This window comes from Corvus moneduloides, chromosome 1, assembly GCF_009650955.1.
Source record: "Corvus moneduloides isolate bCorMon1 chromosome 1, bCorMon1.pri, whole genome shotgun sequence".
NCBI classification, from domain to species: Eukaryota; Metazoa; Chordata; class Aves; order Passeriformes; family Corvidae; genus Corvus; species Corvus moneduloides.
Window position 1 is genome coordinate 142,383,100 of NC_045476.1, and position 143,131 is coordinate 142,526,230.

Consider the following 143,131-nt stretch of genomic DNA (forward strand, 5'->3'; position numbering starts at 1 on the left):
TGGAATCAGGCCAATTGAGACCATGCATGAGATCTCCCAGTTTCTCCTCTCAGACTGTTATATGAAACTAAACATAAGATACAGTAGCTCCCTATCTTTGCCTTGGTTTTGCACACTGACATTTTGTCCAACTTCATGTGCCAGGGTAAACACAAGGAAGGTGATCACATGAAAATAGTATCCAAATTGTCAATGACTCGCCAGCTGAGACAACTGTAAGGAAATATGGGGAGAGTTGTCACCACTCACTGTTTTAGGAAAGCAGAAGCATAATCCATGAGATCCTGCATAGATTCAGACCCGAAAGATCTTTATAACTCTACACCCCAGTGTACAGGATCTAAGAGCCAGTTCTGCAGGTATAAGAGGGTCTGGGCAGCCCTGCCCAGGAGCCACATCTCTTGAAGCTCAGTAGTGAAGAGATGCTGCTGCCCCACAGAGTACTGCCCATAGGAGACCACCTGACGCTGGAATGAGAAAGCAAGGACCCAGCAGTTCCCCCTTTCTGGGGCTTCTGCAGGATGCCACCAGGTCAGTCTCCATGTCCCGTTGAGCCGCCTGAAGGCTGCTGTCACTTGTTTGGTAGTATTTGCAGAGCTTGGGGGGCTCTGCGAGGTGTTGGTAGGAGGTACATTGCCGCTGCCTTTTCCATTAGCAGCACACCAGTGTGAAAGGGACCATTATACAGCTCATTTCAGAAATACAAAAGGATCCTTCAGCACCACGGGCACCCTCCACTGGTCAGGCAAGCCAACCAGAAAGGTGCTTTACATAAGCAGACAAAAGCTTCAAGTAGCCTTTGCAGCATTGTGGGTCTTGTGCCTGGAAAACCAAGAGGAGCCATGAGTGCTCCAGCACACCATGCCCTGGGACAGACCATGGGCACTCCCATCATCTGCAGTGCCCAGAAGGGCACCCCACACCCCAGCCCATTCCTCTGAGATTGGTTAAATTGGCTTTTACACCATTTTGAGAGCTCAGGTGTGCTGCATGAAAAGCAGCAGCTCTATATAAGGCTTAAAGTTAGCATCAGGCCCCCTGGCTCAGATTCCCTTGGAAGCATCTTTCAGTGAGGAAAAGGTTGTAGATAAAAATGATACTGGGGTTTTTTTCCCTCCAACAGCTTGCAAATAGTAGGGAAGTATGCATTGGCCTGGACTTCCTGGCTCCATAGAGATCATTCCTCTGTACAGCCCCTCTGATAAACTGATGAACAATGATTGTGGCATCCAAAGGTGGCTGGTGACTTGCTGGTCTGCAGCACTCAGGGGAGCGGCTCTTTGGTTTTCACATCTGGGCCAAACTCTAACAATTGTGTGACCTTTCAAAATCAGGGGAACTTTCCATGAAATACATAGGCAGCCAACTATTTAGGTCTGCAGAGTTACTGCAGTGGGACATTACTTACTTATCACAAACACAAAACTCAGGAGAGACAGTGTGGTCCAAAATTTGGATAGCATGTCAACCTTCACATTAATGCACTTTCTCTGTTATTAAACAGAAACATTGTATTTCTCCAGGAGCTTAGTCAGAGCCCGGGTTAATAGGAATAGATATCCAGCTTCATCATCCCAAGGTGTTGATCAGGGTTTTCCTACAGCATCTATGTGCCCTAATTCCAGACAATCCTCTCCCTATAAAAGCAGCTCTACTCCCTGTCACAACAATGCTGAGCACTATTCCTCCATAAAGGCCATGGAAATCAAAGCTTGTGTTTCCTTCCTGAGTCAATAACAACAAGTGCACTACACTTACTTCCCCACCAGTGCAGGTGGCATGACCCTCTTACCACCACCCACAGTGGGCCACAGCAAGGCCTGCCACTAACTGCTGTGTGGTAGCCTTTGGACAGCTTCCAGCAGCCCTTTTATTCCCAGGGTCACTTCACTGCCACACGAGGCATACACCACACTTTCCAGTTGGGATTGCTCTTCCTCAACAGTTGCCTTCCTCACTTTTGAGCAGGTGCTGTTTGCAGAACTCCAGCCTGCTTTGTTGCTCTGGCACACAAACCATCATCTTCTCATGGAGCATCTGCCACCTCGGAGAAGTGGCATGCTCATTTTCTTCAGCTTCTCCCCATCCTGAATGGGCAGCAGAGATATCCTCTGTAAAGTCCAGGAACTGGGAAGGGCAGGAAATGGAGATGGCAATGAGCTCTTTTAACTCCCTCTTCTGAAGCAAGACCCTCTCACAGTGACTAGACACATTGGAGAGCCATGACTACCTCCATCAGCTACCCCAGGGTCCCCATGAATGCCTCAGGGGTACACATGAGCCAAAACCCAGAGCAGTGTTCACTACACTTAGTAACAGCTGCTGTGGCTTTTTTGCTCACTTGGCATTTACGAGCAGCTCCATTGCTCACACACCTCTGAGCATCATCACTGTTTTGAGTTTTGGTTTGATACAAATATCCAGAGCTGGAGCTGGGCTGTTGAGCTGTTGCTACTCATGTAAGCGACATGACTTCCTGTTCCCTTCCAGCACAAATAAGAGGAATAAGAACTCTACAATTTGTTTTCTACATCGCCTTTTTTATACTTTTTTTTTAATTTTACATTTCTATATTGTTAATGAAATTAACATTTTAAAATACAATGGGGTTTTTTTGCCCATGGAACCAAAACTTTGCCATGGTTGTGCACAAAGGGGACAGGAATATGCATGCAATATGTCGAAAATTGCAATGTGTAAAGAAAATGTGCTGCAAATTCCACACCCTCCATGCAGGACAACATCTGTCTTTTTTTTCTGTTTTCAGTCCTTACTGCAACTTGAAAAACCTGTTAGAAATAGTCAGTATAATTACAGTATTTTCTTCATCAAGATACATCACAGGCTGCCTGCAAAAGGGAAATGCTGAGCTGCTCCAGTCTCCACGATGGGAGCTACCCATGCCTGCCCTCACGTCATATACATATTTCTCTGCTTCCCACAGCCTTCTAGGAGGAATCTCTTTGAATCTGTGGAAACAAGGGATGGGTTGCACCGTGCCAGTTGTGTCACTTTAGGTGAATTAGGAGCCACCAGCATGCTGGGGAAAAGCCAGTGCAGCTGAGCATAGTGTCTGGGTTTATTGCTCAGCCATGCCAGGGAGCTGTGCTCAGTAGAGGAAGGCACAGTCCCTACTCCTGGTGTCACTGTCACTTCCCAGGGATCCCCATGGCACACCAGGAACCAGCACATTCACCTGCACCTGGTTCCTGCAGCGCTGAACCTGCCAGGTCTCTGAGCATCCCAGCTGCCCCAGCCACTCCTGCTGTGGAGGGGAACAGTCACTGATTTTACAAAAAACCCAAAAAACCAGAATGCTGAGGTGAGAAGGGTTGCTAAGGAACTAAGCCTGTAATGAAATGAAAATGTTCTCTTTGTTAACTCTTTGGCATTTTGTCTTTTCATAGTCTGCTTGGGACATGGTATTGAAAAAATGGAGAAGGCAGAGATGAAAAAACACAGAAAGTGATATTTTGCCTCCTTCCTTGTAGAATCTTCTTCAATATCAACAGTGAAATTACTTTCAGTGATATTTTTTCCACATAAAAATCTTTTTTATTCTTCTTAGGAATATGTCTGTTCCACTGAGGGGGAAGAGCTTTGCATCATAAAAATTGGAGCCACTTTTATGTAAAAATAAGAAAGCAAAAAAACCACTGGGGAAAGCAATTTTTTTTGCATACCAGTCAGCCTCCCCTTTTCCTATCAGCATTTTGCCAGACCAGTCTTTGGGAGGTGGTGTGGTGTGAATTGAACTAGCAGAATTGCAAGGGTACAGTGCACCTGAAGAAAAAGAAAATTTTGTTGCTGTGACAGTGATGATATACTTCAAATGTGGGAGTAGGAAGGAGTGACTAACACTGAAAAAGCCACAAGTGGAAGAGGGAGAGGAAGGAGGAAATAGTAGATGCCCTCATCTCCAAGGGGCCAGAGAAAGGACAACATTCAGAGTGGTTATTAGCTGCACAAGCTTTTGAAAGTAAAACTAAGTGCAAGAGGAGTAGAACCTGCAAAAGAAAAAGCAGAGGGAAGGGTGTGAGAGGGGAGCATTGTTAGCCTGATCACAGGAGAGAAATGGTTATTTACTCACCGTGCTTGGCTGGGATGGAGCAGAGCAATGTCGGAGCCGGGATGGGTGCAAGGGAGCAGAGCGGGTGATCAGCAGGCAAGGAACAGCAGCACTGAAAAGGATGGATCACTCCAGGGCAATGGTTTATACTTGTTTCATTATTTAAAGTAGGCTGAGGCAGGTAATTACTCATGAGTCTGACCACGAGGTATTTAACAGTTGAACCACAGAAGAAGCTGTATGCACAGCCTACCTCTGCCTGGCAGAAGGCATAAGTTGATGATTAATACAGCATAAGTCACACCTCACTTCTCCCATTGGCCATTGGCCAAAATGAGCCCATTTTCCTTGAGGAATAGGTCTGTCGTGTACAGCTCAGCTCCTGCCTGTTAGGGATGCTGTGAAATTATGCCTGCACCTTGCCAGACCATAGATCCAGGCAGAGCTGCAGCTTCTCTTCCAAAGACACCCATCGCTCCCATCCAGCTGCTCACTGCAGCACCACAGCGAGACTGAGTGAGACATGGGCTGTAGGTGGGTGCTGCACCCAAGGGGACCTCCAGGTTCAGGGGATCCCTGGAGACATGGGATGCAGCCCCGGAGTCAGGGGCTGATGCCTGGAAGAAGTGCTGCACCCTGAGGCAGCATGGGCTGTGTTTTCTGTGGGGACAGGAATGGGCAGAAGGCATGGTCATCCAGCCCAAAAGCAGTACAGCCTGTTTGCATGTGTTGGCTTGCCCGTGTGTACTTGTGGGTGTAGAGCTCAGCAACAGCTTTTTTTTTTTTCAGTTGCACTATGCTCGTTGTGATAACAGGAGGCTTAATTTTGAACAGCACTATGAAACCAGTGAAATAGATGTAAGTATTAGCTGATACTCAATACCAGGAATGACCTGTCTTTTATGTCTTCTCACTGTTCTGGAAGAAGCCTACCAGAATGCAGGACACATGTTTTCCAACTCAATAGCAGGTATCCAGCTGGAGAAATGTGTTTCCCTGAATTATAGCCATATGCTATATATCCCACTTCAGCATATCATATAATGTTCCATCTGCACAGAATTTGACACTGCATAAAACAATCTGCTTTGAATTTGAATGCATATACTTCCTCACACAAAACAAAACCCTCTAGCCAGTCTATGAGTCTAAATGCCTCGGAGCTTCTGTTGAAGCTCGTGCCACAAGCAGAAAAGACCAGAACCAAAGCTGTAGGGAGAAGAAGGCATTATCTCTGGGCCGTTTCATCTGAAACAAATTCTGCCTTTGAATTTGTCCTGGTGGTTGCTGATAGTGAACAGAGCAGAACCCAGAGCAAGAAGTATTTGCAAACCCACTAGGACTACCAAGCTGTACAAAGCATAAAGCCCAGGATTATACTGTCCTGGCTTTCTCTAAACTGCTCTAAACCTCTCACATCTGTAACAGTGTGGTACTTAAGGGGCAGCTAGAGAGTAGATGCTTCAGCAATTTCTAATACAATAATTCTCAATAATTACAGAAAAATTCAGAAAAAAATATCATGCATGTTGAAGACAGCTCCTCCTTGCACAGACCAACTGCTATCACAAGTCAGTGAGGCAACATGGAATGGGTTTTGTTGTTTTTCAAGCAAATGTGAATGCTTTCCAGTTGTTTGCCGCATTTCTAATGGCCCCAGGTCAATCCCTTCTTCCTTGCCCTCTTAGGTGTTCATCTTAATATAAAGAGCACTCTTCTTCCTGAGATAAAATGTGAAGTCAGAAATACTTGACAAGTCCTTAAATGATGAACATTCCTTTATTTCCTCTATCTCTCTCAAAATCTTTCAGCCATACCTACAGTAGATGCTCAATGTTTCATGGTTCTACTGCCTGTTTTGTCAGTCATGAATTTGTTTGCATTGTCTCCCAGCAAAACAGCCTTTGGCAGAGGTACATCCCAGGTTAAATAGGTTTTTAGACTCTAGTCTATAAGAACAAAAGAAAGACCAACTGCATGAAAGAGAAGAGTCAGTACAACTTCAGTGCTGCTAATGACAATATTCTGCTTGTAGAGTATTGACAAAAAGGGACAGGAGTATGTTTTACAGAATTCCAACTCTAGATAACAATAGTAATTTATGTCCCTCTAAAACAACAAAGCAAACAAACATTTGGGAGCTTGTGTCACACTGGATGTTCATCTTCACTAATCAAAGATGTATGTGAATGGGTTGATTGGCAGGTATGCTGTACTCAGTTCACAGCTGTGCCAAGGGCCTGCAGACACTTATCCAAGAACTGATTCCCCTCATGTCTGCAGGGTTTCTGGTTCAAGATGGACCAGACTTTCCATTGCTTTTATTTGTCTGATCACAGTAATATCCAAAACTCCTCTCTAGAGCTCCACATCTGAACCAATATGAAATAAATGACAAACAGAACAGCAATGTTAGATTAAAACTCTTGAGGACACAAAACCTAGTTTCTGAAAAATATTTCAGAGTCAGCTGTAGGACACAGCTGTCTGCAGAACATCTGCTGGAAAGTGCAGATAACTGGTTTAAGGCTGATTGAGGTTTGGAAGTTTTTGACCAGAATTGGCATCAACAGAAAATTGTGCCTGGTGAATTCACAGAAGCACATTTTTGTCATGCTATGACCCATTGTCTGGTTTATGATGGCAACAAGAAACTCTCATCCAGTGCCGGACTCCATCAGAGTGGAAGTGAACAAAGGGACTCTCTCATTCTGAAGCATTCATCTGGCTGCATTAAACAGAATGCCTTATATAAAGTTATGACAGACATTTATTCCACTCTGCTCAGTACTAATGACATCCCAGAAGGAGTACTGCCCAGTTTAGGTGCCAGAATAGGCATCACAATAAATCCCCTTTTTCCCATTTCAAGAGCAAAACTCAGATCTGTATGTCTCCAGGGAGATAATTGCAGATGAGTGTGCAACAGGTTTTATTTCTCCTCAGTCTCAGGCAGTTTATGATGAAAAGATCTTAGGCACTGTGGCCCTGCAGAGTTCTCCATGCAACAGCATCTTGGGAGCTCCACTCCCTCCTCTCCTGATGGCAAGGGACTGAGCAAGGCCCACCCTGGAAGACATATCTGAAAATATTTTTTCAGAACACAGAAAGAGCAAGCTGGCCCTGAGTAAGTCTTACATACATATCTGTTGTGCCCAGATATCCTGATGTCCCAGGTCATGTTAGTCTGTGGTCAGCAGACTACCAATGATCCAGAAGATGTCAGAAAATGATCTGTTAGATCATGATGCCTAAAACTGGGCACAGCATTTTACCTGAGCTCTCGTCAGTCTAGATATCAGAATATTTCTGACGCCTAATATCCTGGTTGTTATACTCTGGAACATCCTAGGCAACTGAATTGTTCATTCATTACCTTGTATTCAGAATTCATTTCACTATACAGTCCAGATTCTCTTTTGTAGAAGCACTATTAGCTAGGGGTTTTTTATATTTTGCTTGATGTTATCCTTTCTTAAGTGTAACATTTTGCATAAAGTGCTTAAATGTATATTGTTGCTATTACATTTCACTTTATTTATATGAAACTGCCCCTTTAATGTAGCAAAATCATTTTGGAAAGTTATGTGCTTGAGTTGCATGCCACTCTTACCAAGAAGAACACGAGACTAAGTAGATGTGATTTGTTCTGGATAAATTCACACTGGATATTTTTATCACATTATCATTTTGCAGTAGCTATTTTATGAAGCACTTGAATTTTTTGCAGTAATTCTCAAAGCATTGGAGGTATCTGAGACAAGGTGTCTGGTCTGTAATTCTTGGTACCTTTTAAATTTTCTCTGTGTTCTTAAATACACTTATTAATATTTCAGAAATTCCTGTGGTTAGTTCCCCAATTATACCAGAGTAAACTTCTCCAGGACTTTCTGCTATCATTATATGCCCTTTATTCAAAGGTTCCTTCACTTCTCTTCCATGAGCTGCATTTCGATTCCCTTGCTAGTTCTAAGTGTGTTCAGCCTCTCATATCAAGTGTCCCCTCCTTGCAAAGGTGATGTTTCACTCTTCAGCCCACTCCTTCATTTGTCCTTTGTTCAACATCCCCATTAATTGATAACCCTTTTCCTTTTTTCCTAATTTCTTTTTCTGATCCCTTTTGCACTCTTTATACTTCAGCCTTCTCTTTTACTTATCCTAGTAGTGTCTTTGCTCACTTTTTGTATGATGGGTTCTTGTCCATAGATAACCATGCAGCTTCTGACTCAGACCCCCTGTATTTCTCCAATGCTGCCCTCCTTGCCAGCAGGATAGGTTCCTATGAGATGTTTAACTAAGGATTTCTTCCAAACTGCCTGTTTTCTTAAGAGTCTCCTTTTGGCTCCTCCTTTCAGAACTATCCTTATCAATTGCCCAAAGTGAGGAAATCTGCCATACAGGAGTTATTTGGTCTTGCTCTCCTCCTCCAGAGACACATGAGCTCAAATTGCCTTCTAGCAAGTTTCTCTTTATTAATCATATCTATCATAGCTTATCTGGCCACATCTCCCATAACTGCCTTCACTCTTTGAAACAAAGAGTTGTCCAAACACATTCCAAAAACTTGAGGAACTTTTTGTGCTGTGCTATACTCTTGGGTTTTGTTTTGTTGGTTTTTTAATTTTCTTACAGCAGATAACCTGGTTAGATAAAGTCCTTGATTACCACTACCTCATATCCTCAGGACACTCCCAGTAGTTGCTCAAAAATGTGACATCAACCTCCTCCTCATTCAGTAATCTTTAGTAGAGTTTTACTGTTCCTCTGTTTCATCTCCAACCACTCTGTCTTTCCCCCTCTCTGGGCTTCTATACATTCCCAATATACCAGAAAATACTCTTCCCTTTTTTACTGCCTCTACTTCCTACACAGATTATACTCTCTCTGCTAATACTGAAGTGCCACAATTTATTTCACTGAGCCTGTGTGATGCTGATTAAACTGTAGCCTTTGTTGTGTCCCAAGACTTCTTGTTCTTCCTGTTTATTCTCCATACTCTTACCATTAGAGTGAAAACATCTCAGATGTTTGGCAGGTTGCCCTTACATTATCCTTTTCGTTCTTCTATGGCTCTCCTGAAATTTCCCACTTCCATCACAGCAATGAGTTGTCAACCAGACCTCTACTTTTCTTACTCACCTGAGGTCTCTCCTGCCCACTCACTTGAACCCTGCTGTCTTAGGAGCATTTTCACTCATTTTTCTCTAGTAACAAAATTCTCACATTCTGGAAAGCAGTGTTTTTTTCACTGATTTAACAATGCTCCATAGGATGGAGATTCTCCTTAGGGTCTTCCTTAAAAATGGTGCAGAAAGTTGTTAGTAGGAAAGCAGTCTTATTGGATAAAGGTCCACAGTCCAACTTCAGATTTCTCAGTTCCAGAGAGGGGGTTGACAGCATTCATAGTCTAAACAAATGCTAGTTTTATCAATGCTAGCACATTCGCAAATACTAAGTCCTGTACTCTGCATCGGGCTGATGTTGTGCAAACTCAGGTCTGCGTAAAACCTTGGGAAAACACTTTCTAATTCCCAACAGCATAATACACTAAATAGTGATGTATATTAACTAAGACAGTGGTACTTTGCAAGGCTGCAGTCATCAAGGAATAGGCAGATGATGAGTGTAGCAGGGACAATATGTTGATTCTCCTCCCTCACAGTTATGAACAGCTGGAACATCCTCAGTTTACAATGGGTCTGACACTGCAAAGAAACAAGAACAAATATTTGGAAATCTAATCACATAATATAGCTGAATGCTGACAAGAAGACCCTGCTCTAGGGGAGTATACTCCTTTACAGCACATGGCTGCTATGTGAGAGAACAAATTACACATTATTGATATCTGCTGTCCTGCTGCCCAGCCTCTGAATGATTGACAAGGCTGAAGTTCACTCGACTTCCTCAAGGCTTCAGATGCGCTTCCGAAGCAAAGATAAGAGGCTATGAAGGAAGATGTTTCATACAATGTGATCAGCTCAAATGAAATTTGAGGTTAAACACTGAATTGTTAAAAATAAACATGCTTATTTTATAAATGCAGTAAACAGACCAACTTCTCATCTACATGGAGATAACAAGGAGGAAGACAGGATCTGCTCTTCATGGGAATTTCCAGCTATTTTCCCCACAAAAAAAAAAATTAAAAAATACACCCCGCCCACAAATAAATGTAAGAGGTACTCTGTGGTCCAAAAAGGAGCTTACTTATAAAGTAAGGGCTTAAGTCCCATGCTGGATTTTTCATTCATGTACTCAGAATTTGTTCCAAAGCATATCTATACTTCAAAGATGAGTCAGTGGTTTTCTTGTGCTTGAGCAGCACAGCCAGTGTGATGGATGAATTGTGTAATGTCTGCTGATAAGTATCACACCATCAGCCAGACCAACTTCAGCTGTCTTCTGTCCCTTGTTGTCTATTCCCACTATTTCATAGATTCTGCTCCCTCTTCTGGCCAGCAACATAATAAAAGAAATAATTTCCCCTTTTTAAATGTGATTTTGAGCATGGGGAGTTGAGAAATGGAAAAGAAACTTCATATTACTTTGGCAGGACAAAGAGATCCGAGCTGTGCATCCACTGCATTTCCATATTTGGATTTCTCTGTAACAAAGGCTTGCAGTATTTGTAGTAAAAAAGCTGAAAAAATAATTACAGGTATTTTTTGCTACATTTTCAATTTACTGGTTATCTCTTGGGGGAGGGTAGGAGAGAGGAAGAGAAGTACAAGGAAAGAAGACCATTGATCAGCTTTGCAGTTCCTATTCACTTCTCCCTCTCAGCACCATATTGCTCCTTTTCAGGTTTGTGCAAAAGAATACTGCAGACCTTAAAAAGGAAGTGAGAAGAGATCCCATCTTCAGGAATAGCAGGCTTGCCAAAATGGGCTCAGATAATATTATATTAGCTATAGCATGCAGAGCACACGCTCAAAAAGGCCAGTGTTTTCTTTCAGTAAGCAAAATCCAAAAGGCGTGCCTCCAAAGCAGATCCTGCAGTTTCTAACTATATTTGCTTTTTTTCAGGTTCTCTCACTTCTATTGGAGATTACCAACCATAGACATCTGGGACAAACCTTTTCTGGCCATTAAAGACATCACCAAAAAGTCAGCTAACATAGAAGGTACAAACTGCACTACACTGTACATCCAGGACAGAAAAACATTGCCTCTTTAATGACTTCCTTTGATGGAAGTTTTCTGAGGCCTCCCACAGTTGAACTTTGTGTGATGAAGCTCCCCAAAGCCATGTCTGTGGCGGAGCAGAAAGGACAACTCAGTGACAGCACAGCTTGCCACCAAGTGTGTGATGAATGGGCTTGCAACAGAAGCGATATTGGTTTTTACATGGAAAGGAAATTGCATTGAAAATCTCAGTGTATGGTTTAAGCCAAAGCATTGTCTGTACACACAATAATTCATTTGCTCAAAAGACAGCAAAATATAGGGATGATTCATTCAGCCTTCTCTAGCTGAGAATTTTGTAAAATTTCGGATTTTTACATCATGTTCATTTCCAGTTGACAATGTCTTATGTATCTCATTTACCTTTCCTCAAAGAGTATATTGCACCTTGTTGGCCATCATTTGCCCATTCTTTACCTCATAAAGAGAGTAGAGGCTTGATCCATAGCAGAAGATTGAACTGGTGTGGTCAGAACAGCAACCAAAGTCCACACCAGTCAGAACTGCACATGATGAATCTGGCTTTAAAACCGAAGCCCTTTTTAAACCTATAATTTCCAAATCTACTATTAATAATGAACTTGAAACACTATTAAGTACTGAAAGCAATATTCCTCTGGCAGTTGTACCAACTGTAAGGCTGAAGTCTTCTACTGGTCTCCTAGCTGCTGCTATTCAAACACTCGGGCCCGATTCTGCACTCCTTTGTTCAAGCACCAGTCCAGGGAAGTGAAAACTGGTCAGAGAAAAATGTGTGGGATCAGATCTTGTGATATGGCAAAAAAAATCCACTTTCCATGAAAGGAACCTTGTTTTCAAACACATTCCACAAGGTGAGCAGCTCTTTCAGCCCTTCTGCATATAAGATGAGGCTTTTATTTTTTTCCCTGAGAGTGGGGCTCAAAGCCCCCAAGCTGCCTGTACCACCTCTGCACACACCACTGAGAGAGGATCCTTCTCTTATTGAAACAGCTACTCATTGAATAGTTCTTCATTATCTAAGAGATAGCCAGGAAATATTTAATAAATATATTACCCATTGCATCAAAATAAATATCATTTATAAAACATTCATTGTCTTTTGCTTATCATCATCATCATACAGTGTATATTAATGTCCCAAGTACAGATGAGATTTACAAACGCTTGCCTGAATTTTTCCCCTTAATGCATTCTCCCACTTACAATAATCATTGCATAAAATGCATAAAAACATAATGCAGCTTTATGCCACTAGCATATACCAAAGATGAAACTAGAGATCTTGTGAGAGTACAAAAAGTCTTCAGACAGGAGGAATGGCTTTAGGTACGCCTTCAAGTGGCACTTGATCCTACTCAACTCTGCAGCATTTAAGAATTAGAGCCAATATTTACTTGAGAATTCAGAATTACTTAAACAAATAATAGAACATATAAAAGCAAGCTGACTTTTTGGAAAAAAGAATGTTTAATAATACAATAATAGTTGTAGTATCGTCCAGTAAAGGTGTATTGTAAAAATGTTCTGAATATTAATTTACCTCAGATAACTTTAGAGTTGTAAATACTTGCATTATATTGAGGTAGACAGTAAAAAAAAAATCTTTTCTCCATTATTAGCGCAGACTTTAAATCTTGTAATAATATCTTAAGGAAATGATAATGTTAAGTAAGGATGAAATATTTGATTAATGCTTAATTCTGTACAACTCAAATATAAACTTTTAAAAATATTAGAAATTATAACATTTCGAGTGCATATCATGTTTTGTACATTAAAAAAGAAATGCATGTTGTTCATCTCCATTTTGCACTTTTCAGTCTGTTTAAATAAACAAATATTTACAACTTTTATATGAACAACAGTGCATCCAAAGCAAAATGTGCATTTTAAATTAATGCTCCTGGTCGAGTCTTTTTATTAGCATTTTATATTATTATTCTCTTCTCTTTTTTACTTTTTTTTCCACAAGTTTGTAGCTCTGCAAAACCAGATAAGCCAACAATTCTAGAAATCGGTGGGGAAAAGCCTGAAACTACGAACATAATAATTACATTAAGAAAGGGCTAGGCATAGCTTCGAAGTGCACTTTCCTCAGGTGAGGCCACAGCTGAGACCAAAGGTGGGAAAGAAACAGAACTCTTACAGAAAACGCCTTTTCCAGCACAACATTTGCGTATAATACTGCTGCAAGTTGCGAGGGCTGCCGAGACAGAGCTACCCAGAGACCTGGCAATGGCATCCTTGCACTCTTCGTGAGACCCGAAGGAGTTTCCTTTCCAATCCACCCCGGTTGTGCTTTCTGCAACACTTCGCTCTTCACAGTTTTTCTTTGCTGTCTTAAAATAAAACCTAGCTGGTAATTACAATCTTAAGCAATTCTTGATTTTTTTTTTCTCCTTTTCTCTTTCTTTTTTTTTCCCTTGGGGTGGGGGGGAGGGGGGGGGCTGTAGGCTATTTCTGGCTGGTAAGCTTGCAGGAATGTGAAAGAGAGAGGGCAGAAATGAAACAGCCCTCTTCAGAGCAACTTCAGAGAGAGGGATCAGTCTGCCCCCTCTCCCTCCCCCGACTCTTTTTGTACTTGGTAAATTGCCTTCACCTTTGGAGGGAGGAGGATAGATCGCCAGATAAACCTCGGGGGAGGAAAGGGGAGCGGGGAAGGGACCGGGCGGGGGCCTCGCCGCCTGCCCGGCCCGCTCGCCCTTCCCTGCCGGCAGCCGCGGGCCGCCGCTGCCGCAGCCCCCGCAGGCCCCGCCACCACCGCGGGCAGCCGCCGCGGAACCCCGGCGCGGGCCGCCGCCCGCCCCTCCGCCGGTCCCCTCGGCCCCAGCCGCGCTCGGCCGGGCGCGGGACGGGGCCCCGCTCGCCGCTGCCGCCGCACCTCCGCCAGACGCAGACCCGGCTGCCGCCGAGGGGCGTCCCGCCCGCTACCTGCAGCCGCAGGACTCCACCACCATGTCCTCGTACTGCTTGTACACCACGTTGTTGCCCGCGTCGATGTAGAGGATGCTGATGGGGGTCAGTTTGGTGGGGACGCAGCAGCTGGGCGGCGTGGAGCCGGGGTCCATGGAGTTCATGAGGGTCTGGATGATGGCGTGGTTTGTAGGCTCCAGGTGGGAGCGCAGCGGGAAGTCGCAGACCCCCTCGCAGTGGTGGGCCTCGTATTCCAGCGGGGCGATGATCCAGTCGTCCCAGCCCAGCTCCTTGAAGTTGACGTGCAGCGGCTTCTTGCTGCAGCGCAGCCGGGACTTCTTGCCGTGCCGCTTGCCGTGCCGGCTGGCGAAGGCGGTGCGGCGCTGGCGCCGGGCCGGCGGGCGGCGGGCAGCGGGCGGCGGCGGCGGGGGTGCGCCCAGCTCGGCGCGCAGCTCCCCGAGGAAGCTCCGCCGCCGGGCGCGGGTGAAGACCACCAGCAGCGCCCGCTCCTGCGGCGGCCGCGGCCGGCGCGCGAAGCCCAGGCCCCGCAGGTCGAGCCAGCGCCGCGGCCCGCGGTCCGCCGAGGCCCGCAGCTCCAGGCACAAGCGCTTCCAGGGACGCTGCTCCCGCAGGCCCTGCCGCACGTCGAACACCTCCCAGCCGGCGGACGAGGCCGCTCGCGGGTCCAGGGCGCGGGAGTCCAGCGGGCGCGGCGAGAGGCAGGCGGAGAGCTGCACGTGCAGCGGGGCGGCGGGCGGCGGGCGGCCGCGGGGGGCCCGGCGGAACAGCCGCAGCTCGGCCCCCACGAGCTCCTCCGTCTCCGAGAGGGTCGACACATCAAACACATACTGCTGCCGCCTCAAGGGAGCGGGCGAGAGATCGTCTGCGAGATAAAAATAATTACAGTCAGTTGCGCTCGGGGGGATCTGCCGAGAGGTCTCTGAGGCGCGGAAGGGAGGGAGCACCGCCGGCTTGCCCGGCCGGGGCCGCTCCTGCCCACCTCACCCCCCACCCCCAGCCTGACCGGGACCGGGGGAGGGTAGGGAGAGAAGAAAGAAGGAGAAGGGAAGAATATGGAAAGGAAAGGAAGTATGGAAAGACCCTCACCAGATAGGAGACAGGTCTCCAGCGCTAGAGGCAGACCCTACTCCATCCACATCCTCTGCCTATCAGCCCCATATACACGTATCTGTTCTTCTCTGAGAAAAACCTGGACTTCTTTTTTGACACATCGATGTACAAAGTGCAGAGTAGAAAGCAAACCAGATTCCCCTGAGCTGCTTTCCAATAAAATGTTTACAACCCCTCAAATACAAAAATTCCCAAAGCCCCTGTGTGTCCCCAGAAGCTAGTAAAGCTTGTGTAGATTTCTATTGTAAAAGTGCCACTGGAGCCTCTGTTTAGCAGCCCCTCACCGCTTTTCCAAAATCAGCCCGCCCCGGGGGTAGAAACAGAGACTAAAGAAATATACACCCGCCTGTTATTTATCGATATCAAAGGTCATTGCGGTTCCTAATCAGTATGTTTCACAACCTCGGCTCTACCTGACAGGTCTCGGGGAACCTCCTGCGGGGCAGGAGAGACAAGGGGATGATTTATGCAAACCAAAACCTTCAGACGGACCACGGCGATGTAAAAATCAATGCGGATTAACGTGCAGTTAATCAGTGCGGATTAACACATTCGACAGTTGCCTTGAATCGCTGCGTGTTCCCCTAGACGTTAGCAGGGAGATGGAGCGTGGAGTGCAGCAGGGATAGCGGGAATTGCTGGGGAAAAGACCTGCCCCGCAGCCAGGCCACAGGATCCTGCGGCGGAGCCTGGCTGCCTGCCGAGCGCGTCCCCCCCCCGCCCCGCAGGGAGCCGCCGTGGGAGGCTCCGTCGCCCGCCCGGACCGCGCCGCGCACCCACGCGGCATCCCAGGCTGCGGAGCTGGGCGCTCGCCGGGCCCCGCACACCTGCCCTGCGCCCGGGGCCAGGCGGCCGGAGCATGGCCGCGGTCCCTCCCCCGCCCGGCGTGGCACGAGGAGTCAGCAGGGAGAGGGAATTCCAGAGCCGGATCTTCCCCGCCTCCCCGGGGCTGCTCGCCGGCGGGAGCGATGCGGAATGGGTCAGGCCCTTCAGGCATCCCGGAGAATTTGAACCCAGGCCTTTCGCATCCCCGCCTCCGCCTCCCACTTCAGGCTTGTCTGTTTGCTCTCGATGGGGCTGCTCTTTCCCCAGCGAGGGGCAAGAGCCAGCCCGGTCGTGCACCCCGCTCGGGGAGGGCGGGAGGAGACTGAAAAAACACGCGCAGAGCCCGAAGAATATCGTCACAGCCCAGGTGACGACAACAGATGCTCTATGGAGCTGCTGAAAATAAAAGTGAAACCCACCGGGACCTGCCTAGAGGTGCCTAGAGTTTCATCAGCACTGCAAGTACAGACCAGGATTCGGTCCATGAGTCTCTTGTGGGTTTTGGGGAGGCGTGGGGGTAATTCTCCCCTTCACAGGCGCGGGCCGTCGGGGCCAGGGGCTGAGGTGCACTTGGTTGCGGGAGGAGGGTCCAATAGCTCAGGAGATCTCTGGTATCATTGCCCCCTCCTTCAAGAGGATCCTGGAAACTTCAGACGGAAGAGGATGCCCATCCCTCCGGTAAGAAAGCGCAGGTCCTCCTCCTCCTTCTCCCCTTTCTCGTCGTCTTTGGGGTTTTTTTCTGCGTCCCACAACTGTCAGATACCCGGGCATGCGACAGGGCGCAGGCAGATCTCCTGGCCCTGCCGAGATGCCTCACACCTTCGTTCAAGGGCTCCAGCGACTGTCGAGGAAACTAGATCAGCGCCTTCCCCTGCCCCTATCCCCAGCTTCGGGGTGTGGGCAGAGCCGGGCCTGGGCACAGATTCGCTTTTAATAGTTCTCGTTGCTTAGGGGATGGAGAGGCGGGTGTCATACTTGGTTTCGAAGAGAGATGCTCTCTGTCTTTGATACTCCCAGTCGCCATGGCGTGGGGATGAGGAGAGTGCTGTCTCCAGGCCGCTGTCCCTCCGGAGAAGACACCCCACACACAAGCTCCTCCTTGTCCTATTCTTGGCCAGCACCACGGTCCTGGGGTCCCCCACATCTCTGCCGGGGTGCAGGAGCAAGGCAGCACTGCCCAGCAGACCTAGCTTTCAGGGAAAGGGTAGCCCTCTCCCGCGGGATGGCGGGGACACGAAGCGCCTCTCCCCTTCCCGAGGAACCATCACGCCGGTGGCCTGCCGCGGCACAGGAAATCCCATTCAGGGGTAACATCCAGGCACGCAGGTATGACGGGAGGGAAGCGGGGGGAGGCTGAATTCCCCTCATGTCCTGGCTGCTGAAAATGGGCTTTAAAGGGTTTGCAGACCCTGTCACACGGCGGTGCGGGAGGCAACCAGCTCCGGCACTGTGGGTGCCAAAAGGCTTGCTCAGGGATGCTCCCCAAGCAGCAACTTTTGAGACTCCAGTTTGAGGGTTTGGGGCGTTGCATGGCTGGTCCGGGTTGCTCGGTGGCATGGCACGCTGGGGACACGGCCGATTTGCAGACAAATATGTCCCCGGTCAAGCGAATCTCTGAGACGGGTTTCAACAGCACCGAAACTCTGTGCTGGAAAAGTCCCACTGGCTCAGGCGGCTGCCGGCTCCCGTGCCTCTCTCGGGAGGGCAGGGAAAGGGGCAGGGCTGCCGGTTGTTTCAAATGAGCAGCTTTGAATCCGATCAGATAAACGCTATTTATTCACTCTTGTAACCTAATAATTCCAGATGAATACATAATCCTAAACCAGTACTGGCTCGCTCCCAGCGCAGTCGAGAGGGTGGGAAAAGCAGCAGAGGGCGGGGAGGGAAAGCGGGACCTCCGGAACCTCCACAAAACGGGGAGAGACGGGTCTAGGTTGGGGACCCTTTGTTCCAGCGAAGCTGCTGCCTTGCCGACACACAAAGAGCGGCAGCAGAGACGGCGTGGAGACACCCTGGCCGTCCCTCTCTCTCCCTGTGAGCAGTACATAAGGAGAGGGGCTTGTCCTCTTCAGTTTTTCTTTAAACCCCAGGAGCGACTGGGGTGCAACCCGGGATTTCTAACAGCCAGCTCGAGATCTGCCTTTTTCTCAGGCCAGTTGAAGGTATCCTTACAGATATTCCCGTTACCGAAATACTTGGTGAGAACAGCAAAGTCATCCCTGCTGGACCGGGGAAAGCCACACTGCAGAAAATGCACCGGGGAGGTGTGTTTTTATTTGTAACGTTAATGTAGATGAATGTTAGTTCCGCAGTAAGTATTAGTTCTATTTCGACTCCGCGTAGTTTATTCTTTTTTTCGGGAAAAAATAAAATATTAGGAGCGGGAAGGAGGGACAGAAGGCAGGAGTAGGTCTACCTAAAATTTAAGGATGTGTCAGTGGCGGGGGGAGAGAGCAGCCCCACTCCGCTCTGCCCCTCCCGAGACGCTCGGGCAGCGGCGTGCCCGGTGCTCCGGCAGGCGGGAGGGCAGGGCCGGGCCGGGGGGGCTGCGCCGGGCCCCAGCCCGCCTTCCCCCACGCTTTTCTCCGCGGTGCGGTGGCTGCGGTTTCAGCATCTCCGAAGCCAAATGAATGACTGGGTTGGGACGTTTCCCTCAATTCCCTGTGTGAAGCCTCTCCCGCTTACCGGGTCGCTTTCTCGCCGCAGTCTGGGCTTTGAGGAGAGACGGGGGTTAACGAAGGCTACACAAAGTTTCGCTTTTCATGGCAGATCAGGTACTGGGCTCCCAGCCAATTCATCAGGGCTCAGATCTTAACTTTACATCACTGCAAATTATACCCAAACCACATTCAAGAAGAATTTTCCCATTCCCAAATTCTCTTTCAAGCCATATTTAAACTTGCAAACCAAAAGCACATTTTTAGTTTAAAGACACTTTGCAGACACTCGCACAACAATAATCTGGAAATTAAAACATATATTGTCCCTAATTGCGAAGGTCTGCCCACACGTTGTCTGCAGAGTAGCAAGGCTGACAGGTATTTCTTTAGGAGCATTACCCAAGCTGGAAACAAGGGGCTGACTCTCCATGTGTGGTATTTTTCCGGGTTTCAATTCCACATCTCCCAGCGCCGGCCTCGCCGCGGTTTTTTATTACACCGAGTGACTAGATTTAAATGTATCGTTCACTTCGCTATCGAGTAACCGAGAAAGACCACACCTTCCTCGGACGAATCCCCAATCCTGCCAAAAACGCTAACTAGCTGTTGGAGGGCTGCTTCCTCCGTTTTGTTTTTTTTTTTTTTTCCTCCTCGGAGCGAGGAGGCACCTGGCTGTGATGTACCTTTGATCACCGCTGTACCGTACCTGCTCCGGGAAGGCTGCCTGCCCTTGCCCCACTCTCCGCCACCTCCCCGCTTCCCACGAGCAACTCTCGGCCCTCGGGCTCAGAGGGACCACTGCAACACCGACGGGACATCCCGCAAGGCTCCGGGCCCTCGGCTGTCGGCATCGCCCCGGGAGATGCGCCGAGGCGCAGAGGAGCTTCCTTGGGGAATTTCTACCTGCTGTAACAGACCTTAACCCAGTATCTTTCCCTTTCCCCATTTGCGGCGGTTACGCTACCCGAAATACTTTGACGGAGGAGAAATAATTCCTCCGAAATTATTCGTGTTGAGAAAATCGGCCTGAATATTCCCAGTTCTTGGAGCTAAGAAATGAAGCGAGGGGACGCTTTGGAGGATATTTCTGAGCGATATACGTGGAAGCGCTAAGATACAGCAACAGAGCATACAGATCTGGCCTATAACTAGCAAAGACTGAAACGTCCTCTTTCGCTCATAAATCAGACTTCAGGCACGGGAGGACTCCTAACCTCAGTTTCAGCCTGCCCCGAGATTGCAAGGAAAAGAGAGTTTTCTCCGATCGACCGTTTTGGGGTTTTTTTCCACTATGAAGGGAGGAAGTAAATGAGGAGGGCGAGGCGCGCCCGCAACCGTGCCCAGCGCCGAGTGGCCCCGGCCTGCGCCGGATTTTCTCCCCGCGGGCCACTCGGCTGCCGGTTGAGGCCAGCCCAGCTGCGGCACAGCATCTCCCCGCGGGCGGCGGAAACTCCACAGCTCCGAGGTGGAGAGCTCGGTCATCCGTCTCCCCCGCGTCCCCCCCTCAAAAAAATCAAATGCAGCCTCTTAGCAAGCCCCTCGGGAGGGTTTCTGGATTAAAAAATTATAATAATAATAATAATAACGAAAAAAATCAGGACCATGTCCGAAATGAGCCACCGGAATGGTTTGATAGGTGTTAATTACTCGTCCCGTTAGCAGAGCGGCTCCGCGGCCGCGCACCGCCCAGCCGAGCTGCCTAATCCACGGAGCTCCCGGCGCCGCTTCCCCGGACCGCCCTCCCGTCCCGCGGCGCTGCGTGCGCAAGCCCCCGCGCCTTCTCAAGGGACAACAAACAAACGAAAGATAAATTTAAAAATACTCCCCCCGCCGACAGCCCCCATTTTCACTGGGAAAAGGAGAGAGGTGCAGCCCCAGCCGCCGAGGGGACGCTGCGCTCCACGCCGCCGGCGCCCCGCTCTGCCTGCGCCCCGGCCCTGCGCTCCGCTCCCTCCCGCAGCTCCCGCGGCGCGGGGGGTAAAACAGCAACCCCCGAAACACCTCCCGGCACAGGCAGCGCGGAGCCGCCGCGCACGCCCCGCCCGCCCCCGCGCCACCGGCTCCGCGGGCGCGGAGGCCCCGCCGGGCCGGGCCGGGCCGGGCCGCTCGCTCCTTTCCCGGGTGCACGGCGGGGATGTGGAGCGGCAGCTCGCTGCCGCGCTCCGGCCGTCTGGTCTGCATTAGTGTTTTTATAAGGGGCTCAAACAAATCGAATACAAGGTCACCAAATAATTAACAGTTGTGAATTCCCTCCTTTCCCATTAAAATACTTCCCTGTTTATATTTCATTTTCCTTCTGCCAACGACAACACTGCCTGGGCAAAGGCGCTGCACAGATTACACTACATTGCAGCTTTCGGTCCACCCAGAAACCCGCTGTTTTGCATAAATATGTTGTACTAGATGAACTTCAAGTGGGATTTATACTCTTTTCGTTTGCCACATGCACGGCCGGGCCATTTTCAATTTCTGCACACGGGATCCCCCTTTCGTCCTAGCCCTCTATTCACCAGCCTCACGACCCTCATGGCAAGACCAAAATAACGATATTCGGATTCCTGCCCATGCGAATCAGCTGCCTCCCAATTGGAACGCGAAACTGCACAAAGAAAACGGGGAGGGAAAAAGGAGAAGATCTCGACCTATTTCGATTTCCCCGTCCCTTAGGCGCGGACTGCCGCATTTCGTATGCGGGAGCCCTGCCGTGGTCCCGGTGCTGCGCGCAGCTCTGCAGACACAAAAGCGAGAGGCGAGGGACACTGGCAGCAGCCGGCCCTCGTGGCAATCCCTTCCCACGGGAGATCCTTCCGAAAATCGCGCTCCCTTGCACCCCGGCTATTTCTTTTTTGTTTTCGATTTGCTCCCAGTCGTGCCGCGTAGCTTTGGAATTGCTTGTTTACAGCTCCCTTCTCCAGCTCCCTCCCGCTCCCTCCTTTTTTTTTTTTTTTTTTTTTTTTTTTCCTGCCTGGTGGAGTCCTTGCAGCTCCTAATTGTCCTGCCTTACTGTGGAGTTCCAATGCTGGGGGTCCTGAGGCCAGTGAGAGCACCATCTGCGTTTTAATGAGTTACTTCACGTGCCAACAGTAATTTTCCTACATTCAGCTAGGTCCTGTCTGATCTTGCGACCGTAACAAGGGGGAGCGAGTGGGGGGCGGGAGGGGGTGGAGAGGGGGGAAGCGCAAACTCTTTCCCCCCTTTCTCCTCTCTTTTTCTACCGATGGGGGGAAAATTATGTATGTATTAAGCGGTAGCGTGGCTTCACTCCCCCTCGAGCTACCCTGAAAACGATCTTATTAGCTTCAAGCGGGAAGGGAAGAAACGAGTCAAAGGGGAGCGGCTGTCGGTGTCTGCACCGAAATGCTCTGCCCGCAGCCTCTGAGGGCGGTGGGACCGGCGGGCTTGGGACTGCTGCGGCCGGGAGCTGCTGCCGGTCAGAGCCGAGCGCCGAGCGGCCCCGCCGGCCGCTCTCATGGACACGCAGGCACCGCAGCCCGCCTCGTACGGGAAGAGTATTTCTCGGCGGGATTAAAAGTTGCTTCCCGCTCCTCTGCTGGCTGCTGTCCCCCCGAAATGCTGCCATGCAGGATGGCGTGCGGCAGGTGGGACGGCCACCGTCATGCCCCCCCGGAGCTGCCTCTTAGGCGAAGAGCAGCCCATCTAATTGGGTCAATTTGGGCGGCTATACTGTCTGCAAATGAATTGACAGAAAATCTGTCCCCCCTTCCCCGCTTTCTCTGAGCAAAGACTGTTCATCATCAGCACAACTCCAGCTCGCCAATTAACTGGGCTAGGAGCCCACGGGGAGGTGGGCAGTAAAATAGCTACCACTTCAGAGGAACGGAAGCTCTCTTGAAGTTTTTTGGTGATGTGCCATTGGCTGGTCCACTTCATTATGGGAGACTAGACAATATTTGATATGTTATGACATGAACACTCAATTAGATCACTGAGTTGAAATACTCCAATCAGTGGCTTGATGCTAAGCAACCCTCAGAAGGTCCAGCAGAAGGTCACAGCCTGTGACACATCAAATCAAAATCAATGGGGAAAAGTGAGGCTTTTCCTTAATCAAACCAGGACTTCTGTTAGCAAATCACTTCCCCCGAGGTAGAATCTCACATGCAGTGAGATGAGCTAAATTTGTTAAATTAACTGTCTTTCTTCTGGTTATCAAGAATAAGATGATATCGAACGCGGCTCCATTTCCTGCGGCTCGCAGAGTTAGTGCCCCGTTTCCTCTCCGTCAAGGGGGAGCGGTCCAGCTCCTTTCTGACGGCTGAGTTTTCGAAACCGTATTTCTAGAAAGCGAGTCCTCTTCCCCCCACCCCCGCAACGAAGAAAACAACCCCCATAAGGTGAAGGCGGAGAGCAAAACCCCGTGTCCCCTTTCCCCTCGAAAACCTCTGCGCGCTTCCGACCGCGAGGGGCACATACTGTGGGCGCTTCCACGCATCCTTCCACGTGGGAAGGGGCGCGACGGGCACCGAGGCGGGAGGCGAAGAGCCCCCCTGAGCTCCCTCGGCGGAAAAGAATCCCCCAAGCCAGGGGTAGCGATGGGGCAAGGGGTTGAGCCTTGGGTGCCGTGGGCGGGGAGAGGCTTCCGGCGCGGGGAGGCGGTGAAGGGGGTCAGTTTGGGTTCGGTTCGGTTCGGTTTGGGGCGACCGGCTCCTGTACCTCCAGGGAGCCGTGTGATTTCCCCGGCGCTCTGTTTTGCCCTAAAACGGCTGGGACACGGCGGGAGGGCGGCGAGCTGCCCCGGGTCCCGGCACCGGCAGGTACACCAGTGCCCGAGGAGACGCGGACGGAGGGGAGGGTCTTCAGATGTGGGAGAGGGGGAGGAACGAAAGCACAACCTTCATTAAGAACCTGTTAATTAGTCTGTTCTTAATGGTTTACAACCAGGGTAACGAAAAAAGGGGAGGAATAAAAGGGGCGGGGGGGGGGGCGTTTTTATGGAAGGGAAATTTGACTCTGGATCGACGAGAAACGTGCACCCGTGGCCCCGGGTACGAGCGATACAACGAGAGAAAAGCAAAGGAGGGCCCCGGCCAGGGCTGCAGGTCACGGAGGGGTCCCGGGAGCCCCCCGGCACCGACGCTGCCCGGGAAGATCTGCGGCCCGGGGTAGAGGGCCCCGCTGCCAACCCCGGGGCCCGGGGGTGCGTGAGGACCAACCCCACACAGGGCTCAAAGGACGCGGCTCCGGAGCAGCCGTCAAGTCCGGCAGCCCCTCGCTGAGTCCCGGTACCGGGAGGTACCTGGGCTGCACGCTGCCCCCGCAAGCGGAGCCGGAGGGTCCCAGTCCCAGCGCGCTCGGACGGGGCGGGGGCTCTTCCAGGTAAGCCCGATAACGGGACCCGAGGCGAGAGCAGCCTCAGGCAGCAGATGATTGCCCTCGGTCAGTTTAAACTTTTTGCCGTGCAGCCGTGTCGTAAGAGCCGCCCTTTCTCCGGCGGGCGGAAAGAAACCAGAAGAGCGATATTTTTTTTTTTTTTTCCAAGGTTGAATTTATACCCAAATTCCGCCTTGCAAAGCTGGGGCGTGTTTTCCACCACCTCATGACGATTCGGGGAGGAACACTCGTGTTTCTCGCACGCAGCACTTAGGGCTGCCGCGGCTCGGGTTCAACGCCGCGGGGCCGTTTGCTTTAAAATAAAACAACGCGACTCCCAATTTACCGACACATCTGCACTTTCCTGCAATACCGGGGCGGGGAACAGCACCGGTGACCACTGCAGCGCGCTCCCCACCTCCCCAGCACCAGGCTCCGCGGGACGGCAGCCTCGTACCATGGAGAGCCGCGGGAAGCGGCACCCGCAGCCCCGGGGGGACCGTGAGGAGCGAGGGGGGGCAGAACTTACCTCGTCCCCTGTCTACAAAACTAGTGATGGTGTTGGCGGATTTGGACGACTGAAAAAAGCTGGCGTTGATGCCCAGTTTCTCCGCGATAGAGTAAGTCCTGAACAGAGACAGCATGTACTCGTGGGGTTCCGCCCGTGGGAGCGCCCTGCCGACGGCGTGTCCCCCTTGCCGCGGGCGGTTCTCCCGTGGAGACCGCGGCACTCTGCGGCTGCGACCACCTTTGGAAGAGGCGGCGAGCTCCGAGGAGGCAGGGAGGGAAGCCGGGAGGCAGCAAGGTAAATCCCAGAGGAGGCTGGCGAGCAAGGCGGCGGAGAGCAGGGCCCGGCGTGCCTTCATAGCGAGAGGCGGCGGCGGTGAGGAGGAAGAGGAGGGCGGCCCGACGTGCGGCTCCGGCGGCCCACGGAGCGGCGCGGGGACTGCGCGGCGGCGTGGCGCGGAGCGGCGACTGCACCCGGGCGGGCTCAGCCCGCAGCCGCCCGCCCCGCCCCGTGGGTACCGCCCCGCCGCGCACCGCCCTGTGGGGGCACCCAGCCCGCCCCGCGGGGCGGTCCGCGGCGGGGCGGGACACCCCGCGGTCGGGTGCTTGGGGGTCCTTCTGCTCCCTCCTCGCTGTGTGCTTCACGCGGGAGGTGGACACGAGGGCCGGAGAGAGATGCCGCGCGTCTTGCTGCCACCTCTCGGGTACCGCTTCTCATCAACCCACCGGAGCTGTCATGTGTTCAGGTGCCTCACAGGTTCTCCAGTGCTGAGTGGGGGCAGACTCATGCGAAGCTAATGATTTTGCTTGAGGCTCTCTGTATTCCCGTGGCCATGTGCCTGGAAGCTTGGCACAAAGCAGGGGTCTTAAAAGAAGGAGAATGTGGCGGACAGTGAGGGTCTCACCTTGGGATGTGCCAGGGCCCATCTAGCTGGCAGCCTTCAGGCAGGCCCTGCCACCCATCAGAGAAGGAAGGGAAAGCATAGAAAGAGCCAGAGACCATTCTCCTTTGTCTTAAAATCTGCAAATCTGCTACCAAGAGGGCACCAGCCCAAGTGGAGCACAGTACCAGGCTGGGGCCTGGCAAAAGGCAGCGCCGGGCACTACTGAGCAGGCAGCACTGTCAAGATAATCAGGGTAGCCTGGGGCAGGCAGGAAAGATTCCTCAAAGCAGGGCACACATTTGCCTTGTGCTGGTCATGCAAAAGACAGCAGTGGAGCAAAAGTACCAGGATTCAGAAACTCACCCACCCCTTTTCATTCGGCTTTTCAGAGGTGCATCCTCCAGCGTAAAACTGCTGTCAGTTCTCCAATGGTTTCATCCAACCACCTGTCTAGGGTTCAAAGCCATGGACAAAGTGTGATAACATGTTTGCATTACTCTACCTGTCCTGATCACTCCTTGTTTCTCCTTCACCTTCTCATCCTCCTGCCCGAACCATGGCTCTGCTGCTGCAGGCAGCTACAAGCCACCCTCCTCCACTTCCCCGTGTGGCTTTTCTCTGCCCTGTGCTGAGCTTTCCTCCTTTCCTGTCCTGGTCTCCCACTGTCCACTTCTTTTTACCTCTCCTGTCTGTCCCAGCTCTGCCACTGGTGGATTTTCCTCTCATTCCAGTAAGAGATCATGTGTGTTTAGCTGTGAAAGCTTGATCCATAGTAAATAAAGGGAATCTGGCATTCATCCCACATTGAATCTGAGATCTCCGACCATGCTCCTCCATCAGCTGCCATTTTTCATGCAGTCACACACTGGACTTGTCTTTTTCTTCCCTGTTCCCATTTTCTGCCAAGAGAGAGCAACTCATACCTGGGCTTTTGGCACCACTCCCAGTGCAGCACAGGATCAGTGAGATGAGGCAAACCCTGACAGGGAATATAGAGCAGGTTTCTAGCCTGGCACATCCCAGTTTGCCTGTAGTCCCACTGTGCTCCCCATCTCCTATGGAGAGATGCTAGGGACAGTGAGGAACATGAGGGGAATATTCAGAGCGAGTGACGGGCTCATGTTCCAAGTGAACCCGGCTGCATCTCTGCTAGCAAACGAGAGAATTCCAAGACAGGAGCTCACACTATCCTGTAGCCCTCCATACATGGCTTAGAGAGCTCCCTGGTGTGGTTTTGGCCCATGCCAACTAGCACTTTCCCAGCCTGTTACAAGTATGGCTTGTGCCAGGGGCTGTCCATTGGATGTGACCATGTGGATGTGCGACACATCGTACAGCTGGGATTAGAGAATGGGGCCCATCATTGTCTTGGCTTCTTTTTAGCAGGATAGATGTACTGCGAGATGCTGGCAGATGAGCTGTGAAGAGACAGGGCTACAAAAAAGTATCAGTGACAGTGCAGAAATGAGGCAAGTGTTCTGCAAAACCAATTCCCACTTCATTCCATCCCGTTTCTTCACCCCCTTTTATTTATTGTGCTTTCACTCCTCCTGCCTATCCTCTGGATTCACAGACACCCTCCTGACCACTATCCTTCCTTTTCATCGCTGCTTTCTGCACTGGGACCTTCCCCCCTCCTCCTGTCCCTTTGGCTTCACTTTTCTGATGCCTTACTTTTGTTACTTCTGCTCCCCTTTGCCACTCCCATCCTTTCTGCTCTGTACTTAGCATTTTGGCTACTTTTTTCTTGCCATGATCCAGTTCCTTCCGGAGCCTTATCATCACTTTTTTGTTTCCTTCTGCCCCTTTTGTGTCCTATTCACTTATTCCATGCTCCTGCTGGCTATCTCCAATCAGCTGCCCAGCTCCAGTTTCTCCTCCGTCAACTTCTGCCCAACCCTAGCCCCCCAGGCCCTTTCTTTTCTCTCCTGCTGTATTTCATTGTCCTATTTTTCTTTTCTGATATTGTTCCCACTTCCCACATCCCCTCCTTGTGGTCCCAAATGCTGCTGCTGCACGGCTGCCCTTTTCCACTCTCACTCCACTGGTTTCCAGGGTCCCCTCTGGTGCTCCCAGAGTGTCTGTTCCCTTCCTGCCTTTGTCTCTCAGTCTGTCTCTCCTCTTCCCTCTTTGTTCTCGGCTTTTTCCTCCCTCGGCCTCCTCCTCTCCCAAGGGGAGGTGGTTTCATACTAATGCAAAGCTGCAAGGTCTCGAGAGCAACTTCCATCAGCCTGATTTAATTTCTAGCTGCTGCTTTTGCATATTATAACACATTCTCTAAAATTGACTTGGATGGCTGCTTTGCACTGTCACTTCTTTATCAGGGGCCTGAATTGAAGCCCTCTGCAGCTAACAGGGGCCTTTCCTCTGGCTCTTGTGACCTTTCAGGCAGTGTGGAGGCTGAGGCCCTGCTAAGGCAGATGCCCCCATGGTAGCGCCCCAAGACAGTGTTGCTTAGCAGGTGAGAGTGTACACAGGTAGTAGTAACAGCCATAAATCAGCAGTGTTCTGTTCTGGCCCGTTTCTCTAACCCTTAGGTTGCTCAGGGTGTCCCCTTGCCATTTTGGAAGACAATGCCGTTGTTCAATACAGGTAATTGTCAAGACAGTCACTTAAGGGAATGACAGAGTAGGGAACTGTGGGGATATAGCAGTTGTGACTCCCCATGGAGCTACACAGTCAGGCCACTGCGAGGGACTTGAATATATTGAACCATCTTAAGAAGTTTTGGGTTTGATTGTCACTGAGAAAACTGTGTGGCACTGGACCTGGGAACTGCAGGCAGGAGTGGACACGCATGAGAATGAATCAGCGCCTGTGAGACACTTGGGATCCCCGCTTCAGTGCATGGCAAAGACTGTAATAATGGCAGCAACAATAAAAAGAGTAAAATAATAGCAACCACCAGAAAAGAAGAATAGCATTTTTAAAAATTATTTCCTTTTCGGTTTTCTCAACAATAAAAGCTGGCCAGATTTCAGATTATAATTGCATTATACATATTTTGTAACAGTATTTTAATTTCAAATATGTTTCTCTGAACTAAAGCAATTTGGAGACTGCAAAAATGCAGTTTTAAACCCAGTTTCATTAATTTCCTAGCACTAGTGCACATATTTTCACAACTTTCACACTTTTTCTTTCAGAGAATTCGCTATTCTGGGGAAAAGAAAAATGGCAAATTTGAAAGTCGGGAAGCAGTCCAAATCAGATGTGATTTTTTTCATCTGGAAGTTTAATGGAAATTTCTCTTGCTATAACCATAACACAAGCAGCAACGTTGAGGAAGAATGTCAGAGGTTAAAATTCATCCCTGCAAAGTGGTCAAGCCAAGACATAAGCATCACTCATTTTACCTCTGTTTTGTGGCCATTTGTAAGAGTTAACTGTGGTGCATAAGGGGTATGAGTACAGAGTTCATTGGTTTGTAGACATTCCTTCTTGTATTTTTCCTTTTTTTTTTGTGTCTAGGTTGATGCTTGTTTTAACATGAACGATCTGTTGTAGGATTTTTATTTCTGTGAATCAAAATCATTCTTTATTAGGATGACTAGAAAATGTATGCCCTCAAACTATGGGCTTTCCTCTGCTTTAGCACAATAGGCTCCAAAAAGGCCGTGGTTACACCACACAATCGGGGGCAGGGATTCCTACCGGCACGGCAGTTAGCACATTTTCCAAAATGCCCGTGTAGTCCATATGTGCTGGTTTTCAGCAAAACACCAGCCTCCACCAGCCTGAGCTTTGAAAATGGGAATTGTCTTTCAAAGGCCCTGATTCTGAGGCATTAAATTCTCATCCTTTTAGCCTTAGCATTTTTAGTACCTCTAATCTTTTCTGCAGTGCTCCTGAAAAGGTTTTCAGTGCTTCATACTGGCAGGAATATTTATTTTTCAGTAGGTTTATTTTGACCCAGGAGTTGTTTCCCTTTCCCCAGATGGATCTTCCCTTATGGGTCATGGGCCAGCTCCTCTCCCTGCCTCCCTCCCGGCCGGGCTGCCCTGCTCTTTGCTGAGAGCATCTTCTGAGATGGAGCACAAAGCTCCTTCTCTGCTACTGGCATTCTAGACCATCATATATATTTATATATATATATATATCACAGAAAACCATCACTTTTTTCTAAACATATTTATTTCAGCATGCCCCATTTCCAAACTGTCAACATAAACCTCAAAAGTCTTAGTAGATCAAGATTTTTAACTGACAAAACTATGGCATGTGAACTAACAGGAGACAAAGGAGCATACCCAAATAAATAGGGTTGCTTTAGGAGAGTCTGAAGTACCTCCCGCATTGTGATCCTCCAAAGAAAGTTCTGTTTCACTTTCCAAGCATCCCGCAAGGGATCTACACCTCTCCCAGCGCCCCGCAGCCTGCAGAGCTCTTCCAGATGAGTCCCCCATGTTCCGGCTCAGTGGAGGCTTGTGCGGCCCCACAGTGTGGGGACAGGCTTTCCCATCTCTCTTCCTTTCGCTCCTGCTTTTGGCTGTTAGTCTTTTCACAACAAAAGTCGGTAGAAGGAGCAGGGCTCACCCTATGCAACACTGTTGCTTTTTACAGTGTTTTATTTTGCCACAAACCAGTGGCAACTTTGCTTCTCTGCAAGCTCTCGGCATTTTTGTCACTGTCTTAGATTAGAACCACATTGTCTGTCACTCACAGTTAAAAACTTAATATATGGATGTGAAGAGTGAAGCCACTCCAGCATTCTTGGTGCATCAAAACACATCCTGACATCAGGAAAACAAATTGCAGCGTATAGATCAGGAGAAAGGGAAGAACTTTGCAACAGTGATTCTGCTTTCATTTGCTCTGGTGTAGAAAATTAAAATGGTGTAGGAAATTGTTTTTCCTGTTCAGGATAGATTTGATTTTGCAAAATTACTGCTAACTTTGTAAACATTAAAATAGACGCAATAAAGATGTGAAATTTCACACAGGGGATCTACAATGTTTGTATAATTATAAGCATATGGTTACTTTACACGAAGTCTCTCTTATACTTTATTTACTAGTGCTTGGGGAAAACAGAGGTTCTCAAATTCAGTGTTTATTTACATGTATAGGGAATGTCACAGTCTCCATTAACCTGTCATAATTTGTATTTCTGCCTTGGAACTCCAGCTATATAAAGCGAACTCCCACTCACACCATCATTTCTAATTTGTTCAGCTACTCTGCTAAATCAGACAATTTCTGGTGTTTCTAAAGAATGTATATCCTGCTGCTGGTGGCAGGATGAGAACTGCTTACCACCTCAGTGCATGCTTATTCAGCTCTTGGGGGGGTAAAAGTGAAAGCTGTTGCTTCGATGCAGTTTTCTTTGTTCTGAGGAATTTTGTGTGACTTTAATTTGTTGTTTTCTTTTTAGTCTGACTTTCCACAAGGCTATGAACCAGCCCTGGAGGATAGTCAGCATTTTTTCTTTGATATACACAATTCCTAATTTTATAGGACACAAAAGGAACTCAGATCCAGCAGGATTCAGCCCTCAGTTTGTGGGCTGAATTACATTATTTTTTGTCTTTAATACTGAGTGGCCATATGTCTAGGGCTGTTCTTTGCCTCAGGAAGTGCAGGAGCTCATATATGCACAGTAACTTCACATCTTAGAAAAGAGGTGAAATGATTTGCAGATTTTTTTTTTCACTTTTCCCTTCTATGTAAGAATACTTACAGTTTTGATAAACTAGATTTAACTGTGCATTTGGGGTTTTTTTTGGGGTGAATAACTCAGGTCAGGCTTCCAGGTTTGGCTTCACTCAGGCTGCTACTATTAAATGATGTGTTTGCTGTTATGAATGATCATAACCACACATTCTGACTGCAGAGGGACAGGGACACACACCAAATTTCTTTCAAAAGAAGGTGAAGGAGTCTGTACAAAGTGTTGTGTCATTGCAGTCTGGCCTAATAGCACAAAGAAATTTATTTGCATCCTTTTATTTTACAATTCCTTTCTCACTCATCTCTTTTTCCTTCACTTCCTTCTTGTCACTTCAGAACTGCATGGCCCCTTGGAGCTTGGCAGCTGGGTTTTCTCACAGACCCTGAGATAACTTCAAGATATCTTGGTTACTGTTCAGTTAACAGTTCTGGGATGCAAATGAGCACTTATCTGACACCTCGAAGATGTGGGTACCAATCTCATCCCCCCTCACACTACCTCAGGAGTGTCACTGCATCTCTCCTTAATGTTGTTTCTGCCTCATTCCTTGTTTCAAACTCTTCAGGACAAGATCTGCATCCCACCATGCCACTGCTATTTAATTTTTTCTTGATAGGGAAAATTTAATTTTTCCTTATGTTAGCTCAAAGCAATCCACCAGTACTAGCTCTGCCGAGCCTGCTGGGTGTTGCTTACTGTGTTCCCAGACCAGGACCTGGAGCCATTTGGCTTGGAGAAACCCTTTAGGAGCAATGCAGGAGAGTCACTGCATATGGGTCCAAACCGGGGGGGGGCCAATGAAATAGCCTCTGGCAAACAGAACAAAGTCATGGGAAGTATAAAATTAATTTTAACCCTTGGCAATGCTTTGATACTGGAAGGAGATGGGTTGCAGCAGTCTTCAGGCTGGGGACATTCCCTCATCCAGGGAAGTTGTGCCTGAGGATGGTGGCAGGGGTGGGAGAGGCACAGGCTGAACTCTGATGGTGAAGCTGTCACAGTAATTCCACTCTTTTCCCCTTCCTTTTTGTTTGGTTTACTGAGGAGGGAGCGAAATATATAGAGGGGAGGAGGAGGGGATCAAGGAAAGACAGCAAAAAGCAAGCTGATAGTGGTTTTATATCAAAAGGTTAGCTGTCAGATGGATCTTCCCTACTAAATGAAGGGACTTGATGTGAGTTCTACTCCATCTCAGAAAACATCCCCACATGCTGCAAGTGTTCCTTTCCCTTTACATTTCTTTTTACGCTTTTTAAAATCTCTGCAGTTTTGAAAAGCCACTTTTCCTATCCCTGTCACAAGAGAGGCAGGCACAGCAAATGGAAGCTGATGACTTGCCCTGGAGAAACCCTTGAAGTATTTCTCCAAGGGGCAGTGCTACAACACAGTCCCATGCCTGCCAGCTGCCACCGGGAGGCTCCATGCTCCTATCCCAGCCAGCCACAGTGTCCGTCCTTTATAGGTCCCAAATTAACTCAGCTATTTTGCTCAGTAAAAGATGATTAAACAAGCGGTAAGTTGTTATCATTAGAGGCTTCCTATTAAACTATGACTATAAATACTGGTATAGGAAGGATAAAGCTTCCTCAAGCTAAGCATGTCAGAAGATAATATTGCCTTTAACATTGTCCACAAGATGCATTGGTTGACCAAAGTGTTTATCAGTGCTATCTTTTAGGAAACCGACCCGTTTATTTTCAGTTCCTCTGACTGCTTTATATTTAATGCGTAATGTGGTTACCTATTATATAAAACTGCATCATTAAATAGATTGCCCAAACCATTTTCAACACCACAAAGGCAAAAGACACAAAAGAATGCAAAGGCTCAAAAAGAAGAATGCACCAGCTAGAGCACAGCAAAACCCTCTTGCCTGTAGCATATTTTGTTTCCTTTGCAACTTAATCATAATTCTGAATTCTCTTATTTAAAATGCTTGTTCTGGGATTAATTAAATCAGCTTGATTTAATTAATTAAGGTCTGATCCTTGAGCTGCTAATGTGTACATTTATTCTTTCTTAATGTATGGTGGGTTTTTCTATATACAAGAGCAGTGGTAGCAAGCCAGAGCAATGCCATGCTGTACCAAACAAGGAGCTCTAAAGCAGAAGTGTTGGAGTATTCTTCCTCCTCACTGATGCCAATGCTGCCCTGGCACGGGGAATCACTTCCACACCTCCTATACATGCATGGCTGCTGGTGTGGGCAGACACCAGTGAGTCAGGAGAGAGCTGGGAGTGATGGCAGAATAAGAATATTAGTGCATTTACAAGTAAAAAATCTGGGCATGGCCTTTATCCTCGGTATTTTATCTGTGCCAATCAAGCAGCAAAAAAGTCCTTTATAAAAGCCAAGCTGAAACTCTGCAAACAGTGTAGATAACAACCCTCATGCTCGCTGTGGATCAAACAGAGTAAATGTACAGTAGTTTGGGAGGTGCTGCCTCTGAATTTCTGCAGTTTGGAGAGATTTGCTCATTTTGAGCGTGAGCCCAAAGCCATCTGCAGGCAAGAGGAGTCTTGGCTGGGGCAGAGAGCTGCCCTTTTTATTGCAGGGCTGGTCTATGGTGATCAGAATAATCCTGCTGCCATTCAGCCTGCATCACCTTTGCATCAGTGCTGCTCTCACTGACAGTAATGGGAATTATGGTTGCAGTTTAACTTTCTCATGTGCCAAGGCATCCCACAGGTAACGACCTGGGTGTATGTACACGCATTAGTTCTTAAAGCTGCACACATTTCTCCTCTTTATAAAAGAAGACCAGGCACTCTATAACTGCTAAGAACAGGCTGTCTGAAAGGTGTTTTATTAACTGAAGTTGGGGAAGAAAATGAAACTGAAAAGAATACGACTGCATATTAAACTACATGAAGTGGTCATGACAACTGGGGATCTCAGTATCATAAAATTTTAACAGCTGGATGCAATCAGTGGGGATTTTCTATTTTTCTTTTTTGTTAAGCTTAAGAAACAAAAAGAGGAAGAAGAAAAAAAAAATAAAAGCTTCATTTTACTCAAGCAAGCTTTTTATCCAGCTCAGCTTTCTTTGCTTAATATCAGAAGTTGTCTTTACTTCTCTATAAATCTCAGCAATGCCTGTGCTTAGTTGACATCGTCCTTTTCCCGGGGCAGGGATTCCACAACTGGAGGTGTTCAATATCCCCAACAGCAGCACAACGAGGAATGGAAACCAGAGAAACGCATGTTACAGGGAGACTTCCCCCGTGTGTATGCAATTTTCAGAACTTACCAAATAATTAATCAAAATCAAATTTTGCCTCACTCAAGACTCAACTGTACCTGAAATCCCACAGTAGTTCTTCAGCAAAAGAACTAAGTTCCACGCTAAGTCAGCAGAAACATTTTAATGTTTGTCTGGGCATCTTCCATTTCATCGCATGTAATCTCAGCCCAGGTTTTCACTTATTTCTTTCTTTAGCACTACTTGCTTCCTGCTAATGTCAGCACTTGCCCTGAGGTAGCTGAAGAAACTTTAACTTAGCTTTATCAGACCTATAGAAAAAGAGGGCATTACCAAAAATAATGTAATGGACTTCGTACCCTCGCAAAAAGTGTATGAAAAGCAAGTTCAGAATTGTATATAATTTACTGGAATAGTATTCCTTGATAGCTCCTGTGAGGACTGGCTTATTTGTCCAGGGAGTAATGGGATATTATTCACCATAACTGAGTTTGATGGCTCTCTGTCTGACTTGTATGGTTTTGCTCAGGCAGCCTTATAAACAAGAATGTTTCCTCAGTTCATTGTTATTTCTGTGTCTGTTAAAATGCAAACTGACTCCAAACTTCTGACTTCACCTTTCAATGCTAACATGTGCATTTTTGTTTACTAAAATAACTTCATTTTTCATTTACTGATGGCTATGAAGCCTACAACAGCATCCACACATCTGAAGAAAATCTGCTTCTCTTGTTGCATTTTCAGCCTCCCCAAATCCCACTTGTCTCCAGAGTCACAGGTTTTCCAGAGCAGAGGTTGCATTCTGAATAAACTCCTAAGCCGTTGTTTTGAGGACGGTGGATGGGCTTTGCCTCTCCTGAGGGACTCAGCACCGGACATTCGTAACGAGGGTCAGAGCAAGGCAGGATGGAGCACTGAGGCCGCAAAAAGAGCAGATGTCACCGAGGGAGTTTTCACCTTCAGTCTCCCAACTCCTTCAATGGATTGCCCTAAATCATGTTTTCCATGTTCTCCCACAAAATAATTTGGAAACACCTGTTGAAGGGCCAAAATAAACACTAGCAGATGGTGTTTGGAAAATGTCACGGGCTGCCCTTTGATGAGCGGCCTGGGAAGGGAGCCAAGCACATCACCTGGCAGTGCCCGTATCAGTGAGCTGTGGAGAAAACTGGTGGGCAGTGAAATGCTGGCTGGGCTTGGTGACTGCAGAGACCTGGGATGGGAACCTGGTCTCTAGTTTTAGGGGAATGTGTCTGGACTGTGAAGGACTTCTGAGTGGTGGGCTTGCTTCAATCCCAAATGTCTCTGAACTGAAGTAAGCCCTCACCAAACGAAGCTGCTGCATGTGCTTTGAGCAGAGATGTAAACTCAGAGCCACCAGCACAGGTTAAATGATCACAGGGAAGAGACAAGAAATGCGCTTGTCTATGGAGAGCCAGTGAATAGTACAACCAAACCAGCAGGACTGAGCTACATCGTGTATTTCAGAGGCTTGTACGAGGCAATGTATGGGGATAAGGCTTTTTTTTCCAAGAGAAATTGCTACTCAGGGGGTCCTTGGGAGGATCACCGACTCATTCCATGCATCACTCCAAAGGAACTACCACCACCCAAGGGAAAACCCGGGCAGTCTGTGAATGAACATCCTCGGAGGGAGATGTTTGAGTGAAAATAGGGATCGTACTGGCACCTGACGGGTGTCACCACTGGGTGACACGAAATGCGCTCTGTGGTACTGGTATTTGGGCTCCGAGCAGACTTTTCCCCTTTTCCCCCTTAAGGCCAAGATCTGAGGTGTGCACGGCCTTGGCGGGGGGCACACGGCGTAAGGACTCTGCTTCAGTTTCCTGACCTCCTCCTCGCACCTCCAGCTTGCGGACGGCCCGGAGGGCCCGGCGTGCTCTGATCTCCGGCCAGAGGAGAGCAGGGGTGGCCCCTTCCCCGCAGTTACCGGGACAGAGTCCCCGCTCCGGTGCCGCCCCCGTCCCCGCTCCCGTCCCCGCTCTGGTGCTGCTGCGGTGCCGCCCCCGTCCCTCTCCGGTCCCGCTCCGGTGCCGCCCCCGTCCCCGCTCCGGCTCCGCTCCGGTCCCGCTCCGGCCCCGCTCCGGTGCCGCCCCCGTCCCGCTCCGGTGCCGCCCCCGTTCCACTCCGGTGCCGCCCCCGTCCCCGCTTCGGCTCCGCTCCGGTCCCGCTCCGGCTCCTCTCCGGTCCCGCTCCGGTCCCACTCCGGTGCCGCCCCCGTCCCCGCTCCGGCCCCGCTCCGGTGCCGCCCCCGTCCCGCTCCGGCCCCGCTCCGGCCCCGCTCCGGCCCCGCTCCGGCCCCGCTCCCGGGGCAGCCTCGCTCCCCCGCCTCTCCCAGGCCATGCCCAGGGCGACAGCGCCACCTGGCGGCCGGAGCGAGCCGCGCTGCCGGCCCCGGGAGCCCCTCCCCCCACCCCTCAGGTGCGTTCTCTCAGCTGGGACTCCAGCGGGGACTCCAGTGGGGACTCCAGCGGGGACTCCAGCTGGGACTCCAGCGGGGACTCCAGTGGGGACTCCAGCGGGGACTCCAGCTGGGACTCCAGCGGGGACTCCAGCGGGGACTCCAGCTGGGACTCCAGCGGGGACTCCAGCGGAGACTCCAGCTGGGACTCCAGTGGGGACTCCAGTGGGGACTCCAGCGGGGACTCCAGTGGGGACACAGGCGCACTCACCGCTGTGAGTGTCCCCGAGCGCCGCTGTGACAGTCACACGGGCATTTTCGAGAACGGTTTCCTTAATTTTGTTTCCATTCCCTGGGGCGGGGCTGCCCCTGGGGCTGTCCTGCTGGAGTGCCTCCACTTCTCAAAAATTTCTGACCTCGTTTTTGTATTCAATTGTTCCACATGCTCATCCCAGTCCCCAAAGCAGAAGCCCACAGACTGATTTTCCCATATGATGCTTGCCTTGCATGCTGTGAGGATCCAGCAGGAATGACAGCACAGGCATGAAGCAGCTACAGAGAGCGTCCGAGGTGAGGAAACAAGAAGGTACAAGCTGAAACAGTGGGCGTCCAGCCTAAATCACACAGCACAGCAGAATTATGAGATAAGGGCTTTTCTCACAATAATGAAGAGGAGAAATGCAAAGATATGAAAAACTGAAAGTTATTTTCCTACACTTACCATAAGTCCGGAAAGAGTGAAAAGTTTGTAAAGAAGCAGCTCATTATGTCCCGCTCTGTGGGTGTTGGCAACCTAATGGGTGCAGCAGCTACCCAAGGGACTCCTGCTGCCTTTGCTGCAGGTGCTCCTGCAGAGAATACTTTTCCAATGATTCGTGGTTTTTTCCATGTCCTCACAGGACAGTTTTATAAACTCTGTATGAGCTCTGCTGAGGCTACAGGCTCACAAAGGTACCCCGCAAAATGATAAAGCCAGAATGAGCTTCAGAGGGTTCTGTAACTCACACAGACCTGAAACTCATGGGCAGATATTGTCATGAGGCTGTGCTGGAACCAAACCCTGCCCCATGTGTCACTCACCAGTGTCAGAAACACCACTTGTGTTTCCAGATTACTTTTTGCTGCAGGTGTAAAGTGCTAGACCACAACAGTGGCAGATGGAGACGTCTTATGTTCAGTTTTGTCACCTCTGCTAGATAGCAATGACTTCCGTCAAACCACCAAGAGGCTGGCAACTCAAAGAGGCACAGTAATGTCTAACACAGCCTGTCTGTCTGCAGGAACGAGGCTTAGCATCCAAATGGTCTGTGAGATTATACGTATGGTTCTGCAGCTCTGCCTGCATGCCCAGGACTCAGGTGCAGAATGAGGTTCTTCCACGCACCCGAGCCCTGCAAGTCCTTCTTCTCCACTTTTTGGAAAGTTTTCTTCTTGCTGTAGAATGAACTTATAAGGATTTTTCTTTTCTAACATTCACATACATTCTGTTCTTTCAACTTACTGATGAATATAGCAGCCTGCTTTCTGTTTTCACAATGTGTTTTGCCCATGAACTTTATTTTCTCATCAGATGTTGAGAGCTGCAGAGGCACTTGGAAAGTTCTTGGCTCACATGCGCTGCCCCAGACCACACCTTCTCCTTGAGGAATTCCCAGGCTTTCAACTCAAGACTGTGATCTCTGTAAACCCTTGTCTGTGATGTCTGAATATTTGTAATACTTCTCATTGTTCAGGATTTAGCTCCATCCAAGTGCATGGGGTGACTTGCCATTCACCAGCAGATATGTTCCAGGCTTCCTCCAGCAAATTTTTCTCACCTCTCCAAGCTCTCCTATGTAGACCAGAAGGCTGCCAAGGAGGGCAAGGAGAAGAAAATCGTGATCCTCTCAGAAGTCAGCAGAAAACTTTTCACCTGCTTTTGCAGAGACCATGGTGTGCCTTCCCTGCTGACCCTGCCAGTGCTTGGGAAGTGTCCCAGCTCAGCCCTCAGTTAGGCTGTCCCTGTTGTGAGCTGCAGCGCCGTCAGGTGGATGCTGCCGTGGCCAGGCAGAGGGTGTGAACCTCGCTCAGTGCCCATGTCCTGCGGGGTCAGCCACTGGCCATCTCTGCTGGATCCACAGAACTGCACGGCTGCAGATCCAGAAGGGGTTTGTGGGTGGAAGCAGAAAGACCACTCTTAAACTCACTCTCTCTGGGCGTGAGAAAGATGGAGTCTTCAAATTGTACCTGGACTGCTTGGTGCTTTGTAAGATTTGTTGCAAGAAAAGGGAGAGCCTGGGACTTCCAGTGAAAGAAAAAAGTCCACAGTTATAAATAAGATTAAAGACTAATGGAGCTGTAAGAACAATAATTGCAGAACTACATGCTGGTAAATTTTTATCGCACAGTAATACATATGGCACCAGCAAAAGAGAGTCACTGTTTTCTTTGCTTAAGCATATGAACTACCACACATTATAAAAGAAACCATTCCTATTCTCTTATGCTGTTTGGAATATGTTTGAAAAGCACATTCAAGTGTGGGGAATGTCCAAAAAAGTTGCATCTGTCTGGTTTATGACTGACAGAAAAGGCCAAGCAATTATCTGAACTCCCGATGGGACAATTTTGTTCAGATGTATTTTGGGGTCAGGAGGCAAGGATTTCATCAGAGAGAGTTCTTCAGCTTATGAAACATACAATGTGTCCAAAACAAGGTCTGAAGTTGATTAGACATAAGTATTCAAAAGGAAATGATTTACATGACAGATCTGGATGTATCGTCCTCTCAGTAAGATCTGACCCAGCAAGGCTGGGATAACTTACTTATGAAATAGGGCTTGTGAACCCCGTTAGGCTTTTTTTTTTTTTTTTTTTTCCCCCATTGTAATGCTTTGCAGGGAATTAGTATATAAATCTTCAGGAACCAGGTGGAAATGTAGGAACAGTTCCTCAGCTGGTGTAAATGAGCATAACTCCACCAGCTGGTAGAGTGCTGGAAAACCAGGGCCATGGTTTCTAGATGGGCTGACAGGTTTTGCTGCATTCTGATGCTGTTGGGCAGGGGCTTTGAAAGAGGCAACACAGGTTACGAGGCAGTTATGAGGCTGTGCATGTGTGTGGCATGTGCTGCATCTATTCCTCCAGTGCAGCAGATGCCACACACATGCACAGCTCTGTCATGGCCACTGCATCCAAGAGGTCTGCTCAGGAGAAAAAAAATGGTTCCCTTGTCACACGGGGCTTTTCCACCATGAGTATTTTGCAAATGTTTCATCCTTGGTGTGTTTAAACGTTGTTTATTTCTATGCATTCTGCATTTTTGTCTTCCAGTTCTGGCATCCACATAGAGTTTACTGTGAAAGATTGAGAATGAATATTTTAAAATTCGAACAGGTTCACTTTTTAAAGCTTTATTCTTGCAGGTGAGACCTCTTTCTCACATCTTCTTAGAGGGCTTTGCAAAGGTCTCTCATGCTTTTAGCAAGACACGCTTGATGTCTCTGGAAGATTTATTATGAGTCACAACTTAATCAAGGAACCGAGAAAGATTCATTTTTCATGCAACTTGTACAACATCATCACCTGAGAGGCTCAGCACTAGTAAATCTTGCTGGCATACCGTGGAGGGTGATCCCAAATTTTCAGACTCCCCAAATGCAGACTGAAGGGATACACTGCTTTATGTCTCCTTCCAAGCTGAAAAGAAATATGTTTGAGAAATAAGCCCTTTAGATGGTAATATAATTTGGGGCAGATGTGCCCGACAGCTATGACATCATCCTAAAGCAGGTCTTTTCTCCTTCTCCACTCCTCCCCCCCCCCCCCCAGCTTTACAGGAAAGATATGGAACATAAAGGGATTTATCAGGTGTCTTATCATAAATGTGCTTTATATCCTGAAGTGCATCTGTGAGCTGGTTCTCATAGGTAAAACCAGCTGTTAGCTTTGAATAAGGAAAAATAAACAGAAAAAGAAAAGATTGTGCACAGGAAAGAATTTCCAGCAATCATGTATGTTGTGGGAAAGAAGAATAAAACCAAATATACATCTGGTTGGTCTCTAAGCAAGTGATTTCTTTCACTGTCAGGACTGTAGGTGAATTTGCTTTCATCTGACAGTGAATTCAGCTCTGCATTCAGCAGCAAGCTGTGCTGTTCACTGGGCACCTGGAAAGGCCATCTTTGGCTGAGAGATGAGGCTCTGTCTGTTTAATCACCAGCACCTCTGCCGAGGCAGCCAATGCAGGTGGACTGGAATGCTGCCTGTCACAGCAGTTTTGACTCTCTGAACTCCCTTCCTCAAAACCTCTAGCCACCACCAAATCAATTTAACATTGATTAACAATTTCTATTTTGCCTGAGGGACTCATGGATGTCAGAAGTTAGGTGCCAGTGGCCTGGGAAGTACCCAATTAATCTAAGTACCTCTTCGAAGAATACAGCCCTGGAGACTAAATCACAACCTAGGATCAGGTGGATTTTTGAGCCTAAAGTCCCAATTTAGTTGTGCTTTAGGTTACCTAGATCTTGCTCCTGTTTCATACCAGAAGAATTATGCTAGAAGGAAGAAACACGGAGCTTCGAGATGTGGCAGGCATAAAGGAATCTTGTACCTGCCTTTGTAGGTGTAGCATGGAAAGATTTTGTCTCCATTTTCTGTAGGTGTACTGGGAAGCATAGAAATCCCTTAGTCTTTTCTCAGATTTTTTTTTATGTTATGGTTTTGGGGTTTTTTATGTGGAGGTCCTTAGGTTTTCGGAGAGCAGTAATGTCCAGCCTTGTGACAAAAATGCAGAACCTCCGGGTATAGTGCAGCTTGTAAAGGGAAACATATAAGATACCTCATCACTTCAGCCAGTGCTTGTGCCTCACCATGCTGAATGTGCACCCAGTTCCTGACAGAAAAATCCCTGTGCTTCCTCCACACAAATCCTGCATGTTTTCTTGGGTAAGGGGGGAAAGTGCCTACTGTGAGGAGAAAGGCTGCTGGGACAAGGAGTATTGCTCATCACTGCACGGTGCTTGCTGGGAGAACAAGATGTTCCGTGCTGGTGCTAGTAAACCAGGGGAAGATTTTCATGACCATAAAAGCATAAATATCTGCCTAAATGAAAAAAGAAGGAAAAATGCTGAGTGAAAAAAAAAAAGTTAACTTCAGTACTTGCTCTTTTTGCTCTTTAAATATCTGCAGCCAGCAATGCTCACAGGGAGTGCCAGGAATATGAAAAGGTTGAGGAAGGGCGAGCGCTAGCAGTTTCAGCCTTTTCACACTTGCTGCTGCTGAATCATTCAAAACTCCATAAAACTACACATAGCCCTGTTTAGGGCTGTGTGAGCCATTGCCAAGATAGTGACATCTTTGGGCCAGCATAAATTTCCAGTGGAGAACTGCATTGACCATTCCGACAGAACCAGGGCAGGCAGGATTTATCCAAACATAACAGAAATTGTGTATCTGGAGGGGAAAAAAAAGAGAGATCAGGATAAAATTAATTTTTACTGCAACCATTTATGTCTTGGCTTCGTGAAAACTGTTTCAAGTCATTGCCTTTCTTTAGGAGGGTCAGGAGGCCAAGTCCAATGATAAATACAAAACTCTGAGATCATTATTCCCTTCTTGGACTTTAACTGACAAAAAACTCCATTCTGTTTGGCTGGGCTGCAGTCCAAAGACCAGTGACCACCCTGCTGCAGCAAAATGCTGAGTTAGGGTATTCTTGAAAACCTAAAACATCATTTATGCTTTTCCTGATAGGAAACAGATAAAAGTCCAGTGTGTCTCGAATTGTCCATACCCTTGCCATCCTCTTCCTCTAGGCTTGATAGACCCCTATTGCAGTTGGAGGGTGTAGCAGCCAGGGCTCTTGGTGCCAGCAGAGGTTTTAGTGCTGGGACTTCGCTCCTTGAAGGCAGGGGAAGACTGGCTGCTGGCCAGGCAGTACGTGGGCAAGGCTGCCCTAAGCCCCACTTGGGCTGTGCTTGGGCTTCTGGCTGAGCAGTGACTAGGACACCCATCTTGGTGCTTTTTGAAAGTGTCCACCAAAACCTGGGTTGAGAGGCTCTTCTTCTTCACTGGTATTAGCAACATCAACAGGATCTTGGTTAAAGTAACATTTGCCTTGTTTTAATCTCAGGCATAAGTTCAGTGTATTTTCTGAACTGTCTTCAACACTGATTTCCTGTTGTCCTGTATGTTCAAGCTGGCATATTTTAATGTTAAACTCCACCTCACTTCTAAGTGAGGATGAACATTTCAGGACAAAAAGAAACTCAAACCCCTTAAACCTATCCACTTCTACTGCAGTAGGTGAAACTTACTTTCCACAAGAATTCCCAAGCAAATTATGGCAAACTTCCTCAACTTCTCTGCAGCTGCACTGGCAGGGGGCCAGCAGGCTAAAGGCAGTATCAAATTGAATGTAAAGGTGTAATATACATAGCCCAGAGCTACCAGCAGAAAAGGCTCTGCCCTGAATCCTGCGGCTGCAGAAGCCGCTGTGGCACCCAATACACACCCAACCCCACGCAACCAAAATGTGTACTAAAAACTATTTCTCTCTTCCCTAGCAATAGAGTTCTGTCGCTCCTGGACCATCCTCCTCAAGCTTGAGCCTGAAAAGCACAGACAAACTCCTCCTGTGCTCTCCCAGGAGGGTATTTCTTTTCCCCTTGATGGATCCTCCACTGAAGGAGGGTTCCCCATGCATGTGAGGGCTGCATGGAAATGCTAACCCTTTCTTGAATCAAGGAGAATGTTTCTTGCCTTGAATAGGTAACAATCCCTTGGCCTTTCCGGGGCTGTGGGTGCTGCTGCTCTCACAGCTGGCTACCAGAGATGATGGGTTTTGATTTGGAGCACCCATGTGCAGATACAGGATGAGAGGGAAGGAGCCCCAGTACAGGCTGCTCCCTGCAGAGGATGCTGCCTTGTTCTCCTCCCTCCCTTCTAAGCCATTTCTTTGGGTGCTTGGTGCATTACAGACTCATGATCACTGCAGACCCCAGCACTGAGCAGCAGAAAAAGACAGTGTATTTAATGTTTATTACAGCTTTAAAATGGCGATTGCCCAACTGAGTGGGGCGTTTGACTGTGTCCCCCATGACTTCCTCATACAGACAGCTAAGGTGAGATGAAATCATTAGTTAGTGGGTGCACAAGTGGTTGGAAAACAAGCCAAACTTACCATGGTTTGTCATCAAACTGAAAATTCATTTTTAATAGGGTCACCCGGGGTCTGTTCGGGGTCTGTTTCAGTTTGATATTTTCATTAGTAACTCGGATAATGGAATAAAGTATGCTTATAAAATCAGCCCATCACACTAAGCCAGGAGGATTGTGAGCATATTGGGGCCCAGGATTAAAACTCAAAATAGCTTTGAAAAATTGGAGAGGTTTTCCAGAATCAACAAATGGAACGAAAGAGAGATGCATGCAAAGTGCTAGGAGGTCAAAAGGACTCGTATTAAAACAAGAAGTGACCAACCAGGCAGCCGAAGAGACCTGGAGGTAAACACACCCCGGCTGACCACAGTGACACCCACAGGGTACACGTGGGGATATGAAAGCTGAGGGCTGGGTGGTAACTTCATGGCATTGGGAACTTCTCTCCTCAAGTGTTGCATCCAGCAGCTGGACATCACCTTTTAGGAAGGACATAAATGAAATAAGAAAGCCCTGAGAGACTGTCAAGGGTATTACAAGGTTTGTAAAATCTGACCTGTGAGGAGAGATTGAAAGATCTTGGAGTTGTTTAGTCTAGTGAAGAGAAGATAGATAGGTCCAAAGGGAACAGGATAACAGCCTTCAAATTTTTTGTGTAAAGAGGATGAAAATCTGTTATCTTTATATCCACTGAGAGTGGACATGAGGAGTGATGGAGTTAACAGGATGCAATGGAGATTTAGATTAGATAGTAGGACAAACTACCCAGCTATAATGAAGTATAAGGTCAGGAGCAGGCTGCCTTTGTGAACTGAGGGAGTGCAGTCATTAGAGGTTTTTAAGAACAGATCAGATGAATGGCTGTTGCAGACAGTCAGTTACAGTTCTTCTCACTTCAGCACCAGGAAATAAGCCACCGGGCCCTACCTTGCTGGTACTGCTTTACCTTTCCCTGCAGTAATTTGCTGGAGTTCTGCAGGAGCCAAAGGATCTGTGCCAATAGCTCCTTTTCTGCTGCTCAGGAAGCAGAACAGCTCCATCAGGAGGAAAACTCAGCCACCTACCTGGGGCATGTGTAAGTTCCATGGCTGGCTCCTACACAGGCATTAGCCACAGCTGCATGCCTTTGCTTATGGAGCAAGTCACTGCAGAGCTCCAATTCAAGCAGTCCTTGGGCTTCCTCACTCAGTTGGATCTTCCCTTAGCACATGTCCTAAAGCGCTCAAAGGCAGTGATGAAATGCTTCTCTCAAGTCTCATTCCTGATGGTTTAGCAGATTTGGTCCTTGGAGGCAGCTCTCACAGGCACCACTCTAACACCACAGGACTGAGTTATAAACTGAGTCAACCTCCATGACAGTTCCTAATTAAAGGGGAAAAAGTAAAACATCCAAGCTGCAAATGGCAAAGGCAACCTTACTGCTTTGTACATTAAAACAACTGCACACCGATAACTCATTGTCTTCTGACTTCCCTTCACTTTTTTTCAGTGTGATACAGCCTGCGATAAAACATGCTTTAAAAATCAGATGGTTAAACAAGATGTGCAACCTGCTTATTATTATAGGTTCTACCCCAAGCTGTGAATCAGTGCCTCTTCACTGTGACAGTCTGAGATTATTTGAGCATACAGGTTTGTGTTCTAGGAAACAGTAAAAACTGTTTACTCAATGATAAATAGTTGCTTCTTCTTTAGAAGCACTTGTTATCACCTCCTCATACTGAATATTTTTAGTACTAGCAAAGTATCTTCTTTTCAGCTCCCTTGAGACATCTGTTCTCCATATGGTGGACTTGCCTGTGCTTACACAGCCGGTTTCTGGGAAGGAGTCTCCTGGTATGACAAATTGGAATTATTTCCAGGTCTTCAAACACTTTACTAGTTCCTGACTCGTGTAATTGAGCCTAACAAGTTCTGCAATATTGTACATGTTTTAATCCCTCTTGCCTACCTAATTTTTTGTCATATTACTCCTACTGACAGCAAGCTGCCCTTAAAACATCAACACCAGGTTGTCAGCAGCAAAGAGCCACTTAGTAGCTGGTGCTGGTGCTGAGCCCTGCTATGGTACATCACCCCACCATGCTGCGCTGCTTCTCTGCTCCGTGAAGTAAATCTGCTGGAAGCATCATGGTTACCCCATCCTGGCCATGACCATGGGGCTGCCAGCATGGGAGCACAGCCTCTTTGTGCATCTGTGCTACTTCCTTAGCACTGTGACTCGTGCAAGAAAAATGGGGCCACCCCAACGCTGTAGGCCACACTATTTGTTTCCTGTGGTTTCTGAACCACAGAAAACTCCTACAATCACACAGAAAGGAGAAAGCATTTTTTTCCCTCTGGTTTGACAGCAAATGCCAGAGGATGGATCAAGAGCTAAAAGATAATCACTCATGTTTGTGTGTTATGCATATATCTATAGTTATCCTCTTTTTCCCCATTGTAGCCTGCGATATATTGGTATTTTCTGACCTTACACTACAAAACACATATATTCAAATACACTTCCTCACGCCTTATTACAGAAACTGCCAGTTTGAATTTTTCTAGAAGCTGTTACAGCACAAAGAGACACAAAGCTCTGTCAAGTGGTTCATTCCACACGACAACGTGATATTGCAAGTAACAGTGGAGGGAAACCACACAGGTGATACTTTAAGAGCAAGACTTTAATGGAGGACCAGTGGAAGGCACTGAATATTGATACTTCTGACTCACAGTGTTTGTGTATTTTAATAACACTCAAAGCACCCGTTTTCCTTCTGTGCTTAGAGAATCAGGGAGGTGCCACACCAGCCGATGGGAAGGAAGCTGTGTGTGGGGGGGAGGAGCAGCTGCACTGTGGGGAGCACTCCACACCAGCAGGCCCTCATGCTGCTGGATGTAGGTTATACTGAATGAGCTGTGATTTCGTCCTGAAAATCGAATGCTTTAAACCATTCACACAGCATTTTTTCCAAGATCCATAGCTAAAACTCCAAGGATACAATATGTGGTCATGAGAAATGCATCTGGCCATACAATTTTTTCTATTGTAAATATAAAATCCTTCTTAATTAGAAAGAAGTCAATTGTTTTGGCAGCAGAGTGTCACATACAAAGTACCTGGAGAATAGAGAAGTACTCCAGACCCTACTGAGAATAATGGGGGCAAAGTAAAAGCAGAGTAACTCAGATGAAAACTAAAAGCTGAGGAAAAAACCCCAATGTTTTTCTTAAATTCTTGGTTAGTGAGAAACCAACCTACCTCTCTTTTTGTACTTTAAATAAGATACATAGAACAAATATTTTGTTCCTTACAAATTAATATGTGGACTTGCTGTTATGAGATAGCTTAGAAATCTGTGTTTTATGGAGTTGCAAAAAACCTTGGCTTATGAAGCAGCAGATAGGGCACATTCAGCAAGCATGTTATTGCTTAGCTTCCACATATGAGACAATTTCTGCAGCTAAACAATATTAAATGTTGCAGTAAATCACTTCATCATTAAGGACCTAAAGGGCAAAGATGTGTCAAAGTGCATATGCTGCTTTGTCTCAACTTTTCCTGCATCCAAGGTTACAGCAGGACAGTTCAGTGGCATATTCCCAAACATTGAGCCACTGCCAACATTTTCTTAATGGGATTAAATTTTGCCTTGTTACTGTAGAAAGACACATTTTAAGTATGCTTGGCCATTTATTTGATGTATGATTCTCTTTGCCTGAATTATTAGCCAGGAATTGTGAATAGTAAAGTCTTTATTTCATTACTTGCTGTAGTTCTCCTAAAACTTACTCAATTAGCGATAGAGATATTAATAGAATGGAGAAGAAAGATGGATCATTTAGAAATTTTTCCCTTCTGTTAGTATCTCTATCAATAATTGAATAAATACTGGGAGAAGTACAGCATATTGATTTATGTACAACTAAAACAATTGAATTGATAAACAACTGTCCAGAGGGACTGTCCTGAGATGGCGCCCTGCCTTGCAGAATCGGAAGGAAGGGAATACATATGGCAGCAATACTAACCCCCAGCTAAAACAATGCACAGGCTGGTCAGGGACAGGACTCAGAGCCTGGGATGAAGATGGGCATGGAATGTCTGCCAAATTGGGCCTCTGGTACCTTTATGCTGCAGGAAATAGAACAGCAGGGATCATCCCTATAAACAAAGACATCCTTGGGTCATGACATACATGGCAGCCACAGCCACAGCATGACGAAATATTTCTGGTTGCCGCAAATTCTAAATTAAGGTGTAACTAAAAGGCAGTTTTCTCTCCCTTGAAGCTGGCCAAGCAAACCTCTACAGTGGCCCAGGTTTACCAGGCTCTTCCTCCCAGCTCAGCAGCAGTGCAGCCTCCTAGCCAGTGCAGCATCTGACTTCCCCTGCCCCGGACCTGGCAGCGGGGACTTCCACCAGGCTCAGCAAATCATGCAAGTGCTGCCTGTTGCAGAGGTGGGGAGGAAATTAGAACGTTGTAATTAGATGTGTTATATGCAGGTGTCATCTCCAGGCAGGTGACACCCATGCAGGACCCCAGCCAGCAGCGCTGGAGACCTCTGCATTCCCGCAAGTGGGTGGCTCACCAGACAGCAGCCATGTGTTACAGTCTTACAGAGGCCACAGTCAGTGTCCACTCAGACACAAACTCTTACTGTGGAGCTGTTAACATCATAAAATATGTTCTACAATAATTTCTGAGAACTCCACACTCACTATGAACACGTCACAACTGAGACTCTACTCCTGCAATTGTCCTTTGCTTGCTAAAACATTGATTTATTAAAGACTTGATCCTGATCTTATTTCACAGCTATATAATTCCACTGTTGTGATGTTATTCCAAAAGACTTTAAAATACAATGCATAAATGAGGAAAAATTAGGAGGATTGCCAAATGATACATGGGCAGAACATCCCTGGATTTGATCTTGATGCTGAAGACCACAAGCCTGATTCTCCCTTCTTGAAGACTGGTAGAAACCAGGGCATACTTATGTTGCAATTGCAAGGGTAAATATGGGAGGTTAATTAAGATAATATCACAGATCAATGTTGTCTTTCACTTGTTTATATTCTAAAAACCTTTCCATTTCTGTGTATAATCACCACGGATGAGCGCTGGTGACTAACTGTGCTTTATAATGAAGCACAGTTGTCCAGCTCCTTCCTACAAAGGAACAAGTCAACACTACCAGGGTCTGCACTGCTAACAAGGACTGCTCCACTTCCACTGCAAAAGGCATGATTGGTAGAATTGAAACAAATTTATGGCAAAAATTAAAACATTTATATTTTAACATCTCCAGACTTTATTAGGTGTTCTTTATACAGTCATCTGGTGTGTTTAAAGAGTGAGCAATCATATAAAAGGAAATATGGTCATAACTGATTGAAGTAATAAAACCCTGAAACTAAATAACATCTCATAACTCATTACACAGCATATATTAGATTTCATTACATCAGTACATGACTTAGTAGTAAATTCTCCTGTTGGTCATAAACCTCTAAAGTGTTGTCATCCTGAAAAATGAAATTAAAAAAGGGAAGAAGACAATGCCAGGACATTCTGGTGGTGCTTGTACTGTTACAGCACAGTCCCCCCTTGTGTCAGGGTGAGCTGGCCTTGATGGGTGATGCTGGAGATGGGTGATGTGTTTTTCCCCACTGTTATCATTGTGTCCAGGACAAAGCCACCCCTCCACCTGGGGCACTGGCATCGCCAGGGGTTCGTTTTTGTGTAGCTGACCTGCTGCTGAGCTTGTCACCCTTGTGTGCTGATGAAGCCACCTGCACCTCCGGCACTGCGCAGCCCTTGCAAGGGGTGTGGCTGAGCACACCCTCCCTGCACACACCCCTGTCTGCCCCGGGGTCAGCAGCCCCTCTGAGCAGGTGCTGATGGAGCAGACACGTGCTGGTCACAGAGGCCGGAGCCGTGGGCTGGGAGCCTGTGCTCCCTCTGCCGTGGCACTGGGCAGCGTTGGCTGCTGGCATTGTTTGCTGCTCACCAGCCCAGGCAGGGCATGTGGGGGTGGTTGCTGCCCACCCAACCTCCTCACCCTCGCCATGTTTTCACTTGTCCTTGTTCACAGCCTGATGTACTGCTGCAAGCTGGAAAATGTGGCTCTGTCACATGCCCTGGACTGCAGGGAGCTGGATGGACACCCCAGCTACTCACCACTTGGAGAGAGATGGCATGGCTGGAGGCCAGGGGAACTGTGTTCTGTGACTCTCAGAAGGGACCTCGGAAAGGCAGTTCACCATGGAAACACCAGCACGGGGGATTTCCAAAATCGCCTCTCTTTCTGAGACCAAAGCATCTCCCAGCTGATTCCCAAAGGCTATTCATGATGCTGATGCCTTCCCGTGTCCTTCAAAGGTCAGAGCAGAGGGTCACCAGTGAGCTGAGCTTGCTCCATGAGCCCAGTGACCTGCTGGTGTGTTTAAGGGAGGTAGCAGTCACCTGCAATGAGAGGAGCCAGGGCTTATTCCTGGAATAAGCTCATCATGCCCACAGCTTCTTTGTGCTACAAACAACAAATGCTTCAGGGAAATGGCACAAAAATGAACCTTTGAGCTGGGGACAGGCTCTGGCAAGTGTTTGAGCCACCCAGCTACAGCGTCAAGGACCTGCTCCCCATCTTCTTGCAGGTCCCAGAGTCTTGAACTCTTGTTGTGCTGCAGCAGAGCACCAACGCCTCATCTGGGGCTCCATCCTCCAGCTGCACAGGCCAGGTCTGAGCAGGGAACCGGCCCTGTGGCTGGGAAAGCTGTTTTCCCCCAGGGCCAGCAAGGTGGCAGTTTTTACCCAGGTTCCCTCCTTCCATTTAAGCGTCAGGGCTGCCGTCTGCTGCCTCAGGATCAGATGGGCTTCTGCTGGTGAGGTGGGCAGCAGGTCCCTCATTCCAGGCTAGGAGATTCTGCTGAAATGATTTCTGAGCAGATTTGCTAGGATCAGTCCACAGCAAACCCCTTGCTGCAGGGCTCATCTCTATGCAGCATGCCACAGCTCAGGCCTAAGACAGGCTCTGAGACATGTCCATGATACTGGTCTGGCAAAGACAGGCATAAGGAGAGACTGTTGTGGCTCTGGGTGTCAGCTGCGAACAGTGGATCTTCCTCTCTACAATTCCCCAAAAAGCTTTTATGTTGTTTCCTCTGAGAACCAACCTCCCCTCCTCCATCTGACAGTTTATAATTACCCAGAGCAACTGATCGGCAACTAAACCATTTGCAACATCTGGGAGATCTTAAGGCAGATCCCAGTCCAAGCTGCACTGATGTAATTGTTTTGCTGGGTGAAGGATGATAACTCTCCCCACTTATGATTATACTCCTTCAAAATAATCCAATCGTTTTTTTTGAGGCTCACTTATGTCAACACATGCTTTATTGTGTCTTATGTGTTTTTAAAGTGCTGGGTGGAAGCAGCTGGAGGAGAAGTCCCCTTTCAAAGCATATGTCCTCATGTTCTTTTTGAAGTAGCTTGTTGAATAAGGCTTTAATGGCTGTTTTGAACATGCCCAGACACACCACTGGGTTTGATATACTTATGAAAAGCTAAGGATGGAAATTCATGAAAGAGATCCCCCAGAGTTCCAGAGGTGAAGGTGACTACATCCCTCCATTCCATGAAAAAGAGCAAGAGTCTGTGACCAGATAAGAACAAAGCTGTGTGAAGCCAGGCACTCTGCTATCCAAGCTCTGTACCAAGAACCAGCTCTGGGGAATGGCTGCAAACCTGAAAGTCGTCCAGCAGAAGATGCTGCTTCCAGTGGTAGTCCTGAAGATCTGGGCAACAGAAGGGGTGATAACAATGCTCTTGGAGGTAAACATGAACTACTTCATGCAAACATTAAAATACAGCTCTAACTGTCTGATCTGTCATAATTGCATCACCAGTCTTATACTGGGAATAGCAGCCTGTAAGAAAGACAGCTGTAATTCTGAACAGAAATATGCTCTGTTACTTTTGAAACTTTTTCCTGAGAAGTTTTTTTGCTGTTGTTGCTTTTTAAAAATATATAAATAAAGCATGTCTAGTTGCTGTCAGCACGGCCCCATGTCCTGATTTTGCCCTGCCCTAGGAGCCTAAGCACTCCTAGACAGGGATGACTGCTTTGATAGAGCTCCGAAATTATGATCTCACCCCTCCTCTGGTACCTTGGCTTTTGCAGAGCGCAGAGCAGAGCTGAGCCAAGCCTCACCTGGCAGCAGGATGCATCTTGCTTTTTATCAGAGCCACCTCTACACTGCCATGACAGTCTGGTGAGCTCCAGCAGGCAGGCTGAGTGCAGAGCACTGCTGGGGGCCCACTTGCACATTGATGGAATTTTAGTCCATCTTCTTCAGGATGAGAGACTGCAGCTGAGAAACATGGAGAACTTGGAGAAGTTTTAGTTAATTGAAGTAAACCAAACAGATCAAGCTGCTTTTATGACTATTTCATAATAGTATCTTTTTAAACTAATACTCCACTGGGGAACACAACTTGCAGACAGAAAACCCTCTGAAGTGCCTTGAAGAGATCTGAGCTTTGGGCTCTGAACTTTGCTGCTTATAAACAATCATTTCAGTCTGCTAGGCCGCAGTGGGAGTATGAGGCTTCATAAAAGGGCTTAGGTGTTGTAATACTGAGTGCAGCAGCGCTTAACTCCGTGTCTCACTATCCAGCCTACCCTTCCAATCCAGAAGATTTAGACACAAAGAACCAGATCCATGCAGGCCAGTGGGGAACTGCTTCAGGAAGGGTTGAGAAGAGCACAGCCCAGCTGTGCTGAGTTGCCTCCTTCTGATCAGGTTTCAGGCTCCAGATCCTTTCCCAGAACAGGAACCAAAACAGCACACTCTCATAAAACAGCAACAGCAATTCCAGCACTTGCTTAGGCTTTGGAAGAGAAAGATCCAGTGCTCCTCTTTTGCTGCAGAGATGTGAGCACCCAAAACTCAAACCTACCCTGTAGCTGCAGGGGCATCTTCTTGAAGATGTTCTGGTTTTTGTGAAAGAAACAGATGAGGTTGGGCCACAGGAGATGGACACTTTGGCCATGTCCAGGCACCCTGGAGGCAGGACAAGGACAGCTTGGATTCCACTCACAATAAGGTTCAATGGACGATCTTTAAATATTCTTTAGGGAAAACTTAAGCCTCAATGAGTGCCATGAACTTGGCATTCCCAAAGTTAGGACACACAGGTGTCACCCTGTGCAGTGGCCTGAAAAGCACCCTTGCCTTTGTCAAACCACCTCATACCTCTCTCCACATACTCATACTCAGTGGTCCCATTTCCCAAAATGCATTAAACCATACCTTTGCACATAAATGCATCAACTCCACCTCATCCTCACCATGCACCCCCAAAGCAAGTAAAGGGGATTGAGGTAAATTTATTTTCCTTATACTTCCTTCAGATCCCTGCACATGGTTTCCTAATCTTGGGTCTACCTCAACCCCTCATCCACTCCGCATTCCTCACTCAAGCCCTTGACGTATCTCCCTGATCCAGTGCCACAGCTCAGGTACTACAGGAGAGAGCAGGGCAGAAGCTGGTGGGCAGTAATTGCCCAAGCAGGCAAGTGCCTCTAGGCAGGTGGAGTCAGGCTTTGCCCTTACTTTGAAGCAGCTCATAAACCAGCCTAGAAAACAGCTCTGACCAACCAATTCGAGTCCTAGTGTCTCCTGGTACAGTTTATCAATCTTTCATAGCAGAAGAGAGTCAGCCAAAAGGACTAATAGCCCCACTTCCACCTCAGAAAATATGAAAAAATATGTAAATATTCACAGAGAAGGGAACTGTGAATCCACACCTTTTGTGAAGAAAAAGGCATTGAACTGACAGGCTGCCAGCACAAGCTAGCATTAAATCACCAGTGAGCTCCTTCTCCAGACGTGTGTTAACACCCACCTTGCCAGGAAGGGAGAGGTGCAGATGCTTTCTGGCCCCTTGGGACACCAGACTTGCCTGTCACTGCATCCCAGCAACACCAGCAGAGGCTCTGGGTGAGTCAGGAACTACTTGACACTGCAGGAAGCTTACAGCTCCACATGGCCTGCAGTGGAGTTTGAGGAAACAGTTTTGGGATCAGGCCCCATTCAAGGGTACTTAGATGATAACACAAACCGTTTCAATGAAGATTGTGGGCTACAATTTTTCAAGATGTTAGCCCTTTGGGCCGTGCACCAGCTAAGAGAGGCTATGACAAAGGAAGTCACCCTGGTGTCACTCTGGAGGGGTTGCCTCTGTCTGTTCTGCTGCCCAGGAACAGCCCTTGCCCTGGCCACAGTTTCAGTCCATGAAAACTGACCTCAAACACTGTGGAGAAATCCTGAAGGTCATCTTTGACCTTTGCTATCTAGAGAGAAAATGCCTCAAGTCAGAATGTGTTTACCATATTAATGCTAAAACACTTCCATTAAAATGACAAGCATGATGTTTCATCAAAATTCTTATGGGATTTTTATCTGCTGTAGCTCTCGTTCGGATGGAAGTTGGATGTAAAACAAGCATATGCTTCTTGTTACAGTGCTGAAAAAATTCCATTGTTTTGGGGTTGACCAATTCAAAATTTAAAGAAATCAGTCTGACATAACAAGCATGATCTTCAGCAATCAAAACGTATTCTTATATTTCACTATGTATTTAATAAAAGAACTTCAAGTGAAGCACAAAAGCGATGAATAATTTAAGCTAAAACTGTCATCAAACTGCAGGATTAGCAATGTCAGCTCTGACTCTTAATTTTACACACACCATCTGGATGTAGTGAACTAAAACTATAGAAACACCTCAGTAATTTATGGAATCCCGATAAAATTTATATCAAAAAAACGTTAACCAAGATGAAGGCTTCAAAATCAGGAATAAGGAAATGCAAGATTTGCTGTTGCATTGTACATGATGATATGACCTTAAATTGCAGGTTCACATTTTACCCAACAGGCACCCTTCTCATTCAGGAATTCTTTTCAAACCTCTTCAGTGCATGACTCAACCTTGCTTTCTGAAAGTTATTAGGTACAGGCCACAAATATGTAATCTTCTATGTAAGTATGTTTGCACTTACCACCAGAGAAATAAGGATTGTGAGAATCCCTGTGAAATTTGCTCCTGGTACCACCACCTGTAGTAACCATTGTGTGTATGGATAAACACCAATACTTGCACCTAATATTTTCAGAACCAATGAACTGAACCCAAACATAGATGTGATCACTCTGCACTTCTGCAGATGTAGCTCCAGACACCTAGATATTAAACACTTAGCAAAATTCTTAGAGAGCTTCTGTGAATCAAGTGTCTTCCTTACTATTACAGAAGAACCTTGTGACAGCAGAAGAAAGAAATTCCAGTTCTCCAAAGCAGAATGCTCTTTCCTTCCTCATCAGACTTTTTTTCTTTTCACCTCTAGCTATTTGACCCCCTTTACTGTTACCAAGCTTTTCCTTAAAATGAGGCAACTTCGCAGATAGCAAGCTAATGGCTGCACAGGCTGGAATCATTCAGAGGGGCACCCAGCCTGCACAAAGAATATGATCCAGTTTTAGATACTCCAGAACATTTCAAATACACACCCATCTCTGCCAAAAAACGGCAAATAACAACTTCCTTATTAATAGCCTTCTAAGATACAACTAGACAAGAATCAGTGAATTTTTAAAAATACTTCAACAGAAGACTACTGCACATCATGGAAATTTAAAGTTAAAAATTATCAATCCAAGTCAGAAGCATCTGAAAACTCATCTAAATCAAGCCTCAGCAAGCAGGCAAGCTCTTAACATGGCTTCCTTTCTCCTCTTCCCCTTGAACTGCCATAAAGATCACTCAGAAAGACTTTTCTATTAACTTCTACTACTCACCTCTGCCTCTTTGAATATGTTACATCCGAGAGTAAGAGGGTCAGTGATTTCAGATGCTTTAGGCCAATTGGGGCATGGCTGCTTTGCACTTCACTCAAAGGTCAGCCTATTTTTAAGTGCCGAATGCCAACAAAGCCCTTTTGTCTACACCAAGTAATTTTTGAGAGACTGTTTTTCTTTATTCAAACCTGTGCTCAAGTAAGCAGACACAGTCTTTCCACAGAATTCTAGCTTTTGTAGAAATTTGACCAGCTATGCTTTTCAAGTACTATTTTCACTATATAATTAAGTCTTCTAATATAATTCTATCGGATAATGAAATACTTCTAATTTCATTAGAAAACTCTATTCTAATAATTCCATAAAGAGAAGTGTGAAACTTCATGCCCTATTTGTCTCTTGGAAGAAAAAAGTAAAGTTCCCAAAAATACATCAAATTATGTATGATTCAATCATTAGATTTTTATTACAGGAAAAAAAAAAAGAAACCTCAAATTCTTAATACAATCTCCACAGAGACTTTAAAGGAATATTGGCAGTGCAGATATTTTTGCAGAATTTTGTTTTGCCACATCAGGCTGTCAAGTTTTGAGGTATTTCACCCAAGGATCACTGCATCCATCCTACAGATGTAAGGGACTTTGGCAAGCAGGTGAAGGTAGTAACAGAGTGATGAGCAAAGCTAAAAGCTTCTAATCCAGTATTTTATTTATCTGGTCATACCAACTCAAAACTGCAGATGCAGTTTGCTCCTTTTTCTTTTGGTAAACCGAGTATTGCATTTGGCAGACAAGCATGCATAACAAAAGGAAAAAAGCAAACCTTGAGGCCATCATGCAAGATTGTGTACTTTGTACAGAAGGTTATATGACAGGCTTTGAATTTCATGTCTAACATCAATATCTGTCTCAAATTAACACTACCATTAAACTACGGAAGACTAAACTCCAGGTCTTCAGCCAGTAAGGGCCAGTATTTTCTGGATACCGATCACTAATAACTTGAGCATGCTTTAGGTGATGAAGAAAAATACATGAGAAGTCAACTGTGTTAAGTGCTATGTTGTTTAAAGCACATCAGAGTATCACTTTTACTCTTTTCAAGAATAAAAAGTCTCAAAAAGCTGAAGTGAGACAGTCATTACAGTTTACAGGAAAAGAGTTTTTAAGGCTTAACAATGTATATGGTATAAAAAGTTAATGAAACATTTCCTATTTTATGATTAAGGAATCATCTTTATTTTCCATTTTTACAATACATATCTGCTTGGGTGCACAGAACATTACATTCTGCTGTCTCACAATACCATTGTAACATCAAACACTGGTTCAGTATTGTTGTCCACAGTGACAAGTGACGAATGAATACCAAATCCTTTTTAGTTTATGAGAGCAACTAGCACCAACAGCCTTGAACGTTTCTTACCTAACTCTTCTACTGCAGAAAACAGCTGTATGATGAAAAGAGTAAGAATCAAAAGCTGGAATGAAGACTGCATACCACTAATGTGTAATGTATATGCTCACAGGAGAGATCCGAACATTAGCTTGTTAACATTTAGAAAGAACTCTTCCAAGATTTTTATAGTTTGACATGTTTATTTTAGTTGGATGATCAGACTCAATGAACAAGCTGAAACAGTATTCCTCAGCCTCACAATTGCCTCCCTATGGACTTATACAACCAAATGTTTAAAAATATCAGAAATACACGGATATTTGCATGAAGTAGTTCAATAGTTACTTCTTGTTCCATGCTTCCCTTTCATGTCTTTCACGGATTACTTCTTTTAGGTATGGTTCAAGATAATGGTGATCCTGAAAAAGAAGAGAATATACTTAAACTTAAAGCAAGGTCCAGAAACATCTCAAGTCATTCCTACAGACTATTTGTTTCTCATTCCTCCCCAGGTTTGACTAAACACCAACCTATCAAGAAAAAAAAAAAGGAAATCCAGCCTTACTTACCCTGAAAAGGTGAACTTTTTATCTGCCAAGTCTGCAGTGACAAGTTCTCTACTGCAGTAACCACTAATTCCTAATGCCTCATTAACATTAACAGGCAAAGCAATGCTTCCAGCTATACCTTTAAAACAGTGTTCTTTTGGCAGAAAACCAAATGTGCAAGATCCACTTTAATTAGTTCAAAGTCCAACTACAGTAATGTACAATAGCCACTTTGAATAGTTCAAAGCCCAACAATAATACTCCAGCTTCTAACCAGCACTGTAAACTTGTATTTGATAGAACACCCTGACCATGTTTAACACAAACCAAACTGCTGCTTGAGGAAATAGGCAACCAGTTATTCAATGCAGCAGTTACCTAAATATGACCCATGAGACCACAAGAAACAGCCTCTGCTTATTCAGAGATGCATTAATACCTTTATACTCTCCTATAGTCAAAAGTTTAACAAAAAAATTCCTCTCTGCCTGATAGTCTGGAGAAAGCTGAGGTGGACAGTGATGCAAAGTCTGTGAATCAATCACAACCAAAAAATAAAACGTAGTTACATCTGATAAGGAAAGTGTAGTTTATTTTTTAAATTACAAGATGACACTTATTTTAATGCAAGATTTCCCTTCAAATTATTCTTCCCTGGCACCTTCATGAATAAAAACTTTGGCTCAAGATTTTCTATAAGATCAAGAAATTAATCAGAAAAGCAGGAGACCTTTTGTAAGAATCCCAAAGCTATTTACACTGTATTTCTTTATCTGATAGAAGAAATATTTTGCCTAAATGCAAATATGCTGTGATTCTGAGCTGCAGCTTAAGCTTCTGTCATCTTGAGAAAAATTCAGTAATTTGTACTGAAAAACAGATTTTTAAACTGCAATCGGCAGTGTTTTCCAGAGGTATTCCATGAGATACTGACTCATTTACTCACTATGAAGGACATGTAAGCATGTATCTCCTCAGGGATGAAAAGCCCAATCGCCAACCACAGCAGTGCCATTTAAGACCTGCACCTTGGAAACACTCCGTGCACGTACCTCTTCATACTTCACCCACTGGTCTTTTGGAAGGATCTGATGTTTCAAGCTTAAGTCTAGCGCTCGCTTTATGCGAAATACTCTTTCATTGTAAAGATGTTCTGGAAGTCTCTTCAATGCTTCTTTTACATCATCATCTTCATTCAATGTATCATCTCGCATTAACCCTGTACCAAGAAGAATTTACAGTATCACTGAATAAATGTTCTTCCCTAAGATTTAGCATTGACTCAAGTACCATGGGCAAAATACTTCCAATGAAAAATTATGAAGAAAAACAAAACCAATCCACGATAGCCACTAATTGCTCACAGAAAACATGCAATCCTAAATGCTGACTTTCACATACTCTATTTACTTTTTTTAGTCCTTTTGTTAAAGAGGAATAAGGAAAATGGGTACTTAAATCAATGTGTTTCGTGAGACTATACGTATACAGAACAAAACCTTCTCTGGATCTAAGGGGTGAACTTATGTGCATCTAATTTTATATCTCTATTTACGATGACTGTCCATGTTAAGGGTTTTTGAATCCATTAGAATCAGTCAGCCACAGATGAGACTCTTTCAGTACTGAAGAATTATTCTCTAAACTCCCCTGTTCATGATAACCAAATCTCTGCTGACCATATGAAGCTATGGAAACCTGGAGCTCTGTGTTGGTGTGTGAGTTGCAAATCAGAAGTTAAATCAGGGAGAAGCACCCAGTCTTCTCAAAACCAAGAACACTTCCACACCTTCTGTGGAACAAAGGATTCTTGAAACTCAACCAACTTTTCTGTAAGGTTCAGTATTAACAAACAGGACAAAATACTACTTCTGTAGCATTCCAAGATGATGCAGATTACTACAACATACCTACTGACTTGTGGTTAAAGGTTTTCACCTCATGTGACCGATTTGGCAGTACTGTCTCAATAAAACAAAAATTTCTTTTGAGTCATGTGTTCTGAAATTCAGCTTTGTAATTTATTTCAAAGGCACAGGGAGCACTGCTGCTAGTTTAATCACTGTATTAAATTTGGTGCTTCTCTAATTTTTTTACTTGCATTTCCAGAAAAGCAGCAGAAGTAAGAATTTCAGCAGACAGGCATTATCAAAGAGGAATTAATCACTCCATCTTTGGAGGAAGGATCTAAGGTTCCTCATCTACAGTTTTCTTGTAATTTTTTCTAACGCCCCCAGGGCAGGAATGTTAACTTCCTTTAAAAGATTTGCTTGTATTGTGGTGAGCAATAAATTGCAGCATCTGAATATTCAGATTCTTGTCATCCATTCAATCTAGATGGTTGAAACAAACTTGGTGACAGCTCTGAATAAACTGAAGAAAATACTGTTAAGGCAGCCTCTTCTCCTTAAGGAAGCCCTGTTTTGACACCTATTCCACCACTGTGCAGGCCAGAGCCATGCCAGCTGAAGTTATGGTGACACAAAGGGCAAAACTAACTTTAATCTTATTTGCCCTTTGGATACTTTACATAAGGACTGCAGATAGGCTGACTACTATCAGTGGGAACCCCCCCAGCTTCTTTGGGTTAGAAGACACTGGCCAGTGAAAGCGACTTGGTGGGGAAATGCAAATAATCGAGCTTTCAGGACTGCTTTGTGAAAGTTTTTTCAACTACCCCAGCTTGACCGTAGCTGTTGTAAGTCAGTTCGCTGGAACATGAACAAACACCGAAATAACAGAAAAGGTTTAAATCACAATAACTGAAGCTCTTGCCAACTTTCTTCCCTACAGAAGTTGTAACTAATTTTGATCAAAAACACGCCAACCTGCACAAACATATGGCAGTTATAAACCATAACTAGTTTGAGAACTGTTACATGTACAGCTTTTAAAACTCAATTAAACACTTACCAAGTTTGTTGAACCCAGCTGCATTGTAATACCACTTGCGAAGCCTGTCTAGCATGCGACCACCTCCTGCAACTGAATGCGACCATCATCAGTTGCACAGCAAGGTAAAATTCAACATTTACATGTTACTATGGCAGTATGCAAACATTTGCTGGCCTCTTTCACATGTATTAATGTAACACTGCATCAAGTTTGAATTTGATCATATATGACTTGGCCTCTACTTCTCAGTCTCCCGTAAGTGACACTAAATAGGTCGAAGGACACTCATTACATGCAAGAATTTGACCCATTTCACTAAATTTGAATATTGGGCTGCTTTAAGACTTAGAAAAATGCTACCAATTCCTCGTCAAAGATAGCAACAAAACTTTTAGGCTCCGTAACACTTACATGAGCCAAACCCATACTGTCTACATAAAACCATCAGGCTTTTCAAATAATTTATCTAACCTCCCTGACTTTCGCTATGGGTTAATGCGACTTCAAGGCCACTGGTTATTATACTGCTAACCTTCTGCTCTCCTCTCCAGATACTTGAATGCTATTCCTTTTCCAAGGAGCTGCCAAAGTCAACCACGAAACCAACACTGAAACCTCAAAAAAAAAACCCCAACCAAACAAAAAATAAAACCTCCACACCACATATACATGTTAATCTTTCCTTAAATGTGGTTTGGGATGGCAGAGGTGCTTTTACACATAATCGAGTACCTCAACAAGGGGTCTAGAAGCCCACGAACGGCACAACACCCTCCAAAAGCCCCAGTGCTCCGTGTGATACCAGTACGTCATTAGAGCACTACCTCAGCAGGCCAGTTAGTTACTCCTTCGTCCTTTAGGGCCAGACAAGGAATAACCTTAGACCAACTGTGCGCGGAGTCGGTGTCCGCGCAGGACAGCGATCCCCGAGGCCCCTCATGAGCAGGCCACGGGTTCCTCTAGTGCTCCCGAGCACTCTCTGCACTCAAAAAACTCAAGTATCGGAGCCAGGCTCCCTCCGCTGCCACAGAAGGGCCGGCGAGGAGACTCGCCCAGCGACTGTGGCAGCGGCAGTCGCTGTCCCCGTCAAGGGCACACGGTGCACACGGGCTCCCCGGCTCCCCCTCTCCCCGTCACGGCCCGCCTCGCTGCCCGGCGCGGGCCGGGGCGAGCCCAGCGCCGCAGGCAGGTCGAGGTCGGGGTCGGGCTCAGCCCCGCTGCGCACCCCCAGCGCCCCCGCCGCCTCACCAGACACCCTCGCCGCCATCTTGACCTCGGCGCAGCGCGCGGCCTCCTGGGTAACGCGCGGGGCGGAGCGGGGCTGCCAACGCTGCCCCGGCATCCGCGCATGCGCCGTGGCGAGGGGGTAGCGGCTAGAGGTGACAGCTACAAAGTAGTAACACAATAAAATTTAGCTTTGTAAAGCACAATAAACAAAACACCAATGGGTCACGCCAAGAAGCGGAAACCTATTTCTGCTCAGGTATCGCAGCCGCCAGCTGAGCGGCTCTGCGTTCTGAGGTACACATCGCTGCCTCTGCCCCGCCATTCCTTAAGGAAGGGACCACTGCGTTTTGAAAAAAGCCAAAATGCGGAGGTGGAGGTAGCCCAGAAATAAGGGGTAGGCAGCGCAGCGGGCAGTGCCTGTCCGGAGAGCAAAGAGCAGGGCCCCGGCTGCAGCCCAGGGCGCGGGCGGTGCCCTACTGCACCCAGCGAGCCTAAGGGGCTGAATTCAGGCGCTCAGCTGCAGGCGGCTCTAGCCCTGGCCGAGAAGAGCCCCCTGTAGTAAGGGAGGGGACGGGGGGAGAATTCCACGCCAAACCTTTCTGCTCAAGATTTTTTTTTTTTTTAATTGTAAAGCTACAACAGTTTTTGGCATGGTCCACAAAAAGTTCTTCTTTCCTCTCTCCCCTTCCTTTTTAGCACTCCCATTAAATGCTTTGCTTCCACTCTTCATCGTGGTTCTGGGAAGCTATTGTGGCAGAAGCTTGTGCATTTAACATTTCAAAGAAATTGGTTTAACTGTGGCAGCAATCATTTCTACGTTTAAAAATATTAAAGGAATTTAAAGCTCAATGTTTGAGACATTCAAAATATACACACTTTGCAATATAATTTCTATTACAATGGTTTATGACATGGTAATACATAGTAATAAGGCTAGTGGAGCAAATCTGCAAAAGTTAACTCAAACATGAACCCACATACTTCCTATTAACATTTTTACTATAAACATTATTTTTTACAAGATTGTTTGAAGATTACAGTTTCTTATTAGCATTTCATACAATCAAAAATCCAAATAAGCATATTGGGCTTGGATACTTTTATTTAACAGAAGGAAATGGGGGAAAGTGCTTAGCCATCACATTTCAGCCACCATGAAATTTGTTATGTATCTCCACCAAGAACAGTCTATTTAATAGAGGATTTCAAACAATCATCCCAGGCCAATGGAATAGGAAACATGAGAAAAAAGACAAAAGAGAGCATCTCAGATATATATTGCAGACAATGAATGTGGTTTTTCAATGTGTTTCAAGCACTTCTTTTTCAAATTCTTAATTTGGATCAATAAGAATTTATCTAAAGTCATAATCCAGAGATCACTACTATTCTCATTCTTTAAATCTCTTTAACCTTACTTTATTTCCCACGTATTAGTAGAATTTAACCTTTTGAATTTTATTCTGCTGTGTGCATAAAAATTGCTAGTTTTAGCTTCAACAATGAAGTTTTAAAATGTAGAGATTTTTCATTAAATAAACTTCAATCCAAATTAAAACATCTGCACTTCAGTTTCCTGAACTGTTTTTACTGAAGGAATGGAAACTTCTAAACAATATCAGACAGTTTGTGCGTGGATTTAGGCAGCTTTTTAATTTTTCCCACATACAGTGGGAAGCATTTGATAATTCGGTATTAAAGTGCTTTGTTTAATGATAAGATTAAGTATTTTTAATACTCCCATGATGCCCAATGTCAGCATTTACTTCAGCTTTTACAACAGATTAACTCTATCACCTTAATATATACTACAGCCTCTTTTCATATCTTTACTTGCATATTAAAGCCACACAAATCTCATTGGTATGTGGGGGAAAAAACTGAACAAGGGGAAAAGTAACTAAAATAATGTCCTTCTAGATTTCAGGGACACTAACAGTTTTATTTTCTTTCTATAATTTGCCTAAATTTAGTTTGCTGGTTTTCTTTTTTTTTTTTTTTTTACATTGCTAACCAGCTTTTAGGATACTAATTTCGGCAGCCAGCTTCACAAGGAAACACCTTTGTAACCTATTGAAAGAGTTCCTTTCTGTATGAGGAGCTTCACACATGTGATGGTGTGATTCTTTCTACCTTACAAGGAAAATAATAACATTATTACCTCAAGCAGGTAAACACAACACTACCTCACTACCCCAGTATCTTGCTATCCTAACTTTTGGGGAAGAGGGTGAAAGAAGACAACAGAGGGCAAGACAGGGAATAAATCACTAGCCAGTTTTCCAATCTCCCAAAATTCTGCCATTATCAAAAGTAAAAAAGAAGAATCCACTCGAATTTACCTTTCAGTTAGCATGCTGCATCATCCACTCTGAATTAAGTTAGAGATTAATTACAAGGCTTGCATTAGTAGCAATCAACATATTCACTCAATCCTTCTGAAATATGTTTTTAAGTTACTATCAGTATTACTGTGAGCCTTTAAATCCTACACACTTCTTAAACCAGTAATTAAAAACTTAAGAGACCTTAAAGGGAAGTAGTTTTATAAAGTATGTTTATTTCCTAACTTAATTCTATAATTAGTAACACATGTAAAAAATTAAAGTGTTTTTAAGAACTTTTCAAAGTCCTGCATAGAAGCTTTGGCCATCTCTGTACAAAACACCTCATCAGGCAAGGATACTAGCTGATCCAGAGAGATGTAGCTGGGTTGTGCTGGGTCATACTGGGCCCTTCCCAAGAATGCAAGAAACATATGCCTCTCTCTGATCCGTAATAGCTTTGAGTTGAAAACCTAAGAAGAAAAAAGGGAAGAAGTTTTTAGGTTGTCTAGATTTCAGACTCTGAGGCATTGAAAATAAGAGCCTTTTTTAGACAAACTGAAGATCTAGGAAGAAAACAAATAATACACTTATTTTCCTTTAATTTATGTCAAACACCAGGTAGGTTACATTTATACATAAGTTATCTAAACTCTAAAAAAATACTTCAATACGATATGCTGACATACACACACAACAGAAAACAGGGAGTGATACAAAAAACCTACTGTGCTTGAGAGTTGTTTCTATAGAACAACTATATTACTTTTGTGTAATCAAAGCCAAGAAAGTGGAGATATTCAGAAACAGGGAACATTTCCCTGTAGCATCAGATTCAAATGAGCATTGTTACAAGGACGGCATGAAGAGGTGACCACATGGCATAAGACAAACAACAAAATAGCACAGTGGCAAGGGCAGAGGTGAGTGGCTGTGACTCCTGTCATGATAACACAGCCAAAAAGGCACAGTGTGGTGGTTCAAAACAACCCTTTGTCTTCTGCTGCACAGCAATGCCTACCTTTGAAGATACCTGCCACAAAAAAAAAAAAATCTAGACAGTCAAAAATGAGAACAATAGTAGGGGAAACACAAAGAAATCAGCAGAACATCTAAAAAGAGAGGGAAGTGCGGAAGACAAGATGCACAGCTAAGTCATAAAAGCAAAGATCTAAGTTCATTTCTGAGCAGTACAACAGAATAGAGAGAGATGCTATAGAGGAGATAATGGTGCAAATGGGAATGTTATACAGAGCAAGCAGAGATTTTACTAAAAGAAGAGACTACATTGATGAAAGAAGAATTCCATAAGGATGCAAACCAATTTGAAAAAGGAGGGAAAAACAAAACTACTGTTCCTCCTATGCCTTCCTTGAATTTTAAGAGGGAGTCAGAAGACAGGAGAACAAAAAAAACCCCAAACAAACAACACTTAACCACCATTTATGGAGATAGCTGACAGAAAGAATGGTTACAAGAGCAGCTGTAACATCAGAGAGAATTTGACCCAAAAAAATACCCTGTATACTTCCTATTTTCAACATTACTGTCATTCAGGATAGAAGCAAGTACATATGGAGACAAATACGCATTTGTGAATGCACAAGTTAGAGGCCCAACCATATACAGACTGACATGCACTACCTGTATCCTGGAACTCACAGTTTTTGAGGATGAAAGGGAAGAACAGGAAAGAGAGGGAGTGAATGTGCCAAGAACAAGGAAGAGAGGAAATTCTCCACTTACCCTTCCAAACAAAGGGAAGAAAAATAATGAGGTGAACCACCACAAAGCCAACAATAAGACAACTGAGAAGGAAGTGAGCAAAATTTGTGGCCACTTACAGATCAAGGAGGGCAAAGTGACACAGGTGAGCATTGGAGGAAGCATCCTTGTTAACTAAAGATATATTAAATAGCAAGATAATCAAAAGCCTGAGGAACAGTTTTATTCCCCCATACAATTTTGGCTTTCTAGCCGCTTAGATCGTCTATTGGACTTGCTTTAGAAAGAAAATTACTGCTGTTCAGAAGCTGTAATTTGTGCTTTCATTTTTACCTGGTAAGAAGATAGTGCAACTGCATGTCAACATTGAATGAAGTGACTAACACTTTCAGATTTTAATTTGTGAGGAAGTAACAGTAGTGAGGAGGTAGAAAAAAGACCCCAAAATAGTAATCAGGGAACTAATCTATTTTCAATCCTGTGGTATTTTAGCAATTACTGCAGCAATAAGAAGACCAATGAGAATCTGACTGCCTAATGGACAGAACTTCTCTTACCTTTACACTGTATTTTCAGATCCTAAAATCTCTAAAGCTTATTTTTTAAGTAGACGGACCTAAAAGAAATGTTAATATGTGTGTGTGTGTGTGTGTGTATATATATATATATATATATGTTATCTAATGAACAGATCTGCATAATCTGTCTTCTCTTGTGTCTCTTAGGCAGGATTTCACGACAGGCAAACCCCTAAGTAGGCAGTAATCTCTCTTGCATGAATACAGAAGAGATGAGCATGACTACTTCTGTTGAAAACATAAAAATTCACAAGAGTGGGGGTAGTGATGTCACATACGCTATGGGAAAAAAAGCAGCTCTTCCACACTGAAATCTTCAATGGTTTCTGGATTGCTAATAAAAATTATCCCAATTAGAGTAAAAGCCACAGGCTAGTTGAAGAATTCACATATGTCCTGCATACAGCAAAGCTCCACCTTCAGCACATTAGTGAAGCGGCTGTGACAAGAGCACCTACAGTTTATTCCCAGATTAACAGCTCACCTGAGGAAAGCGAGTAAGCATGTGGTGGGGAATACCCATTATGTTGTGTAAGTAGTCAAATGTCTGTTTGAGTCTCTTTTTACTTGCAGTTAAAATCTTGGGAGTTTTATACACAATCTGTTGAATTTCATTACGTTGAAAACCAAGTTCAATTTGACAAACCTGAAAAAGAGCACAATTTTGTCTTCATAAGTCAGCTACAGGAAACTTAGCTTATTTTAATGCACCACTGAAATAAACTAATGCAAAATTCTTCTACCCTTTGTCAAACAGCAACAAGAAGGCAAAGCACAGTAATATCTGCCAGTCCAGTTCTTCTCAAGTCAGACAATGCAAATTATTTATCATTCTGGATTAAAGGGTAATTTGTTTATAGAATATCCCCAAAATAAAGATGACTGCTGTGAATGTTATGTATTTTTCAGCTTGTCTGAGATATGAAGAAAAAAAATGCGTCTCCATATGTATGGCAGTTACAAGCATAAAAATTCTCTCCTAGGAGTCCTTTATAATTTTCAATACCAAGCTGTCAAGAGACTTTCTTCTTATGAAGCTGTTGAGCTCTGTAAAACACAACAATCAAATAGCTAGCGCCTACTTTTGCTAATGTGCTGCCTCTTTTGCTAATGTATCCAAGTTACATTTTTATAATAGGGAGTATAATTTCTATAGTCTTCAACTTAAGACTGCTGAACCTAAAAGAGATGTGTAGAATATGTGGTGTATTCAATTTATTCTACAGTTCATTAATGTCTAAAGTAAGATGTCTTTTTCAGAGAATGCTTTGACTTCAATTATGATTTCCCAAAAGGAAAACAAAACACATTTTTTCAATAAATTCAGGAGCACTCCTCCCAAAGTGCAGAATGGCAAGCAATTCATTGAGTTGTTGAGAAAGAATTCAGCATACAAGAGTATCTGTTAACTCAGTCATTTCTTCTATCCTCCAGTGACACTTACAAGCAGCTTGTTTTCAGTTATGAAGTGGGTGTGCTTGCCAGTTAACATAACCAGACTTTCATATCAAACTAAGGCACTTCGAATGGCAAGAAGGTAGTGTTTTTGTTTGCCCAGTTTGATGTGCCAGGACTGCAGCTCTTTTCCAAAACTGCTTGTAAAAGTCAAAGGGAAGGGCTTACAATCTGGGTTTCAAATTTACCTTAGGACTTACAGGGAAATGTTTCTAGAGGCAACTATAATCAGGTCTTTTAACTCCTGGTTTTAACTTTTCTGCTTTATAAATATTTGTGCACCACACAAAATACCAATCAACTAAGACAGCATTCAAGTATGAAAATAAGTGTTTGCCCACGAGTGGTATCTTCCATGGACCTGAGTTGGCAGGGGTAACTTCCTGCATCAAGGTACACAACCGGAGTTAAAACCCCTGTGTTAAATCACAGCAGATGTAAAGCTGGGCCCACAGTAGAGGTAATTGTTGCAAGAATCTTGAGCTTTTATCTTCTACTCTGTGATGTGAAACAGCTCCCTCTTGACATGATCGGTGAGCTCAAGTGTAAGTTGCTTTGACTGCACTCAGTTTGACAGCAATCATATTTAATATTCAATAACTCTCTAGGCGACACATGCTAATATCCTTACTGTGTAAGCCTCAGCAATACTCAACAAAGTATGTATTATTCCCACAATAAGCAGTAGAAATGCAAGCTTTCAGGTTCTACCCTGTCAGTGAATCTGTAATTGTGCTTGATAAAACCCTCAGAGGATGGACTAAGCCATCCTTCAGCACATTTAGTCCACGACTGGTATCTTATGACAAGCGTTACCAGCTACGGCACTTGTTTCTAAATAACAGTCCATTCAGAATGAGGGATACAACCTCATCATTTCTGAGCTGTTGGTACACGATTTCACTTTCCAAGTACTGTCCCTCCCATCACCAGTTTAGGACATACAGGTCTGAACACAGATTCTGAATCCAACCCCTTGAAAGGCTTGAGCTTTTAAGAAATAGTAGATTCCAACAGTGAGGACCTAAAAATCCTTCCTCTCTTTCCCTCTCTCACACATTTTAAAAATAGAGGTGCTACACTGCGTATTTCTTGGTAGGTAAACAAGATAGTCACATAGAACTGAGGATCTTAAAAACACATTAATTTTAATAATGGAACCCTAGCCTTTGGAAACACTGTGTGTTAAAAAGAAAGCACTATTAATTAGAACAGTCTGCTACTTTCCAGTCTCCTCCCTTACCACACACACATTTCAGATTGCAAGATTTCTAGTGTTTAATAGTTTCAGAGCAGAGAGTCTGTCTGAAAATTTTACATTTTGATTCATAGTTATTTGTTATAGGATAATGGAATTTCACAAATTGTTACAGTACATCATGCTGTTTGGCCTCAATGGCTTTACAGCACAGTAATTAAACCAATACATGGTTACATTTTCAAAAGGGAAAGGAGTCCCCATGGGTTTGAAGTTATTTACCCAACAGTTGTTAATAACGACCATCTGCTATCAGACAATAGGTGTCAAATGCACATTTTGGCAGACTAGTTACCTGCCAGGAGAAGAATCAACTGCACATTTCTTGCTCCTAAATACTTACGAACAATCCTTGAAAAAGACCATAATAATTAAGGGGGAGAAAAAAAGACTGAGTATTTTTCTACTCATTAAAAAATGGGTAACAATTTATGTCATCATATAGCAACTTTTGGCAGGAAGGCACTACGTCACAGTAGAAGACAGAGTAAGATAATGCTCCATGTATTGGGTAAGCTTGCACACTATAGAGGAAAATAAATTGTTTAACAAAATCTTCAGTTATTTTATATCACCACTAAAATCATTTCATTAAATTCTTTCTGTGCACGATCCCCTCCAGGAATTTTATCTTCTGACAACTCTTAAACCATATGGGTATACAATACACTTCTAATATCTATTCCTAAGCTCACCTGAAGATTTTCTTTTACAGGCTCCAATTTGCCAGTCAGTAGCCTTGGAAGATGAATTACCAGATCCTTTGTCTACAATCAGAAAAAAACACATAAACAAAAGAGTATTACTGAAAGCTTGTTTGTAAATTTATCTGTGAAAGAAAGATCCTATATAAACTTTTTTTTGCAGCTGGAAGAGGGATGTATTTTATTTTATGTGTACACCAAAGATGAATTTGCATGAAGCAGCAGTATATTAAGATGCAAAATATTACTCAAATGTGTTTTGGAAAACAAAAATAATAAAATTGTTGTAAAGCAGACAGGAAGAGGGAGTAAAAGCATGCATCAAAAGGAGAAAGTATGCTCAAGTGCCCATTTTCTCTCAGCCCTCAAGTTGTTTCTTCCCATCTTTTTAGAAAAAATAAACAACACACTACACAATAGAGGCTATAAAAGGGTTTTCCAGTGGCAGTGGAGCTAACTTCAGGATCTGGTTAGGCCATAGTTTAGCAGCACTACAGGAAATTACTCCGCATTCCCTAAGGTGTCTGATTGCTTGTAATCCACCCTGAGTACAAGGTAGTGACTAAACCCTTTTCTGGGGAGTTCTTTTACCTCAAACATGGAAAGGCCAGCAACAGGCACTGTAACAGCTATGGCTGCTCAGCTAATAGAAGCCAATAGAAGAACCCCAGATTCCACTTGGAATTTTACCTTCATTGCAATCCCCACCTACTGCAGGACACAACTAACACCGCCCACTCACTCCAGGCAAGTGCAGCTACTACCTCCCCTGAAGATCCCAAAGCAAGGTGCTGAATACCTGCTGAGCACTTAATGTGGTATGCACTCATGAGCAAACCCAGAGGTCACTCTTGGTGAGCTGAGCATATAATTTGGCATTTATCTTGATATAATATTCACAGATTAGAGTATTTTTTAAATAATGAGTTAAGCATGTTACAGTATCTTAAAGAGATGAAGAGCACCAAATAATTTTCCAGAAGTTAAAAAAGCTGCTTGCTGCTTCAGTAATTTAATTCAGTCCTCTGAACCACCTCAAATAATAAAACTGGACATACACATGCTTATTTGACACTAACCTGTAGCAGGTCATCTTCAGAAACTGTACTTCAGGTCCTTTGAATGTTAGGTGTCCATATCACTTCCACAGACAGTTAAAACCATGTTACCCTCCTGTAACCCTCTGGTGACATTACTGATTGTAACACCGTGTTTGTTGATAACGTCCAAACACTTGGAGTTATTCATATTCCAAGACCTTACAACTGTCACTAAAAAAATACCTAAACACTTCAGTCTTTACCTTTTTTGCACTGAGACCAAGTTCATTTTTGAAGAAACCCAGTCTGTTATCCAGTCTTTCCACTGAAAACAACAGCAAATATGGAGCTCTTGAGACCATCTGAGCAATTTCTGACTTACCAAATTTTTTTGATTTTAGGTAAGCCACTCTAGAAAGAGAACAAAAACAAAATAAAATCCTGTGATGAAAATTTTATTGCCTCCATTTATTCAGTACTTGCTTAAATTCCTCAGTGATATCTTATAAACGGACAGATGTTCTAGCATTAACATGCAACCCTGCCAAAAATAATTAGAGTGAAATCTGCAGTTATCGTAAAAGCAAAATACCCTCCCTTCCAATTAATTAGAAGAAAAATAAACCTCAGAGCAGAATGTCAATACTGAAGACAGATTTTAATTCCTTCCAGCTGTACTTAAGCAGATAACTGTGTTAACCTACATTTAACTACCAGCCTGTCTCCTAGATTGCAAACACATTAATAGATCATCATAGGGTATGGACAAGAAAATATATACAGCATTTTGCTATTTTAATGAATTCCATTTCTACTGCTGAAAGAACGGAATACTATACCTCATACATCCCTGTTTTGCCTTGGAGTAGCAATAATCATACAATGATGCTATGTGTAGAGATATTGTTGAAAAATACATTTCTTCATCAGCTGAAGTTACGTTTGCTGTAATAGATCCATACTTTCAGTCACTGGTCTAATGAGTGAGTAACAAACATCTGGTCATCAGAAAGCAAAAGGAGTTGACTAAAGTTTTGAAGTTTAGCAGAGTTTGCTTGCTTGCTTTCTTTCTTTCCAAGTCAAAACTTTTTCCAAACTTTGTTGAATTCAGTGAAAGTGAAATCCTATACCAAGTACTACTTGTAGTAGATGATTATCATAGCTCCAGAAAAAAAGGAATGAAGAGGGGAAATACAGCACACAAAGAGACACAATTTAGCCACATACCACCACATAAAAAACTAAAGTACAATTTGGAGAGGTTTCATCTGGTTATATACAAGAGTAATTGCAATATGAGAAATATTTCCAGTCAGATCAACTTAGAGCATACAAGAATTGGTTTTATCTGGTAGTAATTAAAATACTAAATGGATTGCAGAAAATTCTGCAGAAGCAGATATTCAGCAAAAAATGGGCTCTCTGTTAAACCATGTCTTGTGGAGAGAAAAAAAATAAAATTACCTTCCAGTCACTACAACTTCCCTCTTTCCACAAATGCTCAAAAATGAAGCTATCACAAGCCAAAAACTTCCAGACGGAAGATATAAGACCAAGCTCTAGAGGACCAATTCCTAACTGAGCAGGCACCCCACCACAGAAGGTAGCAGCCTAGGCTCCAGACAATGACAATGGAACTGGCACAGCTTCCAAGCATCCCAGAAACAGCTAAATGAACAGATTAAAAATAAAATCTTTCGTCTGTCCTGACTCCACTCGCTTTCTGTTAACAAGTCATTAAAATTCATTCCTGAAGCATTTCTTCCTGGAAAGGCAAGAAACTTAAAAGAGGGATGGCAAGATTGTAACAACCTGACTCGAGAAACTAGTATGTTAAAGGAACACAACTATCCAACGTGGCCAAAGTTTGAGATACATGTGTGAGTGCTGGCACCAAGGTTAGCCCTCGTTCTACTACAGGGATCAGCAGTTCTATGTAGCATGTTAACAGTTTTAAGTCATCACTAACACCAGTGTAAAACAAAGCATCTGGTGCAGCTGCAGTACAGACACTGATTTGCAACTGTCAAAATTGTTAGGAATTATGGAATGTTTTGACTTTTACAGTGTTTATCTGAAGTAAAATGCCAAACCTATTGAAATTTGTGTTTTGTTTCCTGGCAACATGGAATCCATAGCAATAAAACATTCCAGAGTGATGTAACCAATACCACATTCATTTGCACCGAACTGTTTATGCAAAGGTGATACTCAGCTTTCAAAAGACAGCTATTTGAGACACACTCACTTCACAGCCTTTACAGCACACTTATTTTAAAGCTTGCAGGAAAGCATTCACCAGTGGCAAACTTACTGAAGAATCATACTGCAGAAAATTAGCAAGAACCAGATTGCTCTGTTTAGCCCCTACTTCACTAACCAGCCACCACCACAGGAGTGTCACTGAAAATAAAATATGACTTCATGGAAGAGTTAGGATATTTATCACAAAAAAACCACAAAAAACCACCTCTCTTCAGAAGAGCATAAGCTATATGCTCTGATATCTAGACTCAAAACTACTGCTGGAAAATGACACAGGGTTTTTTGGGGTTTTTTTTATATTGTTTCTGAAAGGCCACTTATGGAACAGGAGGTTAGAAGAACAGAGGGGAAAGAAGTCAGGTCTACGTTATACAAGAGTCTACTCATGTGCCTGTTTCTAAATATCTGTACTTCCAGACTTCTGTTTCAGACAGAAATGCTACTACCTGCAAGAGCCAAGACAACAGATTTTCTTCTCTGGGATTTTTGAATACTGGGAAGTTTTGAGTTCATTAAGAAAGGCATGTACATACGCACGAGTTGTTCTGAAAAAAACCATTGAATTTGGAGTAATATTATAAATAAAAGTTAATTTTAAGGACTGAAGAACAGTTTAGGGCCATACAAGTGTGAATGAACACAGACACACACATTAGTTCATTGTAGTGCTGTGTTCAGTTTCAGCTGGACAGCAGGAAAAAAACATCACCAAAACCTCCTGCTGCTATTAGATGTCAACACAGAAGAGATCTGGTCTGCTTCTTTTATTGCAGAATTCATGATTTCAAATTGTGACTGAAGAGTTTAATATTGTTCTACAAATTTATGTAAAGCCTCAGGGATGACATTTTGGAATGAAAGCTGACATGAGTAAAGCAAGTGGCCTAAGATGGCAAACTGCTTCCCCTGTGGCAGAGAGACAGGGATGAGCAGTAAAATTTGTTGATAGGCAGTTTTCAGGTGGATGAAGGTGCTGACTTATGATACCACCACATGTTAGTGCCAGCAGATGGGGAGGCACAAGAACACGGAGCCAGAGATTGAGTAAGAACAGAGGCAACACAGGTTCCTTCAGACAAGGTTAAGCCAACTGGGAAACCAGATCTTCAAGCCAAGGGGCTTAACACCCTGCTGCTACTTAAAAGGCTCACCTGGTTTCTAAAGATTCCAGGTCTTCAGCAAGGATATATGGATTTTTGGTCAGGAAAGGTCCCAGCTGATTGTCTTCTACACCCACATCCTTAAGAAACAGAAGTATTTTTTTTACATCTTTTTCAAAGTCCAAGGTCAGTAAGAGCTGACCTGCCTTTTGACGTTTCTCCACTTGGGATAAGTCAACCCCTACAACAAACAGAAATTGTTTTAATTAAACACAGACCCTGCTTTCTGTAAATGTTTCACAAAGGTATGTTGGAATTTATAGGACTACTCAATTTTTTGCACTGATTTTGCATACTTTTATTGCTCAACACAGCAAGGCCACAACACCTTGTTTATTGTGGAAAGACCCCAGATAAAATAAGCAGTCATTTTAGAAGCTTTTGCTGAGTTTATTTTTTGAAGGAAGACATTTGCAGTGAATCCTGCACGTGCCACATTTAGAGACCTGCTCTTGTTGCACAGAAGTTTGTGTGCATGAAATTTCCCAATCTGTTACAAAAGGGAAGGGGACAATTTTGCAGTGAAGTGACTTTGTATACTGACACACACAGCAATTTGTTACTATGTGAGGACAGATTCCCCCTCTCAAATAATAATTTCTCCAACCTCTTTCTAGTATTCCTTGCACATTTGGGCAAGAAGGTGGTCAACAACCTTGAACTCAGGTATCTCTGTAGTCCAAGTATTTTTTGATGAGAAGTAAGGTTCTCTTCAATCCCTTCCCTCTTGCCTCTCCAGTGTGCTGTGCCTCACTCCTAAGATTATGCATAGCAACCATTCTCTTTCCTTCCTTCCAAGGATGGAGAGCTGCAAATTCTTTTGCAGCCAATTAAAGCATCCTTAACCAGCCCAAAAGAAGAAAGACCAATTAAGTTACACAGTCCTCCCCACCTCCTGAAGCTGTGGGAGATGCCTCCTTCTATCACCCACAGCACAAAGGTGCTTTGTTTCCCAGTAGTATGGCATTGCTAGTGACACAGTCCCCTCTCTTTGTCCATCTACCCTGGATAACATCCTGTTGCTTTTTGCTATTGGTCACTGTTGCCATTTTCAAGTTTACAAGGTAACCAGTAAGAGCAAAGCACAAAAGATCTCCAAAGCTCCTGTCATAGGCAGACCACACAAACAAAATCACACATACCTAGGTGGACAAGTTTCTCAAGGGTTTCTGAGTGATCAACATAATCTCGGAGCGTGGAAGACTGAATGGGGAGAAGAGGTTCTGCAATGATCTGTACAGCTTCTTCCTCGGAAATCACTTCCAAAGCAGATGAAGGTGGGATGTCATCCCAGTCTAAGAAACAAATATAGAAGACCCAAATGCTTTTTGTGAAAGAAAGTTGCTCCCACCAAATGCTACACAGATCTCTTAAAATCCTTTTCAAAATGCAGGAACGCTGTACATGTGATAAACAGCCAACCTATTATTTGAAAACATAAAAACATAGACTCTACTCCCAGTTTTTGTCTCTGTTCCATCTCCTGGTCACTGCCCATCAACTTTTACTCATATGGCCAAATCTGAGAGTAGTACCCAGCAAGCCTGCCTTCATCCTGCTGCCTAGACTACTGCAGACAACAGATCACATCACCTTCTGCAAAAGGTCTTTCATGTCTTCACAAGTGCACTCTTGCTTGATCATAGCCAGATAAAAGGCTACTGCAAAGATTATTTTTCATAACCTGACAAGCCCACTACTTTGTGGCTTTCCTGAATCTGATGCCTGAAATGCAGCTATTTTAACTTTCATAGCCAACTCCAGCCAAACTATCGTGTCTTATCCATTACAGAAAGGCAGCTGACTGCCACTATCTCTAATAGCAAAAGGAACAATTTCCTACTCACTAAGGTTTCAAAGCAAACATTATTATGCTTGTTTCCCCTTAAGTGTTCCAAGTCACAGAACTCAGTGTCTTTAAAAAAAAAAAAATTCTCTAAACAGATCTATTTTTCCATTGATGGGAGCTCACAGCAGTAAGATTAAGATTACCATTTGCAGGCTGGCTGCTAGCATCCACCTCAATCATCACTTTGATTACTGATCAGATGCCCTGATTATAAACTCCTCAGGAAGGGGATTTTCTGTGCCCTGTACCTTTGTATAACGGCTTCCTAGAGACCAGGGTAACACTCTTGCATGTCAAGAAAACAAAAGCACACCAGAACTCTACTCATGCAGATTCCAAAGTAATTAGGATGTGCCTAATGTTCCAGGAAGAGTTGCACAGACTAGTTCGATAGCTGTTGAAAGTCTTGTCACTTCTTTTTCTCACAGCCTCAGAAACAAAAGCACAATAAAATGTTTTCAGCAACGTTTACACATTAGACAGGAACTTCCTAGGAATCTATAGGAATATCAAGTGTTTTCTTTCAACTTATTGAGGATTGAACCAATATACAATATAGTCAATTCCAGAAGCATGCATGTCTTTTATTGCCACTTTAAGGTCTTTATACTTCCTATTGGGAATCATACTTCAAGTTACCAAAACCCTCAAAAGTTATCAATTGTGTTTATTCCATTATATAGACTGTCAACTGGGCAAAACACTACACACACACACACACATTCTCCAGTCAGTCTGCTGGCAGATAAAAATCTGGCATGTGGATAAACTGCACCACAGATGCAGCCACACACAAGCTGGCTGACCCATCATTCTGGACCAGAACTGTTTCAGAACCAGCTACACAGACAGGTCTCCACTGCAGCATTGAAACAGCCCAAAAATAAGCTCTGTACAATCCAAGTTGGCTGGGCTCAAAGCAGAATCTGAACATACAAGGCTGCTTAGTAATTCAGAGCAAGTTTCCTCAGCATACCCAAAGTAATTTGAAAGAATGGAAATGTTATAATCCTCATTTAGATAGAAGTAGGAAAAAAAGTGAGTAAATTTCCTCAGGGCAACAACACCAAGGCAACGTTGTGTTTATCTCCTTTCGTCTCCTTTCCTCAGAAGACAGTTGGACGAGCATTTCTCATCAGGGCAGTGCTTAAGGAGGCTTTACACTGCTGCCTCCTGTTGTTCATCCTTGATCACTCAAACGGCTGTGTTGTGTGAGCTGCTTGAGGCGTGGAATCTCCCAGCCTCGCTCAAATGAAAAAACCAAAACCAAACACCCTAAAAACCCCAAACCAAAACCCTTTTGTTTGTACCAGTACATCTGTGAGGAAAAGGCAAACGCTGAGCTGATGCAGGTAGGGTTATGAAAAGTCCTTCAAACGGCAGCTCCAGACCTACATTTTTACCCAAAACGTTATACAGTTTATATCACTTTAAAGGTATTCTTTGCATGCTTCATTGACCATAAAAATCTGAATTAACTACGAAGCTAATAAGAAGTGAAAGTCAGGAACTCCAGATACATATTCTAGGCAAGCAGGCCAAAAAAGGAGAACCCAGATGGGGTTAAACCGCAGCATACTAAAAACATAATTTGAAGATTCGGGAGAAATGGTATCCCTTAAAGCCTCTTACCTTCGTCCAGTGCTTTTGCATTCAGATCAGGTAATGTTTCTGCTTTTCCTTGTTCCAGCTGTACTGAAGGCAAGTTACTTTCGGGAGAAAAGAAGGATCCATCCCTGGCGCTGTCGGGCGGGGAACAGCTTCCTACAGAAACGTGCCTGCATGCCTGCAGTCTCCACAAAACATCCTCGTTTCCAGCGGGCAGCACAGCCAGCGAGGCAAGCTCACGGCAGGCCTGTGCGGTGCAGCCGCGACTCCTGAGCCTCCGAGTAAACTCAACAGCACGGGCCGAGTTCAGCAGGCAGCACCAGCGGGAGACCTGCCGAGCCCACACAGCCATCCTGCACCTCAGCACAGCATCCTGCTGGGAGAAAAGGAGTGCGCAGTGACACAGGCGCTGCCTGCCTCGCCGTAGAGTCGGCAGCGTGAATCCCCTGGTCGTTACAGCAATTCCTCACTACAAAGCACAGGTAGCTGCCTCAAGGGTTTGAACGGGCGACAAACAGAGGAGCCGGGTCTGAAGGCCACCGCCCGCCGCCCTGCACAACAGCCGTTCCCTTGGGAGCACGGGGGAAGCCCAGCCAGGACCTAAACCCTCCCGGGAGGACGGGGCCCTCCGCGTAAAGCCGAGTCACCGCACACTCGCCACAGGGCGGGAAGGCTGGGTTGGGCCGCGCTCGCCGCCCTCCCCACGCCGGCAGCAGCTGCGCGCAGCCTGCGGGAGAAGGGGCAGTGCCCGGGACCGGCCCGGGCCCAACAGGAGCCGCCATCGCCTCACCTGCGCCGCGCGGCCCGGCCCACGTGCGCGCCCCGCTGCCCGCCCAGCCCGGGCGAGACCACTCGGGAGGAAACGAGGGGGGAGCAGGCCGCAGCGTCCCCGCCTCCCCCCTCCCGCGCTCCGTTGCTCCCTCCCTAGCCGCGTGGGCGCGGCAGGGCGAGCTCCGCCCCTCGGCGCGGCGGGCGCGGCTGCCCGGCTCGGCCCTCTCGGCTGCGCTCGGCTGCGCTCGGCGGGACGCGGCGCGGGCGGCCGGCCGGGCTGGTTCGAGCCGCGCCGCCCCGCGCAACCAGAGCTGCTCTGAGACGAGGGGAGAGAGGGGGCGAGATGGCGTCGTGCGTGGGGAGCCGGACCCTGAGCAAGGACGACGTAAACTACCGCCTGCACTTCCGCATGATCAACGAGCAGCAGGTGGAGGACATCACACTGGAGTTCTTCTACCGTCCGCACACCATCACCCTCCTCAGTTTCACCATCCTCAGCCTCATGGCCTTCGCCTTCACCAGGTACGCGGCCGCCGCGGGGAGCCGCAGCCCCGCCCCTGGGTGCCGGCAGCCCCGGGGCGCAGGGGGTTCCCGGGCAGGGAATGGGGGGCGGTCGGTGCCCGGCCCCGGGGCGAGCAGGGGCAGCGCGGCTCCTGCCGGGCCGTGCCGGGCCTGCGGGGCGCTCCCCGGGCGGGTGCTGCACCGCCGGGCGCCCCGCGCCCCCTGCTCGGCAGGCCCGTGGTGGAGAGCGGGCATCCTCCCCTCCTTTCCAGAGCGGTTTATCCCCACTGGGTTTCCCGAGAACTTGTTAATCCTTTTGAGGATCTCTGTTGAAGTCTCTACTAAAATGTGTGTTACAAGGAGTTGCCAAAAGTGGGCTTTATTAGGCTATCGAGCAGCCCCGCAGTAACATCACTCATGTAGATGATTTACCAGGTGTGCAGTGGACGGCAGTGACTGTTCCGTGGCATCACTTCTGTACCCCACACTGGCTGTGGCCAGTCTCAGGTTGGCTCAGGCGCTGGCACGGATGGGCTTTGCCACATCCTTTGCGCACCACACGAAAGGCTCTGTGGGCATCACCCCTGCAGTCGTTCATGGCAGTACTGCTAGGCATGGACAGGTTTTTCGGGAGCCTTACTGGAAAGCAAAGGGTATAGCAGTGCAGTCTGGGTATCTTGCATTTTTTTGAAGTTGTGCATACTTTTTATTGCCTCCTACTGGATGTGAAGATGATTGCATAATCATCCTTTAGATTAAATTGTGTAGTCTGTAGGCAGTGATTCCTGAGATGTTTTGGCTAGGTAGTGCAGTATGTTTTAGGCTCATTTAAACTTTTGTGGCATTGTGTATACACAATCACGGATTTCAATGGTCCTGTGGCTTAAACTCTTATGGTGGTGAATTCTCCCCTTAAAAGTGACCTTAAAATGTTTCTTCATGACAACTCTCCATTTGATATAAGAAAAATCATTATTTGTCGCTAACCTGATACACAGTTCAGTGTGTAATCTTATATTTTATTCTAAGAATACAAATGTATAGTTTTCATCAGCTGTGAAATAATGGCCAAACCTGGCTGAAGTTGAGACAGGAGCATAAGGAAAAGTAAAACAGTGTAACTGCAAATGGTCTGAGGTATGCCTTTTCTTGTTTCTACATGTGTATGGCCCGAAGGAAGATACTTTCGGTGAGCACATCCCTTGTTCTGCTTGGATCCCTTCTAACTCTAAAATCAGAGACATATTTCTGTGCTCTGCTACAATGTTTAATTACAGACCTTTGCTACAAGTGCTCCTCATGCCCTCATTTCACTTGCCTGATCACTTTTCTCCCTGAAGGTCTAATTTAGGTCAAACTTGTGAGTCACTAAGAGATTCTCATCACTATGTCATTCTGAAGGATTAATGGTACTGGTTGCTCACCTTTGGGGAAGGAATTTTGCCATTAATTCTTTCAAGCAGAGGATGAGCCAAGAAGCAATTTTAGCACTATTGAGTCTTCTAGGCCCAAATAAAATTGCTTCACTTCTGAGATGTTTGTTTGGATTTTTCCAAGAGGATTGCTGGTTTGTCTTTCCATTTGTTTTGCTATCTCTCTGACTTCTTCAGTTTCATTTTCTTCCCTCTATCTCTGTCTCACTTCCTGTGTTTAAATACCAGTTGACTTCTCTTTAACTCTTCTCTATTTCTCCTCAGGTTGTGGAAGGTACACTGATGTTACTTTCTCCCCTCTCTTCCTTCTGCTATTTTCAACTATTATAGGAGTTTCATAAATCTCCTGAATGATATCAGAGTGCTGCCTCTGTGCCTTATTTGGGGCACTATCCAAACCATATGCACTCTTTGAGAAACTGGGGAAGAGGAGATCTTCCCCACATGCTTTTACAATCTGTTCTCCCAGGTCTGGTCTTTCTGTTTCCATCAGCTTATGGCATTGAGTCTACACTGACTGTTCATTTTTCCACTTCCTGGGCACAAGGCACTGTAGACTTCCCAGTACGGTGTCACAAGTGATTCTTTGCTTCCCCTGTGCTGTCAGTTGCTCTGTAGCTCTTGTGGTCAGTTTGTTGAGTGGGGGATTTTCTATGATAGATTCACGCTGATGTTGTGAAGTAAAATTTATTTTTTCAGGAACTTCACCATAGACAGAGGAAATGCTGTGTTCCTTAAAGTCTTTCTTGTCTCTTCTATAATTGTTTTGTCTCAGAAGTATGTGGAAGATTCTGAGAAACTTAGAAAATGCTTTTCCCTTGTATGTAGCAAGCCATACATAACATGAAGTCCTCCTTAGGATCACTGAGTGTAGCTGATACTGTCTTTGATAAGGGTGATACTGAACTTCAGATAGCGGTAATCTTCAGGTATGATGATAATAATAATCTAGAACAAGAAATGTGTGTTTAATTTTTCTATGTTAAAGTGGGGAATAGAGGATATTCTGTTTAAAGCACATACTTCCAGTGCTTCTGACAATGGCTGCAGCTTCCTTGGTTTCCTGCTCAGTGAGCCAGACGCAGGCTCCTCTGCTTCCATCCTGCACCTTAGGGCAGAGATGTGGAGTGGCTTTGGCTTTCCCTGTCCTCTTCTACCCTAGATAGAGATATGTGGCCTTCTCTGAGCCCAGAGGCAACTAGCAGGAGTGAGTGCTGGAGGGGATATTTTGTGGGACACAATAGGACTGAGGAAAGTGACAGACTAGTGGCTTCTGGTGTGAAGGTGCAGGGGTTTGTGGAAGCAGGAGTAAGACCTATGAGAATGTAGGGCTTTTGCCTTCCATGTCCCTAGATTAATGGACTTGATTAAACTGGATTATTGTGTATCTAGGTTTGGTTGAGTTTATGGAAGACTTTTTTTCTCCCTCTCCCACATTCCAAATTTAGTGTCCTAGTTTTTTTCCTTGATTGAGTATCCTCTTTCTTTTGTTTGTTTTTTTGTGTGTGATATAATAACTCACTAGTTGACGTTTTTGTGATCTAGTGCTCTGGAGAAGAACAGAAGAGGGATAAAGATTATGCAGTTATTATACACTTTTGTTTTTATTATTTCTTCTCTAAAAAGCCACAGAATTGAAAAATGCCTTTGTAAAGTGGGTTAAAATTGAGAGAATTTCCATCTATCCTCCCACATAAGCATTAGAAACCTTGGTTTTGCTGCATGAATGCTTGTATTTCAAAATCAGAGTCAACGTTTCTGGGGCTAAGTGAGGAGATGATTTAGCACATTTTCTTGATTGCAGCTTGTTGTGATTGTATCTTTCCCTTTGGCATTCCCCAAAATAGTTTTTCCACATAAACACTATAATTCTTATACCAGCTAGTGCACAGCAGCAAGTTTCTTGGTCCCACCTGTTCTTACCTGCTTCTGGCAAGAAGATGAGGTATCTGTCCCTTATGAAATGTATCTGCAAGCCAAATGCAAGCCTTGCCACTCACTTGGAATGAAATGCAGTTTAACACTGCAAACATCTTTGTTGATTTTGGGGGGAAGTGGTGCCAATGTGACTAAGACAGCTTTCCTGAAGCTGAGTAGTACTCAGAATCCTGATATGCAAAGGTGAGGACCTTTCATCCCACCTGGTGCAGCAATTACGTGATGTGATCACAATGTCTTTCACTTCTTTCTTGGCTATGATGAATTGTTGTGATGAGACTGTAGTTATTTGTACTATCCAAAAAAAAAAAAAAAGTCATCCTCTTGGTGGCAGCCATGACAGCACATTCCCGTGTGTTATTTGCATGTGTTAAAAGAGGGATGTGGTTTTGCTATCTGAGCCATCAGAGCCGGAGGCTCTGGCTGGGAAGAGCACTGGATGGCATAAGGCTCTTGGGATTGCCAAGGGAGCCAGAGTTAAGCTCTGGGACTTGGGGTTTATAGCTGGTATAAACTGTCAGCATGTGCAGCATGGCTGCTGGAAAATAACTGGTAAAGCTGGACTCAGCTGGTTTTAAAAAAATGCTGTGGGGAGTCCCACAGGCCTGCAGAGAAACCATTCGTGTTTAATGCACTTTTTCCTTCCATACATTTAAACTAACACAGTGCTTAAATGCCTCACAGTGATGAAAGCCTGCTGTGGAGCTCTTAAGGTTCAGTTTTAAGGAAAAGAGAAATAATTTGGCTAAGTGAGAAATATTTTGTAACTGCAAGTACCTAATGTGGAGAGCATTTAGGCTGTCATGGATTCTTTACTGAACCATCCAGAAATGTGACAGATGCTCTGCCAGGAACAGCTTTATATCTTTAAAGTTGCTGGGAAGTTTTTTGTTCTTGTGTTGGGACTAAATAAAGAAATATACTTAAATGGATAAACTGATCCTAAGTACATGAAAACTATCCAGATGGTAAAACTTTGACTTCAGTTGTAGTGGTGATACATTATGAAATATTTGCTGTTTATACTACGATACTCTGAAGTTTGTTTCTGTTTGTATTATTATCCCAGAAGCTGTCTGCTGGTTAGAAGAGTTGGGTGAGGGTTATTTTGTTAATCTTGCTACCATATTCTACTTGCCTGAAAAGAAAGAGCTCTGTCAAGTTTGCCTTGGCATTCCAAACTGAATTCGTAGGTCTCTCTTCTGGCTATAATGTAACAGTAGCACAAATAATACCTGATATTATATTCAGAGCTTTGGCTTAATAGATCTAAAAGCAAATTGATATTTTTCCTTGGGTCTTTTAAGTTGTGCTGTCTCTGTTACAGATTCTAAGATGTATATTCATTATTTCTAAAGACTGATTGTGATCATTATTTTTTCCCTCATCTCAGGCATTTGGCATTGGGGATAGGCAAAGGGAAGTGAAAGGTTTTGCAAGTAGCACCAAAACAGCAGAGGGAAACCTAGGAATTGCATCCAGGCTTCCAGAGGTTTTAGTTTAGGTCTGTTTGCTGTGCAAAAGTAATTTGATGATGTTTCTATAAACATTAAAGCAGGAAGATTTTTTTCACTGTATGTTAAATTTGGTCATTGCTTCTACACTGACTTCTAACAGTGCTAAATGGCTTGCATGTGTTTATTAAATATTTAACCCTCTTGTAAGAAAGGGACACCCAGAAGTGTAGTGTGAAAATCATTCAGTGCAATTACTATCTTAACTTGTTATATAATTAGCATGCATATTTCTTAGATTTAATTTCCATCTCTTCTTTATTTAAATAATATATCTTGAGAGCCTTTGACTTCATTCTTATAATGTACTTCAACACTGTGTTGTCTGTCTCTTTAGGGATGATTCGGTACCAGAGGATAATATTTGGAGGGGTATCCTCTCTGTGATTTTCTTCTTTCTAATCATCAGTGTTCTAGCTTTTCCTAATGGTGAGTAAGGTTTACACAGCTTATACTTCATGTTTTTTAAATGTGAATTACTCTTTATTGCCACTATATTTACTTTGACTTTTATTTAAATACCAATTTTCAGGGTATTTTTTCTTTACTCTTTTGAATTGCTTTATATTAAGGAACAGTCTAAAATGGGTTGTAGTCATACGGAGCAGAGAAAAGTGTTATTTATAGCTTATTATTTATAGTCTGTATTTAACAAGGAAGTTGAGTTCTCAAAATCAGTGTTCTATTTGCAGATGTGCAGTTGCAGCTCAGATTGCTAAGTAATGATGCTAACAGACCCTTAAATAATGTTTGAGGACTTTGCCTCAGTGTGTTTTAACAGAAGTGTAATTCTAAAAATTCTCAGACACAACACCTTACATAAAGCACCTTACCAGAAGATAGTGATAGAAAAAATGGTTTAAGTTGCATTACAATGTAAAACCACAGTTGCCCAGTAGAAGTTCAAGTTGGACAAAAGTTTTTGTAGTTATGTGAGGAGCAGAATGTGCAAAAATGTAAGAAAGTTCGTGTGTCACTTAATTCTGTGAAAGAAATGCTTCTACTTGATTTGTCTGTTTTAGTTTTTTAATTTTTACTTATTTCTGTCAGCAAAATCATGATTCTTTGCTCAAGTCTAAACTGTCTCACAATTGGCAGTGTTCAGGAAAAAACAGTAATTGTGTTCAGGACAGCTTTGTACTATAGTGTTGGGACATGTTTTTCCTATATGTTAAAAATCCTATATGCACACTTTTCACAAAGTGCTGCCTGAAAAACTGAATGCCAGAGAAAAACAAACTTTATGAAAGAGTGGCCTGCAGCATGTGCAGAAAATACTTGTTGAGCCATTTCTTGCTACCTAAATGTACAATTCATCTTTAGATGTTTTCCAGTTTCACCAGACTTACCTTCTCTGCTCTTCACTTCTCTGCTCTTCATGTTAGCTGAGAGGTTTTTAATCTAATAAATCAGTTTCATCACTGGCTCTAAAGCAAATAAAACTTGACACTGGTAAAGAGCATAGGTGTCTTCCTTCTTGTCAGCTATATATGATGTTCATTTTGGAAATTTCGGGAGGCCTGTTTGGTAACATTTCTTGTTGGTCTGAAGGCTAAGCACCATCTTTCTTTGTTAACACAGACAAATTTGTGTGGGATGTCTTAACTGGGAGCAAGCTGCAGTCTGGAAACCAGGTCAGGACATCCTCAGGTGACACCTGAGATGTGGTGTCAGCTGAACAAACAGCACGCTACTGTTCTGGAAATGACTCCATAAAAACAGTGAAAAATTGTGTTCATGTTACCAATTGGCAGTCTTCTTTTTCCACTCTGAAATCTGCTGTTCTTTTGTTTTTCAACAACGTAGAGCTCCAGCTTTTGGGTGTATTACATAGTTTGATGAAGAACTGATCCATGCTCATGCCAAGTACTCACATGAGACATACTCAAAAATAAATTTTGTGGTTCTTACTAACTGTTTTCTTTTTGTTTACTGTCTATAGGACCCTTTACGCGTCCTCACCCTGCTATATGGAGGATGGTTTTTGGTAAGTTTGTGTTTCTGACTTTTGCATTGATTTTGCAGGACCTGCCTTTTTAACTTTCTGATGAATGGAATTGTCATGAAACATAATTGTGCATCAAACTTGTGTGAATGTCCCTTCCCTCCCACTTCTGAGCAGTTGCTTATAATCTATTCTTAGTAATGTTTGGGAATATTGTTGTACTTCCTCTGTGTCAGGATGGTGTAAATGAAATCACCAAAAAGGGATCATTCATTCTGATACTCTGTTTTAATCCTGTTTTGTGCTTCCTAATCTCCTTCCCCCACACTTTTCCCTACTGTCATCTCTTCCAAGCCCAGCTTCTCCATATACTGTCTGACTTCTAAATCCAGTTGCATAGGTGGTTTCTTTTCATTATTAGCAAAATATGCTATTACTTTATATGCTTATTAAATTGTATCATTGCATAGCATTACATTTATTAATATTCTTGACATGTATATATTCATATTCTTAACTTATTGCATTAAAAGTACTTGTAAATATCAGTTGCCTTCATGCTTTGAAAAATAATTCTGTTAGCCACAAAACTAACCAAGTGAAATCCTGCTCCTTAAACATCTGAATTACACAGCAAAAACATGAGGAATTTTATTTTCAAATAATTCAGGGTTCACAGAATATATGCTAGACTGCGCATTTGATCATTTTTAGGCAGACTGAATGTTTCTCTCTCCTGCCACCTTATATCTAAAAATAAGTAGCTTCCCAAAGTAGCTGATTACTCATCTGTTGACAGTGAGAGGATACTGCTGATTAGACAGTATTTGTTAAACAAACCTGCTTCTTGGGAAGTTTGGGAAACACAGATCCTACTGCTCACTGCAGTTTCAGCACATGTAAAGTAAAAGGTCATTCTCAATGTTGATACTGTCAGAGCTTGACCCCTGTACTTTTGGGAAAAGGCTGCATGCAAAATCAGGAGCAACATTTTTCCCTGTGTAATTCCTCTTCTTCTGGCATGGTTCATTTAGCCGTGCTTCAGTTCTCAGGCCCCTTCGGTAGACGAAGGGCGAGACTGGTGTGTCCTCAACCTTTCCAGATGCACCCTGGCCTGCAGGCTGTGCTTCCTTTAGCAGGGTGACATTTGTTTCCCTTGTGTTTCTGCGACTGCAGAGGACCATATAGATGTTTCCTTCTGAACAAAAGTTGCTTTCTAGCATGTGCTGGGGACTACCAACATGTGAGTCCTGGTTATAGCTTAAAATGCCTTTTTAGGATTGCTGTAATTTATCTTGGATGGCAGATCCTAAGTTTATTCACGTTAATCTTTCTGCTTTCCGTGACATTGCTGCAGGATACAAGTAAGCTTGAGGCTGTGGAAAGAGTGGTTATACACCTCCTCCAAATGTGGTCTTGGATATCTGTGAACTTGTGAATAATGTAAAGATACGCTCCCAACAGCAGCTTCAGCTACCCACAGATCTGCACCTAGGACTCAACTTGTAACAAGTTTTTCTTTAAAAAAAAAAATTCATATTCAGACAGGGAGGAGAGAACTGGTACTCCCAAATTCTATAGTGTTTAATAATTTATAATGGTGTGAAAATAAATAATGATCATATTTATCTTTAAAAGGTTCAAGAAGCAAATTTTCCAGCTCACAAAAGTAACTCAGATATGCATTAGTGTATATTTATAATTATTGTATGTTGCCAGAGCAGCTCAGAATTTCCAGGTGGCATTATTAAGTTGATCTTTATATTGAAATCTGCATAAAGGCTTAGTGATTTGCATTAGTGAGACCAAGAATACTTAAAGCAAAGGGACAGAGCTAATGCAATCCTGGATCCTAATGTATCTCTTACTGAAGAGCTTCCTGATCACAGCCTTGTACTACACATGTCTAAACTGATTAGACTGATTTTGTTTTGATTGGGTTCATGCAGTCGACCATGTATTATATCACTTGTCAGAGGAGGGGATATGAAGGGCTGAGTGCTCAGGCATTGCCATCTGACTGGTGTCTCTTCAGCTTTTCTGCATGTAGGTGCTACATATAGGAATTCATTTGTAGAACAACTGTTTGAAAGCAGATTTTTGGACTCTGTGTTCCAAGCAGTTTTGTGAGTGAACATGATTTTAAAACGGAGTCTTTTTGCAGGTCTCAGTGTGCTCTATTTTCTGTTCCTGGTGTTCGTGCTCTTCCTTAACTTTGAGCAGGTAAAAGCAGTGATGTACTGGCTGGACCCTAATCTTCGATATGCCACAAGGGAAGCAGATATTATGGTATGTATCCATGCACTTCATTGTACATGCTTTAGGCATGTTTTACATGAGTAGGAAGGGATAAATCTGAATTTGCTGGCATGAGCAGTGCAAGTTTGTTCCTATACTTGACAGTTAACAAGTCCTTTGTGTCAACTACAATTTATTTACATTGAAATCAGCTGATGTGAAAAACAGTCTTCTCAGTATTTTGGTTTTTGTAATGTAGATGTTTGGATGAGTGTGCAATATGATATATGTTTGCAGTGGGGTGGCTTTGGATTCCTTTTGGTAATATATATGAGCAGGGATACTGAAAACAGACTTAGCAAGGTAGTTTCTAAATGAAGCCTGTATGGTGTGTGTCCCAGATCAGGTTTTTTGATGCCACAATGCTGCAGTCAAAGAACTTTGGTCTTGCCTTGTTGCTCTGAGCTTAGTACATTACTGTCATGCTATGGAGCTTGTGGAGCATGTGTATGTATGGCAACTGCAGGACTCTGCTCCCTTCCAGTCAGTCAGCTGAGCACTGATGCTGTTACCATTGGGAAATTATTTCCATAGACAATAATCTGGAGTGGCACAGAAAGCCAGGCTTGTTCTTTTACTTACTGAGCAGCTTGCAAAGAGTTTTCCATACAAAGAACATTCCCCTTCAGGTGGGGACAGAAACACAGAGAGCTGAGGTTGTAAAAGGAGGCGTGGGAGAAGGGTGTGAGTTTTATAGGGAGGCAAACAGAACACTGTGTGAGCGGTTGGGCACCAAGCAGAAGAGGGTTACTGTATGGGGAGGAAATAGTTGCCAGTCTTGCCCTCCTCACTATTGCATCAAGTTACTCCTCACCACCTGACCAACATGCTCCCTGGACCTTGGGTTTGTGCATCTGTCCACCATGGTCACCTGTTGTATAGTGCTCTTATAGGGCTCATTCCTCATGAGTAGGGAAATTCAGTGGTTGTCTTTCACACGTGGCAATTTACTGCTTATGCAAACCAGTGCACAGCACCTTATCAGCAGTGGCTGCAAACTCCTGCCCTGTAGCACATGGGGGAATGGAAATCTTTATGGTGCAGTAAGCTTACATTAGTTGATTGGTAGTGAGAGCTGCGTGCAGCCTCCTTGCCTGGAAAACCCGATGCTTCAGGGAATGGACCTCAGCCTGTCAGCAGTACGTGTTGTGCAACTCCAGCATGAGGAGTAGGACGGTGACTTTGGGCTCTGCAGGAATCACCTGTGATGGTGGAGAGGCATGGGAAGCCTGCCCTTAGGATGGGGGGAGGACATGTGGGTAAATGGAGCCCCAGCACAGGCATCAGTGGTGTTGCTGAGCAACAAAAGGGAGCTGAGACAAGGAATCTGTTGGTTTATCAGATTCACCTGGCTCTCCTGTCATTTAAATTAGAAATAGATTCTAACTAGAGGAGGACTAGTATTACTACTGGCACTGAACCACAGTACAGCAGATTCCCTGACTGTGGCAGTCAGTGGAAACTTGCCCTGATCTGCTTTGCAATCCTGACATTGTCATTTAAAATTGGAGTAAAGTTTTGAAGCTCAGCTATAATGAAGGCCGCAGCTTGGTCGCTTGCACAGGACTGGCAAAGTTGCTTGGGTATAAACAAAAGTTCAACACATTTCCCTGTATGGCTGGCAGAACTGCATCTGGAAAGATAAAATAGAGAGGGAAAAGCCCCAGTAAAAATAAAATCAAAAAAGCAAGAGCTCTGGAAAAAAACTTACTTTTGGAGTAGCCTCATTGTGTTCACTGATCATAGGTATGGTGGTGTAGCAAGGAGCCAGCACCTTCTGTTGTGCATTCCATGCTTCTTGTGCTGGCAAATGAGCCAGTTTCAGTTCTCTTGGTGCACTAAAGCTGCAGGTTTGCTATCCTTAGAACAGGTGGTGCACCTTTCTCTGACCAGCAGCACAGGCGTGCTGGAGAAAGCACCAGCAGTGAGGGTTACTTATAGTAGCTTATATAACCTCTATCATCCCGTAGTGGGACTTATCTGTCTGCTGATAGAAGATTTTGTGTGAAATTGTGCGTTTTTCTCTTCATGATTTAAATCTTTCTCTGCTATCTCCTTTTCAACGTGATCAGTGTTCATTGGTGCAGGATTAGCAATAGTTGTGGCCTGAAGGACAATTCTTGGTTCAATAGCACTGAGCAGTGCTGCGTTGTCACCTGCAGGTGGCAATGTGTATTTTAGGAGGATTGAAGAGCAGAGATTTTTTTAAAATGTGTGTTTCCTGTTAGCAATAGTTCAGTTTGTGTTCAGTGACAAGACAGAACCCCACAGTTGCAGCCTCCTGCTGGCATACAAATTCTTTTTCTTGTTGGGCAGTGATTTCTAGCACTTGCTATGCAACATGTTAAGAGAACCCAATTCCTTTGTCATTGTTGACTAGAATATTAATTAATATTCTTAAGGAATCTGCTGCTCATCTGTGACAAAACAGTTGCAAGTTCCCTTTGATTTTTTCCTAATTTTTTTTTTCAGTCCAGGCCTGTGACTGAACTTCCTTGATATGAATGGGTTCTGGGAAATTGCTTTCATGAAGAAAATAAGACGCAAAAGATACTCAAGTAAACACTGGCATGAGTAACATTACATCAGAAACTGGGGAGGATTAGCCACTGATGAGCCACACCTGAATATCAGACAGCATGAATGTGGGGAAAGGTGGTTTCAAATCGAACTCAAAAGAAAGGCAAATAAGTATTTTCTGGAGTATTGTTTGCTGGTTTTATTGTTATTATTTTTGTTGCTTCTCTGTTACTTACATGCTTCTTCAGGCACCAAGGTCTATTCTATTTCCCTTTAAATTAGAGCTGTACCATGGTGGCACTGAGTCTTAATACTGGAATTTTTCTGCCAGAGTTTAGAAGGATAAGAACATGAAATAATGCTAATTTTAATACACTTATAATTCCAGGCTTGTTGCACTGAATAGAAAGATGTTTCTTCTTTCTGAAGTTGTGTGTCGATGGAGTAATTTTGTTGTGGGTTTTTTATTTTCATGACAGGAGTATGCAGTGAACTGTCATGTTATCACCTGGGAGAGAATCCTCAGCCACTTTGATATATTTGCTTTTGGACATTTCTGGGGCTGGGCTATGAAGGCTTTGCTGATCCGCAGCTATGGGCTGTGCTGGACTATTAGCATCACCTGGGAACTCACTGAGGTACACCCCTCTTTTATCTTAATTATCAGCAAAGATACAAGATATGAATTGTTCTTGGGGGAAGCGTGACTGTTACTAGAAGGATGACTCTCTACTTCTCAGTATAGATTTACATTTTAAGTCTTATAAACCAGATGCTGAGTAATTGATGCAGTTGAATTAGCAGACAGTAGCAAGCTGGGTTTTAGGTAAGTGATTTATTACTGCTTGAATAGAAGGGAAGTCTACGCCAGCCTATTTGTGCCATTCATAATTTATTTTTCTGCTGTTATGGGGATCATGCTACATTTTCTACTTCACATATTTCCTGATTCAGAGCAACTGTTCTCCTTTTTCACCTTGCAGTATCTGTGATCTACTGTCATGGTCCCTTTAGCTCACATACAACAATATCACACATTGTGTACAGTCATGCATTACGTACAAGTAAAATGGAGTTGAGGGATTTTCTTGATGTAAACACCTGAACTTAGTCTTTAAAATCAGTTTTCTGTAAAGCTTGCTGTCTTGAGAATGCTTGGCTTATCTGACAAAGCATTTCTAATTCAGAGACATAGATAAGAATGTATTCATCTAAAATTAAACTTTTGGGTTTGAAAATCCTGGTGCCATGAGTTCCTCTTCAAAACATGTTTTTGTTCTGTGGCATTGAAGGATACTGTGCTGCTTAAGATTGCTTAAGATAGGGATTTCACAAGTACCCAGTTGCAAAAAACACCTTAGCTAGTTATTGTACTCATTTTTTCCCTCTGCAAAAGAATATATTTGGATTTGTTTCACTCATACTCTTCCTGTTCATCTCACAACCCTTGTCTTCAATTTGACACAGCATCAGGTGTCTAATATTCCCCTTGTTGAAAGGCAGATTACTGGAACAGACAACATGTTGGACAATGTTCAACATACAGATATGTTATCACCACTCAAATGGATTTTTGATGAATTAGATAATTCAGGAGAGTAATTAGAAACCTCCAGAAGTTATCAGGGCCGTTACACAGGGATTGAGCTGAGCAGCTCCTATTTGCATTAATGGATTTCAGCCACCTCCATGTTCCGAAATGGGAAACTTGGCTCATGCTCCATACTGTTGGATTAAAGTTGGGATGCAGGCAGATCTTGGTCTCTCATTCCGAGGAAGCAGCTAGAGAACCTTAGAGACTGTCAGGCAAACACCTGTGCTCTGGGTTTTGCTGCCTTTTTGTCTGTAACTTCTGGTGTCTTTGCTTGGATCTGACTGACATTTGTAGGCTATCGCCCCTCTCAGGTTAAATTAATTAGAAAGATGAAAAGGAAACTTTAACAGGATAATGAAAACACTGTATCCCTCGTGTCTTGAAGAGAAATTCAAATTTTCTTTTTTGAAAAGGTTGAAATTCACATAGCTTAGTCAAAGAAAAACAAGTGGGTTTAGTACACTTTTTCAAGAGTTTTCAAAGGAATTGTCATTGCCAGCATTAGTCACTGTAATGTACTGTAAATGGGCCAGCATTCATTCTTGTTGTATACAGAAAATATTCTTGTTCCTTTTCTCAAATCTGATTTTTTCAATACTTCATGCTTACATCTCTTAACAAAAGATGCTTTATTACAAAATCATACCAATAATCTTCCACAGCCTCAGTGTATGTACATTAACTGACAAAAATTGTACTGTTTTTGTGGAGATACATTTTTTAGTTTGCTGTGTGTTTTGTTAATTGTCTCCTTGAGTACTGCAGAGGGACTGCTTAACACATGGCTACCTAGATTTCCTGTCCATAGGTAATTTTTCCAGTCTATTTTTTGGATTGCAGTGTTTTTTCTCATAGAAAAAGAGAATTATTTTTTCTTAAAGGAGAAAGAGAGGCACTGAATACATTTCTAGCTCTGGGTAAAATATGTTTATATCTTGCCTTAACTTCAGCTAGTTGTTCTCCTCACTCCATCAGTAGAGTGGAATGTCCTCTTAAATTCTTGAGCCATTCTGTATCAAGTATAGCAGCAAAGCTTGCTGAAATGTTGTCTGAAATGTTGTTGAACTCTTAATCTTTTTGCGTTCACTAAGTTTTCTGAAAATAATAAATGAAAGAGTTTTGAAATAGAAAATCTTAAATCCTGAGCACCACCATGCTTTAGTACTGACAGCTGTTACAAATGCATCCATTTTACTTGCTGCATCTTGTTGCTGGTTTGGAAAACATACTGCTTAAAACTATTTAGCAAAAATGAAACAAAGATTCTCTTCATTTTATTTTTTTGAAGCACAAACCACCTTATTTCCTCCAAGAAACTCAGTAGTTCTGCTTGTTTCATACATTTCTATTAATGTATGGTGTATCATCTTTGAGAGGCCAACAGCTGATGATACCCTTATATACAGCATAGCCTCAACAGGAAACAGTGAGAAGGAAATTTCTGATGTCTTTCGTGGTTCTGTCCAAGGCCTTCTGAAGTTAATGGGAGGATGTCCATCAAATTTCAGTGGCTGTGGCTCACGTCCTTGAAGTATGCTGTGAACAGAAAAGCTGATTTTTGAATGTGTACTTAAAAACTAATTTATATGAATTCTGTGCCGTTCCTCACCCAGAATCTTTTTGCTGTATTCTATAGCTCTTCTTCATGCACCTTCTGCCTAATTTTGCTGAATGCTGGTGGGATCAAGTCATTTTGGACATCCTGCTTTGTAACGGGGGTGGCATCTGGTTGGGCATGGTAGTTTGTCGTTTCTTGGAGATGAGGACCTATCACTGGGCAAGCTTCAAGTAGGTCTAAATTAAAGCTTGATAAACATTGTTTTGCATGTATAAAAATAGCATGGAATCTGCCTGTGCTAACAGTGCTGCAATTTTATTCTACATGTTAAATGTCAATCTCATAGTAATGTTCCTGTACAGCATATGTTTGTAAATATGACTGTATATATGATTTTCTTTTGCAATTTTAAGTTACAAGCATTGATGCCAATAGACAAGACAAAATAGTAAAGCTATTTGCATTTTCAGTTTCTTTTGTATACATAAAACTTTGAGGAAGTCAGGGAGCAAAACAAATTGTGATGGTTTTCTCATCATACATTTTTAAACTAGATTTGGGCTCACCTTGGTGATGCATTAGTGTGGCAATCTGTCAGCACTAGTTGTAATTGCAGGAGGGGCATGGGGCTGATTGTACTCGTGCTGTTAATTGCCTTGCCTCATTGCTGACCCTCTGAAATAAATGGAGTACTTGTAAAATAAAGAGGCATTTGTTGTGTAAAAGGGCAACAGCTTATGACCTAGTAAGTGTCAGTTCCTAGCTGTCCAGGTGTGGTTTCTTCCATAGCTTTTGGCCCCTCTCCTGCCTTCTTCCCTGCTAGCTGGTAGCAAGTGTGGTTATCTGCCCATTACCAATGGTATAGATGAAACAGGATCAAGTGCAGTGAATTGCCTTGAGAGATGGAAAAGGAACTCAGATCTTGACTTCCAAATTTGTACCTTGTGTGAATCTCTGTACTGCTTTCTTTTTTTACTCACAGTTTTGTTAACTACTCTAAGAACCATCCAGCCTTTAGTCTGAATTCAGTTTTCCTGCATTTCTATCAGAGTTGATGGTCCTTCTATTTTTAGAGAATTCACTGAAAGTTGAAACAACAGACTAACTATGGCACTAGTCTTTATTGTCTTTGTGGAATAATTTTCCTCATGTTCTTTTAAATGCATGAGTAGATTTTTCTGACCTTCAACATGAAGGTGCTGCAAAAATAAGAAGCTTGTGCCCTTTTAATTCCTTTTTCTTTTTTTTTCATTTAATAGATAGAGATCTTAAAGTTTAGAAGATTCTCCCTAACCTAAGCTCCCTCCAGCCTAGAAGAACACAAATACTGGAAATATGAAATCTGAGTCTTTTTTTCTTCAGAAGGGCCAGAGGAATAACAGGATGAAAACTGACTTCTAGTCCTACTAGTCTTCATTCAGCAAAGGAAGCTCTGAGTTTTTCTTAGATTCCCTGTTCTTTGGATGCTGTTGCTCATCTGAATTAATATTATCAAAAGCAAGAATCGGTAATACATGTCAGATGAGCCTCCATTAAGATCCCCTCTCAAATGGAATTTAAATGCTTTCTAGTTTTTAGCAGTGCTATCACACCTCTCCAGGAGGTCCACATGCATCTAATGTCAAAACAGCAGGGGTTATATGTGCTGGAAGTGTAGTATTATTAAACTTGTGGAGCCAGCCCCTTATACAGTTAATGAATAATGAATCTGACAGATTCTTGAAGGATTGATGTCAGAGAGCTCTAGAACAAGGAGTGTTTGGGGTAAGAGCAGTGGCAACATAGACTAGGAAGAAAAAACATCTAGATCTTCCAAGGAGGTTGCAGAATTGCTGTCCTTGTTTCTTTGTGAAGAGAATGATGAATGTGTTGTGTAGTTAGTTAGTTACTGACTGAGGATAGAGAAGAGTGGACTTTCATAGCAGAATACGCACCTTGACTGAAATGCTTAATAGATTATTTTTCTGAATTTCCCCTTGCCTGGTAAATAGTTGTGTCTGTGAAGATCTCTGCTGTTGATCAAAAAAAGTGATTGTTCAAAAACATCAGTAACAGGGCTGTTGCCTTTTTGTTTTTCCCTTCTGGCATATTCATTATATTTACTCCAGCCCTTATTTTTTTCCAGGGACATTCACACAACCACAGGGAAAATCAAAAGAGCTGTATTACAGTTCACCCCAGCCAGCTGGACATATGTCCGCTGGTTTGACCCAAAGTCTTCATTTCAGAGAGTGGCTGGAATCTACCTTTTCATGATCATTTGGCAGGTAAGAAATATATTCCATGAAGTCAAAGCTGCCATCAGCTCACTTACTTGTTGGCTATGTTAGACTAAAAAATATTCTAATGCAATGTATGTCTGTTATTGAAATACACAGTTAAATGAATTGATAATGTAGAATTGGTCACGGTGCTTTCACGGGAGTTTCGTGGTAGTTCAGGAGTGTAATTACAGAGTCTGTGGAAAAAGCCAAATGTTGCTATATTGGCATTTTGCATTTGACACAGATTTAAAAACTTCTAGACAGTGGGGGTTTGGGATGGTGATTTATTTTGATTTTGTTGTGTTGATTTGGGGGGGTTTGTTTGGTTCTTGTGGGGGGTGTTTTTTTGTTTGTTTGGCCTTGGTTTTTTTGGATTATTTCTTTCCTTTCCCATTGACTGTTGAATGGATCAGTGATACTCAGAAAATTGTCATCAATCCAGCAAGGCTATAATATGTCACAAATGCTTTGATAACTTTAAACTAAAACTTTTGTGATTTTTTAAAAATTTCTTGATTTAGTTTTTTAAAGGAAAACCATAAATATAGTTTATGGAGGTTTTTAATTTTTAATATATGATCTCTTCTGCTTTTCTCCCAAAGTTGCCTTGGTCATTCATATCTGATTTAGGATATGCAAGTTATCAGAAGACCTCTGCAGTGTGCATTAATGTCTGGTCCCTTAATGAGTTTCTGGAAAGAGGGAAAATACTTTCATAGAGGTGTCTAGGGGAGAATTTTTTGTTTTACTAGTATAATACTTGCTTGTCCTAGAGCAGGAATTACTCTTTCAATGTTCAATCTAACCAGCAGGACTATTGTAGAATATAAACAGATTTCTTTCTATGTTTTAGTTTCCATATTAATCTTTGCATATTTTCTGTACTAACTCATTAGGAGTTATATAAGTTGAACACTATTAACCAGCTTTTTTTTTTTTTAATCTAGCTAACTGAGTTGAACACATTCTTTTTGAAACATATCTTTGTGTTCCAAGCAAGCCACCCTTTAAGCTGGGGGAGAATTCTCTTCATAGGAATCATTACGGCACCCACTGTAAGGTAATTTTTTGCTTTGGTGTTTTTTTTTCAGTTTAAAGTGACTTAACTTCTAGATATCCAAGAACTACATATCATTTGTGAATAAGTATGGCACATTTCACGAAAGGCATGCTTTTGCCACCAGCAAAAAAAAAAAAGCAATCATCTCTTTTCAATAAAATGTATTTCCTGACAAATAAACTGATGAGGTAAAATGTGCATAAACAACTGTGTTGCCATAGGGATGCAGAACCAGTCTGCTCCTTCTCCTGTTTGTGTAGCATCTCCCTGTTTTGTGAGTTAGCTGCATATGTTATCCTCGAGGGCTGCATATGAAAGTATTCAAGTTAATGAGTCAGGTGCTCCCAAAAATGTAGATGAGGAAAAGTAGAGCTGTTGGTTTTTCTAACAGCTCCTTATTCTGTTTGTCTACAGGAAATACTAGCATGTTGTAAGAAAAGATCAAGCAGTAGCTTATTGTAAGAACAGAACAGTATATATGCAGGATTAACAGCTGTATAGAAACATGGATCTGCTTTTGGTCACGTGTGGGATTTTACCTTGTTAGCAAAGTCCCTTAATTTTCTTTTTTTTCCCCATTACATAGTTGGAGGTAGACGGAATGCACACAGATCTGAAGTTAGAAGCAGAGAATTCCCCATTCATGTAAAAAGCGATGTTACCTTGGACAGCTAAATGGCAGCCACTAATTGGTTTATTCCTCAGATACTGTTATTAGTGTCTTAAGTTATGTGCAGTGATTTCACACTATTAATTAAATCACACTAAACACCCTGTGAGCTCTAGTATAGGTGGACTTCTAAGGTTTTTTTTTTCTTTGTAGCACTTGCACACCTATAGAAGTCTTTATTTTTGGCCATCCTTGTATTGTTGGAGTAATAACACTTGTCTTCCCCATCTGTCAGTGGAAATCAGAAACTGAGAACAAGAACTTTGATTCCATTTCTTTGGAATTCCACTCTCTAAATTCGTAAATGTCTGGAGCATAGAGAACAGAGCAGAATGGTTTCCATATTGTTTTCAAAATAGTGAAAAATTCTACTGTTCTTGAGAGAAAAATATGTCAGTGGTTAGACCATTCAAACAGGATATGGAATAGCCATATTCTTTCAAGATTCAAACCCACATTTCTCAAGAAAATGCAGTTGTTAATAAATAAAAGACAAACTGTGGAAAAAAATTAGGGATGCTCTTAATTCTTTTGAAGCTGTTGCAGTTTGCCTGTAAGAATTGGAGACTCAGTGGAGAGGCAGGAGACAAATGTTGCTAGCCTACTAGTTTGGGTACTTTCCCAGTCTTTGCTCTCAGGATTGTTTTCTGTGTTGTCTCAAGCTATTTGATATATGTGATAATCTGTCCTGCTAGAATTGAAACCATCTGGTAGACATACAGAATGATTGCATTTGAATTTAACCATCAGCACTTCATTTTCACTATAGATATGTCTGTAACACAAAGTTGCTTTCTAAATGTAAATATTCTGGGGACTTTCAACTTCACTGAATAATTTTCTTGCTTCCCTTCTCAGGCAATATTATGCTTACCTCACAGACACACAGTGCAAGAGGGTGGGAACTCAGTGCTGGGTGTTCGGGTAAGTGTTCTTGCTGCATTTCTGAAGCACTTGGACAAATGTTAAGTATGGGTCCAGCACAGGAACAGGCAGTTCCCATGAAGCCAGTCTTTGTCTTGGTTTGGTTTTGCAAGTTCAGAGGAAAGGAAAATTCTGAATTTGGAGGTAGATCATGGGAAGTGGTGGAATGAGTAAGGACAACAGAAGGAAGAACTAGGAACTGCTGGATAAAGCTAGGCTCCTTCAAAGTAGCATTGGCCTTTCTGCCCATATTCTCAGTCAGGTGAGAAGGACAAATCTTCTGCCTGTGCTTGATTTGCAAAGGCAAAGCTTGCCTTTGCTTCATTGTTGTGAGAATAATGTTTCCCTGTCTGCCAAGGTGGGCATTGCTGCTGTTAGCAGCATCACAGCAGAGGACAGTGAAACAAACCACAGTTATCCAATATTTCTGAGTGTACTATGAGCCATGGTGACCTTGGCTGCAATCTCTTTGTCTCTTAGAGGACACCTTTAAATGAAAAGTTTGCGTGGTTGCTTCTGAAAAATGGTTCAGGATTACAGAACCCGTCATCCTTGGCTGAAAGCTCTCACTGAACACGTTAATGTCATGTGTGTCAATAAATAGATACCCAAATATGTCTGTATGATCACCTAACAAGAACTGCAATAGAACATCCACCCACAGTCTGATCTAATAGTGGGAAGTGTGTGTGGAATAACTGTTCTCCTTCCTACTGCTTACTTCTGTAATCTGCTAGAAAAAAACAGAGCATCACTAGGAGTTCCTGTTGATTGCTGAAAAAGAGGAAATTTTCCAGTAATTTTAACTATCTAGAAGATAATTTCTGAAGCAATTAAAAGAAGTAGATAGAATATTCATATCTGTGGTAACCAAGACAGTTCTAAAGGCAAAAATGGAATTTTTAACAGCCTAACTATGGGTATAATTAAAATTAGTGCCTTTCATTTGTATGAAACTGTTTCCTTTCAACTTGACATATACTATTGCATCACTCTTGATAGATGCACAGTAAGTGATGTAAGGCATGAACAAGGCCAATGCAACAGCCCTGCTGAAATTGCACTATTTTCATTAAGATGAAGCCTTTCAAAAAGGAATATGTTAGGATATTACAAGACCATTTTGACTGAATAAAAACTTAGCATATTTAGTTCTATGGAGTACTCTCATCACCCTTCAGTAGGACACTAACATCTTTCACTGTTAGCATGCTTCCTTCTCTTGATTTACCACTTCATAAACTGTAATAGCTGCCCTATTGTAAAATGTGCTTAACCCAAGTGTTCTTGACAGGAATAACAGAAAGAATGTATAAGTGCAGGGCAAACAGCTGTATTTTTTTTTTTGAGTCCTTATTGAAAATAGGCTATTGTTTTGTTTATACCTTTGAGTATATCATAACCCTATGACACATTTGTTACCTGATGGTGGTCTTTCTCTTCCTGCTCCTGTAGTTGGTTTAATTATTTTTTGCTCTGCAGCTGGATCAGTTAGAATAATGTAAAACCAAGAAAGAAAAATAGTTGGTGACCCAGGAGAGTAATACTGCTCTCAATTTTTTGCTAATATGCATCTCATTAATTTGTATATTGGTCAATTGGGTGTTAACTTCCACAGTTTTAAGTTTTGGCCCCACTCATCATGCTGCAAGTCACATTAAATAGTACAGGGAAAGCTGTCATTTATTACTTGTAGCAGGACCATCTCTGCAATACCAGTGGTTTAGTCAGGCACACATCTTTCCTCCCCCTTTCATGGGGGAAACTGAGTCTTCTCTGAGAGGCAGTAGAGCCATTTTTGTGAACTGGTTATGGAGAATGCTGCTAGGGAATGTGTCCTGCGGTGTCAAGCTTGGAAGACTGGAACACTTGACCTGATGTTAAGTGTGGCTGCATGTAGGTGAGGAGGAGTTTTCATGCGTTGCTCAGATGTACAACCCTAAAGTCTCTACTGAAGAAGCTAAAAGTATTACACTTTAATAGTGTTTTTCATTATTTGCTTCAGATTGAGATGTCAGATTGAGATGAGTCAGTTTTCTACACTTTTACTGCTCATTTTCAGTGTCACGTTTCTACACTTGTGTTGTTAAATGTACGGAGCTTTCTCTTCAGGACCTATACAAACTAAATTTATTTCCATGGCAGATGATAGAAACTTTGGATTCATAAACAAGTGGTGGACAAGCCTTCATAGCTTTGAACCTGAAAAGATGTAAACACCTGGTAGCAGGGAGAGAGATGAAGATACTTTTTTTGATTCTTTTGATGTTAGAGAGGAAAGTAAAAACTGGATTTTTTCCTCTCACATTTCTCCCCAAATCCTCTGAGTTTACAGATAAACCAGAGCAAATGCATGGATTCTCAGGGAATTTGAAATGTTGTTTCATATGAATTTTCTCATATGTGAAAATATGGGAAATACATATGAAGCAAACAAGTAGACAATTTAGAATTGTAGTAAATTTATATCTAGTTGAGAAATAAACAAAGAACAGTTCTAGTTCATCCAACAAGGGAGTCTGTTGGATGTTCAGCATGGAAAAGAAATTTGTATCTGGTGAGAGCTGAAGCACACTGGTAGGCACAAAGATTCTCTGCTATTGGCACACTCTCCTTCTTTTTCCCTGGAGCCCCATGGAACAGTGAACTGCCAGTCAATCACTTTTTGTGTGCTGTTTATGCTGAAAAAAGTATAGAAAGGAAAGACATTTTTCAAAGAATTTCAGTTAATGGTGATGTCAGGGAGGTGTGTGCTCACTAGAGGGTAGTGCTTGTTCAGAGTTGACAGTCTGGGATCTGAGTTGTGAACATGTGAGTTAAATCCTTAGTGTTTTTAATCACTCTCCCCCCTGCTTTCATTTACCCACAGGGTAATTGCCTTCCTCGAAGCTATTGTGTGCATAAAGTTTGGACAAGATCTTTTTTCCAAAACACAAATACTGTATGTTGTGTTTTGGCTTCTCTGTGTGGTAAGTGAGATTTCTCATGTGAAACATAAAGCATGACAAAAGCATTGAGAGCATCTAAATAGCTTCCTCTCTGGAACATTGGCAGCAGGGGATCATTGTGGGGGAATGCTGGTAAAGAGCTTTGTGCATGTCCTAGGAAAAGCAAATGCTAGATTGCTTAGAACTCACTTTGAAGGGAGTAGAATAACTCTTTTTCTCATTTCTTGACATAGCAGATTACTGGTGCTTAACAATGAAACAAACACTAGTTATAGGGTGCTTTATCTTTATGAGAGATGATGTCAGTTCAGTTGAGGCTAACTTTGGTGGAGCTTGCTGTAGTGCCTGCTGGAAATGAACAGGAGTTAATGGATAGTGTTAATAAGCAATGCATATTGTGCCACACTCAAGTCTAACAGCTACATAAACAGCCCTCATTTATCAAGCAAATCATTCTAACTAAGCCTGCAACTTTCTGTACTTGTGTGATTACTGCAAATGCAGCATGAAATGCCCATTTTATAACAGTAAATGGACATTTCTCCTGCCAGACTTGTACCTCTGATGCCAAACACATTTTTCATGGTCAGTGAAAAATAAGGCATTTATAATGGACTGACAGATAAATACTTCTCCCTTCTAATTGGGAACACAGTTTGAACAGGTGATGGGGAGTCAGAATTTATTGTTCTCTTGTTTAGCATGATGATTTTATTCCTGAAACTTCAGAGGAGAAAAGTATTGAATTGCTTCTCAAATCAGAGCACCACAAAACCAAGTACATAATGTAGCCTGAAGCATGGGGCAGGGAGAAGGAGAATTCAATTTTCTCCCATACTGGTTGTTCCTGATAATATACCTACAAGTGCCTACCAACTGCCTTTGTATGAGGACTGTGCAGAGTGTGGACAGAAATCCTGCTGGTAGTGTTTCCTGTGGGTGATCTGGATGTATTTTCCTGCTCCCATTGAGAATTGTTCTCCATACCCCATGGTGGCAGGATCTATGTGTAGCTTGAAGTTGATGCATGAGTATTACTCATCCTGACAGAAGATGCAGGGAGAAACAGAGCATGAAAGTCTAAATGCAGTGTCTCCAGTGACTCTGAGGCCTTGAATCAGCAAGGAATTTGGAAAAAGTTTTACAGATTTTTTTGTTGTTTTTCTTCTTCTTCTTCTCCTTCCTTGTTTAGGCCTTCACGACTTTCCTGTGTTTATATGGTATGGTTTGGTACGCAGAGTACTACGGCTACCGAGAAAAGGTACCTATACAAAAGAAACCTGGTTTTGTTTTATTCCAGAATTAAAACTCCAAAGCCTTAGGTATTGGAATTCTTTACCAGAGCTAGCATAAATGTGGATAAGGGGGGATGGTCTGGAGTGTAACTGAAGTCAATAGAAAGAACTCTGAATTCAGCAGGCCTTGGACAGATCCCAAATTACACTGTGGTTTCTAAAGAATGCTGTCCTCTTAGTTACTCAAAATGAGGCTGTAATTTTAGCAAAGCGTTCAAGGATGAATGGTTAGCTAATGTTCCCATTGTACAGGTGGAATGCTAGGGGAATATTAAGAATACTTGGTTACACAACAGATCACATGGCAAGTGGTGAGTTCTTATTGTGTCATCTATGTGGTGCCTTCTAACTAGGAAGGGAAAAGTCCCAAGTACTGTCTGAATGTTTTGTGAGGACTTCTGCCACAGTTTATAAGTCCAGTTGCAAATGGGAGGAGTACTGATGACAAGAACTACCAACATCCCAATGACATGTGTCCTTGTTTTTGCAGACCTTATCAGAAAGTGAAGACAGTCCATACAGTCCAGATGCTTCCTGGCTTCATTCTAAATTCAGCAGAGGTATTGGTACTTCTGTAGTTATATTCCTGAAATGATATCATTAAGGCTCAGCACTAGAAAACGAGGCTTGAGAAACTTACCTAGTTTCAGCTGGTCTTGTTTTAACATCTCTGCAGGAGCAATGCAGATAAATCATCTGCAAAGCTTTTTTGCTTCACTGCCTTTTTAAAATTCTGATTCTTGGAAATGTATTTATTTTTTAATGTATCAACTGATTTTTTCTCCTGTTCCTCCAGGCCATTATTGTAGGTGTAGGTGCATTTCATAACTGTTGCGGACAGGTTTTCTCTCTGAACCTTGCATGTTTGACTTGAAACACATGAATGTGAACTGTACTTTTATTTGTTGTTGTTAAGAAATAGTCAGCAATGTGCCCTGGAGCGGGTGTTCTTACTGACAGTTACCTTGTCAGTGCAGTGCTATGATCATAAGCTGCTTTCTCTGCACTAAGCAAAGGCAGCTTCTTTCTGACTACTTTTCCCTACACTAGAGGTCAGTTATCTCTCTCCTCCACTGGCTTTTTCGGGTGGTCTTGCTTATTGAACAAATATCAGAAATTCACACATGGAAGTTATCTGTTTATATTCCAGGTATTTGTATAGTTAAAAATATTTCCTATTTATCATCTACTTGAAAAGCACCTACAGCAGATCTTCTTTATATTTCATACATGATTTTTCTGGATGTTTAGTCTCAGTTTAGTAAATTTGTGGACTTTTATATTTTGGGGAAAAATCATTTGCACTCAGAATGTTTTTCCCATTTATGCATGCTGGAGAAATCTGACCAAAAAAACTCTTTCTCTGCAACTTCCTGTTACTTCATTAATTACAGGCTTCAGCTTCTTTCACATTTTGTTCTTGATTCCTTGTTTTGGCCCCCACTGTCTGTCTTTTTTTTCTCAGAATCAAACTTATGTTCTGTCATATGAAAGACTGAAATCTAGAAGTGTACTCTTGAAAGATCCTTAAAAGACCTTGCTTACATAGTTCTTAATTTCTGATAGTAGTACCTGCCACTAAGAAAGATGTGGAGGTTTAATTATTGATATGATTTAAAATGGAAGATGTTTCACCGCTATCCTCTGCTGTAGCAAACTTCTGATTTTTGGTGGGGGTGGAATTTTACAGGAGAATTGCTTTAAAAAAAATAGGCCACTAGATGGAGTACAAGTATCAACCAGTTTGTATTAGCCTGAAATAATCCATACTGTAAACACTGTAGCTCTAAAAAGCCTTACTGTCTTTCAGATAGCAGCTTGTCAATGTCAACTATATAAATAGGTATATGTATTAAATAAATATTTATTTCTCAGCAGGTGATGACAGTAGCCCACCAAAACATTCAGTCAATAGTGAAAGCCATTCATCTAGAAGGAGGAATCGACATTCCAAATCAAAAGTATCAAATGGAATTGGCAAGAAATAAGAATGGTATCTAAAGACATCCTACAGTGTGACCAGAGGTGACAAAGATGATCAGACCTGGCTCTGAATTACCAAATGGAAGATCAATTCTAAAATTAAAGTTTAAAAAAGGAAGTGTTGAAGAAAAGGATGATGAAGATGGAGCCACCAGTGTCATGCAGGTCATTGCCTGACGATACTTCCCATTCACTGATGTAAATCTATTTTCTTCAGCATGTGGCACCAAAAGTTCATGAAGGGTATACTGGAAAAAAATGATATTTTGTCATAGCAGGTACTCCCTATTTTGTGTTCAGGTGTTGCAAGTTCATTTTTAATATCTTAGTTGAGGACTTATACCCAAAGGTTAGTAAACTGATAGTCAGTTGGCATAGTTGGTTGAATTTTTTTGGGGTTGTTTTACTGTGTTAATTGTTTTCTAGAAGAGTATGCAACCCTTTGACTAAAAGCAACTCTGCCTTTCTTTCTCAGTCTCACAACAAAACTTTTCCATACAACTGTTAGTAAGTATTTAAAAATTTCATATTGCTTGCTTTTCTTTAAAGGGTCTTTAGGCCTTGTGTCCGGGTTTTGCCAGGAAGGAGATGGGTCCAGGTTTCTTGTAAAGGATGTGAAATTGATCTTCAAACACAGGAGGTTTTTTTGTTCTACATTGTTGTCCTGCTTGATTCATGCACATTCAATTTTTTTTAATTTTTAAAATACATACATAAAAATCTGCTTCTTAGTACAGGGCCGTGCCTCCTGTCCTCAGAGACAGAGGCCATGTTATTTCATTGTTTTGCCTCTTCTATTGTAGTATGTTTTGCATTTTCAAATGTAAATATGTCATTTGTCATCTGTGCCACATTGTGTACAATATTTCTTCCTACTTCCTTCTATTTGCTTCCATCCCAGCTGGACCCAGAAATCCTATTGTCTTCAGACTGATATCAGGAACTGCTTTGAAGGCTCGCATGCCCTACTGAGCTTGGTGATAAGGCAGTTTTTTGCTGAAGCTGAGTTGCTTACTGTCTCCATAAACATAATTATTTGTGAAGATTTGCTGTAGTCTTTGGTGTCTGAGAGGCAGCATGATGTCACTGTGATATACCCCATTTTTTTGGTGTTTCCTGTCACGCATCAGATACTCAACAGCAAAGTCGCTCTTTCTTGCAGGTTTTTTTTTGAGAGGGGTGGTTTACTTTTTGTCTGGGTGTTCTTTTGAGTTTTTTTAATGTATTAACTGTGACATCCAGCAAAGTGGATAATTCTCCAGCAGTGAATGTAATGATTAAGTCAAGAGGTAGGCAATCATGAGCAATCAGTTTCTGTATTAAGTTATCAAAATGTTTTAGTGCCAATTAAATTTTGGGACTCAAGGCATTCAGAGGGGTAGGTAGCTTAAGCAAGGATAAGTAATACCCATTAGTTACTTAGTCTTTATGAGAAAATGGGATTTCTTTTTTCTTTGAGTAGTGTTACTGTGATTTGCCTCAGGCTAAGTACTAAAGAAAAAATGCAGCAGAGACTTTATACAAGTGTATGATACTGTAAATAGAAGAAAGTATCCTGTGTAATCCATCAATTCCTATGTGCCATAGATGATCAGTGTTTTCAATGCACTTAAGTGTTGCTGCTGAGCTCCTCAGAGGCCTTTAATTTCCTACCCTGCTTTTCAATCAAACATGGAGTGTACATCTTGGAAAGTAATGAAGTAGAAGCTGCTATATCATCATTGCTGCAGTGACATTTAATGTTTCATGAAAAAATATGTTAGGAAGACTTTTAGGCTCTCCTACAACTATTTGGTTTTCATTCATACTATAGCAATTCCATATACTGCCTTCGTACTTGTAATGTACTACATACTGCTGAATGTATTTGTGGATTTCTTTGGATACTGAGACTTGTTACTTTTTTTATTTCCTTGGTTAAAAACTCAGTCTGTGTAAGACTGAAGAATGGCATTGTAAATTTTCTATTGATTCAATACCAAAGCAAGAGGTTTGAAGTCTGATGGTTTAGGTATTTTAAGTACTGTGGTTTTCGAAGGTGAGAACCTATTACAGCTGGTGGTGGGGTCCGTGGCTGTGACCCAGGAAGAGGTGACCGGTCCGGGGAGATGGTCCCGAAAGGAATCGCCTTCCCGGGGTCCGGTGTCTTCCTCTCAGCTGCTGGCAGAGGAGCCCTTGCAGAAGCCATCAGCTCTTTAGTGATATCAGCTCGTGATTCCAGCTCAGCTCTGCAGGGCAGCCTCTAGGCCAAACCAGACCGGAGAGAGAGAGGAGAGGACCCATATGGCTGGTTCCGCACGAAGGGAGCTTTATTGTGGGTCCCCTCCGGCGAAGGGAAGCCAGAGACGAGCTCTCCCCCCCTACAGAGGCGAACTGGTCTCCTTTTATAGGGATACAGGGGATCAGCAAGGGGACCAATGGATTACAGAGGGTCTGGGATAGACCAGTGGGTTACAGAATGATCTGCATAGGGTCTCCCAAAGGATTGTGGGTCTACTTTTCCTCACCATGACTCAAAGTCCTTTCCAGGGAGTCCTGCTGGGCGGTTGCGAAATCTCTTACCTCAGCAGACATCCCTCCAGGGCAGTGGCTGGGCATATCCCACAAGAACCTATTTTGTACATGCAAGGGGTATACACACCAACTATGTATACAAAGCTTACATGTGTAAACAGATGCTGAACTACAACATCTACCTGCCTGTGGGGACAAGCATACATTTTGTAAATGCAGACCTGGTGCTCACATTGCTGAACTGCACCCTAAAAATACTGGAAAGAGAAATATTGAAATGTCATCTTTTTGGAAGCTGACTTCTGTATACTAACACAACACCTTGGCCTTGAAAAAATGTTGTTTGACAACACCTTTAAATTATTTCCAATTAAGTCTTTTTACTTTAAATTTTTTGTGTTTTGTTGGGTTTTTTTGGTTGTTGTGTGGTGTTTGGTTTGGCGGGGGTTGGGAGGGTGTTGGTTTGGGGGTTTTTTTGTTGTTTGTTTTGGAGGTTTGTTTTCTTGGGTTGGTTTATTTTGTTTTTTTTGGGGGGGTTTGTTGGGGTTTTTTCTTTTTTTCACATTAAGAGAGAGGTGGCTAGGGAGAAGGGAAACTTAAGTAAACTATTCACATGCTGCTTGAAAAAAGGCATTTCGTCTCCTCTATCAGCAGTTCTGGCTGGAATTCACATGTGTTCTCACAAGTCCTCCACTGACTGACAACTGTATTTTCAGCCCATCACTTTGGATGTGAGCTTTGCACTGAAAGGCGTTGGAAAGGTGCTTTTGATCACTGCTGTAAAATTAGTGATCTGAGTTTTGTCAATTACTGTGCTGTTGCTGAATTCTGTATGTGTGTAACACCTATAATGACAAATCACTGAGCTGTTAAACATCAAGCATCCATGTGTGAGTTCTGCTGCTTGAACAGTGTTTTGTAGCAGTCGTGGATGCACTGTCCTGTTTTTAACTACTTGTTCTGTCACAGCCTCTTACTCCTACTTCCCTGCTTCTGATGTTCTTTTCTTTCTCTGCCCTCTAGTGATCTCCTGTGCTGCTATGGAGAGATCGGAATTGGCCCTCCAGAGGCTGTCCATCAATGTCAGTCATTGAAGGGAGGCTAATTCGAGGCAGCATGGTGTAAGCAGAGGGTAGTGGCAAGAACTTTAAGTAGTAGATTAAATAAAAAATGGGGAGTTTTAAAATACAGGTATACAATGAACCAGAGCTCATGTTGAATACTGAATTCCAGTATTAATGTTGCTGCGTAGATCATACACCACATCTAATTAAATGTTTGGAGCGTGGTTTTGACCAATACTTTTGTTACTCTTCTGTGAAGATCATCACTTGATGTTCCAGCTGTTAAAACTTCAATATTTTTACTTTGTTATCACAAGAGGACACAGATGTTACCACATATTTAATAATTTTTGAATAGAATTGCTCTGTATTGATTGCAAAGTATTGTATTTTGCAATAATTGAGTAAATCAACCCATGTCACCCAGTGTGTGTTTGTCTGTACCTGTAAGGCATAGGAAATGATGACATACTGCCTTTAGAAGCTGTTATGTTTTATTCTAAGTAAATGAATTTTGAAAAATGCAGTGGTTCCTGAGCAGCCTACAGTGCACTCTAAGGTTTTGCTCTAATTTATTATTTTGGAGCAGCAGATCTGATAATGTGAACAGTTGCATTATCGCTTCTGAAGTTTTTCTAGTGTACAAGATAAGTTCTTGTCTTAACTGCTCTTTTTGGATTTTATTTACTATTGGATGGGAGAGCTGAGTTGCAAGATGGTCTCATGACAGACCTTCAAAGAAGAAATGAGGCCTTCTCTACAAGGACTATAGGACAGGCTGTCGTCAAGTAAACAGCCAGTATAAAGGCGCCACTGGCACTCTTTGCTTTGGCTTCCACTGCTGACAGTTCCCACAACAGCAGTTTCCAGTTTTGTTATACCTAGAACCTCTTGTGAGGTGTTGATTGTTCTTCAGAGCCAGATGTAAGATGTACAGTTTGTAAAGCAGCATGGCTTTCCTTTTCTTCCTCAGTTCATTCTCTGTATAGACATTGAATAACATGACTTTCTGATTTGCTGGGAAGGGCTTTTCTTCAACATGACTTCTCTTTTAGAATACTGGTTTACAGAGAGGCCATAAATTCTGAGGTTGTAGTTAAGTTAGGAATAGCCTAACTTAAGGACTTAAGCTCGTTCACGGTCTAGGAAGAACAGGTAAAAGTCAAGTGTTCAGTTTGTAAACCTCTTCTGAAGGCTGGGAGACTACCTGATTAAAAAATTTATGAGAGTGACCTCTCTCAGAACACTGCTTACTACTTTGGGGAGGGAGGAGTGTTTATCTTTTCATTCTTCATTAAAGCATTAAAAATACTGGGAAAAAAAATTGGAACAGTGGAAGAAACTTTGTTTAAGAAGCAACACTTCAAAAATGTGCTCCTTTAGAAGCATGGAGCTCTACTACATTTGAAGGATCAATCTTTGTTTTATGTCTTCTTAGTTGTTGAGGGTGTAGCTTAATCAGCAGTGTCACATGGGCCTAGTGGCTTCATTTGTGCTCAGTCGCCCTCTGGCACAACTTGCACACTATTAAGCTCATATGATTCAGCACAGACTAGAAGCTGGAGCCAAAAGCTGGCATCATCATTGAAACAGGTGTTGGTGTGCCTACTTCGGTGTCTGAGTGCTCACATTCAGCTACATCCTGTTAACATAGGCATGGGCCTAAGCACTACTCTCCTGGGCCGCCTGTTCCCTCTGGTATATGCTGGAGCACTCTAAGGAACACACAGGTTTAACCAGAGGTTTCTGAGCTGATTTTAGTTCTTGTGTGCTCAAAACACCTCCTGCAGTACTCTGGCTCCCTTTGTCTGCAAGTGTGTCCTTCCTTCTTATCCACACCACAGTTTTGTTCTCTGGAGCCATGGCAGGCCCTGGTCCTAATTCAGCAACTTAAGGTAGTTCCCTAAAGGTGCAGTTTCTCAGTTGAGTGGAAATGTGTTTTGGACAAACACCTTGCTCACATTACTCACTTTGCTTTAGCTTTAGTGTGTCTTGTCAGGAACTGGGCACATGCATATTACTGAAAGAAAGTAGGACTAGAAAAGCATAAGCTCTTCATACAGTGGCCTGAAAAGTACAAAGACAACCAGACTCCTGGCTTATGCCCAGCAGGGTACGTGGTCTGTTATCTTTATGCCTGCTCACTCATCTGTCAGTGCTATGGCTGCAGGTGCACCTCAGGTGCCTTCCCCTGTGCTGGTTTCATTTGTATGAGCCCCCCCAGAAGCCAGCTGGTAATCAGGCTCTGCTACTTCCAGCTTTTTTTGGACTAAGTGATACACCTTTCAGACTTGTCAGCACAGCTTACCATTGACAGTGTGAAGATAGTGAGTAGGCTTTCAGGCTTGCTCGCAGTTGTATTGTACCAATGAAGCCAGTAACCTCCCTGTACATGAGAGCTGTATGCATAAAGCATCAGGTTAGCTCTAGGAACCTGGTTTGGGCCTGGAGAAAGTACTTTTGTTTGTTTTGTTTGTTTCTGGAGGATTGCTTTTGGCAATATGCTATCCATCTGAAGAACATCACAAAGAGTAGATCCTGCACGAGTCTTCTGTTGTATGTTTGTCACCCCAGTGTTCACTTTGGACAGCTGCTCAAAATTTATCAAGTTCCTTCATACTCTGAGTCCAGGTCATGATTATCTCAAAGGACTTTGGAAATTTGGGGTATTAATTTTTATTTCCAGCTCCTTCCTGTGTCTTTAATTTGAACTGTATCTTCTGTTTCCATCATTTCTCAGTGAAAGACAAGAATTGGTCTCTCATGCTTGGATTTTGTTTCTCTCACAAAAGAGCAGCCTTGCCCTCAACAGTCTAAATTATATTATGGTAAGACCAAATGAGTTTTTACTTCAATGTGGGAAAAAAAAAGCAAGTGTGGGAAAGAATGTAAATTATAAACATTGAATTCCTATAATCAGCAACAATGTAAGTGCCAGACTATACTAAGGATACACATGGGTTCAATTTTCATCGTTTTTGAGGATCTCAGTTTTCAGATGATCATGAAATAACTGGATTGCTTATTTAATGTTTTTAGAGTAGGGGAATTTACAGCAGCAGCATTCCTATGGCTGTGATCCAAAGTATGTTCTGCAACTGCTGTGCCCTCCCGTTCAGTATTTTAGTGGTTCTTGCTCAAAAAAACATGCATAAAATACTTGTGTGTGTTTGTATATGTACATATAAATCTACAGATGAACTTCCTCATCAAAATGCTCAGAGCCTGGTTCAGTACAGTCTCTGTGACAATGACTACAGTATGCCTGAACATTTGGAAGCATCCAAGTCTTGTCTGTACCCCGGGAAGGTCCAGGAGGAGTAGGCATTAATCTCATTTGCAGCCCCTAGGTGATGCTGTAACACTGACACACAGAGAATGTGAGCTGGATTTTCAAATGTTGCTTCTAAATTTGGGCTACTGGCTTTAGCCACCCTGGCTCGGTTTTAAAGATTTCATCACTCCCGTTGACTTTAATTACAAGTGCCATGCGCACAGTCCTGCAAAGTGCCAGTGTTGTCAAACTTGCTACAGAATAACCAAAGCAAAATAAAATCAAATTAGTAGCTTTGAGAAGACTTTTAATTAAAGTGTTAAAGATAGCTCTAGTCTTTGGAGAGCAAGAGCAATAGACTTCTGTTCTGGTTTCCACCATACACAGACTACCAATTTCTTGTCTGAGTACCTTCCCGATTTGAAGGGAGCACTACTTTCTCCAGAGGATCTTTGGGATGAAGTTCTGGGCAGGGTTCTTCTGGCTTTCCTCCTGTTTCCACTGGCCTTTGTGTAGGGCATTGGCTGGGATAGGATGACTGCTGTTTGAAAAGGTGGTTTGGTTTTTGCTCCCAGGAACTTGGCTGAACCCAGGGCATGCTCTCCAGTGCTACCCATTCCCTTGAGTTTGTGTCTGTAGCCATGAAGTTGTGAGTTTATCTCCTTTCAGATGAGCCTGTCCCTCATCCCCACCAATCTCTTTGGGACAAGGAAGCCACTGGGTGCAGATTGTTACTGCTTCATGTATTTATGTGGCTCAGAGTTTTGGATGGCTCAGAGTATATATCAGCAAGTATTCAGAACTTCATACCATCTGCAAAGAATTCCCATTTTTCCATTAACTGCCATTTTTTCTAAAGATTTGGAAAATCCTTCTGGTCTCAAACCTCAACAAGGCACCCAACTTGTACCAATTACTACGACTTCTATCTGTTAATGTTAAGATGGCTATTGGGGGGGAAAATCATTTAACTTTTATATGGTCAGCTGGAAGACGAAATCGCAGTCCTCATTCCTTGCAGCAGGAAACAGTGTCCTTATTCTTCTCAGTCTGGTTCTGCATAGGGGGCAGCCACTAATACAAGTAAACCTGTATTGGTTTTGTTGTAGCCTGACTCCAGTACGTAATGGAGAGGAAAAAGAATGCAGTGACAAATATTGCTAAGAGATATGTATTTCCATTAATCAAATAAATAACCTGGAAGAAAACCAAGACCTTTTATTACATTAGCTGAGACATTTAGCGTTGCATTTTTTCTTATTTATGTGCTGTAAGGGCTGTAGGTGATGCAAAATGATGCTTATAACTTTTTAAATATTATTATTTCTGCCCTTTTGCTGACTTTGCCATATTTGGCTCCCAAATCCACATCTATGCATTCCATGTGCCCACACTTAAAATGCATCTGGAATACTGGGACAGAAGTTGGGTGTGGAGAAACCAGATAGAGCTGAATTGCAGTTTCCTGGTGACATGTTCTCTAAACATCCCAAAATATTTCTCAGGGTGAAATGTTCCACTTGGTGACTTCAGGTTTCAGCAGTACACGCTGTTCATTCAGCTCCAGTGCTTCTCACGGGATGGTAACATGATTACCAGTAATGATCTTTCATGCTGTAGAGTTTTTTTTCTCATACCAGTTCCATGTTGAAGAAATTTCTTTGAAACAATGCATAGGACATTGCAAACCTGATGGGGGGAGTGGCCAGTAAGTTCACATTAAAGAACAGAAATGGGGACAAAGGGTAAGTCACTTGTCTGCATTTCCCCAGGAAGCTGAAGACAAAGAGAAGAGTAAAATCCCAGACCTTTGGGTTCCATGCTGTTACCTGAAAATTACCATGGGACTTCCTGAAAAAAGGGCTTCTGTAGTAAATCCAAGAATGTTATCCATGTCTCTTAGTCCTTAAAAATGAAAATACAATGCAAGATGGAATAGGAGCAAGGTGAAACCCCCTCCATTCTTGTATTGTGATCTTCATTTCATTTTGTTTCACTGGCTTACTTTGCTTTACCTGCCTTTTCCAGTGAGCTTTCATGACCAATACCTTGGCTGTTGATGTAAAATTAGGGTTTGCAAAAGGTGGATCAACACACATAGGACAAAGTAGGTCTTGCATACAAACTGGGAGAACTCATTGAGAATAGTCCTGTGGAGGAGGACTTAGGGGTTCTGGTGGATTAAAAACTGGACATGACCCAGCAGTGTGTGCTTGCAGCCCAGAAAGCCAGTTGTGTCCTGGGCTGCATCCAAAGCAGTGTGGCCAGCAGGGCAAGGGAGGGGATTCTGCCCATCTAGTCTGCTCTGGTGAGACCCCACCTGGAGTGCGGTGTACAGTTCTTGGTTGGACATCTCCAGAGAAACCTGTTTGCTGTGGGTTTTTTGCCCAGGCATGCAATGCCTTCCTGCATGAAGAAACTGTAATTTGTAAAAGTGGATGGTTTGGTAAAGCCCTACCACTGACACCAGGACTATAAGGCCCTCTTGGTTTTGGTTTTGCATTTATTGTAATTGCTGAGTGGACTGATCCTCTTTGCATCAGGGTGTTTTCACTGTTTTGTTATAGCAAGAATTAAAGAGATGATGACCCAAGTGTCTTTGTACCAGGTTAAAAATTTCAATTTCTTCTTTTTAAATACTGTTCTTGAACCTGTTCAGACCCTGGTGTTTGTTTCCACCAGCCATGCTCTTCTGCCTTGACACATCAGAGATCTTTCATTAAGGACTAATTACTTTTTGATTGATAAGAGGATAACAGCCATTTTAAAATGAAAAGAAAAAGGAACTAAAATAAAGCATTGGTTTCTGAGCTGGGTTCCTGGCTCATCTCTGTCATTCCACCTAATGTGGTCCCACAAGTCTTCAGCTTTCAGTGGGTGATAGATGTGTCCTGGCAGTCAGCCTCTCCCAGCATCAGGATGGGATGCTTGGATTCATCTCCACTTAAGACAATTGACAGAAGAGCCTTAATTAGGTGCAGAATCCCCATAGCCTTCCTTGCCAGTCAAGAATATTCCATAGGCACCTTCAAAGAGCAAGGGAGGTTGTAGATGATTTAATCATCCTCTGGAGTTGTAGGTGGCCTCCGAAGGAGCCTCCACTGCTGAGAGCAGACATGCAGCTATACCAACCTTCACACTGCATCACCTCCTGCAAGCACCCAAATTACCAGGGATGAGTCCAGGCACGTGCTCCCTTTGCTCCATTGATTTGAGGCATCCATCTTTTTTGCCCATTGGTCCTCACAGCATGATGCTGTTTTCCAAATGCAGGAATAATGTACTTCAGCAATGGATAATTCCACCTGATGAGATGGGAATTACGTGCCGCCCCTCTTCCCAATGGTGCTGATACTCTGAGCCCATTACAGCATAAAAAGGAAACTAAGGGTTCCATGCTGGCATGACATTCACCTGCTTTCTTACAGGACCTGCTAAATTTGAGGCTGGATTCCTACTAGTGTGATAAGTAATATTCAGCATGGCAAAATATAAGAAACAAACATTTCTTTCTTTCTGCTTTCAACTCTCCCAAGCTGTAACTCATCTTCTCCAGCTTCCTTCAGCTGTTAGAAGAGGGTTAAACAACCTCACTAGGAAGCACAGAACTTTATCATAGCTAAAGAGGATTAATGCATGCATAATCCCCTTACAAAGCCACTTGCCTTCCAACTCCAGTGTGTAAAAATAAAAAAGGATTGGATCAATGTTATTTTTCTTATATCTAATTCCAGAACAATAGAGCACATTAAGTAATTAAAATGTTCACCTGTAAGGCGCTTAAAAGCAAGGCTGCTGGCAGATGTATAATTAGCTCCAGTTAGCTGCTTGCTTGTTTGCTTCCATTAATTTACCCGGAGTGGGTTCTTTGGGCTTGGAACTTTATTTAGAAAGCTAAAAAATTTATTTAGAAAAATATTTATTATTGCATGAAGTAGTGCAGTGGATAGGCAGGGACAAAAGACCAAAAACCAGAAATTAGATAATTTACTGAGCCAACACACATGCTAATATAGGATATTTCAGGTCCTCCTTTTTATGCCATCTTCAGTTTCTGGTAATTTATCTTTTGTCAGAACTACAGTTCTTAATAGGTTGGGTAAAGTCACCCCAAACATTACTAATTTTCTTGTGTTGTCTTTCTTCTGCAGAGGACCCAGTCTGTTCTGTCTGTCTCTGCACATGACATACAAAACAGTGGGCTTTCAACTTTCTTAAAAGGAAGGATGACTTAGAAAGGGGCAGAGCTGTGCATTCCCAGACCATGAAAGCCTTCTGAAAGCAAGGAAAATATCAGGACTACTATCTGTAACATTTTCATGGATGCATGTGAAGGGGTGAAGAGCAGGATTTTTGCCTGGTTTCCCATGCCACCTCTGCCAGACCCCTGACTGCCCAAAAGCCAGGGGCTGTGGGTTGACAGACAACAGCAGGACGGACAGACAGACACCTGAGTGGATGGAAAGGGAGAGGAGAGAATGGCAGGCTGCAGTTAACAGCTCCCTTGCCATGAGCATCACTGCCCATGGGTCAGGATGAGTCATTTTGCATGGTTTTTATAGTGTTTGAGAAAATCTGGCAGCACCGGGAAAACAAACCTTGGGAATGATTTGCATTTATTTATTGTTTGTCTGTGTGAAGGGGTGACTCTGCAGAAGAGCCCACAAAGAGTGTGATCTGGGTAAGACATATGGGAAGCTGGAAGATAATGACTGACACCAGGGAGGAGGGGGAAATATTATTATACTGATGTTGTGTGAGCACCGTAGAGGAAGTCAGTCTTTAAAGTGTGAAACCTCCAGCACTGAAAAAGATAAGCAGAGCCTGCAGAAATCAATTTGTGGGATCTGTTTCTCTTGCTGAGCTGCCTTTGAAGACTGGGGGGCTGTTTTGCTTTCAGTACCCCCAGGGAAGTTTGGGAAGTTTTCCCTCCTTTCTAGTCTTGCCATTGATCTGAGCTACACTCCCAGATCTGTAGGTGTCTGTACTCCTGTGGCAGCCCATGATAAAGCCAGTGGTTTTTTGAACAATGAAAATGATTGTACCTCACCTCCCTGTAGGTCTTGAGTTCAATGGCCACAGGAGACTGAGCCTGTCAGCAAATGAGCCCTTCATGGCTTCTGCTTTCTTAGTGAAGTGTTGGTTTCATGGCTCCTGACAAGTGCATCTCGATATAAAAATCATGTGTGCAAGTTCACTGTTCCCCCTCCCTTTTTCTTTTTCTTGTGAAAAACTGTTCTTTGCTTTCCTGTATTTCCTCTCTTGTGTAGGGATCAAGGACTAAATCAGTGCCTGCCAGCTCCCCTGCTGAGTCCAGGGCTCCACCTTCCCTCTAGGGACTGCATGTACTTTAATGGTTGATGTTCAAGTGGCCTTGGACAGACTAAAACTCTGGAGAAGCTCCTCCATCACAAAATCATAGAATATTCTGAGTTGGAAGTGACCCACAAGGATCATCAGGTCCAACTCTTAGGTGAATCACAGCCTTTCCAGCGGTCAGCAAGCTGGAACCAGATGTGGACAGCTGCTGATCTAGGACAAGGCCACCAACGCTGGGGGACTTGTACCAAAGGTGGATCCATCCATCCATCCATCCATCCATCCATGTGCATTCTGAGGCCAAGTTACTCGGGTCACCTATTTACACGCACAGCTTACTAGCTTTGATTCAAAGAATGAACTAGAAGATGTACTGTCCTGAAGACGTTCTCTTTCAAACCTGTTTCTCCCTGCGGGGTGGCAGGGGAAGTTGCTTAATGCAAGGTTGTCATCTGGTGCCTGTGACACTTGACTGATATCACAGCTCAATGTCTCCAGCAACATCGGACCTACGAGCTCCACAGGGATGACTGCATCAGCTCCCCCAGCCTACAGCCACACAAGCGCCTTTCCTTGTAGAGCAGCTGCTGCCTTCCTGAGCGGGCCCAGCCAGAGCGGGGAAGACAGCCATGCCCAGAAAGCTTGGGACCTCCTGTCCTGCGCTGCTCTGGAGCTTGCACACCCCCAGCACTGCAGGATGTCACAGCCTAGCTGCTGCTCCTGCTCTCAGCTGGCAGCCAGGCACATGTACAAAGCCTTGAAACTCAACACAGGCAACATGCAGAGGGGTGGAAAGAGGACAAATTCCAGATATATTGTTTTCCCCTTCTTTTCTATCCCTGAATCTTTCCTTTGGCAGCCTGTGTTTGACTGATAGTGAATCCACATCAGCTAATCACAGTGTATCCTGAGTATCTCCAGCTGTTCCTCGACAAATGGTGAAGAAAGTGGCGGAGCTTGAACCTCATCAAAGAGACCCTGTGGTCTCCCCTGGGCTTCCCCGTGACACACTCAGCCACTGTCACATGCAGACATCCTCTCTCCAGCCTGGCACACACAGCTCCACAGCAGCAGTGGGGAGTCCTACCAGGGAGCCCCAAATCAGGCTTGGGTTATTCTCCAGGCCTGATGGGAGGCTGCAGGAGTGAAACAGGGTCTTGTTGACCAAGCAGCAGAGCCAGCTACCTCACGGGTGGGTAGAGGTGCTGTGAGTGCTAGAGCAGGCCAAGAAACCAGCCAGCTCTATCAGAAGCGCCTATGGCAACAGCTGGGTCAGAGCAGGAACTTGAAGCCACACCTCCAGATGAGAAACTATAGACCCTGAGAGATTGACTTGGAAATGGGACAAAAGGTAGCAATTGTGTTTGTTTGCCTTGCCCTCTGACTTCACCCTTCGTGTTTCAGATGGGTCACCCTGACCTCATTTTCAGACAACATTTTCAGATTTCCTGGAACCACGATGAAGTCTGGGTAAGAGCACTGAGGGCTTTCCTGGTAGGTTTGCAAATGCATTTAGGCTTGGATTCAATGGGGTACAAAAAATCTTCAACTGTATTTCTTTCCCCTGGTCCTGGAGTATGGTATTTCATTTACAAATCTTTCAGGCTGCTGGCAGATTGCAGTGGTGTGACCAAAAGGGCCAGTACAGGAGTGCATGGGGCTGTGGCTGGAGAAATCTGATGTGGGGTTTTCCATTTGAGCTAAATCTCTTCCTCCCCATCAGGGTTAAAGTTAACTCAGCTGTGCAAACTCATTTATATTCAGCCACACGTGGCTATAAATGGTACTTTTTGCTCCTGACAAATATGAATATAATATTTGCTCTGAAAATTCACCATTTCTCATGAAAAATCTTCCCCCCTTGCCATTTGTCTCCGAGATGTTGAATTTTACTTGGCAGATGGACAGTGCAGGAGGGTGGCCAGGCTCCGTGGGAAAGAGCGAGTGCAGGGATATGGGGCATCCTCTTTTCTTCTGAACTCTAGTGCAAGTTTTACTCATTTAATATGGTGAAATGCCAATGGCAAAAAAAGAAGCATTCTTACAAACTGTTGAGGACAAAGGGAAGACATCCTCCAATGAGAGGATGGACAGAATACTGGGTGATACAGTCCCAGACAGAAAACTTGTTTCATCTTATTTTCCAGCTTGGATTTAAATAAGGGAGCTGTCAGGACTCAGAGCTGTTATTCAAAGGCGTAGTGTATTTTTTCAGCTGCCCTTTCTGTACTGCTGGGTCTTTACTCTGGATGTAACAGCCTGGCACACAGACTTTCCTAACTAACTGGAAGACAGCACCCACATTCACTCGACTGGTGGTTGTTACCAAAGAACATCGATCATGACCAGTATGTACAGGACTCATTATATAATTTTTGATAGCATTAAGAGAGCCATATCAAACACATCTCTCAATTACTCAGGCAGTGTTGCCACTGCAAAACATAGCTAGTTGGAACGGGTCTGTCTTAGCCTGAAAGTTACTCAATGAAGAGTTTTTCAAGAATTTGAAATTTTAATTTTTAAAAGCTTTCCACTCTCAAAATCAGCAGGCTCTGGCATTTCTTTTTCATTTCTTTTCTGGAATTATCATCTCTATCTGTTAAAAACTATAACATTCTCTACATAATGTAAGTGAGACAAACCCATTTAAGATATTTCTGCTTGAACTTGGGAAATAAACTCTCCACATGAATATTTAATGTTGTAATGTCAGAAAATACATATATATATAGGGGGGTGTGTGTATGTGTGTGCATATATATGTGAACAATTGCATATCATTTCCCTTGTTCTGTGAGCTGGGAAGATAATGAAGAAAGATTATTAGATAATATTATGCTGTTGGCCACAGAGCCGCTGTTCTCGGCACAGAAGGGCTGACTTTACATTCTGCCTGTTCACATTAACCACAGGCACAGAACTGAGGAGCACAGGAGAAATGGAAAAGCTATTCAAGAAGCTGGCAGTTGACAACAGGATCTTGAAAAATTATTTCCTTGGATTCAACTAAATTTCTTCTTACCCCTTTCCAGACAGGCCTCTGCTAGGAGACAGTTTGGTTCACTGTGGTTGAACCAGCTGTTGAAATCCCAGCCAGCTCCTGAGCGAGTGAAAAACTAATCAGAAGCTGCGTTCAGCAAGCTTTGCTTTCCTGAGCCCCACTGTCTCCTCACTCAGGCAGCGTGCTGCCCATCACCAAATCAACAGGCATCTTATTCCTGCTTGGCTCTCGAGCAAGTGCCTCTGCCTCCTGGCCCCCTGCTGTGCCCTGACTACCAGCCCCCCTCCCACACCCTCCCCCCCATTCGGTCCCCTTGAGCCATCTAAAGCAGTGAAAAGTTTCTTACGCTCTGATGGCTTGACACTAGACTTCTGCCAGCACAACACTGTTGATCTAGGACCAGGGGTACTCACAGCCCTGACAAGCAGGACATCTTTGACCAAGAGACCAAGGGGCCAGGAGGCAGAGCCACCTTCTCCAGGCTTTGGTCTGATGATGGGCCGTGTATGGCCTGGGCAAAGAGGTGGCGGTGCTCAGGGAAGCAGAGCTTACTGAAGGCAGTTTCTGATTAGTTTATAGCTCACTCAGGAGTTGGCTGGGATTTCAACAGTAGGTTACAAATCCTATTCAAAGACCTCAATTCTGTCCGCTCCTTCACCTTAGTGTTAATTGCACCTGTGCACTTTGAAGACCAGAGCCAGCCCTGATTCTAAGGCTGAGGCAGAATTCAAGCTCTGGAAGTACAAGCTCTCACTCCCATTATCATTTTTTTGGCAATCCCATTTCCATGTCCTCACTTTTAACCAAATGGAGGATACTCCAAGGCAGCAGTACAACACTGCACGTCCCCTCTCCATGCTATTGCTTGCAAGACCAGTCTCGATTAAAACAGGGCTGGTGTTTCCTTTCTTGGCTGCCCACCCTGGCTCACTGTGTGGGTGTCCCCACCTTGGCTGAACAGAGCACTACAAAGCCACCCCACCTCTTCCAGCTGCACAGAGCCAAGCTTGCTGTGCCATATGGGTCTGCTGCTAATTGTGTGGAAGCTGCAGCGATACGAAGGCTGGACACGTGGTTTTAGCAGTTTAAACATAAGCCTAGCTAGGGCTTGCACTGAAGTCCTGGCCCTGATGGAGCACCAGACATGAGGACACCTGTTGCTGTGTACCTGGCATCCTCCTGCTGCAGAGGTGGCCCCAGCTGGAGCCCTCCTGTGGTCCTTCTCACCCACATGTGCTGCAAACTCTTCTCCGATGATTAGATAAGAGGAATTGCCCATTGACTTTCATTTCAGTTGTGCGTGACTGGATCAAAGGATGCATGCTCTCTTTGCTTCAATTACGTATTTTGGGCTAATGTAGTCCAGATGGCTATTTCATCTCAGCCTTTATATTTATTCATGGCCTTTCTATTTAACTTTCCTAAAACAAATACTCACTTGTAGGCATATATTAATTCAGGGAAAAGAACTGCCTCGATCAATATGTTGAGGTTAAGTTTCTGTACCACAATAGGTCCTATGTACATAATTTCTATTTTTATTACCCCAACTCTAGCCTCAGATATATGAGCAATTTCTTAAAAGTGTTTACTTTGGCTTTTTACAAATTTACACAAATTACTTCTTCTCTGATTATTAGATTTACAATATGCAGATATTCTTTCATTGACCTTTTAGTTAAACCCTTCTGCAAACTTTGGCTGAATACTAATAAATTTACAAAAATACCAAGGGCTCAAATGTTTGCCAACATGATATTGCACCATCTCTGACTGCAGTGTGCCTGTCCAGCAGAGGACAAAATTTGCTGTTGAATTTATGTGCAATCTTGCAACCAATGTGTGAACACAAAGAGTGGAAAAGCTGAGGAGACCAACGAGACAAAAAGTTTCCAGTTTGAATTTACATCATCTTTTAAACTGGATCTGCAGGTTGGTGTTGTGAGTTGGCTCAGAGGCTGCTGGTGGAGAGCCGAAGGCAGTGCCTGGCAGGAGATGTCCAAGGAGGGGCAGTGCCTGGCTCTGGGCTCAGCAGAAGGGAGGGGACATGGGAAGCCACAGTTTAATCTGTCTGGAATTTGATTTGGGCTTTTGGTCCTTGTCGGGATAACAGGATTGCAATTCCTCTTGGTACACTTACAATAAGAACATCTGAAACTCAGCTGCAGCCAGGCACGATTTTTATTTTGGGTAATCTGATTTTAGCTTTGGTGATTAGCTGCTCCATTGTCAATGGCCAAATCTAATTGCCATTGTAGTTTCTCTTCTGGATCCAACGAGTGTTAATGTCTTACAAGCTGGGTTTTACTTCACACCTTCTCTTCTTAAGCAACCTCTTCCAAAGCATTTGCAAACAGAGGAGGTAATTTCAGACCCAAGCATGAGGAAAATGGTAGCAATCACCTGTCAATTTTTCTGTTGCATGAAATGGACACAATGGGCCATCTTTTAACATCCTGGGTATTAGTACTGGCCTGAAAATCTTATATGTATATTTATATTTAGCATTCATAATATAACATACTTTCCAAGACATAGGTTAGATGAAGTTTTCCAGAACCAGATCCTCTTCAGCATTTTACACGCATATTTTTATGTGTGAGTGACTGCTCCAGAAATCAGTGTGAAACTGGGACACGACAGCTCTCCAAGTTTTATTAAAGATTTTTTTGTTGTTAGTAGAACAATTTCCTCCAGAGTTTGTTTGATTTAGAATTAAAAAAAAGGGATGGTGAAACAATTTATGACAGCTCTTCCCTTCCCTGCCAACCCTGTTAAATCAAAAAGACAATTAGAAATGTAGAGTTAACCTAAGTACAAATCCTTAGCCTGAGAAGAAAAGGAGACAGCAATAATAGTATGAAGACAAGTTTTTTGTAATGCCACTTTCCTTTTAGTTGGACTTCTGCACCAAATGAAGCTAAGATTTAGATCCATAACCTGGCTGCTCTTGGAGAAAATATTTCAATCTTCTCTAAGGCTAAAAGCAGAAATAAAATGCTGTGATGGCTTGGAAAGGCACATGAAAGACAGCCTGCTCTGCTGTGTGTGGAGGGATAGCATTGCTAGCGCCACACGTATATAAAACAGCATCCACACAGTGATGCTCAGCACCTTCAGACTCTCCTCCCATGGAGCCCCCTGGGGGAACCCTCAAAAGCCAGTTAAAAGTCCCTCCCAGTCTATGCTTCAGAGAAAACCCCGAAAACCCCCATGTGAGAAACCAAGTGCTTTCCAATGAAATTACCTCAGACTAATTGGAAAAGCAGGAACAGTATGCAATTGCCCTCAATGCAGTGATATTTAGAGTTTGCCTGCACCAATTAAAGTCCACCCATGTGTCAATATTTCTCCAATTACTAGGCTACTGGTGTCCTTGCTTATCCCCAGCTCTGAGCAGCTCCAGCTGCTGTGGGTGAGCACATCCTGTCTGTGGCTGCTGGGATGGATGGAGGCAGGACCTGCCTGGCTGAGTGCCATCCACACCAGCCTGTGGAAGTTCCCAGGTACCTAACCTGCTCCTGCCCCACTGCTAGCCAGCCTGAATGAGGCGTCTTGTTTGTATCCAACAGCATGGGTAAGACTGGGGCTGGCCTCAGGTGCTTGACCCTGGGCAATATTTTTCCCTTCAGCTGGGGCCTGCTCTTCTCACTCCCATCGGTTCCCCATGAGGAGTAGTTGCCACTGGCAAGGAATCGTAAGTCTTGGTGGCAGTACGTGCAGAGATGGTGTGGGAACAACAGGGAAAAGAAGAGAGGATGTGGCATATTCAGGGCTTAAGAGACAGTTTTTCCAAGGAAGGATGGGGAGATTGTTTCACTCCAAAGCCACCACTGGCAAAGGTCTCAGTGAAGAGCCTTGGCTAGAAATTCAAACTTCAGCTTGGTTTCAGAGTCACTGAAATTGTGCAAATACTTCAGTTACTGTGGATACAGGAAGAATTGTTAATTAGTCTGTTTTCTGGGTAAGCAATAAATACAAGTATTATGATAAAATCTGGCCACAAATTTGCTGGTTTGAATTTCTTTGTCTTAAATAACATCTTTGTGAACATGTTTTCGAGATCCTTTCCCAGACTTCCCCATGCCAAACTACCAGTACTTTGGAGTGTAGGCTTGCACAGGGCCAGCGACATGGGAAGTCAGCACAGCATTTTGGGTTATTCTCAGCAGTGGCTGCATTAAAAGCTGACATCTTCTGCAAGAATTTGGATTGTAAGTATTTGACGCTTCCTCCGTGCACACACACACCCCCGTAATGATCACACGGAATTTTCATAACCGTTTATGGTGTTGAAAAGAGGAGCCAGGTTTCTTGCTGTTTACTGTTATGGATATTATCTCAGATTCACTTTCCTTTATTGCTGTAGTTTTCTCTCCTCTGTTTTAACTCATCCCCATGGGCCGTCTTTAGCCAGATTACTGACAACTGATTTAATCGGTGTTATAGGGATGAACTCAGAGAAGGTCTGATGGCACAGCATGAGCTGCCTGGAGCTGGCAACCAGTTGTAACATACCCCAAGTAACTATCCTTTTCTATTTATTTTTGTAGTCTTGAGTGATGATGCTCTTCTTCATAAATGGATTGGTTTTGGACAACAGGATGCTACACTATTTTGAGAGTTTGTTATTGTTTTAAATGAACACCACTGTAGTACAGGTGGGAATTTAACTCATGGCTGGAAATCAGGAGGCCATCAGTCCTACACCCAGCTTGGACAGGCTGAGTCAAATCTTCTTTTGGGTACCTCTTTATGGACTAAGACAGTGTGAGTGCTGTGCTATGGGGCTGGAAACAAAGCAGGTTATTAGGAACCTTGGGTAGGGTGCTGGGGAATGGACTCTGCATGGGTCAGCTTGCAACTGAGGGCCAGTTTGACTTCTTCTGGCAAGGTGCTGGCTGGGCGGAGTGATGTATGCGGGTGGCTCAGAGTCAGTGGTGTTACCAGCTCTTCTTGCATGAGATCACTATTCAGGAAGCATTAATTTTAGCAACAGAACATGACTTTGTGTTGAGGGGAAGTACACAGAGAGCTTTGAGTAAAAAGCACATGACTACAAAGGAGTGTGATTACTTCCGAATTGTGAAATAAATGAAAGTGGCTTGTGTATTGTCTTTCTGTGGTGCTGCTTATAGACAGCAGTTGTACAGCAGCACTTGAGTTTCCTTTCTGGAAATATGCTGCAGACCACAGGAAATTTCTAAGTCTAAATAAATGGGTTTATTAACTAAATAGGAAAGCTACCAAGTCCAGACCCCTTGTGATCACATTTCCCATTACATTCTGGTAACTGTTTGAAACTCAGGCAAAAATCCTGAAACTCCAAATAGCAGAACCTGCATGGACTATCCCTGGCTTCAGCAGAACTGCATGAGGATGTGAAGAGGGACTGAGGCATGGAGTGATGCAGCCTTAGATATCACGTCCAATCTTCACAGCATGGGATCTCAGATGGCTCTGACTACACAGAATTTTAGATTGCAGCTCTCCTGTTTCCTTGCCATTTTCTCAGTTCCTTTACCTTGACTGGAGACTAACTTTGCATTAAAGAGATAATTGCTTCTGGCAGGTTGGAATGGGGTACTTGCCATGTGCCAGAAATTGCTGCAGCCTATGATGCCTGCTTCTGAGATCCCACCAAAATTACCTGACTCATCTTGGAAACACTGCAGGTAAGGGCAGGATTGTATAAACTTAATACTGCCATGAGGGGATAAACACATCCCACAGAGGCAGGCACAAGAGGCTGCTGACCACAAGACATAATGGAAAAATACCATGCTGAAAAAAGGTTGGTTTAAGGCCATTTGAATAATTGGTTTCCTCTTTGAAAATGTAAAAGAAGTGGAGAAAACTACCTTAGAAATAGAAGAGAACTCAACAATACCCATAATGAGGAATAAGGAGGAGCCTTTTGATGCCACATAAGGGCAATGATTGACTAAATGCCATCATCAAAGGTTAATATCTGAAAACAGTATTGGCCAGCATTTCTGTGACCCCGTACAACACTCCATGAGACAGCTGTCTGATCCTCGGCGAACACAGCTGGTACCATGTAGATGGAAAAACACAAAGCCCGTAGCTTCCTAGGAACTTGGGTCTCCTAGGTCCAACAACTCACTGAAGTCCTTCACTAAAAGGATCAAGCTCCATCTTAAAACTCATCAGCTTATTTTGTCCCTACTGCCCAACTAGGAAGCTGACCCATGACCTCCATGTCCTTGGATGGTGAGGTAAGAATTTACAGAGAGCAGCAGCCAAGGTCTCACTTTGTTAAGCTGAAGCAGCCAGCCTCATGCATTCCTGTCTATTAAGAGGAGACTGAGACAGCCAGAAAGCCAGAGGGGTGGAAATGCTCTTCAGGAAGCTTTTGAGGTGTTACTCCCTTCATTATGGAGGTCAAAGAGCTGTCTAGCCGTGCTGCTTCTGTCCTGACCAGCTGTGCTGGTGACATGCTGGCTCTGTGTCATCCCACGAGCACATGGCCGTGGAGGGCAGAGCTGAGCCCTGTGTCACTGAACAAGAGGAAGTGTCTGACTCTGCCAGGGAGGAAACGAGTTCAGGCCTTAAAGACAAGAGCAGCAGGTCACTCTTCCTTTGTGGAAGGAGCTTTGATGTGCAGTTATGATGTCCAGTTATCTCTCTGTCCAATTAAGAAGCAAGGCTAGTGAGGGCTGTCCTGCAGAAGGCTGCTAGCCATCGCCTGAGCCACTGTACCAGCCAGAGGCGCAGCTCTGGGAATGAACCTGAGGGGACTTGGCTGATGGACACCCAAACACCCTGCAAACCCCTCCTGAGCCAGCCCCTCCAGCAACTTTTCAATGAGCTGAATCTCAACATAAATTTCAAAGGGAGTTTGAATTACTTGCAATTTTGTATTACAGCTACGTTATGCTTGAAGGCCCAAGTGTCCATGAGGGTCATTGAAATGCTATTTTTGCTTCTTCAAACAAAGGAACCCTTGATACCAAATGAGTGACTGTATCCCCCAAGTATACTGTCCTGTCTAAATATGGAAATATTCGTAAGCATTTGTTTTCATTATCCCAAAAAGGAGGAATTGCTATTTCAGTTTTTTTTCCTGAATTTTAATAGAGAGAAGAAAAAAACTCCTGGATGAGGACGGGTTTTTATTTTCCCAAGAAAAAATACTTCTGTGTGTGCGATACTGGCCTTGCTTCTGCAACAAAAATATTCTTTCAGGATATTTTGATGATGTCCCCTGGGGGCACATCATCATCAGCTGTTTTCCAGATGTTTTAGTCTTTCTTAATCATACTCTTTCACTAGCCAAGAGATCTGATTCAAAGCTGAAGAACGTCATTCCATCCGGCACAGCTCCTCTGAGTCCCCAGGAAGTATTTCGGTTTTGCAGCTTACAGACATGAATTTAATTAAAATATAAACTGAAATAAATCTATTTACAGTGTAGTTATGCATACAACACACCACTGGCAGTCTAGAGCTACCAGCATTGCCACTAGGCAATGCATGTTCAGTTTGTATCTCATGTGTTTTATGCATCAGGTTGAACTTTATAACCCTGCCCTGGGAAATGCAGGCTGCCTTGCTATCCTGAATACTTACTATCATCTGACAATGCTCTCATCTTGCTGCCCACCTCTCTGCCTAGGTCATTTGTGAGTCTATTGATCAGCAGGTCTCAGCACAAATTGCTAGTCTTTCGGTGACCTTCCTCCATTGTAAAAAAGTTGTGGTTTGTTTCCTTTCTTGTAACCAAGCCTGCAGTTGCCTGAGGCTCTAGTGGGGAGTATTGTCAGAAGCCTTTGGTCAAGAAGCAAGGCAGTCTCATCCTTTGCATCTGCCAAGAGTCAGTGCACAGTGGTTTCTCCACCAGCTCCATCATGCAGGGATCTGCCTTTACCCTAAACACCAACCTTTGGCTTTTAGACCGAAGATCTCCATCAAAAAGACTGTTTTCTCCATTGCTCCACTCTGTGTAGTCATCTATTCCTGCTCCTTAATCAAAAGTGCACCCTCCACATCCATTTCCTACTGTATAATAATAATAATAATAATAATAATAATAATAATGACTTGCTGTATATTTCTGCTCTTTAAAGTAAATTGGCTGTGCATGTCTCAGGGAGTTTATGCAGGGCCTAGTTTGGAGGGGTCCAAGCTGTGAATGAGGCCCCTGGGTTCTCCCTGGAAGCCTAACATGGAGATGACAGTCCTCTGTGTGACTGGAATCATGTCTGCTACACACATGGCGATCCTGATATTTTCCTTGCTCCATCAAGGGGTGTAGTCTCCAACTAGCAAAACAAAACATACAAGAATTTTTGAAAAATTAGGTTCTGACTAATTCTGACTTCTGATTTTTTGAAAAGAAGCTTGGGGATTTTTTGGAAAGTGGTTTTTTCCATAATTCTGTAAAAATGGAAATACTTTCTTTTCATTGTTCTAACATTGTTTCTCCAGGAATCTTTGCTTTAAGTCATGTTGAATTCAATTAATTTCTCTTGTTTTCATTCATAAAGGACCAAGTCTTCCAAACACCAGAACTCAGCAGAACTTTGTGGGAAGTGGACATATCCAGCTTCGTATGCACTCTTGACCTTGTTAGCTTCCTAGAAACGTATCAGCCAGTATTTTTTTCTTTCAGAAGGGAGGGGAAAAAAAAAGATCCTGTTTATGTGGATGATGAAAATAAATACTTTTTTAATGGATGCCAAATGTCAGGCTAACAACCTTGAGAGCTTGATCACACCTCCTAAAAATGCAGATGAAGGCAAAACTCTCTAAGTTTTTTCATGTTTTACCCTGGATTTTCCCAGTTATCAGACTCCTGGGATTTGCATTTTCGGGAGGAATGATGTGGTGTGGCCCCTTGGCTTCACAGAGGCTGAGTGCATGAGGTGTCCTTTTGCCAGACTGAAGACAAGACTTACCAGCTCCTTCCCACTTCCCTGTCCCCTGTGCTGGTTAGAGCACGTCAGAGCACAAATCACACTGAGGTCACAATGCCACCAGCATCCTAGGGTGAGCCCAAGGCTCATTACTAGCCTGTTCTGAGCATACACACTGTCAAGGTTTCATCCTCCCCAGCCCCTTCACTGTATCTCCAAATACATGTTGCCAGCCAACTAGGAGAGCAGGTCTTGTTTTTGTGTCCATGCCTCAGCATTTTGCTTCTGCTCTGGGACTGTGACCCCATCCACCCTTGACCTGCCCATGACAGACTCAGACAGGATGAAAGAGCCCAAACATAAAAATTCTCAAAAATGTAAGGTAGAATAATTTTTCTGCCATTTATTTTTGTCTACTGTCTACCACTGCTGTGGGAGAAGTCCACAAAAGTGAACAGCAGAGTAGGTGGATTATACAAGACCATGGGCAGTTCCTGTTGCCACTGACTCTGCAGGGGCTGCAGAGTCCCCCAGAGTCGGAAAGGGAAGTTTTCCTGATGTGGGAATGCTTGAAATTGTTTAGGCACCTGCTCACATACTTCCACAAGTCTCAGTTAGAGGGAGGAAGAACCACAAAACTTAGAACAAAAACATATACATTGGAAAGTAAGATCTGGTGGGGTCTTTTCTTTATTTTTTGCTTTTGTAAAGGAAGCGGATGCAGGTAAGTAAAGAAAGGAAGGTGGATTCTAATTTCTTGGTATTTGATTATTCAAGGGAATAAGAGGTACAGCAAAATTCCGACATGCAGTTTGGCAGAGTACAATACCATTATCCCATAGGAAGTAAAGACCATTTATTTCAGTGCTCTCTCCTCCGGATTTATAACTCCCATGTAAACTTTATGCAGACTTCACAGAGCAGGACTGTGGCAGGTTCAAGGAGTAAGGTCTTTCCTGTACAGTCACATTAAAACAAACCTCGTATTTGCCAGAGGCAGCCTCCAGTTTGTTTTCAGAAAGAGGAAGTGCAGTGAACTTCTTCATGGAGACTTCACTTATGATCTTCCTCATTTTATTTCCCCTTCATATTAAAATAGACCTTTTAGGCTGAAAGTTGATGGTTCCACTTTGTACATGCAAAGCGTAACAGAATGGTGTGAGATGAAATGTAGAAGCTAGTCCAGAATGACACAAGGAAGAAAACAGCTTCAGCTGCAAATACTGAACCAGTTAGGATGTGAAAATCATTCCTCTCCTTCAAGCTGAAACAAAAATGTAGCAGAAAATATAATGTCTGGGTGGCATGAGCAGAAGTCCTGGGATCAGAACAAAAAAAAAGGAAATTATTTAAGCATATTAAGTTTGTTTTAGGAGCTGTTGGAGCGTAGAGAGGAAGGAATCATTTGCTAATTGTGCCATACATTTTAGAGGTTCTCCTTATTTATTCTAGTCACATACATATGCACTCTTTTACTACGGAGAACTATTTAGCCTGCAGAGAACTACATTTTGATGTGCATGCATTGTAAAACCACTATAGGAAGAGTGTTTAGTAAGCAGCTAATGACTTCCTTAAAAGGATAATACAGTTAACAGTTGAGAGGATGTACAGCTAAATATGGCCCTTGTAAAACTTAGCAGATTCCATTAAAAAACAGACGTGCAGGAAGTGTCTAGTTCCTATTAGAACTGATTGTACACAGTTGCATGGGAAGAAATAAATTTAGTGTACAGAATTTTACATCACATCCTTTGAAAGCATTGATATTCTCTGGGGTCTGCAAATCTGTGCATCTGGTCCACATACACACACATACACACACAAACAATTAACTGGTGTGCAACTGCTTTAAAGGAAAACGTACATCTAAAACTCAGAGTCTGCACATCCCGAAGTGAAGGGCAACATCCTACTGACTGCAGCAGGCCTGGGTCTGGTTACACCTGAACCTGTAAGTTAGGCTCTCCCCTTATGGATACTGCACTCACCCAGAGGGACTCCAGGTCTGTGTAAAGGAGGGGGAAATCCATCCCTGTAATTTCTGTGTTAGAAAAACAATTCCATTTTATTATTTGATATAATTTTCTATTTTGAAAATTAAAACAGAGCTAATGCTAAAATTTCCTTCATTGGATTAGTCATTTATTATGAACAGCAATTATGCATTCAGTCTTACTCAAGTTAAATGGTTTTATGAGACGCTGTGTTTATTTTCAAGGTATTTTCAAGGAAAAGATTTGGAGCTGGAATCATTTAGCATTGAAAGGTCGGTGGTCACAGGAACCTGAGAAACCTTTCTCAACTGTATTTGAAATGATTTTTTAATTCATTTGCAAGGACATCAGAGAATCAATTTGCCTCTAGCCACAGTCCTGACGCCAGCGGGTAAAGCCAAGGAAATGACCCAGAGAGCATCAAGATAAATCCCTGATGAAATCCAAGGCAAAATTGCCTACCGGAAACCTAATGAAGCGGACTCAGAGGATATTCATGGACCCAAACAAAAGCTTTTTCTTCCCCCAGAAAGACTCAATTTCCATTGACACAGTGAAGCATCAAGCTTGTAGCATGGGGATGCCCCAGATGAGTTCAGGACCTCAGGAAGGAGTGAAGTTTCAGGCATCTGAGCAGCAAGGGCTCTCACTAGTTACTTGTGCTGCTCTGCAGACCACGGTGGGGACAAGACTCATGTGGGGCTTCCTTGACCATGCTGCCCTGTGGCCTGGCAGCTGAGGAGTGACCAAGGAAAGAAATGTTTAAAATAAATAGTTATAGAATTGTTTATGTTGGAAAAGACCTCTAAGATCATAAAGTCCAACCATTAACTTGGAACTGCCAAGTGCACCATTAAACTAAATGCCACATCTACACGTCTTTTAAATACCTCTACGGATGATGACTCCACCACTTCTCTGAGCACCCTGTTCCAATGCTTGACAACCCTTTTAGTGAAGAAGTTTTTCCTAATATCCAATCTAAACCTCCCCTGGCACAATTTGAAGCCATTTCCTTTTGTCATAGAGATTATTACTTGGAAGAGGAGACTGACCCTCTCCTCACTACAAACTCCTCTCAGGCAGTTGTAGAGAGTGAAAAGGTCACCCCTGAGCCTCATTTTCTCCAGACTCAGCTCCCAGCTCCCCAGCTCCCTCGGCTGCTTCTCATAGGACTTGTGCTCCAGACCCTTCACCAGCCCTGTTACCCTTTTCTGACACCAGTCTTTTGTGTAATGAGGGGCCCAAAACTGAACACTGAACTGAATTCAAGTTGTAGTCTCACCAGTGCCCCCAGTACAGGCGGACAATCACTGCCCTGGTCCTGCTGGCCACACTGTTTCTGATACAGGCCAGGATGCCATTGGCCTTCTTAACTACCTGGACACATGCTGGCTCACATCCAGCCACTGCCAACCAGCACCTCCAGGGCCTTTCCAATGAGTCACTTTCCAGCCACTCTGTCCCCAGCCTGTAGCACTGCCTGTAGCACTTGTGACACAAGTGCAGAACTCCTCACTTCATCTTATGGAACCTCTCACACTGGCCTTGGCCCAGCCTTGGCCTTCCTACCCTCCAGCAGATCAACACTCCTATAGCCAAACATCCTTGAAACATCTTACTCTGCAGCACCCCAAAATATTTCCCTTCCTCTGGTGTGCAGTCCATCATAAACAGAGAAGTTAACTCAGATTGACAGAAGAAAGCAGCAGCTGTCATACTGTGGAAGGAGTCCTTCTTTAGCAGGTTAAAAACAATGTATGCCTGGTAGCAAATATTTTTCATATTCCAAAGAGAAAATTAAACCAGTTTGGCAGACATATCTGGGCTCTCAGTACCAGTAAGCAAGAGGGAAGTGAAGAGTATCACTATTGCAAAGAAGAAGGTTTAAAAAATGAGGACTTTTCATTGTGAGGCTTGAGTTTATGTTGTATTTTTATTACTACAGATGGTTTTGTGGAGAATATGATAGCTATCCTGCTGTGATGGAAGAATTACTTTCTATTTAGAAACCTGAATTTCCAGTCTACAGGTTTTGAAGGAAATAAATAAACAGTTTCACACAGGAAATGAGCAGAAGTCTCTCTGTGGCACACAGCATTTGCACATCATTGATTTGTGATCTGATATTTAATGGACTACCTTGTGTTGAGAATACGGCACTGACATAAACTTCACAAACAGCACCAACAACCAGCTTCCTAAGAGCCCAGGAAAAATGAGTGCAGTCCCCAGCATCTCTTGTCATCCCTCTTCCAAATCTGCTGAAGTGCTTGGGCTAACAGCCACTCTACATGTGACTTTTGCATAGTTTGTCCGGAACTGGAGTGATACACTTATGTTTTTACACACATAAAAATATAAGCAGGTTATAGATGTGGTGCTTAGAAACCTCTTTTAGCAACAGAATCATCACCGATATGCTTCTGCTGAGTCTGAGTCAAAACCACATAACAAGGGCTAACATGAGCTGCTGCACAAGACAGCAATTGGCTCTGATGGGCCTCTTGTAGGGCCGTCACCAACCTCTTCCTTGCCCTTTCCAGCCTAACCAAAAAGTCACTAATATTATTATTAGTAACACAACAGAAATCCTAACACATATTAAAAAACCTTGTAATTTGCCATGTTTGCCCAAGATGTCAGTGAAGGCTCAAGAGTTTCTTGCCTCCTCCTTCCCAGAATTGGTACTTCTGGTGGGATTTAGGCTCCTGGTCCAAGGGCAGGCAGCAGCTGTCCAGTCTCATGACCTGTGAGGCTTACCTGGTATCATTGGGGAGGGAGCTCATTAGCTCAGTTCTGTAACGCCACATCACATCATGTTGTCAGGCATAAGATCACCAGCAGCCACGGCTGTCTCTGGAGCCTTCTCAGGCAGAGTGACTATCTCAGGAGCATTTCTTCCCCCTCCTGCAGTCTGGAGAAGTTGAAACTTTGCACACCCAAGGTGACATCCTCATATAGCCTGAGCAAACACCCCCAATCACTTTCTCCACTTTCTGTGCAGATGTTCATCTTCTTTACAGCTGATGGTTTGTTCACCCCGTTTCAGCATTCTCTGTTGCTCCAAAGCAGCAGCCCTCTGGGCAGGGACATGACAGACACCCTCCAGGTTTAGGACATGCTCTCCACAATAACCCTTGATGGGTGGAGAACCTGTAGTTGTCCTATTGTTTCCTATGACTGTCGCGGACCGCGCGGCTTGTCGGTGCCAGAGCACGAGATGCCGCGACCTTCCTAAAAGCGTCTCCAAAGCGAAGCCACTCCCAGCACACGCTCGCACACACACACGCATGCACACACACACGGATAGCTCCAGGAATGGATGGACGACAGAGAGCCGGGAAGGGTCTCTGTATGGGGTTCCGCGGATGAGGTTTATTGCAACCACACCGTAAAAGGTTCCAGAGACGAAGACAAAGAACAATGGAGTGCCCAGGTTTAAGTCCGGGAGCGGATCGAGCTCCAGGGCCCAATGCTCTGATGGCACGGGAGCGGTACGAAGGCGGGACTGGGGAATGGGAGCCAATGGGGAAACTCTGAGGCATGGGGTGTGGCAAAGGCCAATGGGAGAAACAGGGAGTGGAGAACTTTCTAGGGCAGGGACATATCGGGTACAAAGGGGTGGGGAGGCCAACGGGCCGGCCAGGGAATCAGAACGGGGGTGCATTACCGTACCAAAGCAGAGCCGTCTGGGGGAAGCCTTTTCTGTTCATCCTAACCTCGGGAGGCTCTCTGATCTTAGGGACTCTCCTACTAGTGGCCTCTCTTTGTCCCTTGTTTCCTAGGCTCAATGGCCGCCACATATGACTCCGTGTAGGGCAATGTAGCTATTCCCAGCTTGTACCATGTGGTGCTGTTTCTGTGTGCAACCCCAGTTCAGGCTCCCCAGATTTTCTGCCTGATGCCTCTTTTCTGACAGAGCTGTAGCAGTGCCTGCTGCAGCTGCAGGACCAGGTCAGCCTGTCCTCTGTAAAGTTAATTTTGCATTGGGCGATTTCCTTTGCCTGTCACGCGTTAAACAGGAGGCTTCTGGCTCCCTACTACAAATGTCTTCAAGACACAAGTCCTCTCAGTAAAGATGATCAGAAAAGGATGGGAGAGGAAGGGTTTGTCTTTATAGCAAGGAGTGAAGAAAGAAATTACAACTGTCAGATGTGAAGTTTTTCTCACAGCCATTTTTATACAATAACACAGTGGCATGTTGAGACTCATGAAGTTACGCTACCACACTATTGCATTAACACCACAAAGAGCCATCAGCCACTGTCCTCTCTGTAGCAGTGGTTGATCCGGGAGAGTCAGTCCTTCAGGAGATGCCTGTGTTATCTGCTGGCAGCAGGAGCTGAGGGAGGCAGCCATATGATCACATCATGTCTTAAGATCACACCCTTGGGCTGAACTGCCCAAATGACAAGTGATGTAATCCTATGGAAATCTCAAGTATATCTTCAGGGGAAGGGTGTTCTCCAGCAGCCTCAGCAGAAAGCACAGGTGCCCATCCTTCTCCCAGATGAATCCACCAAGATTGTCCCAAATCCCCCCTCCAGTTTGCATGGACACTGAGGCAAACACCTCTTTAGCATGTCACCACTGTTATTAGGCCTCTTTTAACTATGGAGATGGACTGCACCATCTCAGTGATCTGGTAAAGCTGTGAGGCCACGAAGCACCTTCTAGAGGGCTGTTTTCCTAAGAAGGGTTCCATCAACAAAAGGAAGAGCCAGGTCTCAGCCAGTTTCAGGACACCTATGCTGGTCTGGAATGTGCTAGGTGGTAGGCAGGCCTGGAGGTCACACAGAGAGATTGTAATCTTGCCTGTTGCTTCATTCCATCTGTAGCCAGACACAGTGGATGAAGGTGTTGATGAAACCAGTTATTGCAAAGCCAGCATAAAGCAAACAGCCCATCTGAGAGCTCATTACCCATAAAAGAGGATGAGGAGTGGAAAGTGCTGGCCACCGGTGGTGATCTGCAGCCCAGGCTCCAGGGCTTGGCTAAAGAGAGCCTGGCACTGAACCAGAGCCTTGCTCAGCTCCCTGATGAGCTCTGGGAGGAGAAGGAGATGAACAATGTCTGAGGTCTCTCCCAGAGTGTCCAAGACCCAGATCGACATGCCACCATGAGTATCCACTGGCAGTCTAGGTTGGGAAGTAGGTTGGAAATGTAGTGCACCAAAAGACCTTGACTGATGGCAGATATGTATAACTGTGCATTTAAGTGTGGTCATCTCTTCTGTCTTCATCTTACTTTTCTACTCACCCTCTCTTGCTTGCAATCCCTGAGTAAAGCCAACCTTTGTTAGAGTGGGAATATAAACACTTATTTTTATGCATATAAATTCAAGGCCAAATCATGTGGCCATAAAACTGGAGACAAACAGGACATACCATGACAAGCAAAGAGATGGGACTCCCATTCAGCTCCTCAGAGGTCACTGGCTCCTGAGAGGACTAACCAAGGGGAAGGTGGCACATCCCACCAGCCACCCTTGCACATGCCCCAGCACAGCAGCAGCATCAGCCCTCACCCCAGGGTGGCTGGGGCTCCTCTCTTTTTGCAGCAGCCACCTGGTCTCAGTGTCCGCAACCCTGTGTGCCCGACTCCTTGCACCCGAGTGTGGACAGCAGGAGCAGTGCTTCACCCGCAAACTTCAGAGCACAATCACGCACGGGGGGTTGAGGGTCTTTCTCAGGGAACCACTAACAGATTCCTCCAAGAGCAAAACAGCTGCAGCAATGCAAACCAGAGGCAGATCAGCCACTCAGGTGCTGCAGCAGCACCTCTGCAGCCCGTCACCCACACTGAGTTCCCAGGGATCACATCAGAGTTGGCCCTGGCTAATTACTGGTGACATCCATGCTTAGCAGGGGTCAAGCCCTGGCCCTGTCTTTCTCAAAACAGGCTTAATAATTATTAACTTCAGGCTGGATGAGGAAAAAACAAATGTTAACTAATAACCTTGATTTCCTAGTACACACAAACCACAGGTTTTTCTAAAACATTGGCTCTGCTTGACTTTCTATTTGCCTGGGAAACACTGGTCTGATGCTTTACCCCCTTCCTGCAGTTTTATACCAAGGGAAGGACAGAAAATCTGGTGTGATGAATCAACAACAAAAAGTGAAGTCACAGATGTGCCCGAGTCAGTGGGTATGTGGCCGCACTGACAGAACCAGGACTTCTTTTCTTTCTCTTACCTTTCGAATTAATTTGCCTTCATGTCAGCTCACTTGTAACTAAACCGGCTTCTTTTCATCCCATTTTTTTAATGACGCACTCTGCAGCGCTTCGTGTAGCCTGAAGGGCTCGAATGGCATGTAAATGGATATTGCCCTGCAAGCTGCACTCTGCCATACAATTGCTATCGTCTCTTAAGTCTTAAAAGCCTGTGCATGATGTGAACTACAGGCTTTTCTTCTCCATGTGGGGCTCACAGCTTATAGTCCTAAATTACATTTTGGCAGCCTGTTGTCAAAGCAAGATAGAAAACCATTAAAAATAAGCTGCAGTTATGTAAGTGTTCATGAGTGTCTAAATATTAATGTCAGGACTTTGCATAATGGTAATACTCTAAATAGTCTTTTTAGCCTTTGTAGTTTAATCTTTGTTCATATTTTATCCATTAGTTACCTCTAAATAGCATGGTTCTTTTGATAAGTAAGAGGCTATGAATAACATTTACTGAAATTTCAGCAATCTCATCTTTCACTGGCACAATCGGAAATGACTTTGTTCCTGGGGCCACTTGGTCTTTGGTACTTTAATTGCAACTGAACGACACAACCTGCAGCAGTTTAAACAAAAAAACCTCAAACCCAAACCAAAACAAAACTTAAAAAAAAAAAAAAGGCAGCCATCCCAGTGCCTGTCTCCTGCTTCTACCATCTGCAGAGGTTGTTGAAATCTCAGCCCACTGGCAATTAGGATTCACACCACTTTTCTAAACAGTGTTATTTACTGGCTTCCAAAGCGTACCAATAAAATGCTGCCTCCATGACAAGGTGATGAGATAAAATGATAAAAGGCAGGAATTGAAAGTTTCATACTGTGCCTAACTAGCTGCCAGTGTCCCCATCTAAATTGTTGTGTCAGTGAATTGCTGGCCTCGACTGGAGGCCCCGGCAGTGGGCACCATGGATGCTGTAACATCCAGCTTTGGAAAAGGAGGGTTTCATTTATTTTATGTGATCTTGATATGGTGCAATCCTACCCTACCAGGGCTTTGATCTACAAAAAAAATATGATTGACACCTGGGTACAAGGCATGTAATGTGCTGTGAGCATGGGTTTGGTCAGGGAAAAATAAATTCTATAAATACCCTAGCCCTCCCTTTTTTAACAAATGCAATGAGAACCTCATTGCTTCAGTATTTTGTAAACAGCCAACTATATCAGCTGGTTATAAAGTTTTGAAATTTGTTTCCAAAATATTCTCTAATTCTTTTGCTAATTTATATTGCACTTACCTAAATAAAAATAACCAAGAAAGAGAGATTGAAAAGCTGCAAGAGGTCTTCCAGCAGGAGAACTGTTACGATTTAACTCACTCCACTACCATTGTTTAGGGCCATAGACTTTCTCACGTCCCCCCAGTGTCAAAGGAATGCCATGCAGACAGCTGAGAAAAAAGTTAAGGAATTCCTCGCCATTAGATTTGTGAACAAGGTTATTTTCTAGGCTGAGACAGTCTCATATCTGAAGATCCTATTGTGCAAGCTTTGCCATTGCAGTTGGGTTCTAAGAAAGGTCTGACATGGGTATAGGCTGTTGAGAAAGCACTAAACACTGGTGCTGAATGACTCATGGTATCACACTGGAGCCTGTTGCAGAAATAACTACTGACAGCAGAGAGCATCCCAAACTCTGGCCTACAAAGCAGATCCTCCAATGTGAATCACTTGGGAGTGATTCTCTCTCCTTACTTCCAGATGCTAAATTATTTTAAATGTTGCTAAAAATATGACTATTGCCCAATATTACCCTTATAAGTAGTCTTTTTGCAGTATCATCGTGCAAGCTGTATGGGGAAATTCTCCCACCCGTGTGACAAATATATTTGATAACTCTTCAGAATCTAAATATTCCAGTGGAGGCATTCACTTGCCCTATTTTAAGCACATCCTTCCTAGTTTGGTCAAATGGAAATGAGCATTAAATCATCAATGAGGTGAAAAGGAACCCTAACCTTCACTTTTTGTTAGCTCTGGAACCTGCTGATGTGGGGAGGACTTGCAGGGAGGATGCACTGCCAAGCTTTTGCTTTTCCACAGCCTCGAAATCCTGCTGGGCACTGGAGCTGCTCAGCCCTCACCATGAAGAGCTGTGGAGCAGTGAGGGGGGCATGGCACAGTGAATTGCTGCCCAGACCCAAAATGCCTGGGATGACTATGACCCTATTTTGGAAATACCTCTGTGGAATAGCTGGTTTTATCTTACATCAGAACTGCTGTTAATGGTAATGACTCATAAATTTTCACTCGTATTACCCAGGCTCTCTAGAGCACTCCAGTGTCCTGAACAAAAGGAGAAATAATTAGGTACCACTGCAGTGGCTAAATATTATTTGATTCTAAACATCAACTTTAAGGAAATTGACAATAAAAATGCAGCTCTCTAACCTTTTTTGATAAGGCTTTTAGACTGCTAACAGAGTACTAAATCTAGGCAGCATTTAGAGATTCTGCACAATAATATAGTTTGTAACTAAATTATTTAGTTTAGTAACACTAAACATTTCCTCAAACTGTGCAGAGGGGTCTCAAAATTGTATATTTTTACAGTAAATGCCTAGAAACTGTTTGTGCATATGGTATTTGCACAAGGTTAATACTTTTTTTCTGATTTTGCATCCACACATGTCCCTATACAAATGTGGGTGTGTATGCAGGCACATGAGGCCAGTTGGTAAAAGAAATCTACATTTTTAATATATTTTTTTAATACTCTGGGTCCAGTGGAATTGTCTTACTGACATTTTGACAGTATTTGGACCACTGTTCATGCCTACAAAAATTCCATGGAAGTTGATGATGAGCTGTAGAAGAAATTGTCTTCACAGCAGAATGGCATTGTATTCTGTCTGCTGTTCTCGCCTCTTTTCTTTAAAATACTTCAGCCATCTAATCCAGGATCAGAAATGACACTGTGTCACTTAAATTGCCAATTGCACAAAGTAAGTCCTGAATTGTGAGCGGGTGAAACAAACAAACAAGAAGTTTGTGCACAACCCATACTCTACAAATCGTGTTCAAGAAATTCAGTGTCAGCTTACAAATAACAAGCACCTCTGAAGAAATGGGTGGGGGCTCACAAGCTGACCTGCTAACCACCATCCAGGATAAAGGATTGACATACCCCCACAACATCTACTTTACTATCATGGAAAATTGGAATGCAGTACCTAGGAAATAAATACTTTTAGAGCAGTCTGCAGTGACCTCTCTGTGTTGCCTAATATTTTGAACGGGGTGAGGTTTTTGCAGTCATTTCCTATGAAGCTCTGATATCACCCTGATGTACCACTGCCTTGGGGGGCAAGGCTGTGGGAGAGGGGATGGCCAGACACCATGCAGTCCAACACAGCTGAAAGTGGAGGAGGGATGATGCTCACTCTATCCTTTTGGATATTTCCAGTGCTGTGTAGGATGTTTTGCTGGGAAATGCTGGCAAAAGGTACCTTTGCTAGAGCCACAGGGTGGAATGGTGAGGGAGGAGGGATGCAGGGAGTGGTACAGGGGCGTGGGCATGGGAGCAAGAGCTATTGCCCAAGCAAGGGCTGAGGCACTGTACCCACGCCCCAGGACAAGGAAACTGCTCCCTTTCTTACCACCATATCTTACACATGGCAAGCAAAAAGCACACATGAAGACACGTGGAGTAGTTCCTATTTTCAGCAACTGCTGTATGCATGCCAGAAACAGGCTTTTAGTTCTTTGCCGGCTTCCAGTTCATGCTAACGAAATACAATGAAAGCAATTGCTTAGCAAAGCCAGAACTGGAGACAGATGCAAAGGGCTGGGAGACTAAAAACTGAATGGCATCCCTGCCCTGCTACCCAGCAAGAACCACTGCGCGGTATTGCTGGGATTCTACCAAGTACAATCACTGACCAGGCATCACATATTTTCCACCTTTCTAAGCAAAAAAAAATTTGCTATTTTCTCTTTGAAATCCTTGGAAACTCTGCTAGAATAAACTCTCTAATCCTGTTTGAACAAGTGTGATTTTTTATTCGCAGTGTTTGCTTTGTGTTGCATTACAAACTCCCATAGCCACTCACTTGAAAAAATGCTTGTGGCTCAAATACATTGAATAGTCAAAACCAAACACTGTTTACTCGTCTGATTGAATTAAAAGCATTCTATTTAAAGTGTTTACAAAATCTTCTACATGTAATAGGGATTCACTGCAAAGCCAGAACAGCGCTTTTAGGACTTTTTGAAATTACTGCCGAGGAATCATGGTAATTTGATTATGTTAGCAAGTCTGGTTAAAAATTCAGGAAATTGGGTCTCTGTTCAGTAAAATGAAAATAGGTTGTAGGAGAGAGATACTTGGGCATTAAATGCTACAAGACGTTCTGCTGTAAATTGCCAGATGTTCCCATTCGGTGAACTGAATGTAGTGAAACGTTTTGATTGAGGATTGCAACATGCAGTACAGAGTAATCAAACCTCCCTCAGGCAATGGGATGAAACTCCTCGTACCCTGCTGGAATTAGTCAGTGCAGTAAGTTCCTGTAAACTCTCAGCTCGGCGCATGGAAGTGGCTCACACAACCAACTCAGGTCACACAGTTCAGAGTTTGTTGCTTTGTGTCTCATCGTCCTATGCATGGGCTTCACAAAAGGTATCAGTTCTGGACATATGCTTCTCATTCAAAGTCTGCCTGTGTGCAAGAGCCATTTAAAATTGAAATTGCTGTGAAATAAGTCCTGAGGAATTTGGGTTTGTACTGGATTTTTCACACTTGGGGTACGTAAAACTGCAGTGAAAATCCATCAGCTGGTAACAACCATACAACAGTGTTGCATAGGTAATTCTCAGGCACAGTAACTCCAGTGGCTCTGGATGGCTCTTTCATTTTGTTTAATGGTCAAAAGGAATTTTGGTGACATTGCTGAGGTTACACATTCACTCTTCTGTTTTTCAAGGAATGCCACAGGATTGATCCCTGACCTGGAGGGTGACACAGAGGCGACCTCCACCTCTGACCTCCCTTCCCCTAAAGAACCCGGCTGGGTGATGGGCGGAGCAGCAGCCTGCCAGCCCTGTGCTGCTCTGCCAGTGCCACCCTCAAAAACAGGATTTCCTGTGGTTCTGAAGCAAATTTTCCCACCTGCCTGTGTTTCAGTTTTAGTAGCAGGTATACTGAGACCCCTGGCTGTTTGGCAAAGATGTATCACTGGAGGAACAACAGGAGGATTTTTATGCAATAGGCACAGCTGGAGAAGATACCAATGCGCTGAATCCACTGTGATTTTGGCCCCATTTCCTGCTGAGATAAATACAGAGCTTCTGAAATTGCTCTGCAGCAGTATGGTTCTTGAAGGGGCAGCACCATGGGCAGAGTGTCCAACAGGAGCGGTGCAGTGGTTCATCTGCTCTCTTGAGCCTTACCTCAGGGTCTGGTTCTGGCGCCAGAGGGCAAGTGAGGACTACCTGAGCTGGATCAACACTGAAATCCAGGAACCACTAAGAAAGGGTCATTCTTTCCTGAGATAGCTGTGGCCATTCCTGGGTCTCCCTTGACCCTTTCCTGCTGGTGTCAATTTCCATGTGAGGCTGAACCTTTCTCTCCCCTCAGGTGTACAGATTTTGGATCAGATACAGATCTGCAGGAAAAAGTACAGTTTCCTTTAAGTCGGCACGCCAGCACTTGTGCCTTCCTCATGTTCGCCATGGTGTGAGCAGGCATTTCTGGCTCCATATGATGCTCACCCACTCTTTATAATCACAGTTTCTACCTGTTAATCCCTCATTTTTGTAAAATTTACTGTCAAGCTGACACAGATGTGAACCTCCACCCAACAGGTGAAAATCCCT

At 43.9% G+C, this 143,131-nt stretch overlaps 4 protein-coding genes and 1 long non-coding RNA gene across 7 annotated transcripts; 1 reads left to right on the forward strand and 4 right to left on the reverse strand.

Annotated features, from left to right (window-relative positions):
- Positions 1 to 14,082: 14,082 nt before the first annotated feature.
- GDF6 (growth differentiation factor 6) lies at positions 14,083 to 25,052 on the reverse strand. The gene is made up of 2 exons (XM_032129843.1): positions 24,629 to 25,052; positions 14,083 to 15,035 (listed from the first exon to the last, which is right to left on the reverse strand). Exons 1-2 carry the CDS (start codon positions 24,963 to 24,965, stop codon positions 14,167 to 14,169), a joined length of 1,206 nt encoding a protein of 401 aa, XP_031985734.1. The 5' UTR covers positions 24,966 to 25,052; the 3' UTR covers positions 14,083 to 14,166.
- A 31,416-nt stretch (positions 25,053 to 56,468) lies between these two features.
- Positions 56,469 to 61,969, reverse strand: LOC116453914 (cytochrome b-c1 complex subunit 7). Its single transcript, XM_032129895.1, has 4 exons — positions 61,873 to 61,969; positions 60,643 to 60,714; positions 58,782 to 58,948; positions 56,469 to 57,600 (listed from the first exon to the last, which is right to left on the reverse strand). The coding sequence occupies exons 1-4, from the start codon at positions 61,964 to 61,966 to the stop codon at positions 57,523 to 57,525; spliced, it is 411 nt and encodes a 136-aa protein (XP_031985786.1). The 5' UTR covers positions 61,967 to 61,969; the 3' UTR covers positions 56,469 to 57,522.
- Positions 61,970 to 62,736: 767 nt separating this feature from the next.
- MTERF3 (mitochondrial transcription termination factor 3) lies at positions 62,737 to 78,706 on the reverse strand. Of its 2 annotated transcripts, none has more exons than XM_032129874.1 (8): positions 78,608 to 78,706; positions 77,842 to 78,190; positions 75,503 to 75,655; positions 74,352 to 74,541; positions 71,199 to 71,346; positions 69,887 to 69,958; positions 66,963 to 67,124; positions 62,737 to 64,648 (listed from the first exon to the last, which is right to left on the reverse strand). In XM_032129874.1, exons 2-8 carry the CDS (start codon positions 78,167 to 78,169, stop codon positions 64,454 to 64,456), a joined length of 1,248 nt encoding a protein of 415 aa, XP_031985765.1. In that variant the 5' UTR covers positions 78,170 to 78,190; positions 78,608 to 78,706; the 3' UTR covers positions 62,737 to 64,453. The 2 variants fall into 2 exon arrangements, with proteins under 2 accessions (XP_031985765.1, XP_031985773.1); XM_032129882.1 differs by having other exon boundaries at positions 77,842 to 78,193.
- A 107-nt stretch (positions 78,707 to 78,813) lies between these two features.
- On the forward strand, positions 78,814 to 105,292 carry PTDSS1 (phosphatidylserine synthase 1). 2 transcript variants are annotated; one of them, XM_032129857.1, is made up of 13 exons: positions 78,814 to 79,110; positions 84,312 to 84,403; positions 85,917 to 85,961; positions 88,084 to 88,208; positions 91,217 to 91,375; positions 93,968 to 94,119; positions 96,015 to 96,156; positions 97,101 to 97,213; positions 98,742 to 98,807; positions 101,677 to 101,776; positions 102,948 to 103,016; positions 103,541 to 103,610; positions 104,926 to 105,292. In XM_032129857.1, exons 1-13 carry the CDS (start codon positions 78,932 to 78,934, stop codon positions 105,036 to 105,038), a joined length of 1,425 nt encoding a protein of 474 aa, XP_031985748.1. In that variant the 5' UTR covers positions 78,814 to 78,931; the 3' UTR covers positions 105,039 to 105,292. The 2 variants fall into 2 exon arrangements, with proteins under 2 accessions (XP_031985748.1, XP_031985756.1); XM_032129865.1 differs by having other exon boundaries at positions 104,929 to 105,292.
- A 24,462-nt stretch (positions 105,293 to 129,754) lies between these two features.
- Positions 129,755 to 134,621, reverse strand: LOC116453923. The gene is made up of 2 exons (XR_004243968.1): positions 133,848 to 134,621; positions 129,755 to 131,131 (listed from the first exon to the last, which is right to left on the reverse strand). It is a non-coding gene; the product is annotated as an uncharacterized LOC116453923 (long non-coding RNA).
- Positions 134,622 to 143,131: the final 8,510 nt, after the last annotated feature.

What these genes read in the sequence shown, in the direction of transcription:
- PTDSS1 (XM_032129857.1), top strand. Translation starts at nt 78,932, where the DNA reads ATGGCGTCGTGCGTGGGGAGCCGGACCCTGAGCAAGGACGACGTAAAC. An exon ending in CAAGGGAAGCAGATATTATG is followed by an intron (nt 88,209 to 91,216) that starts GTATGTATCCAT and finishes TTTTCATGACAG; the next exon opens with GAGTATGCAGTGAACTGTCA. An exon ending in ACTACGGCTACCGAGAAAAG is followed by an intron (nt 103,017 to 103,540) that starts GTACCTATACAA and finishes TTGTTTTTGCAG; the next exon opens with ACCTTATCAGAAAGTGAAGA.
- GDF6 (XM_032129843.1), bottom strand. Translation starts at nt 24,965, where the DNA reads ATGAAGGCACGCCGGGCCCTGCTCTCCGCCGCCTTGCTCGCCAGCCTC. An exon ending in TTTTGTAGACAGGGGACGAG is followed by an intron (nt 15,036 to 24,628) that starts GTAAGTTCTGCC and finishes TTTATCTCGCAG; the next exon opens with ACGATCTCTCGCCCGCTCCC.
- LOC116453914 (XM_032129895.1), bottom strand. Translation starts at nt 61,966, where the DNA reads ATGCCGGGGCAGCGTTGGCAGCCCCGCTCCGCCCCGCGCGTTACCCAG. An exon ending in GATGGCGGCGAGGGTGTCTG is followed by an intron (nt 60,715 to 61,872) that starts GTGAGGCGGCGG and finishes GGTCGCATTCAG; the next exon opens with TTGCAGGAGGTGGTCGCATG. An exon ending in AGTGGGTGAAGTATGAAGAG is followed by an intron (nt 57,601 to 58,781) that starts GTACGTGCACGG and finishes CTTCTTTTTCAG; the next exon opens with GATCACCATTATCTTGAACC.
- MTERF3 (XM_032129874.1), bottom strand. Translation starts at nt 78,169, where the DNA reads ATGGCTGTGTGGGCTCGGCAGGTCTCCCGCTGGTGCTGCCTGCTGAAC. An exon ending in TGAGAAACTTGTCCACCTAG is followed by an intron (nt 74,542 to 75,502) that starts GTATGTGTGATT and finishes TGTTTGTTGTAG; the next exon opens with GGGTTGACTTATCCCAAGTG. An exon ending in TTGGTCTCAGTGCAAAAAAG is followed by an intron (nt 69,959 to 71,198) that starts GTAAAGACTGAA and finishes TTCTGATTGTAG; the next exon opens with ACAAAGGATCTGGTAATTCA.